The sequence below is a fragment of the Furipterus horrens genome, unplaced genomic scaffold (genome assembly GCF_987537825.1).
Source record: "Furipterus horrens unplaced genomic scaffold, mFurHor1.1.pri manual_scaffold_6, whole genome shotgun sequence".
In the NCBI taxonomy this organism is placed as follows: domain Eukaryota; kingdom Metazoa; phylum Chordata; class Mammalia; order Chiroptera; family Furipteridae; genus Furipterus; species Furipterus horrens.
In genome coordinates, this window is record NW_028327176.1 from 105,563,453 (window position 1) to 105,707,631 (window position 144,179).

The 144,179-nt window shown below is 39.4% G+C and overlaps 1 protein-coding gene and 1 pseudogene across 4 annotated transcripts; one reads left to right on the forward strand and one right to left on the reverse strand.

Moving 5' to 3' along the window:
- Positions 1-47,861: 47,861 nt before the first annotated feature.
- GCLC (glutamate-cysteine ligase catalytic subunit) lies at positions 47,862-93,737 on the reverse strand. Of its 4 annotated transcripts, none has more exons than XM_090282597.1 (16): positions 93,129-93,737; positions 68,194-68,306; positions 67,372-67,554; positions 63,568-63,681; positions 62,160-62,218; positions 61,933-62,066; positions 57,743-57,817; positions 57,179-57,295; positions 55,710-55,848; positions 55,137-55,249; positions 54,565-54,657; positions 54,177-54,281; positions 50,135-50,216; positions 49,953-50,056; positions 49,758-49,878; positions 47,862-48,759 (listed from the first exon to the last, which is right to left on the reverse strand). In XM_090282597.1, the coding sequence occupies exons 1-16, from the start codon at positions 93,276-93,278 to the stop codon at positions 48,548-48,550; spliced, it is 1,914 nt and encodes a 637-aa protein (XP_090138723.1). In that variant the 5' UTR covers positions 93,279-93,737; the 3' UTR covers positions 47,862-48,547. The 4 variants fall into 4 exon arrangements, with proteins under 4 accessions (XP_090138723.1, XP_090138722.1, XP_090138724.1 ...); XM_090282596.1 differs by having other exon boundaries at positions 49,953-50,059; XM_090282598.1 differs by lacking the exon at positions 57,743-57,817 and having other exon boundaries at positions 49,953-50,059.
- A 209-nt stretch (positions 93,738-93,946) lies between these two features.
- On the forward strand, positions 93,947-109,216 carry LOC150007180 (ADP/ATP translocase 2-like; annotated as a pseudogene).
- Positions 109,217-144,179: the final 34,963 nt, after the last annotated feature.

The following is a 144,179-nucleotide window of genomic DNA, read 5'->3' on the forward strand; positions in this document are numbered from 1 at the left end:
GTTTATTAAAGATTTCCCTCATTATTTCTTATAGTACATTTATAGTTTCATTATTTAACTTCTTGCTGTTACCAAAGCAAGGTCAGAAGAAAGCCAAGGGCTTCCTGTCAACCCAGACTGGACACAGAGCAGACTGTAGTGACTTTTCTACCTAATCCTTAGCCTAACCTTCCAGAACTGAAAATGTATGCATCCTTGATCTATGTGGGAGGTTATAGCATGCTACTCTATTAAGCAGTGAAAATAGAAAGGTAAATTAAATCCTTTTTATCTGGCAGTACCATGAAATGATCAAAGTTTGTAGACAATGTTCACATGAACACTAAATATAAATAGTTATTTTCAGTAGATTTTCAAGTCCATGTTACTAAGCCATGATGGTAGCAACTCACTAAACTTTATTTGAATATAGTCTATTTACTTCATCAACTCTAAGTTTAAAAATCAATTATTCTCTTTTTTTCAAGTGAATATTATGATGATTTTGATTTGTATTAGTCCACCTTCTGAATTTTTTTAGAGTAGCAGCACGTTGTGAATGTTCAAATAGAAAATATTCCAAAGAACGTTTTGCTCAGCTTCCAAGACAAGCAGAAGTTACATTTCATCAGTTTCCTCTATACTAGCATGAAAGTAAGTTATATATTTGAATTAGAGAGGACTACAGGCAGAAGGGCACCAGAAACCTTAGGGGATGTATAGCAGAGGAGGCTTTCACAGATAATCCAGACATTTTCTCTTCTGAGCTTGACTATTATTTTGTATTTTTATTAGTGGTCGAACCATAATTCAGTTTACGCCAGAAGTTTGTGGCTTCTCAAGGTTGCCATCTCATTATAAAACTGCACTGAAGGTTTATTGGGAAAGCATGATGTTGAAAGAGTACAAGTTTGGTCATAAAACTGTAATTTTATATACTTGTGAAAACTCAGCTTTGATCTAAATGAGCTTTCCTCTCTCTTTCTGCTCCAAGATTCTAAGTCACTGTGGTTTCATAGACCTAATGCCCTTTCTGACCCTTTTCACCTATTCAAGTCTTACTCAATTCATATATGACATCTTTTATGATTTCTCCACCTAGGAATGGTCAACCATTCCTCTGAACTCTCTATAGAACTTGTAACATGTGTTGTTGCTGGCATTTTGGTTATAGCTTTATGTTGGTGTTTTAGTTACAGCTGTATGTAACATCTTCCTCAATGAACTAAAAACTTCTTAAAGGCAAGTAGAGTACCTCAGTCTTATCTGTGCTAACCACAGCGTGGCATTGTGACTTGAAGTGTTTTTTTTTTTAATGCTCCTAAATATTTATTGAATGTAAATAAACTCCTATAGTGTATAATGTTAAGAGGTAAATTGATTCATTCATTTACTCCTTCATGAAAGAGGTTATACCTGGTGAAAGGAATACACTGTGGGGCAGAGAACCTGTGTGGGTGAGTAGAAGACCTGTTGAGAGTAGGTGGAGACATTTGAATGGGTAAGAGCTAGCCATCTAATTGTCATTCTGCCTGCAGGTTTGTGGCCACTGTCTACAGATCAGCCTGAACAATCCTTTTACAACTTACATTATATTATGTCACTCTCCTGCTTAAACACCTTCAATGATTTTCCACCACCTCATTCTGGTAAAATCCAGAGTCCTTACCTTGCTCTACAAAGTCCTGCAGAACATTTTTCTCTTCTTTGTGAATACATTTTTTAAAAGTGTGCTTGAAAGTTGCTAACAGTAGATCTTAAATGTTCTCACCACAAAAATGAAATGGTAATTATGTGATGTGATGGTGGTAATCATATTGGAATAATAAGTGTATCAAATCAATACATTGTACACTGTAAGTTACACTATTATATGTCAAATATGTACAGTATATCTCAATAAAGTTGGGGAAAAAGTGTGAAGAGCCCCCAAAGAGACAGAGATAAGATTCAGAATGTGTTTACCAAATTAAATATTAGTCAATTTGGTAATTACTTTGTTGATTCTGGGGGAAAAAAATGGAAACAGCAGTTTAAGGGAGAGATGAGAGGGTTAAGACAAGAACAGTAAGGCCCGGATTCTGGCTGTAACTGTGCCCCATTTGACAACAGGGGCTTGAGTAAGTCACTTACCATGTTTGAAATTCAGTCTCTTCTATGAAATGAAAATATTGAGAACATTTACATGTGTTGACCATGTGTCAGACACTAATCTAAACACTTTATGAATCTTTTAAGCAAACCAATGTATTATTGTTAACATTTCCATTCTAAAAATAAGGAAATGGAGGCATCTGAGATGAGTTCACTTTCCTAAGAACACACGCTTTGTAAGTGGCATCCCTGAGATTGAAACTGGACACTGTGCTTCAACTCTCCTGACCTACTTGCCTGGCTCACCTACCTGCGATTTTCCATCCTGTTGTATGTCCTGGGAGGACCCATGGGGATGTCCTTGCCCCCTAGCTCTGGTTGAGTTGTGGCAATGATATGAGATCAGAATGTGGGAGCAGAACAGAGGTTGGACTCATTCTTCCTCCAGTGTCCTGCCTGAGGGGTAACCACAGGTTGGCTGCACCCCTTTATGGAAGATGATGTTTCTTGTCAGGCGCCCTCTCCATACACTTCACCTAGTTGGGTTGCAGAAATGACCCTTCACCCAGCTCCCTTCTGGCTTAGGAATGATAATAGCTCTTCACTGCAGCCTATTAATACTGTACCATCCTTAAAGTTGCATACAATATACTATACCAGAAGGAGGCTCATTTTGTGGTCACAGAACTCTCTGACTTGGACACTGGAGGTTCTGCTTTTAGAGAGCCTCCTAGTTGGGTCTCTGGGGAGGTAGAAAGTTGGACCACGCTGTAGTGGGAGTCTGGTGAACAGATTTGTCTCTTAATGTCCTGGTCAGAATTTGTAGAATGTTGGCACCTCCCAACCTACCAAACTTATTAAGCTCCATATGTATTATGGATTGATACATATTCTTCCTTCGGCAGGCACATTCCTTCTTTTTGCCTAGAAAACTCCTTCGGCTGTCTGTATGAGTGTTACTTGCTGGGGAAACCTCCCCTGGGACATGCCCATCGGTCCTGCCAGTGTTGATCAGGATTGTCATTGTACACTCTGTTAGCTTTGTGCGACTTTCCTTCACAGCACTTACCAGAGTTTATAATTAGGCCTTTGCTGATGATTTGGTCTGTGTATCCTCCCTCACTAGGAAGGGCACTCCAAGAGGACTATGGTTGCTTCAGCTTTGCTCAGTGTAGAACTTCCAGAAATGAGCACAGCGATTGAGTTCAGTGTGCACGCAGTGAAATGGTTGTTGGCTGAATGGCTGTTTGTGTGACTGAGCACCGTATAAAATGGTGAAGATGATAGACTGCGATAGAAAAGGAGGTAGTGGTTCCAAGGTGTATCCAAGCAAAATGGGAACATATTTTTACCTGGGGCCTTACAGAATGTTGACATTCTTGGGGAAAATGTTTTCTTTTTCTCAGGAGGGCAGTAGACTATCCCTAATGTGTGTCTATTGTAAGGAAAACAAAAAACAAAAACAAAAAAACACTGGAAGAAGAGTGAGAAGCCAGGGTCCCAGTTTTACCACTTATAACCCATTATGCTAATCTGAACTTCTGTTTCCTCATCTCTAAATATATGAGGAACAGCACTGACCTTACAGGGTTGCCATGACAATTTCATTAGAAAAATGTATATCCAAGTGTATTGAAGTGTAAGTTATTATTATGGTTTGAGTTCAGGAAAAGTTATTGGGTTGGCCAAAAAGTTTGTTCAATTTTTTCCATACAATGGCTCTAGTAGTGCTTAGTTGTCTTCAACTTCATTTGAAACAATTTTGTTAGATTGTATTGTGACAGCTGTCATATCAATGTGCATTTAAAAAAAAATCAAAATTGGTGAATTTTTGTCCAGTCATTTTAATACTGAAGATGGAAGAAAATATGCAACATTTTTGGTGTATTATGATTATTTCAAGAAAGGTAATAATGCAATTGAAATGCATATATCTATCCAGTTTTCCCAACACCCTTTATTAAAGAGACTGTCCTTCCCCCGTGATATATTCTTGGCTCCTTTGTCATAAATTAGTTGGCCATACATGCATGGGTTTATTTCTGTCTTCTCTATTCTGTTCCATTGATCTATATATTTCTTATGCAAATACTGTTTCTTTTTATTATTATAGCTTAATAACAGTTTTAAATCAGGACATGTAATAATGTCTCCAGCTTCTTTTCTTTCTCAAAATTGCTTTGGCTGTTTGGTGACTTTTGTGGTTACATATGAATTCTACCCTAACTTAAAAATAGGACACATTTTAATTCCAATTAGATGAATGTGGCAGTTACTGTCAGCTTAGAAGAGGCCTGATTCAGTGTTGGGTTCAGCATGAAGGCCTGATTTAGGTTAGGTGGGTGGTTGAGGAAAGGGAAATAAGGAACTGCTACCAGTGGCTTCTCTAGGCTTTTATGTAATGGCAGCACCTAAGAAAATGGGGTTCTGGGCCTTTCATTGATATTGTTGGTGGGAAAGACATTTAAGGGATAGTTCACTTCGGGAATATGTGCATCTACAGCAGGTGTTATAATTCATACTGTGTGCTCCCAACTCTACCAGGAGCTTGTAGTGACTATGAGCTAAATAATATCCAAGACGGTCAGAAGTGCCAGAGTCTTCTTCCAATACTCAGTCTGTTCTGGAAAATGCTGGGATTGAAATCCAGTCTGAGGTGAAGAGAAACTGTGTGTTGCAAACTGACATTTCCTAAAACATGTTTCTGAAAATAGCAGACCCCGAGAGATTGCTTCTCACTGAACGAAGGCTTTAGGAGAGACTGGATTAAGGTGCAGATTTGCAGATTGAGCACATGTCATTCTCCCCTCAGGTTTATCCCATGGAATCACAGGAGATAGGTAGAGAGAGAGAAAGAGAGAGATAAATAGTCAGAAACCAAAAAGCACCATCAATAGATCTACAATTCTGAAGAATTACCAAATATGTAAACCAGATGGAAATTATTTAAATTCAGGTGGCAAATCGAGTACAAACATTTATCTACTCTTCCTCCTGAGATCCAATTTAAATAATGATAAAGAAAATTTTCTGAGATGTATAAACCTGTGATAATTTAGGGGCATCAACAAAGCAAATATTTAATAATAAAGCTAAGTCAAGCAAATCAAACACTAAAATAGGTACAGAAAGCAGCAGACCGCATAGAACTTCCAGATTCAAAAGTCAGGAGTAGCAGGTGAGGTGGAAATCCATGAGACTGACTTAAGCTTCAAAGAGAGGTTTATGGCTTCACATTCCAACTGCTTCTCCCTCATCAACCTAAAAGGCAACTGGGCATTCATTTCTTGGTCAAAACTTTGGCTGAAGGGTTTTTTTCTTTAAGATTTAAAACAAACTTACAGGAATGAACAAAATGGGTAGTGTGGATTTGGTGTCCCTGATTAAAGTCCTTCTAACTCTGGCATTTAGAGTACCTCACTTACTCCAAAGTGAAGCCCAAGAAAATAGGCTGATTTACTTCTCTCCACTCCCTACGTGAAAGGGCCCTGGAACAGTAGAGTCATCCACATCACAAAAGAGAAGGCAGAGCCCAGATAGTCTAACAAGTGTACAAAACCTCAACTGAGCAATTGTCCTTCCCTACCCCAACTGTCATTTCTTAGATGATAAAAAAAGAAGAAGAAAAATGAGATAGCCAGGGTCAACATAGAGATTCAGGGAAGCAAAACACTATCAAAGGCAGTGGGAAAAAGTATAGTCACACATACTAGGTGAGAACACATGGAACCTCTGGACAGAGTTTCCAAGCATTAGCAAGATGGAAGGAAATGTGTAGAAAATTTGCAAGACCAATTCAGACAATAGAGGCATGGATAAAGATGTGGCAATTTATACAGTGTAATATTACTCAGCCATAAAAAAAGAATGCAACAACATGGATGGACCTAGAGGGTATTATGCTAAGTGAAATAAATTCGAGAAAGTGAAATAAGTTAAAGAAAAATACCATACAATTTCAATTATTTGCAAAAATCTAAAAAAAATAAATAAACAAAACAGAAACAAACTCATAGATACAAAGAACATTTTGATAGTTGCCAGATGGGAGAGGGATTGGGGTTGGTGAAAAAAGGGAAGTGATTAGGTATACAAATTGCCAGTTATAAAAATGGTCAGGGGGATGTAAAGTACAGCACAGGGAATAGTCAATAATATTGTACCTATGGATGGTGTCAGAGAAGGAAAACTCTGACTCCCAAAAACCTCCGCTGCCTTGCGGCATACCTCTTCAGGGGAAAGGCTAAGGGAGTAAACCCCGACAGAAAATCCGGAGCCGGAGTCCCTAAGGCGGTTTGACGTTGTAGTCAACACCGGCAACTCCTGCGGCGCACCTGAAGCCAAGCTGTATTGACTCCGTCTTTCCCTTGGACCCTTCAGCTGCGAAGAGAGGGGGGGTCTGCTGCATGGGCAACAGCAGACCCTCCATATCACCCTGCCCAGGCTCTGTAGCTTCATCGCAAGATGTCGATTCAACACGGGAGGAGACAGATACCGTGTCACTCCCGAGTCGGACTGCACAGCCATTCTCGGCGGTGCAGATAGACTCTTAAGAAGCTACACCATCGTCTCTCGAGATGGACGGCTGCCGACGACGACGATGGATGGTGTCCAATGGGTATTAGATTTATCAGGGTGAGGATTTTGTAAGTTATATAAATGTCTAATCACTATGTTGTATACCTGAAACTAATATAATATTGCATGTCAACTGTACTAAAAATTAAAATAATTAAAAAAGGCCGATACAACATACAGTTTGAGGCAAAAGTAGGTTTACAGTTATTCATATGGAAAATAATACCATAACTAATAGTAACATAAGAATAAATTGTGTTTTGCATATTCACAACTGTAAGCCTACTTTAGCCCCACCCTTTATGCACATATATCTATATGTACTATACATACATTCATATATATAAATACATATATATAGAGAGAGAGAGAGAGAAAAGGACTAGAGCTGACAAATAACAATAACTCAACATAAAATAAAAAATGACTCAGAACATTCCCACCTATCGCTTACCAAGAGATTGCAGACCTAGGGGAATAAATCTAGAAGCAGACCATTGTATTAATGGGACTTTAGTTTGTAATAAAATAGATCAAGATTGAATTATGTAAATGATATTGTGGCAAGTAGCTATCCATGTAGGAGAATATCAAATCAAATTCCTAAATTCATTCAATATACAAAAATTCACATGGCTTAAACACCTAAACACAGGCAATTCACAAATAATACAGTGGCCCACAACTATATAAAAAGATGCTCAATATCTCTTAAGGAAGTATAAAGTAAAAACAATGAAATATTCCTTGCTCAACGTATTGTTAAACAAGAAAAAAAGCTGATAATCTTCTGGCATGTTTTCTAACATAAATGTTTGCTAAAGTTTTTGATATTTGGGTTGACCAAGGTGCCTCCCAACTGAAAATCCACACGTTCTCTCCTCTGTAATGTTGTCAGTGGGATCTAATAGAAAGACCACCAGAAGAGATCTTGGGAGGCCCAGAATCTTACTGGCAGCTCTGAAACAGATTTCTTCACTGACATTAAGTGTAGACTTTCAGCACCTTGTTCTCCATCTAAAATTTAAGGAGGAGGCGACCTACTTTTTCCATGTTTCACTGAAATGTGATCCAGATTAATGACCTACCATGGAAACTGTCTCGAGCACCTTGAAAGATCAGGCACATTACTCAATGCCTGAATCAATACATCTGGTAAAACAATCAATCTAATTCACTTAGTTTGAGAAAAGTGCTCACCTAAAACCATACAGTTTTAGATCTGGGCATTTAAAACTGATCCAACTCAGTGTATTTCAAAATGTCCTTTAGACTGATTGATAGTATTAATTCAGGCTTAAGGAACTGGCGGAATAGTAGAGTAGGTCAATTTGGAAGCCACACACGATATTAACTAAGTCCACACAGCTAATGTACTTGTCTCACAGGTGAACCTACACGTTTCTCACCCTAAGGCTAGACTATAGTTACTACATTGTGTAAACCAGCACTGAAACATCACAAAAGTGCTTTTTGCTCCAATTTTAAGCTTTTACAGTGTAACACATTATTTTTCTGAAGTAAACTATAATGCAATCTTTCAGGGTTCTTGCTACCTTCTTTAGCAACATTTGAGGGAGGAGGACCTTTTGTATTGTACATTTGTAATAGATGAAAGATAATCCAGATTTCTAGTCCTGTCTTTTTTCTTTTCTTTTTAGAATTTAAACCATGTACAACTTTGGCCCAATTTAAGCTAAATTAAACTATATAACTAATATGAGAGTGTCCCTGTAAGTAAGCATAGTTAGGTTAAAATAAACTATATTAAAAAGCAAAAGGAAAAAAAAAAGCCCCAGTTCATCTAGAATCTATCCTGGAGGATGGAGCTCCTCTCTACTCCTCCCAACAAGAATACTAAATATTAAAATAGCTTCTATGTAGTAAATGCTACTGGGTGCCAGTGTTATACTTTAGTTTATTTCATGCTTAAGATTCTACTCACTTGATGGATGAGAGAGCTGAGGCTTGAAGAGGTTCAGTAATTTACCCAAGTTCTCACAGATGCTCTGCCTAGGAGTTGAAGAACCATATGGTACATTCACACTTCCTTCTTGAAACAGAGCAATTACATTAAAAAGTTTTAAAAAAATTTTTCCATTACCATTTACCCCCTTTATAAGCTACTTCCCCTGGCAATTACCACATTGTCGTCCATGTCCATGAGTCCTTTTTCCTTTTTGCTCCTAACCTCTCCCAATCCCAATACCTACCATTCTGCTCTCTGTGAGTCTGTCTCTAGTTTGCTTGTTAGTTCAGTTTGTTCATTAGATTCCACATGTAAGTGAAATCATATGGCATTTGTCTTTCTCTGACAGGCTTATTTCACTTAGCATAATATTCTCCAGGTCCTTCCAGGCTGTTGCAAAGGGTAAAATTTTCTTCTTTTTAACAACCGAGTGGTATTCGATTGTGTAAATGTCCAATAGTTGTTTTATCCATTCATATATTGATGGACAATTGGGCTGCTTCCATATCTTGGCAGTTGTAAATAACACCACATGAATGTAGTGTGCTTATGATCTTTTGAATTAGTATTCTGGGTGCGTTAGGATATATTCCCAGAAATGGGATCACTGGGTCAAAGGGCAGATCTGTTTTTAATTTTTTGAGGTATCTCCATACTGCTTTCCCCAGTGGCTGCACCAGTCTGCATTCCTACCAAGAGTGCAAAAGGGTTCCCCTTTCTCCACATCCTCACTGGCACTTGTTGTTTGTTGATTTGTTGATGGTAACCATTATGACTGCTGTGAGGTGATAACTCATTGCACTTTAATTTATGTTTCTCTAATGATTAGTGACATTGAACATTTTTTATATGTCTGTTGGCCATCTGTGTGTCCTCTTTGGAGAAATGTCTATTCAGGCCCTTTGTCCATTTTTTAATTTGATTGTTTGTGGGTTTTTTGTTTGTTTGTTTTTGGTGTTGAGTTTTGTAAGTTCTTTATAAATTTTGGATATTCACACCTTATCAGATGTACCAGAAAATATGTTCTCCCATTCTGTGGGTTGTCTTTTAATTTTGTTGATGGTCTCCTTTGCTGTGCAAAATTTTTTTAGTTTAATGTAGTCCCATTTGTTTATTTTTTTCTTTTGTTCCCCTTGCCTGGGAAGATATACCCAATAAAATATTGCTATGAGCGATGTACGAGATTTTGTTGCCTATGTGTTCTTCTAGGATTTTTATGGCTTCAGGTCTAATGTTTAAGTCTTTAACCCATTTTGAATTTATTCTTGTGTGTGGTGTAAGATCTAGTTTAATTTTCTGCACATATCTGTCCAATTTACTTAGCACCATTTGTTGAATAAACTATCTTTAGCCTGTTGTATGTGCTTGCTTCCTCTGTTGAATATTAATTGACTATAAAAATGTGGGTTTATTTCTGGGCTTTCTATTCTGTTCCATTGATTAATGTGTCTGTTTTTACGCCAGTACTATTCTATTTTGATTACTATGTCCTTATAGTATATTTGATATTAGGTAGCAAGATTTCTCCAACTTAGTTCTTCTTTCTCAGGGTTGCTGTTTCTGTGCGGGCCTTTTGTGGCTGTATATAAATTTTTGAAATATTTGTTCTAGTTCTTTAAAATACGTCATTGGAATCTTGACAGGAATTGTGTTGAATTTATAGATTGCTTTGTGTAGCAGGGACATTTTAATGATACCAATTCTTCCTATCCATGAACAAGGTATGGGTTTCCATTTATTTGTATCTGCTTCAATTTCTTTCTTCAGTGTCTTATAATTTTCCAAGTACAGGTCTTTAAACCTTGGTTAGATTTATTCCCAAGTATTTTACTCTTTTTGAAGCCACTGTAAATGGGATTGTTTTTCCTAACTTCCTTTTCTGTTATTTCATTATTGGCATATAAAAATGCAACTGATTTCTGGATATTAATTTCATATTCCGCTACCTTGCTGAATTCATTTATCAGTTCTAGTAGTTTCTTTGTGGAATCTTTGAGTTTCTCTATGTATAGTATCATGTTATTGCAAATAAAGACAGTTTTACTTCTTCCTTTCCATATTAGGTGTCTTTTATTTTTTTCTTGTCTGATTGTTATGGCTAGGACTTCTAGTACTTTGCTGAATAAGAGAGGTGAAAGTGGACATCCCTGTCTTCTTCCAAACCTAAGGAGAACACTTGTAGTTTTTCCTGTTGAGTATGATGCTGGCAGTGGGTTTGTTATATATGACCTTTATTATATTTAGGTATGTTCTCTCTGTTCCCACTTTGCTCAGAGTTTATCATAAATAGGTGCTGGATTTCATCAAACGATTTTCTGCATCTATTGATATGATCATGTGGTTTTTAGCCTTCATTTTGTTTATGTCGTGAATATTATTTATTGATTTGCAAATGTTGTACCAACCTTGAATTCTCAGAATAAATCTCACTTGATCATGGTGTATGATCTTTTTGATGTATTGCTGTTTTTGATTTGCTACTATTTTGTTGAGGATTTTAGTTTGTTCATCAGGGGTATTGGCCTATAATTCTCTTTTTTGTAATGTCTTTATCTGAATTTACCTCTTAGATTGTTTTCCCTGTGTTCCACAGATTTTGGGTTGTGGTGTTCTTATTTTTATTTGTTTCAAGGTATCTTGATTTCTTCTTGCTCTCGTTGTTGACCCATTCATTGTTTAATAACATGTTATTTAGCTTCTATGTCTTCGTGTATTTTTCAGTGTGCTTATTTTGTTGATTTCTAGTTACATAGCCTTGTGATCAGAGAAAATGCTTGATATGATTTCAATCTTCTTAAATTTATTGAGGCTTCTTTTGTGTCTTAACATACACTATCTTCTAGAAAAGGTTTCATGTGCACTTGAAAAGTAGGTATATTCTGCTGTTTTGGATTGAAGTACTCTGAAGATATCAATTAAATCCAGTTAATCTGGTGTGTCATTTAAAGCTGCTGTTTCCTTGTTGATTTTCTGTTTGGAAGATCTATCCATTGAAGTCAATGGGGTGTTAAAATCCCCTACTATGACTGTATTTCTGTTGATTTTTCATTTTATGTTCATCAAGATTTGCTTTACATATTTAGGTGCTCCTGTATTAGGCACATAAATGTTTAGATTGTTCCTCTTATCATTATGCAGTGTCCTTCTGGGTTTCTTACTATAGTCTTAATTTTAAAATCTATTTTGTCAGATATAATATTGTCCCCCCCCAAGTTTTTTTACTTTCCATTTACATGAAATATTTTTTCCATCCCTTTACTTTTAGTCTGTGTGTATCTTTTGATCTAAGGTGGGTCTCTTGAAGATAGCACATATATGGGTCTTGTTTTCTTATCCATTCAGCTACCCTATGTCTTTTGGCTGGAGCATTTAAGCCATTTATATTTAAGGTGGTTATTGATAGATATGTATTTATTGCCACATTATTGTTAAAATCTTTTCCTCTGTTTATTTTTTTTTTTTCTTCTTCTTCAAGCAAGCCCTTTAACATTAGTTGCAATACTGGTTTGCTATTAACAAACTCCTTTAGCTTTTTCTTGTCTGGAAAGCTCTTTATTTCTCCTTCAATTTTAAATAATAGCCTTGCTGGGTAAAGGAGCCTTTGTTGTAGATCCTTGCTTTTCAACACCTTGAATATTTCATGTCAAACCTTTCTCGACTAAAATGTTTTGGTTGAGAAATCAAATGACAGTCTAATTGGAATCCCCCTGTAGGTAACTACATGCATTTCTCTTGCAGCTTTGGAGATTCTCTCCTTGTTTTTAAGCTTTGAAAGACAGAAACCCTGATGCTTTCACAGCTGGATGTTATCTGTTTTCCTTTCCCAGCTCTGGTGCTGTAGGCTGGGGAGACCAGCTTGGAGTTTAGACCCCCACACTTCTCAGGGAGAACCGCATGCCCCCCACCCCCCACCCTGGCCATTGAAATTTCCCTCTGGCACTTCAGCTGCCACCTGTGGAAGCCCAGCCAGCCCTCTTGCATCTCCTCTGCACTCCCTACCAGTCTCGTGGTGGTGAAGTGGTTTCTTTCTTGTGTTCTTAGTCATAAGGCTTCTTTCCAGCTAGTGTTCAGTTGGTTATTCAGGATGATTTCTCTACAAGTTAGTTGTAATTCCAGTTTGGTCCTGGGAGGGGATTAGTGTAGCTTCCACTTACTCCTCTGCTATCTTTGATCTCCCTACATTTTAATCTATTTTAAATATTGAGCTTTTGCTTCTGATATTGTTAAATGCCTTTCACATAACTTTAAGGTAACTGATTAAAACATAACTTTTAAAGCGTCACTTCTCTGCTTGAAACCCTTGAATAGCTTCCTGTTACCTAAAGCAGTGATTCTCAAAGTGTGGTCCCCAGACCAGCAGCATCGCCATCACTTGGAAATTACTAAAAATGCAAATTCTCAGGCCCTACCTCTGACCTACTAAATCAGAAATTGAGGGTCAGGTCATAAATCTGGGTATGAACAAGCCTGGGTGATTCTGATACTCAAGCTTGTTCTTTAGATGCTACTCAGGAGCCTTGTGTGACAAGGCTTATTTCATGGCTTTATCTTGCTGCTCACTGCTTCCCTCACCATACTGCTTGTATCTCCCCCTAAAGATACCACGGCTGCTCCCTGACCAAGGACAGTGTCAGCTGGTGGTTAAGCACAAGGATTCTGAAGCCTGACTGCCTAGCCTTGAGTGCTAGGCCGTGTGCTAGAAGATGACCTCTGTCAAGTTAACCTACGTATCTGAGTCTTAGTTTCCCCACATATGAAATGGGATGAAGGTAATAGTAGTATCTACTTATCTACTTTGTCTGCTGTCGTGACGATTAAATGAATCACTATATGTGGACCACTTAGAATAGTGTCTGGCACATAGCAGTTACTTTACAAATACACTGTTGCATTTGCTTGTTGCATTCGCTAGTCACATTCGTTTCCTGTGGCTGTAACAAATTACTACAAAATTGGTGCTGAAGCTCAACATCAGTTTCACTGAGCAGGTGTCAGCCAGAGTACCAGGTGTCAGCAGGGCAGTACTCCCTCCAGAGGCTCTAGAGGAGAATCCATTCCTTGTCTCTATTAGCAACCTACACTCCTTGGTTTATGGTCGCAGCCCAGCAATCTCTGCCTCTGTTTCCTCCTCTGCCTCTCATAAGATTACTTGTGGTTGGATTTAGAGCCCACCCAGATAATCAAAGATATTCTCCCCAGGTCAATACTCTTTAATTTATTTTTAAAAGATTGTATTCATTTATTTTTAAAGATTTTATTTATTTATTTTTAGAGAGAGGGAAGGGAGGGAGAAAGAGAGGGAGAGAAACATCAATGTGAAAGATAAACACTGATGAGAGAGAGAAACATTGGAACCTGGCCTGCAACCCAGGCACGTGCCCTGACTCAGAATCGAACTGGCGACCTTTCAGTTTGCAGGCCGGTGCTCAATCCATTGAGTCACACCAGCCAGGGCTATATCTGTCATCTGTATTTCAGAAGTTTTACAGTTTTGCATTTTACATTTAGGTCTGCAATCTTTTTGAGTTATGTCAGTATTTTTGTTGTTCTTTTTATCTCCTGCCTTATTGTATCTGTGAGTTTTTCTTGAGTTTATCGATTATATCTTACTCGTTTTAATACTCTTAGTACTCAGTAGGACTCAATAAAATTAAATGAGAGAATAACCTTCATCTTGCTCAACAGCTCGACCATTCCTAAAAGCCTGTGGCTCCTGGAGGCTTTCTAGCCTGAAAAAAAGATGCAGCACAATTTGTATTGAGCCTCTGCTTATGTGCCCTCATGCTTGTGGAACAGCTGCTTCCTCATGCGTCTAGGGACTTGCACAGAGGTGCAGGAAGGTCTCTCGGCTCAACAATGCTGTCTTGTGAGAAGACTAAAATAGATGAAGTTTTTATTTTTGTTGGAATTGGATCTACTTCCAGTGGCATCCTACAAAGGAATGTTCTGTAGTAAGGGGTCAAGGTGGGGTTGGAGAGTGAAAAGTTTAAGAGTTACATGACCATTCTTCCATCAATACAATGTGACTCACAGTTTCCTGGGTCAAATATTCTTTTCTATTTACATGCCTATGAATTTAGAAATAAAAGTAAGCCCCTTAATCAAGGGAAGAATATAGAATTTTTTTTTTGTATTTGAAAGCAGAGACATATTTGAATTAACCCAAATTTCTTTTTTTATGGAGAGGTATACACAAGAATGAAATGTTCAGATTTTATTGGTACAAGGATAAAATTGCATCTTTTTTTGTGTGACAATCTCAATTTTAAACAAGTGTGATTTAACTTATGCCTTTCAAAAATATAAGTAAACTTAAAAATCAGGAAAATTTTTTTCATCTGTCTTGGGAGGTGTCTCTGGGACATTCTTCTTTTGGAGCCTGAGACCCAGCAAAGGAAACGCCACAGTGGTTATGGATTCTCCTTTCAAGCGTTGGAGCCTGGGATTTAAATTTAAGTTGGCCACTTCCACTTAATTATAATACAACCATTTTTGTTTAGTACTAATGTGATATTTATAATGAAGTCTTGTGGTTGTTTTTTCTTAAAAATATTTTAAAGGATTGGTGGGTTACTTGTGGGTGAACTATTTGACCATCTGGTAGAAGTCAGAACTACTCCAGAAGGTCCTAAATAGGAAATGCCCAACAAACAATTCGCTTTGCATAGGTTAGTGTCTCAGTTTCTTAATCTAGCACCTGTTTTAATAGTACTGAAACTTAAGCCTTGTTCAAGCCTCTTCTGGGGGGAGATGATTGGTTACCAGCTCTAGCAATAGCTGTTAGGAATGCCTCCAAGAGGAAAATAAATTAAAATATTTTGTCCCATGCCCATCTTTTCTCGAGACACATAAGGAAGCTAATCAAAAAATTGTGAATTGTTAATTAGCTTTCCTGTTACTTCTAATAAGTCTTTATAATCCAAGCCAAGACAGTTTGTAAGGTAAGGCAGGCAGCTGCATCCATTTGCTTCATAGACAGACTTAAGTAACTTATTAGCTGGGGTTTCTTTAAATAGAGAGATGGGCCAAAGTAGGCTTACAGTTGTGAGCACATGAAACACAGAGTTTATTCTTGTATTAATATTTATTAATTATTGCATTACTTTCCATTTGAACAACTGTAAACCTTCTTTGGTTCACTCTGTATGTGGGCAGTTAGAAGGGTGATCTCAAGGAACATGCTAATAAGTTATAGCAGCTCACATTAGGATGGGATCTTATTACTCTTTGGATAGAGAAAGAAGTGGAATTTTGAGTATGAGGTAAACAGATATTGAAGTAAACAGTTAAAAAACTTTAAAATAATCATTTGCTGTGTGTCACATACAAAAAATAAATATTACTTCTATCAATAGAAGACCTTAGAATGTAGGACAAAATACCAATAGACATAGAATTCTTATTTTTATAGATTTTGTAGTTATAAAACTTCACATATACATACACGTGCACACACACAAACACCTTCCTGTGCATAGTTTGTAGTTCATTCGGGAATGCTAAGTCTGGCCTGAGGTGATGTGTGTAGGATGTTTCCATGAACTTTTCATTCTCAAGGATGTCTTGGATGAGTTGAGTACCTTGGTTAGACTTCCATGTTTACCACAGGTCCCCCTAACCAATCAGTATTCAGTGACTTTGAGACATACTTGACCTTGGACTAAGGTCATGAGTCTGTTTGGAGCCTAACCCTAGAGTCCAGGTTATCCTCCTACAGTAAACTACACAGTCAGAGTCCATTGGACCACACCCAGAGTGCCTGGGGGACAACTTCAACCCTAGACTTAATAAAAGAATGACTTACTAAGGAGAAATAGGGTCTGAGGTGAGACGAGGTTGATAGAAACAGCACCCCATTGGTTGGCCTTTGGGAGTTTCACAGATCTGTGCTGCTGAAAACACTACCGCTCTCCCTATATGGGGTCACTGAGAAGGAGAGTGGGGACACAAAGGCAGGTGATAAGGACAGGAAATATGACCATTTTATGTTTCTGTTCAATCTTAACTTTTGAGAAAGATGTAGAGAATCACCTGAAAAGGAGTTGTTAGGTCACTATGGATTTCAACTTTTACGTGTAGTCATGTCCCCTATTTCCAGGAAAAATCAAGAATCAGCGGGCTCCCAGGGAAATGAGAAGCCAGTGATCTGATGATTGATGGTAATTTGGAGTGAAAAGCAAGGTGATTATTTTCCAAGAAGCACTGAACTCCTAAGAAGTCCCCAATATGCCAGCTGATGGACAAGGAAAACCGCTGACTTTGTAGGCTTCAGTCAGATGTTCTAGATGCTTTAAGCAAACAGTTTTATCTAATGGAAAATGACATCAACATCAGTTACTTTGCTTGCCCTTCAAAGCAGGCTAGCAGAACATACGCTTACAAACATTTTTGACTGTGATGCACAGTGAGAAGTACATTCTGCACCATGGCCAGTTTATATACCCCCCGACAGTCACACATATGCTCATGCACACATACATAATGGAAATAAAAGTTTTAGAAGCAATGCTCTTTACAAACAATGTACTAAGATATTTTCTCTTCTCAGCTCTACTGCATAAAAAGAAAATTTATTTGCAGTACACTGAATTGCTAAACTACTGGGTCATAATTTGCAATTTGGACTCTAGTAATGGAGGTGTTGGGGATTAAGACACTGCTTGGCATCAGGGCTGGTCATCCTAAGGTTGGCTGCAACCATAATTTTTCTGAAAAGCACATTGTTCAGTGTGGTCAGGTTCGTGGTACATGCAGATGGTTGGGTCAAGGTGTGTTGGTTTTGTCTAACCTGTGGGGACATGCATCTGTTTTGGAATAATGCCCTAGCTATCTGCTTAGGGGACCTGGGTAGGTCCAAGATTTTCTAGAGTGGTTAGTTTATGTATTACATAATTTTAAATATATCTTATAATGATAAAGGAGCTGTCAAGGGCTAGGTAGATTCTGAATGTGCTATGTTGAAGGACAGGACTCAAGTCCTAGCAGGGAATTGTAGTGCAAACCAGAACTCAGACTGAGGCCCCTTAGTTTGGTGGGTCCCCACAATCCTAGTTCACAGACCCTTTGAGAATCTAATGGTATGGTTTACAACACATGGCCCCTAGCCAGCAGCAGTAGCATCACCCAGGAACTTGTCAGAAATACAAAATGTTGGCCCCACCCCAGATCTACTGAATCAAGAACTCTGGCGGTGGGGCTCAGCAATCTATATTTTAGTAAGTCCTCCGGCTAATTTTAATACAAGCTAAATTTAAGAACCACTGATTTAATGAAATGGGCACTTTTATCAGAAGAAATGTACATGCTCATCATATTTTTCACTTAGTTTCAAATCTTTGTAGAGAGTGCATGTAAGACCCCAGCCACGGGAAACAGCACTGAGTCCAGGTGTCCTGCAGGGTGGACAGGTTCCTACTGTGCTGTCTCGCTGGGAGAGGGCTGACTCGTGAGTCCTTGGGCAGTCAGCCTGCAGACGCTTGCACCTGTCTAGAAGGAGTTGGGAGAGCACAATATAACTTCAGGGATGGGGTTATTAGAAGTTACCTTCAGGATAATGAATGAAGCATGAGGATTATGACCATCTTATTAAGGATATTATGCATCTGCAGGCCCCACAATTTCCAGAATGACTCTAATTTTATGTGCTTTCTCATTTTTAAAAATATAAGTAAACATAGTTTTCTTTTAATATCTCATAGGAATGTACAGATCAGAAAAAAGTGTCCTTTATTGGGACATGTGCCTTGGTTTCTGCTTCAGAGTAAGTGGTCACTCTGTCTATACAGCCAATGGATGCAGTTTAGTGGGGCATAAGTTTAGTGGGTTCAGAAGCTTTTTAAAAACTGGAAGAAGTAGAATCACCTGGCATCTACTGCAATTTCCATGGCAAGTAACCTTTTTTGAAAAAATAAATCAAGATGAAACTCACATAAAATAAAATTAACCATTTTAAGATGAATAATTCTGTGGCAGTAGTCCATTTACTGTGTTGTACAACCACCACCTCCACCTAGTTCCAAAACATTTTACTCACTCCCTAATAAGATCCTATACTTTTTAATACTGTGGTTTTACTACCTATTGCCTCCACCTCCCAGCCTCTGGAAACCACCAGTCTGCTTTCTCTTGACCTATTCTGGATATTGCATATAAATGGAATCAGACAACATGTGCCATTTTGTGTTGGCTTCTTTCATCTGGCATAATGTTGTCAAGGCTCATCCATGTTGTAGCAAATATCAGTACTTCATTCCTTCCTATGGCTGAATAATATTCCACTGTATGGCTATATCATATTTTGTTTGTCCACTCATCCATTGATGTACATTTGGGTTGTTGTAAGCTTTTGGCTATTGTGAGTAGTGATGCACTGAACATTATGTATGTGGCCAATAGTTTTTGCTCTTCCTTTCTTTAAACCTCCCCAAAGAATGGGAATGAGAGGAATTTGACCTGGCTTCTTTCTCAATTCTTCTGCTGCTTAATGTCTTCAATTTCATTCTTATCCCAAACTTCAGCTTGGCTCATCACTGAGTGGGAATTGGTTACATGACCTTTTGCTGCATCATAGTATGTTTGTTGTCCTATGTATGTTTAGTAAGTCATGCCCAGTAAGTTTGGTATTGACTGTGAAGATGGCCTGGAAATGCTGAAGAGATTATTCCTACATTGTCACCAGTTATATGAATCCTGACTTGAAGAACTTTTATGGTCATAAATAATTTCTTCAAAGCATAGATGTCAACTCTTTGTGGTGACATGCCAGGTTTTCTGCCCTTTAATTCTTCTTGACCACAACTAGAGTTACTTCGACCACTATGGTTCTCTGTCTCGTGTCCCACTCTGTTAAAACTAGGAGTGTGTCCTTCTTTTAGAAAGTTACTAAGGTCTTATAAGGTAGTAAGTTCTGATCCCCAGCACAAGTTATTTGGGTGGACCCCACCTGTGAGACCTAATGTCAACATATCCCTGGAGTCTCCATCACCACACTTCTTATTGGCACAATACTTACCTCTCTGAGCTACAATTATCTTAAATTATTTCTATAACCACTACCCCCATTTAAGTAAAATAGGGATCCCAACTTTGACCATTAAGTGTTGTTACAAGTGTTAAATAACACACACAAAGAAGCTAGCGCAGGTCCCGGCGCATGGAAGTCTCACACTTGATGAGAGAAATTGTGTTATCCTAACCTCCCTGTGCCTCTCCTCTTGCTGAATCTGTCTAGGTTGGGCCCTTAGTTTGGTCCAGTAATTTTCCTTCCCCATCAACTTCTCTGCCTGCATGCTTGATTTCAGCTTCATTCCTGTCCCTACAACTGGGCATGTCCCCAAGTGTACATTCCATTTCAGTCCTCATGTGTTCTTTCCAAGTGTGGGCCTCTCTTGAATGGCAAGTCCCATTGCCTTCTGGCCTCTCAATTTAGGATGAGTCACTTGGGAAAGATGACTGTAGAAGGAAGAAAAAGCTCCTCAGATACATCCAACCAACTTCTTATACAAAAGGTTAAAAATGTAAAGTTAAGTCAACTTTTGTGTTGCATGTCTTCTCATTACTGCTGGGAAGTAAATAGATCTCCTGTGGGAACAGTCTCACACACTGTGCTAAGTGAGCAATTTGCTCCATTATATCTGCGACAAATCTGCCTTTCACAAAGGCAATCTGAGAAGGAGGAATCAAAAGAGATGGCATTTCATTTGGCATAATTTATTAAGTATAGGAAACAATTTCAATACTTGTATTAAGGGTGGAAATGAGTCTTATCATCAGTATAAGATGAGCTGCTCTTTGTCACTCTTCTGAATAACTGTAATCAGAGCTGACCCCAAACCAGATCAAGTTTTTATTATTTCTTGATTATATCAGAAGAAACTGGGATGAAATGACTTTTTGAATGCTGCAATAAAGTCTCCCAGGCCAAAGCTTTGGGGGAATAAAAGGCATAAATTTACAGTCCTTTCTAGTTTACAAACAAGATTGCGTTTTATCCTCATAGGACCCAAGGGTAGTGCAGCCCACACTTGCACCTGAACCAGTGATGAAATGTGTGTAAACATGTGCCTGCATGTAGTTAATGCTTAACCAACAGTAGTGAGCAATGTGTGTGTGTGTGTATGTGTGTGTGCATGTGCGTGTGTGTGTTTGTGGCACAGAGAGAGAACAAATGAGCATGTCCACAAAAACTCAATAGAGGATGGATTTTCATGAGAAATAGAAAATGCGCCCAGTATCTTTGAAGAGCTATTATAACAAGAGTCCATTGTTAGAGCAGAAGAGAAAAACAAGGGAAGCAGGGAGGGTAGGAGGATATAAAAGATTTGTTTAATACCATTATTAAAACCCACTCTTTGGACTGTCCATTGCGCAGTTTTCTATCAGGTCAGCCTTTTGTTATATAATGGACCCTTCATGCATTGTCTTCACAAAGCCCCTTAGAACCAAGCCATTCTCCAGTGCCTCAGTGTCATTGAATCGTTGCCTTTCCTCCCACCCTCTTTCAGAAACCTCACTCTTTATCTCATCCTTTATCCACACACTGTGTTAGATGTAGATTCGAATCCTGACTCTTTAGCCATGTGGCCTGTGTGTATCTCAGGGTCATCAGCTAAAACATGGACATGCCTACCTTTTAAAGTTATTGTGAGGATTAAATGAGGTAATGCATAAATAAGAAGTTCAAGGTCTTGCACATAGGAGGGGTTCCATAAATGTTCCTTTCATTTCCTCTCTGGCTCAACCTATTCCTCTTTCCTTCTTTCTGATATCAGTTAGGTGGTCCTTCTGGAGAGACCAGTGCACAGAGACACAGGCTGTCCTCTGCATGCCACCCCCAACCCAGTGTGTCCTACCTACGTGTTCATCTGACAGAAGTGAACGAGCAAGAGCAGAGGCAAGTGTTGACCAGGCAGGCAGCTGTAGTTTGTCGTACAGAGAAAAGTACATCAGTCACTTACTCAAGGTCTACCCTAAGGTGGCCTCAACCTGAGTTTTAAATTTTACTGTCACTATTCCAGTATATGCTTGACCCTCCTTGACCATTTCTCTGGCCCAGGAACAGATACTCACTTCCGCCCCCACCCTGCCTCCACCGGCCTTCTTCCCTCTCCCCTGCCCTATGCTTTCGCTCTTGTGGTTTGCTCTACACAGAGCTTTCCCTCACTTCTCCTTTGAAAGCCCACAGCTCTTTAAAAGTCACCTTCCCCAAGAAGGCAACCTCTCCTTTACCAAGCCCATTGGTTATCCTTCTCCACGCCACACCCCCACCGCGACCGATCCAGCAAACGCAACTGATGTTGTGTCATTTCCCTTGAGCCCCTAAGTTGTATGTTTGTATCTCTAATCCCATGTATACTTTCTGCCCTGACTTTTCCCAGAAAGTAATCAAGGCAGGACTTTGTATTCATACTTCAGTTACTTTTGTGGTTCTGCCTAGATTCTAGGTTGTAAATTACCTAAGGGCAGAGATTATATCCTCTTCGTCTTTGAACATCCCTCCACTTACCCCACTGACCTTCCCCAATGAAGGGCTAAAATATTCATTAAATTTGCTTGAACTTATGTCCCCTTATATTAGAGAAAGCTTAAAGAAGTAGGGTTGATAGGGTTAGCAGATAAAGCACATGATGCCCTGTTAAATTGGAATTTCAGATAAACAGTAATTTTTAGTATGAGCATGTCACAAACGTTGCATGGGCTGTGCTTATACTAAAAATGTGTTTGTTGTTTATGTAAAGCTCAAGCTTAACTGGATATCCTGTATTTATATTTGCTAAATCTGGCAACTGTAACTTGGAAACACGCTGCAAAAGGCAACAATGGGGAAACACAGCACATTCACTTGAAGCATGTTGGAGGGATAGACAAGAAGGAAATGTAGTTTTCTGACACTCTCCTGAGAGAACTGCTGTGACTTTTATGTCTGTAACCAGCATTCACCTTGTCAACTGTAGCATCATCGCTCACCTCTCCTTTACCAGTGGGCACAAAGGGTGCTGTGCCCCCAAGCATCCCCTGTGAGGTCTGCAGGGGGTCCCAAATCCTGCCACACGCTTGGTTCTCCCTCACATTTTTAAGGAGCGAGGTCATCAGATCCCACACTGATAGAGACTCTGGGTCCCTCGGAGTGGATGAAGAAACTACTCAGACATTCTCCATCTGAGGAAGGAAGGGAGGGGGTTTTCTCTAGTGGAAAATCGCCCCCCATTTCTGTATTAGCCAGGGTTTTTATCCACTTTCCACATGCAGAAGTAATTAAGGAAAATATGCAGCACTCCCCCAAATGGTAGGGAGTGCAAGGAAAGTGCAGATCAATACAGGGTTGAAATGTCCAAGTATTTCACACAAGGTCAAAAGCACTTCCTCTTACTTAATCATTCTGTTCTTCACATTTTACTGACAAGGATTTGAGGCTTTACAGAGAAAAACAGAGCAGGGTCCCTTTTCCTTAAAAGCCACTTTGGATTTCTATTCTATCTTTAAAATTCCCCGGGGGGTGGGATTCAGAGCAGGACTGGAAGACAACCTGCCGGCTAAGGGCCCAGCTGGGGGCGGCTCCGCACAGCGGTCAGAGTCTCTTAAACCAAGCCTGTCTGCTTCCCATATCTCCCCATGTCTGTCTGTCCCCCACACCACACAAAAGAAATGATCAGGGAGGTGATTTTCCTATAGAAAAGCACCAGATTAACACAAGTAATAGATGATCAAGCCACTAATGTCCTCTTTCCCTTTTATTTGAATAATCTTTTATATACCTTTCCCATCGATGTGTACATTTCAAACAAATGAAGCCACTGCCTCTCACTAAGATGTTTTCTCTTTCCCAACATTGTATCCTTGTCTCATTTCCACAACCCTAAAACCCCCTTTTAAGTACATCTCATATTTTCTCTGCTGTTTCACACCTTAACACAGTTCTGAGAAAGAAATAACCCATGTTTTTAAAGATGATCTCATCATTTCACAATCCAAAAAATAGGATGATGAACACACATGTGCACACACACACACTTTAATGAATTAAAAGTCATTGCAGTTCTTCTGATTGCTGTGCACTGCACCCTCACAGCCAAACAGGAAGCACACATGAGGCCCCCCCCCCCCCCCCTCCGCAGGGCTCAGCTTTCTGCAGAGCAGTTCCAGCAGGAGGGCGGCCATCTACCTAGAAGACTGGAGTCCGAGAGGGCACCCAGCAGACAGCAAGAGAATGCACTGTGCTGACTCCTCGTCAGTACCAGACAGATAGCATCTTTGTTTTTTATCTTTGCCTTTACTGAAACAAAAAGAAGTAAACCAGAGAAAGGGTGAATGCCTCACCCTAAGCCCTACCCCTACCCCTCTCTTCTATTTTTTGAAGATGTAAAATTGTCTTTATTTGCCTATCACACAATCTTCTTAAATGTAAATCCCAATTTTTAAAAGTTTTATTTTCAATCACAGCTTACATTCAGTGCTGTTTTGTATTAGTCTCAGGCCCTCTAGTTTACCCACTCTTCATCGATTTCTGCTCTGCCTCCCCGTTTCACTTTTCCCCTGAACTCACCAAAGTCTGGCTTTGGCTTCTAATCTTTCAACTAAAGCAGTGCCAAGGTCACCAGGAACAAGAGTTGCCAAACAGGGGCAGTTCTGAGAGTGAAAGGAGATGCTAAAAGTAATTATAATAATCAGGACAACAGGTATAAACACGAACGGTCCCTGTCCAGCACCTCCCATCCGTTGACTCCAAAGCCCTCTTCCCGGCATCTTTCTAGAACTTCCGTAGCATCTGACGCATCGTCACCCCTTATTCTGGAACTGTTGCTTCCACTGACCTCCTTGACACCAAGCTTTCTTGATCTCTATTGATCTGGCTTTTGTTGTGGTGGTTATTGTTGCTTGCATTTTTTGTTAAGAATTTTTTATTTAAATCATGCTGCCTTGGGTATGGAGATTCTAAAAGGGTGAGTGCATCTGCTCAGAGACAACAGATCTGCCCTGGGACTCAGCAGGCAGGGCCCACAGCCCTCCTGGCACCCTGCACCCACCCGGACCTCTGCCTGGCAGAAGGCACAGCTGGCACTGAGCAGTGAAGGCGGATGGGGCTTGGGACTCCAGGGCTGTGAGGTCTCATGCCCCTGACATCAGCCCTGGTGTTGAATGATTGAATAAACGTAGTGACGTATAGCCCATTCTTTCAAAGGGCAGTAAGAGGAAAGGGGAAAGAGCATACAAAAGGGAGAAAGAGAAAAGGGCTGGGTGAAGCAAAGGTGTTTTCAGGGCCTGTGATGACAGGGAGAGGAGCCTGGAAAGGTTGTCCTGGGAGAAGCAGGGGCCTGGGGCAGGACAACAGCTGAGGGGTCTAACCTTGGAGCTGACCAGTCATGCCCTTTGGCTAAGGCTGGAGACAGAGAGAATGGGCGTGGAAGCAAATGTTCAGAGCTATGAGACTTCATCATGAATATGGGGTGGAAAATGGCAGAAGTATTTAAGGCTAAATGACATGCTAATCTCTCTAGCTACGGATTCAGCAGTTATTTATAAGAAACTTATAGCCAAGATACTGAATTAGTTACTGTGTTGCCTATTAAGGTGATCAGACCCTGTCACAAGTTCCCAAAGGAGCTTACTTATAGTTACAGAGGAGACAAAACACAAATATATGTGTATATTTACATAAAATTGAGGGCGGAATGTATAAGTGACTTGGAAACCCCTTTTTAGCCAAACCAAACTTCCCAGAAATATCCTCATGCTAAAGATTCATCCGCTAACTCAGCTTGATACAGGAGAACACAAAGGAAAATAAAGCATGGTAGAGTCATAGCAAGAAGGGTTGCCTCAGGCTACTGCTTCATTTTTCTTTCAGAGACATCTCCCATAGTCTTTCAATAGTTATTTACTGAGGACCTACTATGTGCCAGGCACTGTGATATATTGCAAGTGGGCTGGAGTTTGCAAGTAGAGAAGGGTAGGGAAGCAGTTTATAAAATTTCAGGTTGCCATAGGAGAATTTTTAGCATTTGGTCTCCATGAAAAGGCTTCCTGACTCCAAAAGTCCTGTTCTGAAAAAATTTAGCAGCCAAGACAGAGCAGTGCCCCGGCTTCTCTAGGCAATGCCCAAGTAGACTGTAAGAGAGCTTAGGAAACAAATCTTTGCAAAGCAGCCCAAGGGGCAGACTCAGAATTCTTCACGGCTGCCCTTTGAATGTGACCCCAGGATCCTTAAGGAGAGAAAAATGCAGGGCATGCCTAGATGCCCCAGAATATCACATTAGAAATCAACTGGGAACAATCTATAGTCAGCCACTGTTTACTGGGGTGCCCTGCATGCCAGGCTTATGGTAAGCTGATGAACACAGAAGCCCCTGCAGCTACGGGACATACATCCTCCTGGGCAAAGCAGACAATAAACATAACATATAAGTATGTAAAAAAGCCAGATCATGATATGTATCATGAAGACAGAGCTAGGAGGCCAGGGCGGGGTGAGATGATGTGTGTCGGAATGGGCACACCTATTTTAGGTAGCGGTCAGTGAAGACCTCCTGAGAGGGATACCTTTACATGGGAAGAGGACTGAGATGAGGGATAAGTCTTGTGAATAATGGGAAGAAGAGCAAGCCAGGTAGAGGGAACAGCAAGTTCAAAGGGCCTGGGGCAGGGCATGCTTGGACGCTGAGGAAAAGGCCAGAGCTTGGGGTGTTCTGAGCACAATGGGTAAGAGAGTGTTATGAAGTGAGACCAGAGAGGTAGCCAGGCTAGGTCACTGTGATCCCTGCAGGCCAAAGTAAGGATTTTGGAATTTATGAGACACTTACCTCAATGTTGAACAATGGGAAGAGTCATCCAATAGATAAGGAGGAAGAAAAATTCCACAGAGCAAACAGCACATTGCAATGGCACTGAGCAGGGACCGGCCTGGTGTTTTGGGGAGAGGGTCTGAGAGTTGATATTGGTAGTCTAGGTGAGCCTATGGGGGACATCAGGGCCATGGCACAGTGCACCTACTGTGGGCAAGCTCCACAGAGCTGCTCTACCTGCAGTGTGGCCATGAGTGGCCTCCTGGTGAGCACAGGTTAAAAATCAAGGTGTCAGAAGGGCCACGCTCCCGGTGAAGGCTCTGGGGAAGAATCCTTCCTTGCCTCTTCTGGTTGCCTTCAGTCCTTGGCATTTTTTGGCTCAGGGGAGAATAGCTCCGATCTCTGCTTCCACCTTCACGTAGCCTTCTTTCCTGTGTGTCTTCAAATCTCTCTCTTCTAAGGACACCAGTTATTGGACTGAGGACTTTCCTTAATCCAGTATGACATTATCTTAACTTTATGTCTGCAAAGACTGATTTCCAAATAAGATCACATTCACAGGTAGTAGACATTAGGACTTCAACATATTCTTTGGGGGGACACAGTTTAACCCACAACATTGATTTACACTAATGGTGTGCCAAGAGGGCTCTGAAGGGCACAATCCACTCACATACAGGCAATAAGAGATGCATTGTCCATAGAGAGTTTAAGAGCAATAATAAAACCAGCTAAAAGCTAGTCTTTTATTATCACCATTTTCCCAGAATTCTAAACAACACCAGTGGTAAAACACTCCTTCCTACCAGGGGACCACCCCTACCAGGATCTGCCTAACCCCACCTGCACAACAGTGTGAAAGTTGGTACAGCACTTACTTTAATTTCCTGAACACAAAGTACCACAGACTGGGTGCTTTAAACCAGGGGCCCCCAGCCCCCAGGCTGAGGACTGGTACTGGTCCATGGCCTATCAGGAACACGGCCCCACAGCAGTAGGTGGGTGGCAGGTGGGAGAGAGAGCAAAGCTTCCCTGGCATTACTGCCTGAGCTCTGCCTCCTGTCCCACCGAATCCTCCCTCTGCCCTCCTGTCTGTGGAACCAGTCCCCCAACCAAAAAGGTTGGGGGCCACTGGTTTAAACCACAGAAATTATTTTTCTCCCAGTTCTGGAGGCAAGAAATCCAAGATTGAGGTGTTGGCAATGCTGATTTTTTTCTCTCTGTGTCTTCACATGGTCTTCCCTCTGTGTCTGCATTCAAATTTCCTCTTCTTATAAAGACATCGATCATGTCAGACTAAGGCTACCAAATAGCCTAATTTTATCTTAATTGCCTCTTTAAACACCCTACCTTCTAATACAGTCAAATACTGAGCTACTAGAGCAGTGGTTCTCAACCTTCCTAATGCCACGACCCTTTAATACAGTTCCTCATGTTGTGGTGAACCCCCAACCATAAAATTATTTTCATTGCTACTTCATAACTGTAATTTTGCTACTGTTATGAATCGTAATGTAAATATCTGATATGCAGGATGTATTTTCATTGTTACAAATTGAACATAATTAAAGCATAGTGATTAATCACAAAAACAATATGTAATTATATATGTGTTTTCCGATGGTCTTAAGCGATCCCTGTGAAAGGGTCGTTCGACCCCCGAAGGGGTCACGACCCACAGGTTGAGAACCGCTATACTAGAGGGTTAGGACTTTAATATATTAATTTGGGGGGACACAGGTTAGTCCCTAACATAACTGATTCCATCTATTTAGTATTTTAGGTTGTATTAATGGTAGAAACAGAAATCCTACTTTTCCCAGGAAACTCATTCACATTGCCCAGCATTCTGTTATCACAGTTATTACTGCAGCATTTCCAAAATGGGCTCCTAGGAACGTTTCACAGCCATTACTTGATAAACGAGGTCCATAGTTAAATAAGTTAGGAAACAAACAAGAAAAAGTAGGACGGTTCCCTAAACTTACTTTATCATGGAACCCCTTTATTATTGGCTTACCTATAAATGCCTTTCAGAAAGGTACTCTGTTGAACAAAGTAGAAAATATAAAAACTGGTTTATGGCAGCATAAACATTGCAATGGTGTTTTTAGGAATGTGTTTAACCAGTCTTACTTTAAAAAAACTAAAATAATGCCATTTGTCATTGAAAAATGTAATAATGCTCTTGTTAGGTATTTTACTGCAGACAACAAAAAGATAAATAAAAACTTGTAATATTAAGACTACATTTTATGTCTTGAGTCGAAGACACAAATATGAACTTGAGAGTTGAAGAAGAGTTGATTGGTAATAACTCTAATGTCAGCAGAACCACTTGTTAAAAGCAGTTTCATCTCACCTGGTCTGAGACTGAAGGTAAAGATGGCATAATTCAGTGAGGCTCTGGAGTGGCATTATGAGAGCCACTGAAAGAATGAAAATGACAGAAATGTATAAAAAGTAAAATAAAATCACCCTAACTTTGACCAGCTAGAAGAAATGATTATGCATATCTCACATTGCTTTCAGTCCTTTTATTCTGCTCACCTATATTTATTGCATAATGGTAATTATGCTGTGTGTTAAATTCTGTGTACTGTTTTAGTACTTAAATTACATTGAACTCACAACCTTTTGGTGTATGGGACAATGCTCCAACCAACTGAGTCACACCAGCCAGGGCTGTCCTTTTTCTTTTTTTTTTAAATGAGTGATTTGGTTTTTGTTGTTGTTATAGAGTTGTAGAAGGTCCTTATATTTCTGGATGTGTATACAGTATTCCCTCACTTGTCGTGGGTATTATGTTCCAGAACACCCCCCTCCCCCCCGCGTGAAGTAGGAACCTTACATTTATTCTATACGCTTAAACCTACATAACTTTAACAACATATGTATACAGTACTGTAAAATCCAACGATATAGCAAAAAATCCGCGAGAAATAGTTAAATATAATATTTTTTAAACTCCCGCGATACAGTGAGGCCACGATAAGTGAACTGTGATATAGCGAGGGACTACTGTATTCAGATACATGATTTGAAAATATATTTTCCCATTCCATAAGTTGCCTTTCCGCACTATTGATTATTTCCTTTGAGACAAAGAAATTTAAACATTTGATATAGTCCCATTTATCTATTTTTGCTTTTATTAGCTGTGCTTTAGGTGTCATATCCAAGAAATCATTGCTAAATCAAATGTTATGAAGGTTTTTCCTAAAGTTTTCTTCTAGGAGTTTTATAATGTTAGGTTTTGCATCTAGGTCTTTCATCCATTTTTGAGTTGATTTTTGTATATGGTGTAAGATAAGGGTCCAATTTCATTTTTTTGCTTGTGATATTCAGTTTTCCCAGCAGCATTTACTGAAATGACTGTTCTTTATCCTTTGAATAACCTTGCCACCCTTGTCAAAAATCCTTTGACCATAAATGTAAGGGTTTATTTCTGAGCTTTTTATTCTATTCCAGTGGTCTGTATGTCTGTCTTTATTCCAGTCAGTACCACTCTGTTTTGATTACTGTGGCTTTGTAATAAGTTTTAAAATAATGAAATATGAAACCTCCAATTTTATTCCTTTTTTTCAAGATTGTTTTACTCAGGGTCCCTTGAGATTTCATGTAAATTTTTGGGTGGATTTTTTTTTTACTTCGGTAAAAAACATCATTAAGATTTTGATACGAACTTTACTAAAGTTGTAGTTTGCTTTGGATAGTATTACCATATTCACAATATTAAGTCTCCCAATTCATGAACACAGAATGTCTTTGCAAGCTTTATCTCCTTTATAGTTTTTTTCTACCTTGTCTTTTTTAGGCAGTCTTAATATCTTTAATTTTTAATGATCATAAACTTTTTAACTATTAAGGACATGAACCTTTTTTCATATTGTGGCAAATATTTTCCCCAGCTAGTTATTCACCTTTACATTTTCTTGATGGTTTTAAAAATTTTTTATTAAATTTTGGATGATAATATTGCTTAATGGAATTATATAAGTTTCTAGTGTACAATTCTATAATACATCATCTGTATATTGCATCATGTGTTCACTACCCAGTGTCAAGTCTCCTTTTATTACCATATATTTGACCCCCATTTTCTACCTCCCTTCCACTTCCCCTTTCCCTCTGGTAGCCACCACACTGTTATTTGTGTTTGAGTGTTTGTCTGCCTTCTTTGTTTGTTGCTTTCCATTTTATATCCCACATATGAGTGAAATAATATTGTTTCTTGACTTTTTCCATCTGATTTTTTTTCACTTAGTATATTCTCATGGTCCATCCATATTGTCACAAATGGCAGTATTTCATCTTTTCTTATGGCTGAATAGTATTCCATTGTATATATGTACCACGTCTTCTTTGTTTAGTCATCTAACAGAGGACACTTCAGTTGCTTCTATGTCGTGGCCACCATGAATAATGCTGCAAAGAACACAGGAATGCATATATAGTTATGAATAAATGCTTTTAAATTTTGGGGGTAGATACCCAGAAGAGGGATTGCTGGGTTGTAATTTTTTGAGGAACCTCCATACTGTTTTTCACAGTGGCTGTACTAGTCTACATTCCCACTAACGGTAAGTGAGGGTTCCTTTTACTTCACAACCTCGCCGGCACTTATTATTACAATGCTTGTCTTATTGATAATAGCCATTCTAACAGGTGTGAGGAGATATCTCATTGTGGTTTTGATTTGTATTTCCCCAATAGCTAGTAAAGTTGAGCATCTTTTCATATATCTTTTGGTCAATCATATGTCTTCTTGGGAGAAATATGTGTTCAGGTCCTCTGTCCATTTTTTAATTAAACTGTTTGTTTTTTGTCATTGTTGTTGAGTTCTATGAGTTCTTTATATATTTTCCATATTAAACCCTATCAAAAGTGGTATTTACAAATATCTTTTCCCATTTGGTTGGTTGCCATTTCACTTTGCAAAGTATTGATGGTTTTTATTTTGATAGTTCTTTGCTGTACAGAAGCTTTTTACTTTGATATAGTCCCATGCATTTTTTTTTTTTTTTTTTTGCTTTTACTTCCCCTGCCTTTGAGGTCAAATTTATAAAATCCTCTCTAAGGCTAAGATCCATAAGTTTGGTACCTATGTTTTCTTCCATGTATTCTATTGTTTCAGGTCTTATAATTAGGTCTTTGATTCATTCTGAGTTAAGTTTTGTGTTTGGTGACAAATAACAGTCTGGTTTCATTCTCTTGCATGTGGCTTTCCAATTTTCTCAGTACCATTTATTGAAGAGGCTTTCTTTTTTCCACTGTATGTTTTTGGCTCCTTTGTCAAAAATTATTTGCCTATGTACATATGATTTTATTTCTGGGATCCAAAATCTGTTCCAGTGGTCTGTGTGTCTGATTTTCTTCCAATACAATGCTGTTTTGATTATCAACACTTTGTAGTATAATTTGAAGTTAGTGCATGTGATACCTCTGGATTCCTCCTGCTCCCAGGCTTATTTTGGCTACTTGGGGTCTTTTGTGGTTTCATACAAATCTGATGATTTTTTGTTCTGTTTCTTTTGAAAATGCCATTGGGATTTTGAAGGGGATTACATTAAATCTGTATATTGCCATTTTAACGATCTTGATTTTTTTTTCCCAGTCCATTAACATAAAATATCTTTTCATTTCTTTGTGTCTTATTCAATTTCTTTTAATAATGTCTTGTAGTTTTCACTGTCTTTTTAAAAGTTTGTTTCTAGGTATTTTATTCTTTTTGTTGCATTGCAAAAGGATTTTTTAAAAATTTCTTTTTCTGAAGTTTCATTGTTAGTATATAGGAACACAATGGATTTTTATACATTGATTTTGTATCCTGCAATTTTACTGTATTTGTTTATTATTTTTAATAGCTTTCTTTGGTGAGTCTTTAGGGTTTTCTCTATTCAGAATCATGTCATCTGCAAAAAGTGAAATTTTTACTTATTTATTTCCAGTTTGGATGTCTTTTATTTCTTTCTCTTGCCTATGCTCTGGTTAGGACTTCCAGTACTGTATTGAAGAACAGTGGTGAGAGTGGGCATCCTTGTCTTGTTCCTGATCTTAGAGGAAATGCTTTCCATTTTTCACCACTGAGTATTATGTTGGCTGAGGATTGGTCATATATGGCCTTTATTATGTTGATGTACTTTCATCCTCTACCCATTTTATTGAGTGTTTTAATCACAGATGGCTGTTGTATCTTGTCAAATGCTTTTTCTGCATCTTTTGATATGATCATATAATTTTATGCTTTATTTTGTTCACATGGTGTATCGCATTGACCAGTTTGTATATGTTAAACTATCCTTGTGCCCCTGGAATAAACCTCCTTGATTATAATGTATTATCTTTTTAATGTGTTGTTGTATTTGATTTGCCAGTACTTTGTTTAGGATTTTGCATCTATATTCATCAGAGATATTGATCTGTAGTTTTCTTTTTTGTGTTATACTTGCCAGCTTTTGGTATCAGGATAATTTGGCCTTATAAAATATGTTAGAAGTATTCCCTTTTTGAAAAAGTTTGAGAAGCATAGGTATTAAACCTTCTTTGAATGTTTGGTAGAATTTACTAGTGAAGCCACCTGGTCCTGGACTTTTATTTTTTGGGGAGGTATTTGATGATTGTTTCAATTTCCTTACTGTTGATAAGCCTCGTTAGATTTTCCAGTTCTTCATAATTCAGTCTATGAAAGTTATATAATTCTAAGAACCAGTCGATTTTTTCTAGGTTATTGAGCTTGGTGACATAGAGTCTTCCATATCATTCTTATATGGTCCTTTATATTTCTATGCTGTTTGTTGTAACTTCTCTTTCACTTCTGATTTTGAGTCTCTTCTATTTTTTTCTTAGTGAGTCTAGCCAGAGAGAAGTTTGTCAATTTTCTTAGTTATTAAGAAAAAACCCAGCTGTTTATTGCATGAATTTTTCTATTGTCTTTTTGTTCTCTATTTCATTCAATTCTGCTCTACTTTTTAAATTTCCTTCCTTCTGCTGACTTTGGGCTTCATTTGTTCTTCTTTCCTTGTTCTGTAAGATGTAATATTAGGTTGTCTATTTGGGATTTTTCTTGTTTCTTGAAATAGACCTGTAATGGCATAAACTTTTCTATTACAGCTTTAGTTGTATCCCAAGTGTTTTTGATATGTCATATTGTCATCCTCGTTTGTGTCTATGTATCTTTTGATGTCCTTTTATTTCTCCTTTGACCCAGTCATTATTTAGTGGTATGTTGTACAGTCTCTACATATTTGTGGTTTTTCCTGCTTGCTTTTTCCAATTGATTTCCAATTTCAAAGCATTGTGGTCAAAGAATATATATGATATGACTTTAGTCTTAAATTTGTTGAGGCTAGTTTTTTATCTACATGATCTATCCTGGAGAGTGTTCCATGTGCACTAGAGAAGAATGTATAACCTGGTGTTCTGGGATGAAAGGCTCTGTAAATGTCAATTATATCCATTTGATTTAATGTGGCATTTAAGGCTGATATTTCTTTATTGATTTTCTGTTTGGAATTTCCATCCATATCTGTCAGTAGGGTTTTTAGGTCTCCTACTATTATTGTGTTTTGTCAGTTTCACTTTTTAGCTCTGCTTTCTTTTATTCTAAAGAAAGGGAAAGGGAGGGAGAAAAAGAGGGAGAGGATCATCAATGAGAGAGAGAAACATCAATCAGTTGCCTCTTGCACATACCCTGACCGGTGACTGAACCCACAACCTAAGCATGTACTCTGACTGGGAATGAAACTGGTGACCTTTCTTTTTGCTAGATGACACCCAACCAACTGAGCCAAGCCAGCTAAGGCTGATGTGTTATATTTTCTTGATGTATTATCCCCTTTATTATTATAAAATGTCCGTTTTTGTTTCTTATTACCTTTATTATCTTGAAATCTATTTTGTTAGATGTAAGTTTGGCTACATCCTCTTTTCTCGGGATGTCATTTGCTTGGAGTATTATTTTCCACCATTTTACTTTGAGTTTGTATTTGTCTTTGCAGCTGAGATGTGTCTCCTCAAGGGAGCACATGGTTGAATTTTGTTTTTTGATTGAATCTGCTACTCTGTGCCTTTGTATTGGTGAGTTCATCCCATTTGCATATGGGGTGATCATTGATATATGAGATTTCCTATAGCCGTTTTACCTCTTGTTTTCTGGTAGATCTGTGTCTCCATTTTTTCTTTCGATTTGTGTGTCTGTCTGTTGCTCCAGTTGGGTGGTATTATTTAATTTATTCCTCTGTTTCCTTTATTTTTCGATGTTATGTATTTCAGTTCTAGATTTTTTGTTTGCATGTGTGGTTATCATGAGGTTTATGCAAAAGAAATTTTCATATATACAGTAGTCTTTTTTTCTTCTGAATGTATCTTATATCCATTCTTCTTTGCAAATTCAGACCTTTACCCCCTTCCCCTTAATCATGTTTTATAACAAGTTAAAATTTACAATAGTGTTTTAATATCTTCTTTTCATTTAGGTTAATTTTTATTGCTATATAATTGACATATATCATTATATTAGTTTCAGGTGTTCAGCATAATGCATTTAGGTTTTTAAAAACTGCACTTAGCTAGATAATAGCCAGTGTTCATTGAGTGCTTATTGTTCTACAGGCACTGTCTAGAGTGCTTAACACATACTAGCTCTTTTATCTTCACAGCTCTATGAGGTGGTACTATTATTGTCATCTCCATTTCACATACGAGGAAACAAGGAGGTTAGGTAACTTGTCTGAGGTCACACAGTTAAAGCTAAGGTGTCAGAGGTCAGAGACCTCATTCCTTGATCTCTATGCGCTGTTGCCTCCCTTCCTTACTTAACGTTTTTTTTTTTTTTTCTCACCATGCACGTTCATTCTGACTTCTTTGAGGTTATCAGGGAAAGTGAAGAAGGAGCAAGGAAACGTTGCAAGTCAAGGGAGAATCTTTGCCAACCGAGGCATGGTTTCCCGCAGCAGTGAGATGAGATCAGCGGCAGGCCCGGATCTGGCTGAGGGGACTGAGGGTAGGGAGTTTGTTTCTAGCAGGGTGGAACCAAGCCTGTCCCTAAAGCAAAAACCTTTTCTAGGTGTGGAATAAAGAACACTAAGCAATTTTTTAAAAATTTTATGTGGCAGTGTTTCAGTACCTATCAGGTAAGTGACTTCTGAAGTTGGGTGTGCTCTTTGGGACACTGGTTTATTGTGAATGACACTGTCATTACTAATGGCAACCTGCTCTGGCCAGGGGCTTGTTGGAGCCAGGAAAGAAGAGGAAAGATTAATCCCTATTTTTATTTTTATTCTTTCTTTTTTTTTTTTTTTTAAGCTTAGCACTGTGCTAAACCCATTCTTTCTCTGTCTTTCAGAGAATGCACCCTAGTCTCTCTTGATCAAACTCAGACATGCTGTGTTGGGGGAATATATTCAAAAGGCAGAGAAAACAGTTAAAAGCTTTTGAATACCATTCTGCATCACCATGATACCAAAGCCAGCTTGGATTCCTATCCAGGATCGGGTAAGCACAGTGCTAAGGTTAAAATATGTTGGTTGGCCTTTGCTTCACAGCCAGTGCAGGTGACACTTCAGTGTGCTCTTGGTGGCTGTCCCATGCAAGCTCACAAACACATCTGTCACCTGCCATATTTGTCTGATGTCAGCAGCCAGACTGTGGGGCCCAGCTAGGGATATACTGCCTGGAAGTGACAACAATGCCTACTGTGTTGGAACCCTTGAGGTGACAAAGCTATTCAACCTTCAGCTGCAAAAGGGGCAACAGTGTGCTCTGACCTCTGCTCTTTATTTTATTTTTTAAGGAATAATAAAAAGAGATACTGATGCCGCACAGTTCTAAAGGGCTTTGAGGAAACAGCTCTTTCATGCTCTCCATATATCTTAGACATAAATCCAGAGGGGTTGGACAGTGAAAAAATCTGAGTCCTAAGCCCTGTGTGGGCAGTTGGCATACACACGAGAACATAGGGTTCTTGGGGCAGGAACTGTTTTGTTTGCCCTGAATTTACAGTTCAGCAGTTCCTGGCACTGAGCAGACACTCAATAAATCGTTGCTGGCTGCATCATCAAGGATTTCTCAGCCTCAAGGCACTGAGGACCTAAGAAAACTCCCAGCTGCTCCAGGGACTGGGGCAGAAAAGGTGACCTAATGTTCCACCTGTAATGGGGTGACTTAAAGATACTCCAGTGGCCACCCCAATGGTGCCTGAAATTCCATGAATAGTTTTTTCTGTTTGTGTTATTCTCACTAACTTCTTTGAAAATGCCTAAAGAAGGAGTATCCACATTGGGCCCTTGAGCCCTTTATGAGAATGAGTTGATCATGTAAAAGTTTTCTTCACAAAAGAGACCATTAGCAGGAGGGGGCAGCTGCCCAGTTGGGAGGATGAGACTCACCTGCTTCAGTATTTCCAAGCATGTGGGCTCCAGGCATCCTTACTCAAACTTCAGCACTGGCTTAAAGCATGAGAGTGATGCACACCCCTTCTTTCCATAAGCCTTCTTCTTTTCAAGGAGCAGTGACACCTCCCACCCCCCCATACAGGCTCCAGCAGAGAAAAGTTGACCCCTGGCTAAGCAGCCATAATTATGGCTGTGCTTCTTTTTCTGTATAGGAATGATAGATGTATTTTCTATAACAGCTCCCCTGGTGTTTGTGTGACTTGCATTTGAGACCAGCCAGAGGACCTGCTTGCAAGGCAGAGCGGAGGCTGACATTTCTTGAGTATTAGCTTTGTGCCAGGCACCTGGCCAGATGAGAACTTCCTGCTGGAAATGACTTCGTTAGGCAGATGTTATCATTTCCGTGTTCACCGAGAAAAAGCTGAGGTTCTGAGAGAAACAAAGGGCATTTGCAGAGCCAGGAAGCTGGGTTAAACTCCACGAGACTCAGTTGTCTACCCATTCCTATGGGGACAGGGAACAAGTAAGAACTTTGCACAGGGCCTTGGTGTCTTTCATAGGGAATTCATGTAACAGAAACCCATTCAAAATAAGCTTAAACAAAAATGTGTATTTATTGGGAGGGATATTGGGTATCACCTAGGATCTGAGGAAGGGAGACAACCAGATCAGCAGCAGCAGGAATCCTTGGGCTTTATCCCTGGGGGTAGAGGGCGGGCTCAGTAATCTCACCAAAGTTTCTTAGGGTTCTTGAGAGAGAACCCAATTGGCTCCTGGTCAGCCAGAGGCTTGTCTCCTTCAGTGTCAGGTGTTCATCTCTAGTCCAATCAGCTATGACCAAGAGTCATGAAGCAAAAACATGGCTTTTGAGTGCTAGTTCTGTGGATAGATGAAAGAGTTCTCTTAAAAAAACAAAAACAAAACAGAACGTTTCTGTGCTGGGCAGACAACCCAAAGATATCTATTGTATTTGGCTGTAGCTCAATAAATGTATATTGCTTTTTTGTTGTTGTTGTGACCAAACACTTTGAGAACCTTGGCTGAATTATTCTTCTGTTTTTCATTTGGTCCCTTGGCAGGAGTCCTATGTGGTCAAGAAAAAGATGTGGTATTTCTATATGCCAGTTGTGTCCTTGTTTACAACCATTGAGGCAAATCAAGAGAAGAGAAAGGGACTATCTATTCTGAAATGCTTGGCTTCAAGGGGCTAGAGGAAATGGGAAAACATCTGTGGCTGAGGTTACTGTGTTTGCTGCTGGAAGACTACCAAGGCCACTTGTTTAAATGGGTGGGCAGCAACAAGTAGGTGCTTTGTTTTTTCCCCATAGGAAGTTATTTTCTGTTTTGCAAGTTTGTTGAATTTCTATTATGTCTGGGGTAAATATCCCGAATTCCCGAATCACTTGCTTTCCTTTCAGAGTGCCCTAATTTTGTATTTTTCGTAACTTCAGAGCTGCCCAAAAGCATGTTAAATTACATGGCAGGTTAGCTCCTTGACGCTGAAGGAGGCAAGCACGTGGATTAGTTTTATACCGCCACCACGAGGGAGCTGCTGGAATTCCAAGGCACTTTGGGTTAAAATGATTTATTATCAAATATAAAGCTTCAAAAAGAAAAATGAGTGTAAAAAAAAATTGTAATAGAACAATCCACCTCCTAAGAAAAATGACCTTCTTGAAAGGCTTAAAGGGATAGACAATTTTGCCAAATGTGGCCAGGTTATGTAAGGGGGTTTATGACCTTCCCCAGCCTACCACTGTTAGTGGGTTTTCTGAGCCTCAAGTGTCAAAAAGCAATGAGGGTTTTGTATTGATTAAATGGCCTTATCTGTGTCAATCTTTAGCACTTGGAAAGCACTCAATAAATCACTGCTATTGTTACCTGAAGGTGGAGGTGCTTGAGTCTTCCACAGGAAGAAAGAGAAAGGCGACTGGGGGCGGGGCGGGGACCGGGCAGGGGCGGGGTGGAGCATCAGTTATCCAAATAAACCCAAAAGCTCTGTATGCCCTGGAGCTGCAGAGCAATAAACACTTGAAGAGTTGTGGGGTGGGGTGGGGCGTGGGTGGGGAGAATAACGTCACTGGAGATGGTTCTCATTGTCAAAATGGGGACAAAAAATAAAATTCTTTTTTTTACTATTAGAGTCAGGGAATTATAAAAATATAGAATGCTTATGTGGTAATTGTTCTAGAAATGTACTCCAATTTCTTTTTTTCAAATGGAGCAACCAAGTGGTTGAATCACTTCTGCAGTTAAGGTGTAGATCAATCCGTAGCAGACTGAGATCAGAACCTAAGACTTTTCACAAATAATACGGTGTCCTTTATAAAATGCTCAAGATTGGCCAAATCAGGACTGCCCTCAATTAAAAAAAAATTACTTGGGCAAGTTACTTAACCTGTGGTTTCCTTACCTGCAAAATGGCGATAATAATAATATCCTACTTCAGAGGGTCGTCGTACTGATCAAATGCGATGCTACATATAAAGCTTTTTAAACTGTGCAGTAAGTATTCACTCATATGATTACCTGACAATAGGGTTCATCTCTTACAGCTAATCTTTCTCTTGGACGTGACCAGTCAGCCTTTGCCATCTTTTAAACTATTTGCTTGCTAACGCTGGGTCTCCATGATTAAAAAACAAAAACAAAAAGCTAACTAATGGCAAGAACATGTGTTAAGTTACTTCTTTATACCTCTTGGCACCTGGCACAATTACCTTTTTTTAATTAAACTTTTTAATTTTGAGATAATTATAGATTCGTATGCAGTTGTAAGAGGTGATATAGAGAAATCTTGTGTCTTTTACTCAATTTTCTCCAATGGAAACAGTTTGCAGAATCACAGTACAGTATCACAACCAAGATGTTGACACTGATGGAATTCACAGAGCTGATTCAGATTTCCCCCATTTTAATTGTACTCGTGTGTATTTAGTTCTATACAACTTTATTACATGTGCAGGTTTATATATTCATCATCAGAGTCTAGGTACAGAGCAAGTCTGTCATTCACAAAGGTCCTTTGTGTTGTTCTTTTAGAATATATCCATACCCATTTCTCTCCTACACTGTCCCCTCCCCGTCCCTAAACTCTGGGGACCACTAATGGGTATTGGACCTTTTTCACACCACATAACTCACTGGAGAGTCATCCAGATTGTTGCTTGTGTCTACAGTTTGTTCATTTTTATTGATGATTAATATTTGATGATATAGATGTATCACTGTTTAATCATTCACCCCTTGAATGACATCTGGATTGTTTCCTGTGCTTGGCTACTAGGAATAAAGATGCTATGGAAGTTTGTGTACATTTTTTTGCGTAAATATACACTTTTATTTCTCTGGGACAAACGCCCAATAGTGCAACTGCTGGGTTGAATAGTAATTACGTTTTAATTTTATTTATTTATTCCCCCCTTGCTCCTGCCACCCACCCATCCCTCTCCTTTGGCAACCATTAGTTTGTTCTCTATATTTATGGGCCTGTTTTGTTTTGAGGTTTTTAAATTCGTTTTGGTTTTTAGGTTCCATAGAAAAGTGAGACCATATGGTATTTGTCTTTCTCTGACTTATTTCTTTTAGCATAAGGACATCTAGGTCCATCCATGTTGTTGCAAATGGCAGGATTTCACTCTCTTTTATGGATGAATAATATTCCATTATATACATACTACATCTTTATCCATTCATCTATTGATGGACATCTAGGTTGCTTCCAGATCTTGGCTATTACTAGTAATGCTGCAATGAATATAGGGTGCATATATCTTTTTGAATTAGTGCTTTTTCTTTGGATAAATACCCAGAAGTGGAATTGCTAGATCACATAGCAGCTCTGTTTAATTTCTTGAGAAATTTCCATAGTATTTTCCACAACGGCTGCACCAATTTACAATACCAGCAACAGTGTACAAGGGTTCCGTTTTCTTCACATCCTCATCAATGCTTGCAATTTGTTGGTTTATTGATGATAGTCATTCTGACACATGGGAGGTGCTATCTCCTTGTGGTTTTAATTTGCAATTTCCCTGATGATTAGTGACGTTGAACATCTCTTCATATGTCTATTGGCCATTAGTATGTCCGCTTTGGAGAAGTGTTTATTCTCCCACTTTTTAATTAGATTGTTTGGGGGGTTTTAGTGTTGAGTTATATGAGCTCCTTACATATTTATTTTGGATGTTAATCCCTTATTGGATGTATCATTTACAAATATCTTTTCCTGTTCAGTAGGTTGTCCTTTCATTTTGTACATATTTAGTTATAAGGAACCGTAAGACTTTTTCAGAGAGACTGCACCATTTTACACCCATCAGCAATGTATAAGTGATCTATTTTTTGGCACTCTTGCCAGTATTTAGTATTACCACTATTTTTTATTTTAACTTTTCTAATAGGTGTGTAGTAATATTGTGTTTTTAATTTGCATCTCTCTAATGGCTAATACTGTGCATTGTTTCAGGGGCTTCTTTGCCATCTACCTCTCTCTGATGAAATATCTCTTCATAGATTTTGCCCATCTTATAATTGGATTATGTGCTTTGTACTGGAGCTTTGCTAGTTCTTTATAGATTTTAGATATAAGGCCTTAAGACATTTTGCTTCTAAAGTACAACAATCCCATTGAATTATGAGTAGATTAACAGATGCAGTAGTAAAATATATGACCAAAGCACAAGAAAGGGAAGGGGTAAGTGAAATATAATGGTGTGTAGTTCTTAACATTATATGTGAACTGACATAGGGCCAATTCATGCTAAACGGTGATAAATTAGAGATGTGTATTGTAACCATTTTTAAAAATTCAGAATGAGGAAACATTAGGAAAAAAAACCCTAGACATATAATTCAGTAGAAGACATGAAATGGAATACCAAAAAATGGAAAGAAAGGGGAATTAAAGGAACAAGGAAGACCAAATAGGAAACAAATAAAAAGTTAGACTTAAACCTCACCATATTATTGTATTACAGTAAGGAGAGGTTAATGGCTATGTAGTTCAGTGAAAAAGGATTTAAAAAGTAAGACCAATAATTGAGCTATTTACAAGAGATACACTTTCAACATAAAATCATAGGTAGTAAGTAAAAATGAGAGAAAATAATAATTATGCAAACACTAATCATAATAAATTTGGTGTGGCTATCTTAATATCAGGCACAGTAAACTTTGAAACAAGGGGAGTATTACCAGAGATAAAAAGGGGTACTTTATTATGATATCAGGGTCAATTTATTAAGAAGGCATACTAGTTCTAAATGTGAAAGTACCTACTAACAGAGCTTCAAAGTACAGGAGGCAAAAACTGACAGAACCAAATGGAGAAATAGAGGAAGCCACAATCATATGTTGAGATTTCTTCACACTACTCTTAGTAGTAGATAGTAAAGCAAACAAAAGAAAGTAGAGAGGGTACAAAGGATTTGAACATTATAAATAATTCAACCCAGTCAAGAACACTACACTGCGCGTGTCAAATACATTTCCAAGTGCACATGGAATATTCATCAAGAAAGACTGTATGTTGAGCTATAAAACAAGCCTAAAATTTAAAGCTTTCAGTACAGAATATTCTATGGCCACAATGAAATTATGTTAGACATTAATAATAAAAAATAAATTTAGAAAACACCCAAGATTTTAAAATAAAGTAGCACACTACTGAAAAACCCATGAATCAAAGAAAAAAAATCATGAGGGATTAGAATATATGTTTAACTGAACAGTGAAAATACAATATAAGAAAATACCCAGCTAAAACAGAATAAAAATGAAATCCAAAACTTTAACTGATCATGCTAGAACACAAACTTATTTCCATTTTAGAATGAGAATAGAAATACAATAGATTTCAATATAGAATTTAATTTTATAGTGTTTCTGTTCAGACTGTATCTCTGAATTGGGAAATATTTGTAAAGCAATGACTAAATGAAAAGGCAACTATAGAATAGAGCACTAGAGGGCACTATTACCTAACACAGAAGAAAAAGCTTTTACTGTGGAAAACTGAGTATTAGCTCTGGAACAGACCTGAGGTAGCACTGAGATTTTTATCCCCTTATTTTTGAGAAAAATACACTTGAGTCCAGAGGGAGCAAACTACTTGATAAAAAGCACACAAATACTAGAAATCATGTTAGAACTAGAATCCAGTCTCCTGATTTCTCACAAAAGCAGAAATAGACCCAGACTTCCCTGTAGGCTTACGGCAGAGTTCAGTCCAGCTACTGAGCTGTCTGCCTGCCTGGAGTTGGTGCATTTGCTGTGGGGAGAGGTGGGTAAGGAGGGAGGGGGCAAGTACACTATGGAGAAAGCCCACCTGAGTGCAATACCACGATAGTGGCAAGAGCAGGCCAGGGATGGAGCAACCAGGACCTGGTGGCATTTGAGCCCCCAACAAGCTGGGCCTGAAACTAGTGTGATTTCTTGGGTGTTTCAGTTATGCAAACCAGTACCAGCTCATTGTCACCCAGAGGTAACCACAGCAGTGGGACTGAGATAATTGTCACTTAGCTTTTTTGTCTGTTCTTGAGCTTAGAAATTGAATCGTATATATATTGGTTTGGCTTCTTAATGTGACATTTGTGAGACTCATTCATGTTATTTCTTTTCTATCATTGTGTTAGTCTATTGTCTTTTTTTCACTGAGGTATAAATTGATGTATAACATTATGAGTTTCAGGTGTACAACATGATTTGTATGCACTGTGAATGTCAGAACATGGAGGTAGCTAGAATGCACACCTGGACTTTTGGTATATGCTAATCAACCTGGCCCTGGACTTAGCCATTCCCAAAGATATGCTGATAGACTTAGCAGTTCCCAAAGATGTGTTGATGGACTGAACCTGTTACCAGGGGAAATGGTAATGAATTTAGCCCAATATGTTAACTAACCTGGTGTGTGTGTATGGGGAGAGGGAGTAGGGAGGGGTGAGCAATCAGATGTAAATGACCTACTGAATATGTTGATAAGCAAACTCACCCTCACCAAAATGTGTGGTTGACCAGTATAAAAAAGGTGCCTGCAGAAGTGCAGGTAGGATTCCTGCAGGCCCACGAGGAGGACCGGGAGTCCCCATTCCCTGTTCCCCATTCCCCTTGAGTTGGTCCGGGAGCTGCCTCCCCCCTGCTCCCCACTTTCCCTCAATAAACCCATTGCCTAATCCCACAGTGATCCTCCGGGTGATTTCTCAGAGCAAGGCTGCCCTGACAGTGAAATGATCACAATAAGTCACAGTAAGTTAACATCCATCACCAGTCACAAAAAGATTGTTTTTTCTTGTGGAAAACTTCTAAGATCTCACAGCAACTTTCAAATATCCAATATGGTATTATAAACTATAGTCACCATGCTATATATTACAAACCTCTGACATAATTTATAACTGAAAGTTTGTACCTTTTGATCCCCTTCACCCATTCACCACCTCTGCAACCACCAATTCGTTCTCTGCATCTGAGCTTGAGTTTGTTTTTATTCCACATGCAAGATCATATAGTATTTGTGACTTATTTCATTTAGCATAATGTTGTTGCAAATGGCTGATTTCATTTTTTATGGCCAAGTAATATTCCATTGTATATATACCCCATCTTTATCAATTCATCCATCAATGGGCATTTTGGTTTGATTCCATAATCATCTTGGCTATTGAAAATGCTGCAATGGACATGGGGGTGCAGGTTTTGTTACTGTTTTCATTTTCTTCAGATAAACACCTAGAATTGCTGGATTATATGGTAGTTCTATTTTTAAGTTGTTTAGGAGCCTCCATCCTGCTTTCCACATGGCTGCACCAGTTTACATTCCCACCAGCAGTATGCAAGGGTTCCTTTTCCACATCCTCACCAGCACTTTTGTCTTTTATCAAATACCCATTCTAACAGGTGTGAAGTAGGTGACATCTGATTGTGGTTTTGATTTTGCATCTCTCATGTTTAGTGATGTTGAGCACCTTTTCAGATACATGTTGGCCATCTGTATGTCTTCTTTGGAAAAATGTCTATTCAGATCTCCCCTTTTAAACATGTTTTAATGGTTTATTTTTTTATTGTTTTTTCCATTACCATTTATCCTCCTTACATCCTCTTCCACCTCCATCCACCTCCCACCCCCTACAATCACCAAACTGTTGTCTGTGCGAATGCTTTTTCTTTTTGTAGATCTGTGTATTTTTAAATAGGGTTGCTTGGGAGGGTGTCTTTTGTTTTTTTTGCTATTGAGTTGTACACATTATTTATATATTTTGGTTATTAACCCCTTATCAGATACATAATTTGTAAATATTTTCTCCTGTTCAGTAGGTTGCCTTTTCATTTTGTTGGTTTCTTCTGCTGTACAGAAACTTTTTTGTTTACTGTGTAGTCCCACATTAAACTAAATGTTTTTCACTTTTGGTGTCAGGTTTAAAATAAATCATCACCAGACCAACAAAGAGATTACCACCTCTGTTTTCTTCTAGAATTTTTATGGTCTCAGGTCTTGATTTTCAAGTCTTTAATTCCTATTGAGTTAATTTTTGTGGATGGTGTAAGATAGTGGTCCAGTTTTCCCAACACCATTTATTCAAGAGACTATATTCCTGGATCCTTTGTCATAAATATACCAGGTGTGCATGGATTTATTTCCAGGCTATTCTGTTCTTTTGATCTGTGTCTATATTCATGCCAATACCATACTATTTTGATTATTATAGCTTTGCAATGAGTTTGAAATAGGAAAAATGTTGGTGACACCATTGCTCTTTCTTAATACATCTTCCATCCTTAGCTTTGTAATGTTTCATGTCATATAATGTTAAGAGTGAAAGGGGCTTTGGGGATTATCCAGCCTATGTCAGCTCCACTTAATAAGAAACTATGAATAGACTAAAGAGTGTATCTTTGCCAGCCAAGGCCGCCCACCAAGGTTTCACTCCTAGTCCAGACCTCATCAGCTCCCTTCTAATTTACACTTTTCTAAATATCACTTGGCATGTATGTTCAGAGAATGTTAAATATTTACATAAAAGCATAATGGAGAGGAGAGAGCAGCTGGCAGAACTCGGCTTATCTTCAGGGAAAGTGGAGACAACCTAAAAAAAAGCTTATTAGCTGCACCTCTAACAACCTTGCAATTAAGCAGCCTATTTACAGTTCTGAAAAGGGCCCCTTATCTACTTGGGAAGGCCTGGTATCAAAAGGCTCACTTCCTGTAGTCCCTTCCCCTACATCAAGCACTACCAGCTGCTTGAAAGCTTGAAAGATACTTCCACCTCTCTGTGAGGTTTCAGGCCCCCAGAAATCCACTTTCCGCTCCTCAAATATGGCCTAATCAACACATCCTGAATTTCCACATGTCACTTGTTCCATTTTTTTGTCAGGTGGCCGTTTAGACAGTTAGCCAAGGTTAAGCTTTCTCCATTTCTGAAAGGAAAGGCTCATGAACAGCTTCAGGGATGAGCCACAAGATAGGGAGGGTGACAGGTATCCTGGGACCAGGAAGAAACTTCTCATTAATCCAGGAGAAACTGATGAGCAGGAAACCAGACTTTGGGGTAGAAGCAGGTCTAAGAGTCTCGCTGGGCCACAAAGCAGGAAGCCCTTTTTAACATCTCAGTGTTTCCAGTTTTGTTCCTAAAACTGAGTCCTCAGCTGTGTTCAAGGGGTAAAGCTCATGAAAGGCAGAATTAACTTTTTTGTCTTGGAGACAGAGTACCATTCATTACCTAGTTTTTAGCAGCAGGAAAATCTAGATACGTCCCATTAAATGAAAAGCAAGTATTGTTCGAGACATACAACCCGTGTGTCTATAACTTGGGTACAGAAAGTGATCAAATCCCTGTTACTCAGTGTGGACCCCAGACCAGCAGCAGGATACCTGGGAGCTTGTTAGAAATGCAGAGATGTGGGCGCCACCCCAGGCCCACCGAGCCAAAATGTGCACTTGAGTAAGATCCCCAAGAGATGTGTATGCAGATCATTCTGACCAGCACTGTCCTAGGATGATTCAGGTAAAGTGACAGCTCTGCAAAAAGCAGACTGGCCCCTCGAAGAACATTAACTCAGGTGTGAGAGGTTGTGGATGCAAAGCTGGGGGTTGAAAACAGGTCTCTTGCGGGACTTGCTGACTCTCCACTAAGTGTGCACAGCACCCAAGTCGCTCAGCATTCCCTGTGTGACCACTGGTTCCACTGAGCATCAGTTTGGAGTTAAAAAAAAAAAAAAATCGCTTCCAGTGTCCCAGCGGTCATTTCAGCCAAACATCAGTAGGCTGACAGCTTACTAGGAGAGATGAGGCATTTATCTATCATCACTATTCTTTTTAAAAACATCTAAGGATCACAATGAAAAAATTTCACAGAATATCTGAGTTAAGAAAACAAATCCTACCACCATCCCTTTAGTTGCAGAACTTGCACATTCAAGAGTTTTCAGATTGTTAATTCCATTCTTTTATTTCCTCATACCACACTCTAGTTTATCTGCCATTTTACAACCTGATTTACAAGCAAACAAATGAAAAAGACATTCTTTAATTCTCCAAAATGCATGTATGAAATATAGCACAGACCCTAGTATTTATACATAAACAGGTTTAGCGGAAGCAACTTTATCGTAATCTCTTAAAATTAGCATTACAGTTTAAATATGATGCTTTTTAAGATTTGCATAATCTATTAGTTATTTCTGAAGCAGGTAAGACATAACTAATTGGAAAAGAAAAAACTTCAACAAAATGTTCTAACAACAATTGTGTGAAATGAATTATTTACAATTAAACATCTAGGGCCTTGATTCACAAAACTTAGTGCATATCATGATTTATGAGTTTCATAGAGAAGGTAATGAGCAGCATGTAGAATATCTGCCAGGGAAATAAAGTCTAGATTGTCTGTCAGTATGCTTACTGGAAAATAAAAAAAAAACAACAAAACAAACACCAGCAACTGCACTTGATTTGCAAATTTAAATATAAAGCAGCAGCCAAAATAAACATGGGCCACAACAGAAGAATTAGTGCCATTTTTGACAACACTGTATATTGTGGAAAGGAGGAACCCCCCCCAACAAAAACCACCCCCAACAATCACTACATGTAAATTCAGGGTAATAGTCTCTTGCCTTCCTACAGAGTTCTCTTTAAACATAATGCCTGAATCAAATTTAAACAAATAAAGAAGGAAAGTATTGTAGGAGCAGAGTAGGCAAGTGGTTAGCTAGTCCAATTACAGAAGAAACAAATAAGGTGCCAGAAATCCAGGGTTACCCTTGAAGTTCTTCAATGGATTCAAAGTGATTTTATGTACAAAGCAAAGGCAGTGACTCAAAATTAAGACAAACTGTTTTTAAAGTGAAGTAATAAATTTCAGTGAATCAGGCCCAAGTAAAATCTTAAAAAAAAATTTACAGTAAACATTCTGAACTCTGGAATGCAGGTATAGTACAATTACTAGTACATAACATTTACAAAACTGCTTAGACATTTGCTCCAGAGTAAGAATTGAAAAATGTACAAGCCAGTTCATGATGACTTTAGATATGTTATTAAAATACCTTGTTAATCATAAAAATACTTTACTATGTACATGTTCATCGTATAAACTCTAGATTTACCTTCTGAAGGAAGCCTCTAAATCCAACTGTGGCCAGCTGGCCCAGGAAACAGTACAGTCCTATTATCTGGTTTTCACACCACACACTGGCTGAGGACTGCAGGCAGTTCTTCAATAAAACAGCAGTGCATTTTCCTTTCTGCAGAACGTCTAGTTGGAAGAGTCAGTTTTACTTCCGCTATATTTCACTTTCCTAAATGCTGGTCCAAGTAACTCTGGGCATTCACATAATTCATTTGCGATTTGGTTACACTTTAAAATAAGGCTATAGTTCATTTTATCAGTTATTACACTGTCTTGCTTGTAGTCAGGATGGTGTGCAATAAACTCCCTCATCCATCTGGCAACTGTCATGAGTTCTCCTGAAAAAAAAGTTTTTTAAAGACACTTCAAGTTCAGAGTAGTGCTTTTTAAAAATAAGCTGACATTTATTTAGTAGCCAGGATAAACACAATCCTGAAGAAAAGTCGGTTTGACCTTTCGGTGTAGCCAGGTGGCAGGGGCTGGAAGAATTTTAGGTTGCAGGCAGGCAACTAGAACACATACATCCCATTGCTACCTGCTCGATGCTACCCAATGACTGACACTACCTGCTTGCAAGAAATGCAAGCCAACTTGTGTGCTAGGACACGTGTCCTCCCGTGTGGCCAGAGGGCTAAGATCACATATGCTGGCTGGGATCATGAGATATCGCAGGTCTGGAGTTTGCCAGAGTGATCTGTGGTCAAAGAAGTGGAGCGAATAAATAGTAAGGAGAGTGAATGAAGAGAGAAATTGGCAGGTATGCCACTTGGGGTGTAGGCCCTTTGTGACTCCAGAAAGTTTCTAGAAGGCTCCAGTGAAATCCAGATGCCATACCATCATCACTGTTGCTCCTGTTCACAGCTCCTCGAGGCCCGGTTAGTGTGAGCTCCTCAGAGATAACAAAGAAGGGGTTTGTTGGGGGTGCTCAGTGACGCAAGCAAGCTGAAGACCCAGACACCCTAGCTGTGCTGCTTATTTAACCTACAGAGCTACTTAGCCCTTTAAAGAGCCCCTGATGGTACACAGTGAACACAGCAGGACTTTAATGACAAAGAGGCAATCTAGATACTGTACTGTATCATCTACAATGCCATCAACTTAAAGATGCACCATTGTTTTATGCACCATTGTTTTATGAAAAACACTGCTAAATAAACTGTGACCATCAAAGATTATAAAGTGAATCCGATTGCAGAGATGTCAAAATGTGAAAAGGTTTGCATTGGTAAACACATCCTTTAAAAGACTTGAAGAAACAGTATTGTAAGACTGTGATGTTCTCCCTACATTATGAAATATTTTCTTTTTAAAGAAGAGAAAGCAAAGGATACCATACCAGATGCTCTCTTCTTAATCAGCTTTAGGTAGTTCAGAATACTACATCTGGTGTCCACATCCACTTCCATGTTTTCAAGGTAGGAGTTCAGAATCGGGATCAGCCCAGGAAACACGCCTTCCTACAAGAAGCAGGACGTGCCATCAGCTCCTTGCCCATTGGTGTCACCGGGAAGTGCGCTCGCAGGACGCCTACCTTCCCGTTGATGATGGTGTCGATGCTCATCAGGGCGTACTCCTCCGCGGCCGGCTCCGTGCTGTTCTGGGCCTTGCCACAGCCGTCCACCACAGCGTTGCCCCCTGCTGGAGAGAGGGCAGAGGTGCTTCAGTGGCTGCTGTAACCTAAAGTGACCCGAGAAATCCCAGAGAATGTAATACCTTTGCAAATATCTTTCCTGAAATAGAACATCCCCTGCAGAACAGCATCTCGTTTCTGTGCTACCTTCATGTTTTCATCAACCTGAGGGAGAAAAATAATCATGGTTAAGTCAAAACATCCTTGACCAAACAGAATTGGTACCTTCCTGGCTTCTACAATCAGGACTCACCTCCCTAAAGAATTCTATTGTCCGGCCAGTGCCTTCTGGTGGGAACTAAAGACTTTTTACTTTTCTGGGCAGCTTGTGTCACTCAACCTCAAAATGGTTTGTGCTTTTCAGTAACAATGGGAAATTGTAAAAGAAGCTTACCTTAAAACACACACAAAAACTTTACAATCAGGTAGGCTGCCTGCATTTCAAAGCACCTTTGTGACTGAACCTTGCAAGAAATCTGTCCTGAGGACAGGTGGTTGGTTCCTTTTCTACAACACAGAGATCCCCGGTAAGGAAAGGCAGAGAACCCAGTCCTCCAGACTTCCAGTTCAAGGCTCTGCCCTCCCTACCCCTGCAGGTTTGCTGCCTCACTCTGTTATCAGATCTGGAACAAGGTTAGCCCTCCAGGGGCAGAGGGTCACCAATGCTGTTTGCCCACCTGGTGGCACTGGCCACGTCAACTACTTCACGAGACCAAAAACTCTTCACTTGTGAATTCTCCATTTCTCCAAAGACCTTTTAAGGCTCATAAAGAAGAGCTTTTAAAACTTTAGTAGTCCCTTATTTCCTATAATGTAATCTTAACGGAATTTCAATATATAAAAAAGACACAAGTTAGAGGGTCACATTGAACTAGCAGGAGCAGTACAAAGTCTTTGATTACTAAGCCTCTTTACCACACTCATTAACTCCTATTGTTGTTTGCCTTTTTTTTTTTAAATCCTCACCCAAGGACATATGCCTCCCATATGCACCCTGACTGGGGGTTGAACCTACAACCTAGGCGTGTGCCCAGAACAGGAATCAAACTTGCAGCCTTTTGGTGTATAGGACAATGCTCCAACTGAGCCTCCAGGCCAGGGCTGTTATCGTGTGTGTGAATAATCTAGATACTTCTAGGTAAATATTCAAATAATATTCTAAAATTCCACCATGGTTATGAATGTTTTAATTTCAATAATTTTTTTCTTCTGACAAATGTTCTTAAGATCACTGTTTTTATTTTAATTTCTGCTTTTATGAATTCATTTTTTAAAGTATATTTTACTATTGCTCTTTAGGATCCTCAATTTGACCACTTAGGTTTATTTTCCATCTTTCTTTTAAAGCATATAATAGTGTCATTTCTCCCTCAGAGATTAGCTTTACCAGCACCTCCCTGCCATTCGCTTTCCTATACAATCTGTAATTCTAGTCTTGACTTAATCCGAAACCTATTCGGAAAAACATTAAAATTTTTCAGCAGTTAAATTTCTCAACATCTTTTTGTTGAATTTGGGTGGGACTGTACCCTGAATGGTATCTACTTTTGAGAAGTAAAGATTTTCCTTGGTTAATTTTTGTCAGTTTTCCTCAGGGCACCTGACAAAAAGATGTAGCATGGTATGAGGTTTGTGATGGCAGCTGTGTAGCTTACTAACCAGGCCGTTTCATTCCCTGCACCTCTCTCCTTCTCACGTGACCCGTCAGTTACCGAGTAACACTCAAGTCCTCTGCTCAGTGGCATGCCTCCTCGACTCCCACATGGCTTACAGCCCACTGACCCCATACACGGGTGAACTGAGGCACTGCCAGGATAAGCAACCAAAGCCATATCTTACCACACTGCGGCACTTTCAAATGCCTCTTATGCTTCTAAGAAATGTTTACATTTTAGTGTAAAAAGAATCACAAGTCGAACATTATCTTAGAAAAGCATAGAAAATTGCTTTATCTCATTTAATACTTTTGATCTCACATTTTATTTTCTGTTATTAATTTGTCATTCTGGCTATCTTTTTAAAAGGTCACCATGTAGCTCCCTATTTTCCACATTTGTCCTTATTTTAGGTCTATCATATGCAAACAACATATGCCATTACATAGCTCTTTAATATCATCTGTTTTAGCTTTTTAATAGAGTTTATTCAGATTTGTCATCTTTTTTTCTTTTTTAAACCATTTTATGTTCTCTGGGCTAGGCTGTCTTACTACACCCCTGACCCTACACCCCCATTATGGACTGGGAAGTTTCTTTGTTCTTTCCGATCCCCTTTTAGCTAGCATGTTAAAAGTAGAAAATCCTACTGCTATACTATTAGTAGTTTCTTATACTTTCAAACAAATAGTTTTAAAATTCTCTCTAAATGCCAAGCATTAGAGTATCTATCATCCTCCTTCACTAGTTAAGACTTCTGGCATACTTTTAGCCCTAATAATCTATTAAGTTTTCTTAGAATTACCTGGAATTTAAAGAACAGTTTGGGAAGAGAATTTGATGGTTGAAATTCTTAATCCCTCAGGATTCTGAAGATTTTTCTCAATCTCTTTTAGTATTTAATGTTTTAGACAAGAAGTGGTATCAACTGATTTTTTTATTTCCCCTCTTGGCCGCTACCCCAATTTTCTCTCCTATCCAGACAGCTGATTTTTTTCTGAGATTCAGAATGTCTAGATTTGGATTATTATTTAAATACTTGTCTCAAGCTTAAAGGACTCATACAAGGAAATACTGTCAGTTCTTTGACTATTTTATCTCTCATTTCTTTTATACAGATCATTCTTCTAAATTATTACACGAACATGGAACTTTCTAGAGTAATTCTCCATGTTTGTTTTTCCATAACTTCCATTTCTTTGCCATCTGCTGGGATGAATCTCAATTTGGTTTCCTAAATCACTGAGTTTGATCTTCAATAATATCTGTTTCACTGAGTTTTAAACATGTAGCCACCATGTTCTTTGGTTCTAACAACTATTCTCCAAATGCTCTTTGGTCCATAGTGCTTGCTTTATGGATGTGACACTTATCTAAAATTTCTTCTAGGTCACTAGTCAGAATTTCTTTAAGAGTTCTTTCCAATTTCTGAAATTAACTGTGTTTCACTGAGGATAATATCCTCTACAGGCCCACCTGGGCCCTTCTCTTTAAGGCTATTCAAAGTTCTTAATGTTCTATTGACTTCCAGATATCTATTCATATTTGTAAACAAAGGTTTACACTGGTAGCTTACACAGACTGTGCCTTAGATGGGTTTCTGTCCCCAACAGGTACAACCACATGAGCAATGTGGGCCCACAGAATTCTGTGAGACACCTTTGGCCTGGATGTGAAGAGTGAACAGGAAGAAGCTGACAGCCATACTTCCTTCAGGTGTGTGGAGGGGCAGGTACAGGCCGGAGTACCCTCAAGGGGAGATGGGGGCGGGCGGTGGAGGGGTGGAAGGAGGCGGAGGGGTGGAGGGAGCAGAGGCAGGCCTGGCAGTGCTCTCCCTCATCCACACCCGCTGTGACAGGACTCCTGTACTTCTCCTTCCTCAGCTCGGCAGGGAAACCTCAGCAAGCCTGTCCCTCTGCCAGCAGCCTCCCTAGCCACTCTGCGCCAAGAAACCTACTGCCCAGAAACCAAAGGCCACGCTGCCTGTTCCAAGGCTCTGCCAGGAAACTGTTTCTAGACGTTTCCTTTTTTTTAAAAAAGTAGACCAGGGCTGATTAACTCTGATTTGTTTTTCTGATATCTAGGACCATCTACATCCTCCAGAAATATCTCCAGTTCGATTCCACTGAGGTGATTACTCTCTGCATACTTTCCCTCCTATCCTAATTTTAATACTGTAACCAAGATGAGATTTGGGGGAGAATGAAATCAATTTGTGGGACTCACTCTAACCATCACCTTCCAAATGGGTTGAGAAAGGAACTACAATAGTTTTTAACCCCCTAGCAGTCTCCACCAATGTATTTAGTACCAAAATCTACAGCATAAAATTAGGTTTATAAGAAAAAAAATAGGAGTGAACAATTGAACTATTCTAAATGAGGTCAGATTTAAAATAAATATATAAATAAACAACAGAATATAATCTACACATATCTAGACCCATCACTATACTAAGATACATTCTTACCTTTGACAGTGGAATGAGAAAATCCAATTTGTATGAAAGGATCACTCTAGTAAGCAGCACCACAAACACCACATATGCTGAGTTCTCGAAGTCTGTTAACTGAACCTAGACAAGCAGGAGCCCAGAGGAGTTACAGACCAACCACACAAGCATGCTATTCCCCAACAAAGCCCTCCCTGGATCACGTCATTCCCTAATTCCCCATCTGCCCACAATCTAGTCTCAGAAATCAATCCTCCTTAGCTTTTGGACTTGCTTACAGCATGCACATACTTGATTTGTATGGCCTTCCAATTAATTTAAGAGCCTCTGTTTAGAGCATCAGAAAGATGATGGGCAGTCAGAAGACAGGTACACATGAGTTAGTTTCTGCTGTTGCGTGTCTTACCTCCATGGGTCGGAATTCTACTCTCCATCCGATATCTGAGTTTGGAGGAGGAGGCTTAAATCTCATTGTCTGCCAATTTGTGGACTGAATATTCTATAATAAAAAGGCAGAGAATAAAATCACCTTTCCATAACTCCAAAAAAAAAATTAAGATGATGTGATATTTAATGAGGTCCATACCTAATACTCTTCAATTTACAATTATAAAAAGGTACAATTTAAGATTTTCTTGGAGTGTGACCTGCTAGGAAAACAAACAGCAAGTGTTTTAACAAAAGTTGGTGATATGTCAGCAGCACTGAAATAACTGATCAAGTTATTTTTATGCAGCATGCTTGAATTTTTCACCGTTATGCAATGAAAACATTAAATAAGAAATTTAGAATTGAAGCTAGAACCTGTAAGAATCATAATAAAAGCACTTTAAACTGATGTAAAATTGTTCTTAGTTCTTTACTGCAATGGGTAGTGTAAGTCATATGAGATTTCTACTGTCGCTAATTTCTCACAGGCACAGAAAACTGCCTCCATCTTGGTTAGTGAAATCAAAATGCATTTTAAACAGGAAATACCTCAAAATGGTCAGACTCATTGGCATCATCCAGGTGTATTTTCTCTTCGAACAGAGTCAGGGGGTCTCTAATAAAGAGATGGGCAACGTGCTGGGCCAGGAGATGATCAATGCCTGCGAAGAGAAGTCACACTGGACTCACTTCAAAGCTCAAGACTCTGCTGTTCCCTAAGTCCCATAAGAAGACAGGACAGCTCAGGAAGTTTGAAGAGAGGGTGTCTAGAAGCTTAGGCAGTGGCTGCTGGTTTGTTCAGTATTCTCACGTGGCCCAGGGTTTTATCCTCCGGGCCTGGGGAAGCGCAAGAGTTTTACTCACCACTTAAACAATGCCTGCTGGGGCACTGATGTGGACCTAGACACAGACCTCCAAAGTAAGTTCCTTTTGCTAAAAAGTCAAGATTATCTCACAAGTATTTGGAACTTGAAACTTTAGGAATAAGCAGCCTCCTAAGAAAAGTTAAGAGACTTTACACTAAAAATAGATACTAGACCAAGAATCAACAAAAAGTTTAAAAAGCTTTGAAGAACTAAAGGCATATAATCAAATCTAGAAAAAAAAGGCATGGACGCTCACCTTCCTGCAACAGTTGTTTGTAGATTTCTTTATCTATTGTCAAGTCGATGTCATTATATTTCTCACCACACTCAGATAAATAACTGTCTATTGAATCATATCGGGATTTACTAATCCTGTAATTATTGTTCTTCAGTGGCTAAAATTTTAAAAATATGAATGAATGTTACATTAAATCATCTGGAAACTAATGCCACAAATAAGTATATTAAAATGTCATATTGTTTTTATATATACTAATTATACAGAAGTGTCTAACCTTAACATAAGACCCTGGAAAAAAAGTTAACAGTGAAAAGTATTATTAGGGAAAATTATATTTAAAAAGCCTGGAGATAAATTAAGTAACCATTTTTCTTGCTATGATTTAAATATACTTAACCTTCTTTACTTTAAAGCAGATCACCTTCATTCTTAAACTTGGAAAATAAGTGCCAAGGTTGACAGCAAAAAAAAAAAAAGTTTACTATGTGAAAAACAGGTCAAAATGATTTCTCCTTTATGGTTCTTTTATTGTGCCCTGATCAGTGTGCCTCAGTTGGTTGGGAATCACTGCACAAAGCAAAAAGTTACCAGTTCAATTCCCAGTCCAGTCCCTAGCACCTATTGAGAGGCAACTGATGGATGGTTCTCTATCAATTTGATGTTTCTCTCCTCTTTCTCCCTCCCTTACCCCTCTCTCTAAAAATAAATAAATAAAATCTTTAAAACAATACAAATTTTTTAAAAGTTCATTTTTTTTAGAAAGCATGTTCAATAATTTATGAACAATTACATAAAGGCCAGAGCAGCAGTAGCATGGCCCTGGTTGAGACAATCAGAATTACTTGTGAGGGCTCTTTTAAAAACATCTGTCAAGGTGCTAGTCCTGGAGATACTTATTAGGTCTAAGATGGGCCTATTTTTTAAAAGATCTCCAGAGGTGGTTCTGATGGACACTTTTGGCTGGAGAAATGCAAAGTCACAGTTCAACATGCAAACAAGAGCACTAACCGACCCTTATCAGGCAAAAAAATCTTAACCCTTTATATGGGGTTAAAAAAAAAAAAATCTTCCAGGACAGAGTACACTTTCCACAGCAGAAAGCATCAGAAACAAAGCACTCACGTAGCGTCAAAAAGCCTTTTGGTAAAAACAGCCATCAGCAATGACTTCCAAAACATTTAAAAGAAAACAACAAAAAAATTGCACTATTAACTTTAGAAGATAAAACAAATATAGATTTCAAATAATGAAAATTAATTTCCCACCCAAACCAAATCATGTTTCCCACATATTCACCCCAAAACAAACACTATAAAGCCAAAGACTACAAACAAAAACAGGGTTATAACCCATGAATTTTTTCCCATACATGACTAACTTGTATTTAAGACAAAAAGTTACGGGAAACTTCAAAATCACAAGTAGTTACAATAACTCCATTTTACCTCATGATAAAAAAGGCTATTAAGGAAAATCGTTCCCACCTCCAGTCCTCTCTCCTCCCGAGTTCTATCATCTACAGATGCAGAAATCACTCCCCAGCGACAATCAATGTCTGACACATAGCCTCGGTAAAAAGGAGACGCAGCACTCAAAGCCATCTAAAAACAAACAAAAGTCAGCACCTGCAGGTTCAAAGTGTCACTTACATGCTGAAAAAAGCTCCATGCAGTTATCTGTGGTCAAGAGACTAGTCATGCAACCCATACAGGCACTACTACATTATTCGTGCCTGTTTCTCACAGTGAAATACACCACAAGTGTATTTAAATCATCCTCTCTATAATGTGAAGACATGAAGGATGGGAGAGGGAAGATGGCTACACTCAAATTTGATACTCTTAACTCATAAATGTCTTACTAGCAACAGTCAATGTCTATAGCTTAAGATTCTTACTCTGTTGGCTCTTACTCTACCTATTATCTGTGTTAGTTCATTTCTGAATGAGATCTTAACTGGACTTAAACAGCACATTCAGCAAATTTTGCACATGCAGTCTTTATTTTATACAAAGAAGTATTTAAAATAAGATGTGATTTCTACTTACGACAATTGGGCAGATAGTGGCCAACTGATCATATAGGTATCTAGCCTCAGATATACTGCAAGCTTGGAAAGTTACCTGTTTAAGAATTGAAAGCGATTAACAACGAAGAATGATTAACATCCTCCCGCAAGGAGTGCAAGACTGAGAAGAAGGCTGAAGAAGGGAGGGGCCTGGTATGCAATGGTCATTCCACTGATGAAACATTTAATACAAGTGTTTTGTTTAAAAGCTGTCTTAGATGAATTTTGCTAGCAAACGGTAATCATGTTCACAATTATATAAATGACCACGTTCCTAAGTTAAATAAGATTGTAACAGGTGAAGAAAGAAAAACAAGACACTAGATAAATGAAGTTCAGTAAGGCATTTCCTCTTTTACAGGCTTATTTCTTTTAAGAGCTTCCCATTCACTTCAGTTGGCTGAGGGGTTATATAGATTTTGGTACAAAAGGGATTTGCAGAAGCTAAGGATGGGTTTCAAAGCTCATTGGTGGCAGTATGAGGAACAGCTTGGAAGGGACAGGACTGGAGGAAGGCAGAGCAGTTCAAACACTGCAATCTCTAAGAAACCGTGGAGCACACCAGACTGGAAGCAGCAGGCTCTCGTGAGCGGTGGGCACAGGCAGTGAGGGTGTGACTTAGGACTTGGCTTGGGTGTACCGAGGACAGACAGACGAAGAGGCACCACGACAGATGGGCTTACGAAGCCAAGGAACAAACAAAGAGGCCCTGTAAGTGGCTGGGTCCCAGAAGAAAAACCTGAGCTGGAGAAATATTTGGGCGTAGACTCAGATGGTGTCCTGAAGATAGCAGATCACCAGTCTGCAAGAAGGGTCAGTAGTACATTTAAGAGTTAGGCAGAGAAAAAGATGACAAAATGATTAGTACAAAACTCTATAAACAATTACCAAAAAGAAACAAAAAAAATGTCTGACCTTCTTGGGGATGGGAACCCTGGGAACAGTGAGTGGAGCAGGGGTTACAATTGTGGTTGTGTTAGCTGCACATTGCAAACAGTTCTAATTTCTTCTGTCATTTTTATTTAGTAATGACAGTCTGAATTTCGTGGTGGTGCCAAAAATGATTTAAGTGCTTAATATTTGAAGTAACAGCTGAGTGGATATGTTTATTGTTATAATCCCAACACATTAGTTCCAATAGTTTCAGTCAGGTCTCAACTATGCACTTTTTAAAAGCTGAAAACTTCTGTTGGAGAGTCACAAGTGTAGCTGCTGAATCACAATGGCATTTCATGTCAGTGTGGTAACCACAGAAAACAATCACTTAGACAAGTTGTTGTATAATAATGAACTAGCCATAACAAATTAATTCAATATGGAGAAGAGCTGTGCCATAGCGATCAACGAGTAAGATGATCCAAGGTTGAAACACAAGAGATTGAGAAGGATTGGAAAGAGGTGGGAACTCAGAAATCAGTTTGTGCATGGGTAAGGATTAAATGAGAAGTGAAATGAGGGAAGGTGTGTCAAGTACTGACACACTTATCTGCTGTGACCCAGCACTAAAAGCTCCAGCAGAGCAGAGATCTGTCTGCTTTGAGGTCTCGCTCAATACCAAGTGTGTAGAACAGTGTTTGACACCTACTTAGTGCTTAATAGATATTTATTAAATGAATACATTATCTTGAAGGAAAGAGAATGCTAAAAAGGAGAACATAGGGAAAAAGATAAGTTTTACTTTTATAAAATGGTGAGATACTTGAAAAACTGACCCTACAGGACAAATATTTACAAGTACCTAAATGTTCCCCAAGTGTTCTGACTGCTGAATTCTTTTGAATAGACATCTCTATTTAGGTCCTACTTCATTATTTTTGAGTATTTTAGTGTGGGGGTGTTACTTTGTTTTTAAAAAGATACTACAATAAACATTTTTTCTTTTCTGTTTTTTGACTGGCTTTTCTGAGCTGGCCTAATGCTTCCTAGACCATCCACATACAAATCCTATAAAAGTCAACTCTAGAAAAGTATGCTTAAGAAAATCAGTACCTGGAATTCAATAGTTGAGTTACAACAGTGAAACAACTTATTCTAAATCTATTTACTAATAGGCTTCCTTATTCTAGAGCTGATACAGTCATTACCAAACCAAATGTAACATCACTGTGGGAAGGAAAAAATGTTCTAATACCTTAAAAAGGTGGCTTCTGGTATCCTTTTAAAGTATAAAAAAAGAGAAGCAATGTCACTAGGAAACTGATGAGGGGGGAAAAAAAGGAAGTATGAAAAATAGGTGTTAGAAACCTAAATTATCTAAAGTAAAATTTATCTAGAACCCAGTTTGAAGCCATATGATTTTCTTGAGGGCAGAAGACCTCTTACAACATGCATGAACTTACTGACATGAACTCGTTAAATGATTCCTGTGAAGCTCCCCAAGAGTCTAGAATCTGAATGTGGTTAAAATGAGTTTTTGTTTATAAAATAAATTTTCCATTAATTTGAATTTACTTTAAAACTATTACTTCTGCTTTATGTAATAAGCAGTTTCTAGTGCTCCACTTAACAGAGTCAAAGCAGGATTTCTGTGTTGGTTTGTGGAAGTTGTCTCATTTGCCACACACTTCACATTTTCTGTACCAACTTTTTTAAATATTGAAACTGGGGTGATGGATGAGCCATTGAGAAAAAAACTTAATCTTAAACCTATGTCAAAGCTTAAAGTGGATGGAAAACTAGCAATAAAAATGTTAACTCCATATCCCGAGAACACACTTCTTTATATAAACACAGCATTTCAAAGGAAAGAAGAGCCCTTTGGAACAGAAAAACTGTGATGTCCCTGGCAAAATACCCTGGTTTAATATTAAACCAAGAAAAGGCAAGCGGTACTCCCATAGCACCGATACAATTTTAAAGTTGGTTCTAGAGCTTAATGGTTCTCTTTGGAAATATCTGTAATTAAGATAGGAAAGCAGATATTCAGTTAACGGTCAAAAGGGCTCTTTTTTAAATGAAGTATGAACATTTGTAAGGAAACTTTCTGGCCTATGTTTCTTTGTAAGTCACATATTTTATACTACCTATGTAAATCAGGAAAACATTTTATCCTTGGCCATGGTTACCAAAGCACATGTAGCATGGAAAACTCTGACGCTGGTGTTCCATTTTGATTACACACAGCTGTAAAAATAAACACTTTAGAGATATGTGCAAGAAGGTGTGTTTCTACGCTGTGGCTGTTTGAGGTCATGGGGATGTGCTGGGTTTCTTGGCCTCTGTTGAGAGCACTCAGGCAGGAGGACCAGGGGTCTGTGTGTGGGGGCCAGGCTTTGCACTGCACCTAGGACACCCTTTCTAATCAGCCAAAATAATTAGAACTAGATAAAATCTCCTTGGAAAATAATACGAGGCCTATCTTTATTTGATTTTTCAACTTGAAAATTTATATTTTTAAATCCAACTCCTGTTCTAAGAGGATTTTAAACAAATTAAAGGTTAAAACAAATACTTCTGTTAATAGAAACAATGCAACAAATATTAGCTTGGAGCTGAACCTAGAGGGGGCCTTATATAAACCCTTCTTTCAACTGCTGAGAAAACTCAGGCCAAAAGAAGTGAAAGTTGTTACCCAAATACCCACACAGACAAACCCTGAGCAGAGTCACTGCCTGGGCACCATAATCTGATTAGATTCAGAAAGGCTGTCCCACCTCCTGTGTACCTGAGCCAGGGCCAAAGCAAACTTGGGCTGCTAAGTATTTCTTCTTTGTCTACTGCTAGATGGCCTTGCATCAATGTAAAAATTTATAGTCCAAACAGTCCTTCCCTTGGATTACAAAATAACTGGAATGTACCCATCAGAATTTGTTTCCAGAAATAAAGATTCAAGCAATGTTTACAACCACAAAGCTACAATGTCACTAGATGGCAGCAAAAATTAGGCATACAGAAAGGACAGAGACAATGATCTGGGAGTATTTCACATGGTAAGTTAATTAACAAGTACCTATCTTTGGAGTGAATGGTAGATTCTGTTAATTCTCTGTCAAGAGATAGCTTTCAGTAAATTTACTAATATAACTTCACTGGTTTTCAGAAAGGCTTACTAGCTACCATTTCAATGTGATTAAATGTAATTTTAAAAAGGAAACATAAATACATAAAGAAGTTATGAACCGAAATGAGCGAGGGCACACACTCTGCCTCTCTGTATATTTGAAACAATACCTGAAGACAGCAATTGCCCATCCCAAATCCCATGGCATCCATGTAGATATGATCCGGCTTTGAAGCCTTTGCTGCCTCATCATCCTCAGGAAATGTTTCTATAAATGGAGATGGTGTGTTCTTATCCTTAAATACTGTATTTAAAAAGAAAAGGAAATGGGTGAGACCCAAGGATTCAACCCAATCCAACAGGGATCTCTCCCACCGCCACCTCTCAGTGAACCTACTTGGTACATTGATGACAACCTTTTCTCCTCTCCTATGTCGGATATTTCTTGTCAGGGTGCTGAAATAGACAACCAAATGTCATAAATCGTCCTAGACCAAAGACCCTTTATGTAAAAGAAGAATTAGATCATATACAAGTAAATAAATGAAATCCTATACCTTCAAACTACGTCTGAGGCCACTCTACAGGTAATTTATAGGGATCAAGATACTCTAAGGGATCTCTGAACGAAGGCTTTACCTTAATGCCACTTCCTTGGGTGCTTACTCAAGAATGCCACTCTCTTGCCTGCTTGCTTGATCAATCCCTACTTCCCCAGCTCCTTGTAAGTCACCAGACCAAGTATTTCGAGCCTGCCATGGTTAGGTCTCACCTTGCATTTCTAACACTTCCTATGTGAACCAAGACTTGAACCAAACTTTAGTACTTGCTCCCCCCCCCCCAACACCTCATTACTCCAGCCCCAACCTGTGGCTTTAATACTTATCCCCTAGACCTGCGATGTTTAATCCAGAAGCTGCCAGGCAAGTGTGGCTACTGAGGACTTGAAATGTGGCTAGTCCTAATCAAAATATGCTGTGAGGTTAAAACACACCATATTTTGACAATTTAGCACAGAAATATCTCATTAATATTTTAAAAGAGATTACAAATTGAAATTATATTTTAGATATATAAATAAAACATTATCTGTTTTCCCATTAGCACACTCTAACATCTGAAGTTGGAAACTATGTCTACAAAACTTTGTCTCCCCCCAAAGACTGCATATAGCAAGTGTGCAGGCCTCTTTAAAAATGAATACTGAGGAGTCCCAACATCCCTAACTCTAGGTCAGGCTCCTAGGTTCAGGATGATGGGTGAGACTCAAGGTATAAAACCAAGATCAGACTGGTGTGGGCCCTGAAGCAACTTAAAACGCAAGATTAAACTATAACTAATTGATTAAGAAGATGATAGAACAGAAGGTAGAGGCATATGTATGTATTTTCCCTTATTATCAAAGCAGAGTGGGATGAGTAGATCACATATACTGGGGGTAACTTACAGAGGGAGAAAAAGGGTAGAAATAACTAAGGGAAAGCTTCCCAAAATAGGTGTTTATAGAACTAGGACTGAAAAGAATCTGCTCACAAAATGACAGTGGCTTAGTTAATGACTAAGACGAGCTGGAAATGGGCAAGTCAAGCCTGGCACCAGAGCAACACAGCAACAATCAAGCACCCTTAGCGGTACTGAGCAAGTAACGGGGTGGTGTGTGCATGTGCATGCATCTTCTCTGGTTGATTACAAAAGGAGCCAGAATTCAGCAAATGCTCAGTAAGGATTCCTGGGCAGGAATATGGTCCTCTCAGAAGGCAAGGATCTGAGTGAGGGCACTTGTGTTTAAACAAAGCTGTACTTACCTGAAGCGGGGGTGCTTGTTTATTGCTTCATCAGGAAAGAAGAGGGACTTGGAAGCTCCACCTTCGACTGGGTTGGGTTTGCACTCCGGCAGCGTGAACCCAGGACAGCCTAATCTACAACAAATTTAAGAACTAAATAGATAGGAATTTTTTTTTAAAGGTTAATTACACCTAGCCATCATTACACCTGTTAAAATACCTTGTGTGTATTATACCTCTTTTCAGAAAAGGTCAAGCACACAAATGTTTTGTAAAAACTGTGCCCCATTCCAAACACCCCTCTGCACTTTATCTTATTCACCAAGATTTCCTTTTGCAATTCCAGCCCTTTACTGACCATATCAGAGAACTTCCCTTTACTTATTGTCTACAGAACATCCTACCTATCTCTTGAATCAATAGCAACACCCACAGCACAGAGGTCCCTTCCCTGGGTCATGTCAATTGTCAGGAGTTACAGGTTCCCCCTACACAGCTTCTGAGGCTTCCTCTTTTACTAGCTCTGAACTCACAGCTTATCTTTTGACCCCTGCACACTCCCACTGCCCTCAACCTCCTGATAAGTTTTGTCTGAATCTGATAGGGGTCTCCTGTTTTTTGTCTCTGCAGGTCACCTCATGAATCCCTGAAGATTAAGTACTCACTACAGATGTCCTCATCCACTTTGCAGCCTGAAACCCAACCCTATTATCTACCTGACCTAAAGAGGAGTTTTAATTCCAGCACAGAAAAAGGAAACGCTGCAACACCACCAGTTCTTCAGTGTTAAGAAGTTTAAGGTCATTGTTAAGTGTGCTGTGAGGGAGGACAAAGACCAACAAGTTAGTGAAAGGAAAACAAGGGAGGCTCTGGCCAGGGCTTTAGATCAGTGAAAAGAAACTTGTTTGAGAGCCAAGACTAGCCTATGCCTCATTTTCAACCCCTACCTTTTAGAAAATGAAGTGCCCCCTTGGGTGACCACTTCCGCCTGTGAACAAACTGAATTTGCTGATCTTATCTAGAAACTAGTTCCCAGGGTTGCAAGGAACTTCTGCAGCTCTGTGCATTATTTACTATGAGCCTGCGACCTTGAGGAAAGTCCTTTAGGGGAGTGGCAAATTTACACCAGGGGCTTATTCTTAGCCAGCCAGCATTTGTTGATCTGGCAAGTCAGCACTCAGATCGCTGCTTTCTCCTAGACCAGTACTGGCCAGCGGAGCTTCCTGCAGCAACGGCGGCTCTGCAGGCCTGTGCAGTCCAGCTCCAGCATGGCCGTCACTGGCTGCAAGTGGCTACTGAGCACTGACCGGTGAATGAGCAACTGGAGTCTTCATTTTTTTGTACTTTTGATTAAATTTAAATTGTCATATGACCATTGTTTTAGACTGTAATTCCACACTATAGTTTTGCCTCTTTACAGAGAGAAAAATCACATTGTTTACACTTAAGAAACCAAGTACTATTTTTACTCCTGATCCCAAAATAAAACTTTCCTTATCATTTACTATGGATGACAGGTGAGGATTCTACAACTAAATACTAGTTCTGTTGAATTTTCAATTCCAAAAATACCCTCCCGTCATAAAACATATGGCTAGGCTTTTTTTTTATTTTAAATTTAAGATTTTTAGAATAAAGCATACCTTCTTTGTCTAAACTATCCCTTGTGATAATTTAAGAAAAAGAGGCTAAATCTTTAAAAAAAAATGGGGGTGGTGGTGGCAACTATTTCATAGGGAGCCATTCTCACAAGGTAAATGGCCCATTAGGTTTAATCAGCAATTTCCCTTTGTGGCCCACTGCCACAATCCTATACATCCCTGAATTTTAAAGTGTAAGCTAAAGAAGTCTGGTCTGTATCACAAATGTCATTTAAAAAAAAAATTGCTACGTAAAAGGTAGAATTCCAATGTTAAGGGGAAAAAAGGAAAATTTAAGGTATTGACTTTTTTAGTTCACTGAAACTTGTCAAATAACATCTGTAACACTTCTTGGCCTTTATTATTCTAAATTTTATAAAAATGACTTAACCAACAGCCTTGACATCTCTTCTCTCCAGCCCTAAGTCTGCTGATTTTGCCTTCTCTTGATGTAGCCACTTATTCCATCTCCACCGCACACCCTCATGCAGGCTGCCCTTGTCTCCCCTGAGGGAGTCCCCTTACTCACCTCCTAGTGAGCCCTGGCACCCATCCTACCATCACACTGACACCACAACCCAAGTGAGGGCTGCAGAACTAAACCGTGATGCTATCTGCCCATCCCAACCTTGCCAAGGCTTCCCACTGCTTTTGGATAGTGATCAAAGTTCTTAGTTAACACAATCTGGCCCACCAACTACCTGCCCGGCATCACCTTACCCCATATTTCCTTCTCAACATCCTCGTCACACCGGCCAGCCTTCTAGTTCTCAGGAGGCTCCGTGCTCCCTGGCTCGTCCTAGGACTTGTGTCTATCCGTGCTGCTCCCCACCCCAGGACATCCCTCCCCTCTCACTCCTATTAAACTCCTACCAGAATTTCAGACGTCAATCCAATCATCCTCCCTGGACGGCCCTTCCTTGAGCATGCAAAGAATGTCAAATGACCCTGTCATGCTCTATTTGCTCCACACCCCTTCACTACTTCCACTCATGATAGCATTCCTCACTGCGTGGGTCTGGTGTAGAGCAGGCAGTCCCATGTTCACTTGAATGGCAGTCATGATTTCTTTATCTCCTCCTTCAAACATGGGGCAAAAGAACATGCCAATTCTCTTCCAAGAAACCTGTCCACCCTCACCTAGCTGGGGTTATTTCTAGCAGGGAGTGGGGTGTGGCCTGCACAAATGGAATGAAGAAATCACAGAAAAAAAGATGATTTTCTAAATGTTTGATAAGTTGCTTAAAGTAGGTTCCAACTATTTAGATGTGACAATGGGAATTTTAAAAAATTCTCACTCAAGTGTCCTTCTGAGACCAATGTTATGACTGCCTGTGTTCATTATGAATACTTATCAGAAAAAAAAAAGAAGGAATGAAAATAATTCAAACTGTTCCAGGACAGATACCAATCCCCAACGCTCTTCTGAACTTTGAAGAGGTAAGCATACTTTGTCACACTCTGACAGATATCTATCATCAATCAGATTGACAATTTGGAAGAGCTGTATTCTTACATACAGATCCTATGTACCTCATTGTAAGCTAATAACATCTCAATATTTATATTTACTCTACTTTTATGAATTTTGCCATAACTAGATTTGATGACAAACCTAAAATTTTCCTTTCACCAAAATATTGAAACATGACCTGGTGACTGCCTTCCACCCACCCTGTTTATAGTTAATACTGCATCAATAGTGCCCTGAGGGCACTGATGCCAGCCCTCCAACAGGTGACCCTTTGATCAGCCACCAATATCATCACTTGCTGGTAGGCAAACGAGTGAGGAGAGCCCTTGATAATCATCAGGGGATGCAGCTACTCCTCACAGGGTCAGAGCTGCGTGGCATTAGGATGTGCTGCTCCTGCGCCCCACCTGGGATGGATGCTGCCACATGCTAACCAGTTAACTAGTCACTGTGGTCTTCCTGGTGCTACTCATGTCTTTCCCACCAAGCCCAGACGACGGCTCCCACCTCAGTGCTCTGGGCCGCCGTCACCCACTCAAGCTGGCATGCAATTTTTACCTGTAGCTCTGACATTACAGAGTCTATCAAAGGCAGCACTGTGAAGAATGACCTGTCTGTAAAGTATGAGAATTTTAGGGTCAAATGCTTGGTCATGATTTGCTCTCTTTATAACCTAAATGTCTGCCAGGGCATGTTCATGGAGGAACTAACCTGGGAAATGAAGTTATTGTGCAAAGAGCCTGGTTTTCTTTTAATAAAGAGGTCGCCTCCTTCCGGCGTTTTCTCATGTTGTCTTCAACTGTGTTGAACTCGGACATCGTTCCTCCGTATGGCTGTCCAGGTGTCCCTTCGATCATGTAACTCCCATACTCTGGTCTCCAAAGGGTAGGGTGGCTACAGAGGAGAAAAAAAATTCGCTTCGTCGTATTCTTTTGCTGCAGTCTACTCAATTTTTAGAAGGTTTCTTCTTTTTAAGCTGCCTCAACAATTTTAGAAACTATTAGGTATAAGTGAAGCTAAAATCTCCTTTACAATTCCCAAAGACCACTCATTTTTCATAGCTCTTCAACTATGTAAGGGTTAAAAGTACTGGGTCCAAACTCAAACGCAGCCTACCCTTGTCTGGTGAGGAGAGTACAGGCCCCTTCACCTCTGCCTCCTAAATATTGAAAACACATCCCGCTAGCCAAACTAAACCCATCTGCAAGTTTTATCTGGCACCATAGTTCATAGTTCAGTAACACTATGGCAACTTTTTAAAAGTTTAATAGTTAATAGGCTTTGTATTGAGTTTACTGTTCTACATGCTTTAATATACTGAAGGACTTAAAAATCTCAACACCATACATGGTAGATATTATTCCTACCGTACAGATGAAGAAACTGAGCCACGGAGAAGTTAAGTGACTTACCTACCCAGCTATTAAGTATAGGAATCAGAGCCTGGGCTCTAACTGCTATGCTATCCTGTCTCCTTTACATCTGAAGTAGTTCTAACAGTTTCGAAAACACGAAAACAAGTCTTCAGCTTACTTTGGGTTTGTCCTTTCCCCCTTTTCTTGTAGAGTTTCAAGAAGTTCCTCTCCAGACAGGACCAACTGGACTTTTTCATGTTCATGATCAAAAGACACCAACATGTATTCCACCTATTGAAAACAAGGAGACAAAGATGAACACTCTCAGATTGGTGCTCAGTGTGACCTTGAAGAGAAGAAGGCAGGGAAATGCGAAGGTCAGAAAGGATTGACAGTAACTTAAGACTCTCACCTTGCGTTATATGACAGCAAATAATAAATGTTTGTATAATATGAAAACCTGGAGAAAATGGTCAGTAGTGGCACTGTGTAAGGACAAGGACTCCTATACCTTGATTTTTTCTTTCCTGTGTTCTACGTAATGTCCCTACAGAAAGGCCGAGATGCCCGTCGTGACAAATTGCACTTCCAGAGAGAAGTATTTCAAAGCTAAGATCCTTTCTTTAAATTACAGCTGCAAGAAGTCGAGTATTTTTCAGCCTTAATTTTTTAATATTTTTAATTTAATCTTTATTGTACTTTTTTCCATTACAATTTAATCCCCTTATACTCCCTCCCCTCAGCAATCAAATCACCACACTGTTGTCCATGCTCGATTGGCTTACTGTAAATTTATGGAAGTGGTTATCTGGTCATTCTGATCAAGGTATATTATCCTTACTTATTGGCAGGTTATTTAATAATCCCACTGTAAGTCCTACTATTAGAGAGTTCAACACACCAATACGTAGCAGTAATTTTAGGAATTTCAACCATTTAAGTTTGGGTTTTTCAATAAATAATGTAAGAAAACTTTCCGACTCTGACTAGATTAAAATGACAATGCAAGGTGCACTAATGCATTGGTAACAATACCTGCGGGATTCTGATAAAAAACAAGAGTTCAATGCCAAAGTAAGACTTTTCTGGGCTGAGTACAAACAGAATCCTGCTTTTGTTTTCCATGAAATCACATGCTTTAAATCATGATTAGTGATATAAACAGTGAAGATTATGGATCATTATGATTGAAATAAAACACATTACCTACATGTAAGTGAAAGATATGGAGCTGGATCATTCAGGCAAACACTTGAGAGTACAAGACAGAGAAGAGGAGGCAAAATGATGCCCCACAAGGCAGACCAGCACACAGATATGTTCATTTGGCTTATCCTAGTATTAAAATTAAACTTTAAAAAAAGGCAAGCAACAACACATCTATGACCTGCCTGACAATTCACATATAAATGCAGGTTCTGGAGTCCTGCCTGGGGAGCTGGACTGCTCTCCTTTGGGGGATACACCGTGGTCTGCAGTGGCCACTCCCATACTGATCTGTGCCTGTCCAGTCCTGGAAGGCATGTGACCCAGCCATCTTTAACATAGAAATGGTAGAGATCAATAAACTGTTGTGCCTTTCAAGAAATAAAATTAAGAGTTCCAGGCCAAGATGGAGGCTTAGACTGACACGCTCGGTCTCCCCCTACAACTAAGAAGGAATACAACTACCTCAAAACAAAAGATAACTAGAAATTCCAGAAAATAAAACTACATGGAAGCCCAACGTATGAAGTTATAAACCAGCGGTGCTCGTCTGGACAGGTAGGAGGGGCGAGATCAGAATCCGGGGGGAAGGGTCGGGCTGAGCTGTCAGTGGCAGCCTCGGGAATAGCGGAGGGGACTGCGAGAAACACCAGGGGAGCAATCCCGGCTGCAGTCGAAACCCGGCAGCTTGTGATTCCAGCGCTGGGGAAGGCAGACTCCCCGTTGCCTTGAACGGTGAGGCCATGGGGAAGGAGCCTCCTGGTCTCTCAGCGGAGAGTAACGGCAGGAACCCATCTTGGACTCCCGCCCCCACGCAAAGCGCCACAGCGCGTCGCTGCGAAAAAGGTCGCCGATCTCTGGTCTCTGCGGCCCCGGATCGCTGCCAGTTGCGGGGCAGTGATGAGTGAACGGGGCTCCGCCCCCTACAGCCTGCCCGGGAAGAAAGCTAAACACAAATTTGTTAGAATGAAGCAGACAACGATTGAAATCCTGGTGACACAGCTCACCAGGCAGCAGATGAGAGACCTGACAGAGAACAAATAGAAAACCTTTCCGAGGCTCAGTTCAGTACAGAATTAACAAAAGATTTGGAACAAGACAAGGAAGGAATAAAAGCCACCCATACTGAAATGAACAAAACCACACACGAGACAGATGGTGAGGAAATAAAATCCAAAGATCAAATCAACAAACCAGAACATAGAGAAGGAACAGTCAACCAGTGCAGAAAGAGGAAACAGAAAACAAGGAAAGTGAGGAGAGGATCAGAAACCTCTGGGACAGCTATAAGAGGTCAAACATACGGATTATAGGATTGCCAGAGGGCGAAGAAGAAGAACTAGAAATTGAAAAATTATGTGAAGAAATAATGAAGCAGAACTTCCCTAACTTGGGGAAGGAAATAGACTTACAGGTCCAGGAAGCACAGAGAGTTCCAGAAAAACTGAACCCAGGGAGAAACACTCCAAGACACATTATCATCAAAATGTCAAAAGTTAAAGATAAAGAGAGAATCTTAAAAGCAGCAAGAGAGAAGAAAAGAATCATGTACAAAGGGGTCCCAATTAGACTATCAGCTGACTTCTCAAGGGAGACCCTGCAGGCAAGAAGGGACTGGCAGGAAATATTCAAAGTAATGAAAATCCAAAACCTACAACCACGAATACTCTATCCAGCGATACTGTCATTCAGAGTAGAAGGGCAGAGAAGGTGCTTCTGGGACAAAATAAAACTGAAGGAGTTCATTAGATCCAAACCACTGTTATATGAGATGTTAAAGGGACTGGTTTAGAAGAAGGAGGATCAAAACTATGAACACTAAAATGAAAACTGTATCACAACAACCAACAACAGAAGCTAGGGAATCGAAACAAAGGCAAACTAAGTAGGCAACGAGAGTGGGAAAAGAACTACAGGTATGGGGAACATACTGGGGGGAGGTCAGCAGAGAGGGGGAAGGGGGAAAGGGAAGGAGATGGTACAGGACTTAAGAAGTGTAATAGGAGGGAGTGGAGTAGACAGGAAAAGGCTGAGAAGAACTGTATGGACAACCAATGGACATGGACTAAAAGGGGGGGGGACAACTGGAGGGAGGGGGGCCTCTGGGTGGAGGGGAGCAGAGGGAAAAGAAATTGGGACAACTGTAACAGCATAATCAATAAAGCATATTTAAAAAAGAAAAAGAAAAAAAGAAATAAAATTATAAAGGGGGAAAAAGCTAGTAATGATAGGAAATAGATTGGCAGGTATAAACAACAACAAAAAAACTAAACGTTCATTAATTGTTGCTGTGGACTGAATGTTTGTGTCCCCTGCCCCAAATTCATATTTTGAAGCCCTTACTCTCCAAAGTAATGGTGTTTGATGTGGGGCCTTTGAGGGTAATTAGGTCAGGAGGGTGGAGTCCTCATGATGGGATTAGTACTCTTATAAAAAGAGATGAGGCCCCGGTGGGCTAGCTCAGTTGGTTAGAGCATTGTCCTGATAGGCCAAGGTTTTGGGTTCGATCCTTGGGCAGGGCACATACAAGAATCAATCAATGAATGCATAAATAAGTGGAACAACAAATCGATGTTACATTCTCACTCTCTAAAAATTTTTAAAAATTAAAACATTAGATGAAAAATAATCTCTCTTTTCACCATGTGAAGACACAGCAAGAAGGCAGCCACCTGTAAGCCAGGATGACAGCCCTTACGTGGAACTGAAACTGCTGAAACCTTTGATCTTAGACTTCCCAACCTCCTGAACTGTGAGAAATAAATGTCTGTTTATGCCACCCAATCTATGGTATTTGTTTCAGCAGCCTGAACTGACAAACAAAATAACAAACAAAAAAAACCCAATGAGTTTAAATTCCCATTCATGCTGCTCCATTAGATTTTTTTAGTTGAAAAAAAATATTGGTAAGGCTACCTATTTAGGTACACGAACCAGAAATGTGAGATTTGTACCTCTGCAATCCCTCGATGTTAAATGCCTGAAACCTGTGGGCTGCAGAATCGGCAAGAGCTCCCAGTTTTAAGTACAGGTTTTCAGGTAACATCTACAGATCCATGATTCCTGAAGAGCTAAAACATGATGGAACAGGAAACTTTGTTAAGTCTCAGGATGGGTATATGAAAATATAGGTACGAGAAACAAATTTACCTTTAAATGAGCACCATGAACTTTTCATTTATGGATCCTAATCTTCAAACACATCATGCAAAGTAGGCATGAGCACCCTTCTTACAGATGAGCAAAGAGGCTCAGAGATGCTGAGTATGTTTCCCAAGGTCACAAGGGTTACAGCAGGTATTTGAACCAAGCTCTCTCTGGCCTCAAGGCCAAGCACACCTTGCTGCTAGGACTGTAGAGGATGCCAGTCTTGGTTAGTGATAAGCTTTTTTATAAAACTGTTGAAAAAAGGTCATAATACTGGCTGAAAGATCTCTCAAATTGATTATGCTTCAGTTTTATGAAGTGGTCTTGACACTGTATCATAGTAGCTGAGTCGTAACAGTTAATGGTTATAGATGTAAATAGATGGGTACCATCTCTAAGGCCCAGGACAGAGCACACTATGCAGCATTCCTAACTCTCCCAGTTAGAAGGAATCTTCTTTCTGCAGTACTTCCTCCTATTGCTCTTCCAACACATCTGCCTGGCAGCATCTGTTATCGGAACTAAGTTATCTTCTGCACAAGATAACCTGCTTCCTGAAAGATGAAAAGAAACTTCCTAGCCTACTGAGTTCCCATCACTTACTATCACCATGAGCAAGATCTTCTGTACCAACTGTATAACCTCAATTGCAATAACTTTTGTGCATTTCCTAGTTCTCAAATAGCTGAAATCTTTAGTTTTCAAAAACACTCTTAGCCCGCAATTTAAGAGCATGGGAAGGGCAAAAAGAACAAAAAGCTTAAGCTCAGTGTGAGTTTTAAGTATCAGCCAAATGGATGTCATTTAAAATGCTAACAAACCAAACCCTCCTTAATTAAAAAATAATCATCCATGATCTCATTAAGAAAATGAAACACAAAAACATCAGAATATTTATCAAGGGGGAAAAGAAAACAAACCGACTTTTGGATAAAATCTAAGTTCAGTTAGAAGCCTTAGGAATTCCCTCAATATTTTTCAAACTCCAATTTAAGGTGTTCTGAAGTAATTGTCCCCTTTCTGCACCAGTGTTCAAAATGGTTCTTTAACCTCTTGGATTTTTGTTTTCTTGTTTAACCCTTTCCCCACCAACTTCAATGCATTTATGTTTAGTCCCAATTCTAGTTCACACAAACACTCAGATAATTAACTCAATCTTTAAGAGTCAAACTAGAGCTAACTGGATTTTGGTTCAGTAACCTCATTGCTGAGAGAGAATAAAAGTGATACAGGATGACAATGCTTTCCCAGTATAAAATACCTAAAGCCATAGTAATTTATTTTCCTATTTCTGGGTTTTTTGTTCCCCATCTTAAATTTTCTTTTTGCATCCAAAGGAGGAGAAGAAAAGACAAAATCAAAGAGAAAATAACAAAACGGGATACAGAGGCCCTTTTGTATACAACACAGATTCCAAGGGTTAAATTGTACCAGCTTCCTGACTTCGAATATCATGTAGGCTGCTCACCCCAAGTTACAGCAACATCACATGCAGTGCACACGCACAACTAGAAAAGCATATGCCCAAAGAGCATTATTAATGGACTGCAGAGTGACTAATTCAAATTTGTATAATTAAAACATCACGTGGAAGAAGCAAAAATAGCCACAGTACTATTCTCAGTACACAGATTACAATGCCCCGGATGTAACTTAGGGACACTGCGCATCAGTTACCTCTTTAAATGGGGGAAGAATAAGCCCCATAAAAACAACCTACCACTCTTTGTGAGACACGCAATTTTTTTTAAGTGTACACAATTTTTTCTACAAATGAAAATTAAAATCCTTTAAATATTCACTGCTATGATGCTAAATTTTATCCCACTAGAATAACAATCACTAGTATCTCTGAGCTGCTGAATCAAAGACAAAGGCACATTCAAAAGACTATTGTATAGTTTACGGTTACACAGCCTTGCTAGGAACGACCTGGACACAGTAACCCTCTAGTCATTTAATGCAGGTTTGGACAAGCACAAGGTGCTTTATGCTCATCTGAAATTAGGCCAACAAATACAATCTTAATTGGGGGTGATGTAAGTACCCACCGGGTACAATGCCGAACATAGACCGTGAAATACTTATGGCATTAAAATGCAAGATAACAGTTTAAATATTGTTAATATTACAATATTAAAATTTTTAGTATTTATGTTGTCTTTAAATGGCATTTACCAATAGTTTAAAATCAAAGTTTTCCTTTTTTAAACAATAAAAACGTTTTTATACTCTAACATTAAGGTAAGCATTTCAGGGAGCTTAGAACTTAAGGAACAGCTAGACACTTTATAAAATACAAATTTAAAAATTTCTACTCTCTGGAGGTGAAAATAGTGCTTAACTAGGATAACAATCTAGTTCTGTAAGACCCAGAAGCAGTTATAGACAGCTCCCTATTTAGGGAGGTTATACTTGGGAGAAAATTCCTTTGTCTCTAGCCACCCTACTGAAACCCAAACTCAGGGTTCAGGGCCAGCTTCTTCATTCACTGCTGGCTCTCTTCCACTGGCAGTCCTGACTCCTGCTAGCACCCCTGCTGCTTCTCAGAGACCCAATTTTCTCCTTACACGAACGCTAAAAAAGCCCACTGCCACTCTGAGGGTTAAGGCTCTAGTGAGAGTTGATGACCAAATCAGTGCCAAAAAGCCATCTTGCTGCCTCCCTGTGTGCCCAGCTCCCGTACTCCCCCCCACCCCCACCTGCTTTGTCCCTTCATCCCCTCAAGAAAACGCTGTGCTGGGAATACTGTGAGGAGCCAGGCAGGTGTGGTTCCTGTTCTCAAGCTTATACTGTGGCTGGAGCCACAGCCATTAACACAATAGAGCCAAACGATCTGGCCAGTGCTCGAGATGTGCACATGTGATAGGGGAATCTGATCCAGTCTGGGAGATCAGAACTTCTGGGAGGAAAGGGGACTGCCCAGGCAAAAGGGAGGGTCCGCTGCTGCTTCAGTGTAAACACAACCTCCCCTCCCCCCCTAGAAACCCCTGTGCTTTCCTGACCACCATTCTGACTGCTGCAGCACAATCACCTGCCCAGCTGCTCCAAGATGCAGATGAACTGGTCCCAACCCACAGAGATCAGGCCACAATAGCCCTTCTCTAGATTATAAGCTGTTTTAAAAGCTAGTGACCATGTTTTCTGTTCAGAAGATGAGGTCCTCATGTGGCAAAATATTAATGGTTACTATTTTTGAGCACTTTCAACCATCTAACTGGATGGCATCCATTTCCATATCTAGCATGATATGCAAACTTGGAGGGTCCAAAAAGGTGCTAGCCATAGTTACACTTTTTCAAAAGAAATCACCCATACTTAAGGAAGACCTGATTGACAAGACCGAAAGAACCACTGAGCTTAAAACAATGGACAAACTTCAGCAAGAAATTCTAATATAGATGTAATAAAATTTGACATGGCTCAGAATTCAGTTTAAGGCAGACTCCCAAGTTAGATATGTCTAAGGATGATATTACTACTACTATCAAAACCACTGTTTTGTGTGTTAACATTTGAGCACTTTGGGGAAACAAGTATAAAAGAGAAACTGTAACACATGCTTTTGTAGAATCATGCAAATGATATTTCAAACTAATAGTTGTTGATAAGTCAAATTAAACTGCCCCATGTCTCCCAAAGAAATGTTTTAGTAGTATAGTCTAAAGTTATATCAAGTTCTTACAATGATACATTTTCACACACACACCCCGACATGTCATTTCCTCCCATGGAATTACACAGGTGAACTCTTAAGGAAGTTTACACTTTTAGAAACCAAAATCAATGTGTCCTCACCGTGACCTTATCTTTGCTGGTATCCTAGAATAGGATTTCGGGTTACAGAGCAACATAGGAGAAATTAATTTCCCTCTATGATTAGGAGAAGTAACTTCCTTGAATCATTATCTTGGCCCACATTGAGAAAACAAATTCTTCACATGCCAAGATTAGTGATATGAACCCTAAGTAAAAAAATTTAGGACTTTAGAAGAGAGTAAGAAACTTGCCCTGGCTGGTGTGGTTCAGTGGATTGAGTGCTGGCCTGCAAACTGAAAGGTTGCCAGTTCAATTCCCAGTCAGGGCATATACCTGGGTTGCAACGGGCCAGGTCCCCAATTGTGGGTGTGCAAGAGGCAACCTATCAATGTATCTTTCACACATTGCTGTTTCTCTCCCTCTCTCCCTCCACTCCCCTCTCTCTAAAAATAAAATCTTAAAAAATAGAAACTGGGAGCTGCTGGAAAAATTGTGGTGAATCTCATAAGGGGGACAATGACACCTTTCACTAAAGATAAGTAAAAAAATCATGCTGTCGATTACCAGGCATGTGTGGCTTCTTAGATTCAAAATAAATTAAAATTCAGTTCCCAAATCCCACTAGCCAACTATGACTAATGGCTACCTGACTGGCTAGTGCATACATTGCTATTATTGCAGAAAGTTGTATTGGACAGCATTGGACTAAGCCCAAGAGACATCACAACCTTGGAACTGTACCTGGACATATGAATTCATTACAAGGAAAATCCCTGCATGCAGATCTGCTCTTTCATGGCTTACAGATGAAATGAGACATTTCATTTCTGGCCCTGAGAATTTACATTTGCTGACCATTTTTTTAGCATACCACTATACTCAGGCATATGTCCATTGTAATTTTCTAATGGTTATCAAGACATGTTATGGGACTCCTATTGCTTCTGAACCAAATCAAACAGAACCCAACCAGTCTTCTCACAAAAATGAACCTCCGACAACATAGCACATCAAGTAAAGTTATCAATGGTGATGTTTTACTATGAATGTCAAGTTAATGAAGGCAGTCAGCAATTGAGAAACCTGAACCTAATCCAGAAGACATTTCCTCCTAAAGAAACAATACTATAAATGTAAGTCATTTTTAATGACCTCAAAACACTTGTACTTTAGATTACAGTTTCTGGGTTCCAAGGATAAGTGAATTCCTTGGTTCTTCCTGAGAACATACTCCCCTCCCGGAGTCCCAGATACCACGTGGTTGACAAGAAAGAGGGTATCCTGGTCCCTAGAGGCTGCTTTGGATCACCTGCTCTGCAGTGCTCAGCTGGATGTGGGGTAGAAAGAGTGTGAGGCCGCATCAAGAACTTCTGAGGTAGCTCCTACGAGGTGCAGAAGAGCTTATGACTTTAGCAGAGGCATGACTACTGCTAGAGAGAATACCCACCCTCCATGTAGAGTCCAGCTCAGGGCCTGATGCACTTACTAGAGCTGAGCAAGCAAGAAAGCAAGCAAATTCCCTTGTGAGATGTGTTTATAAATCGGGTTAGCCTAAATTCAGGGACCGACAATGTGAAAATCAGGGTTTTAGTTCTCAGGAACTGGTGGCAGACTAGCCCACCCAACAAAGAGGTGAAAGAGTGCTTTCTAAAGAGACCATGAGAATTAATGCCACAATATAGGAATTCTAACTCCAGAGTGACTGCTGTGCTCGCGGCGGGGGGTAGGGGTAGGGGAGCTGGCTATGTCCCCAGTGACAATGACTCAAGACCTCCAAGTTTAATGCTAGTCCACCATCCCAAGGACCTGAGCACAGTTACTCTCTCATAATCACATCTCATAAGGTTGGTGTCAGGGCTCCCCTTCAGGAATCACTCGCTCGTGGATGGTAGGGCAGATCCCACCCACAGACCTGCTTCACATGGGATTTGGAAACAGAGGCTCCTGATTCATGAACTTCTTTACTGTTGCATTTGAAATGCACATTTAAGGAGCAAAATCTCAGAGGTAAGTCCAAGCTCCTGACTTGGGCTTCCGATTCTGGCCCATTACTTGCTGCCCTGGGACAAAGCTGTAAAGGCTGCATAACTACCAAGTGAGAGCAGCCTGACCTTCACACAAAGGGCACGTCCACATCTGCCTTTTCATAGGGCTCCACTCCAGCAGATTAGCCGAGAAGGCTGTTGCCACATTATTAAACCTGTTAGCATTTGTCCTGCAGACCAAGAAATTGACCAAGCATGCTCAATATTGTAGTTTTGGAAGAATTCTGGTTCAGTGGTGAGTGTACGTCCCCTGCAGTGCACTTGGCGGCTGCGGCGCTACCTGCCCCGTCAGGACTATCCTTGCATAGCTGCCTAAGGGCCTGTGATTCTCAAAGGCGGGTCTACAGCATGACAAGGGGCTTTAAGATGAAGACCAGCCCTCGGAAGCCTACCCAGGGGCAATGCCTCTTACCAGATTCACCACTAAACTGGTGACTGAAAACCTCAGGTTACTCCTGTTGAGAAAGTGCTGTTGAGATGACTGGGTGACTAGGTGCTGGTTCCTGCCACTTCAGGCTGTGATAAAAGCCACAGTCCTTCTCTTGGGCAACTACAGTGCCCCAACCAGGGACCTGGCCCTGACGGAATCAACTGCTGCCCTATTGCTTTGTGGGACGACTCTCAACTAACCAACTGAGCAACAAAGGATTTTGCTGATACAAAGTATGCCCCCTATCTAGTGTTAGGCGGATCCTAGGAACTTCCCGCATTAGCCAGTATGAGCAGCTGTCAACTTACTGGAGGAGAAAACTGCCTTGAAATTTGGGGGCGCTTAGATATATCATTTAGCTTTCACTTCTTCACTTTGTCTTAAGTACTTGGTTTTATTAAAAGGATTGCAATAAAATACGTTAAAGGAAAAAAAGAAAGAATGCTGATATTTCATTAGAAGGGAATCACTGACTATCTGGTAATGAACATACTTAAGCCTGCATTTCTGGCTCTAAGACATTTATATTTTCATTCAGAAACAACTCCCCACCCCGGCCAAACCCCTACTCTCCTTGTTGATTATCCCATCCTCTATTCTTTCTTCTTTCCCTTTCACCTTCAATCCCATTTGGGGTTGGAGCTACAAACACTGTCACAGAGTCCCCCCCCCCCCCCCCGTGTATCTGGGACGTGCTCTCTAGGGGAGCAACTGAGTGCAGGCTTTGGAGTCAATCAGTTTGAATCTTAGTAACTTCTTGAGTTTCAGTTTTTTCTTTTGTAAAATGGGGATAATAGCTACTTCACAGAGCCACTGGGGAGGATTACAGTATTCCCTCACTCATCACAGTTATTACGTTCTAGACCCCCCCGCAAAGTAGGAACCTTACATTTATTCTACACTCTTAAACCTACGTAACTTTAACAACATACATATACAGTACCGCAAAATCCTGCAATATAGCGAAAAACCTGCGATAAGTAATTAAATATAATATTTTTAAAAATCCCACGATACAGTGAGGCCATGATAAGTGAACCACGCTACAGAGAGGGACGTACATAAAACAATGCATGTAAAGTGCCCTCAACAGTAGTATGTACACAGTATCACTTAAATGTTAGGGGTTATTACTACTTTCTAGCTCTAGGCCAGTCATATGCTTATTGAGGCAGAACAGTGTCTCATAAGTGTTTTCTGAATTCTGGTCACAACGCCTTAGTGGGCCATGGTAGATTGTAATCAACATTACAAGTCCAGTGCCACCTCTTCAGAGTAACCTTTGTAGGCACCACTACCCCCCCAAACACTGGGACCCTCTTTTTGTCCCCAACCTCAAGGGGCACGAACCACACTAGTGCCTCCTGGACTTGTGTACAGTGGTTACCCTGCCCAGAGGAATCAATTTACCTGCTATTTTAACAAATATTACAATCAGACATTTGAAATGTGATCCAATCTCTGGGTCTTAGTTTCATCATCAGGAAAATAACAAAAAGAAAAGTCCTTCCCAGCTATAACCTACTATTTCTGTAATTAAATGCTTCCAGAAATCCTCTCAGTATATAATCATCAATTTTTATTTCACTCTCAAATACATTACTTACTCTGCATTGCCAGGAACGTAATTTTATTCAAATGCATTTTCTTGTTACTTATAGCTTATCCCCTCTTGTAAGCATATGATCTCTTTAAAAATTATATGTATATATTAGTGTAAATCTAAAATTGATTACATCCTCTTCTGCTATCAATAGGAAGACAAGAAAGACACCTTCACTTTCTATTAAGGCTTCAGACTTCATTAGCAACTTCAGAGCAAGGCCCTGGGAGGCCCATGGCCACTGCATCTAGGTCTGCTTTTCACAGTTGCTCTCTCTGAATTGGTCTCTCATTGCTGCCTCAAATGATTTTTGTAGTTCATCCTGAGCTGGGAAACTTTATGAAAGAGCTTGTAGGAATTGTGTATGAAGTCTAGTCTCTGGGTAAGAACTTGAGACAGTTCTAAGAGTCAAGTGCATGAACTCTGTACTTTTTTTTTTTAAGTATGTTTTATTGATTATGTTGTTACAGTATCCAAATTTTTTTTTTCATTCGCTCCCCTCCACCCAGTAACCCCCTTCCCCCCAGCAATCGCACCCCTCTTAGTTCATGTCCATGGGTCGTGCATATAAGTTCTTTGGCTTCACCCTTTCCTATATTATTCTTAACTTCCCCCTGTCTATTTTGTACCAATGAATTATGCTTCATAATCCCTGCACCATTTAAGAGGACTTTCATTTACTTCCTATTTCCTACTCTGAGTAACAGAGTCAGCAGATCATGACTCCTAGATGGCCAACTTCACATGACCAAAGTGGCCCTGGAGGCACAGAGGAGAGGACTACCATGCTTAGCACAGGGAGGCCTGCTGACAAGTGTGCTAGATCAGAGGTCCCCCTTCCACTCCCTCCCCTGTCTGAAGAATAATTATCCTCCATGTAAACCATTCCTGGTGCCAAAAATGTTGGGGACTGCTGTGCTAGATAACAACATACTTTCCAAGTACCTGATGTGTGTAAATATGTAAGTATTTAGAGACAGATGAAGGAAGCACCCCCAAATAGCCTCTTTAGGTTCATCTGAAACTTACAGTTTTCTCAGAGTATATACTTTACAAACAAACAAAAATCAACTTTACACACACACACACACACACACACACACACACACACACACTTTCTAGTGTCTAGGGTTAACTGCTACAGCCACTAACTCTTTAAAAAGCTTCTAAGAAGTGCCAGCCAGCTTTCACAGGTACTTCAAGATCTCTACTAGCTCTCCAGATCATTAAAATATGTGCAGCTCTGTGCACCCCAGCCCATGACCCCTGTGGGTGCTGCAGAAGTGACAGAGTCACAGCTCAGCTGAGTCTTACGAACTTCCAGGAAAAGGGTCATGGAATGTCTCCTGCTTTAGGGTTTTGTTTTACAGCTGCTAAATCAGCAACCAATTCAAAAAGAAAGAAGTTAACTGACTCCAAAGGACTGAAAAAGGAGCTGGGGGAAGGGAGACAAAGAAGACAGTGGGTCTTTGTGAATACTTATGTAATCAGGAACATCTGGTTTGGAGGTTCTTTTGTAATATTGTGGAAAGAAGTTTAACTACCAAATCCTGATATAACAGACACAAGTACCTAAAACACAGAAAGCTCTCCAAAGGGTGTCCAACAGAGTAGAACCTTTGTCATATGCACTCTCCAAGGATATAGTGATCCAGACCAAGTTTTCCAGATGCTTATGAAGATATATCTAAAATGAGCTCTTTTGGTTAGAGGTCTGAGGCTTATTCATGTTTCCTGTCTTCTTCAACAATGTGTGAGAAACCCAGCCTTTAGATGGAGATTCACGGTCATCATCCTAGCATACTCAACCCATTACAATCAGTTTCAATATACAACAGTTAACTTAGCAGCCACAGAGATGCTACTTAAGTGACCCAAACTTATATACTTTCTAAGTTCAATCCTGTTTCTTTCTGAAAATTATAATCATGATTTCAAGGACTCCACAAGCTGTGAAAACATGCATGGGCGTTGTGCCGTTAATTTTGGCCTGAAACCAATTTTTGCTCTTTTCCCAAGTTGGTAATATGTTTGAAATAAATCGTTGCCAAAGCCTCCAGTTTCTGCCTAATCAGGAAATCCAATGGTTTCTCTTCAGTTCCCATCCTTCCACACACGGCAGGATCCTACACCAAGTCCCTGTCCCTTACCTATGCATTCATCAGGGGTCTGAGCACCAGTAATGTTTCCTCTCTCTTGGTAACCTTGCTCTCCATCTTCAGGCTGTGACAGTGCAGGCGCACACAGCCAGCTCAGATGTTGCTCCATCTGCCTCCTCACTACCCACCTGGTAGAGGTAGCACTGGGCTCCTTAAAGGTTCCAAACAAGAATATTCAAACCAGTTCCTTCAGAAACTATCTCCACAGGGATTCTTACTCACTTCCTCATCTAAGCTAGGACCTGCATGAGAGACATAACCAGGTGCTCAGACTCCCCCTCAGAGTGGCTCTTTAATATGCACAACTCCACTTCTAAGCCTTAGGCTAGACTCTCTTCTTTCTCTCCATAGAGACGTCCTGTGTAGGGTGGGCTCCTTGTCTCTAGTGATCCTTCCAAACTCGTTTTTCACTGTTACCAAAGGGATCCATCTAGAAAAAAATTTCCTTGTACCATTCCTGGATTTATTACAAAGGACCTTCCACAGCCTGAACCCAACCCACTTTTCTAACCCTAACCTCCAGCCAGCCCCTATCCTGTGCTTTGGTCCTATGTTATAGCAGTACTCAGTACTCCCTCAACTTTAGGCACCTCCGTAATTTTCACATTTGTACATGCCCTTTGAGAGCCTACCTGAAGATCCCCCCACCCATAAGACTCCCAGGATCTCCGTGTATTAGAGCAAACCCACCCCACCATATGCTGGAGTTCTTCAAGGACAGAGAGCTTCTCTCTCTTTAACCCCATGACCTAGCATAGGAAGTCCTCAATACGTAGGAGGTAGTCAATAAGCACTTTTTAATTTAAGAGTCATCTGCCATGAGAACAAAGGCTTTAGAGTTTTACCACATATATGTAAAGGTTAAGTCTTAGTTTTTCTGAAGGAAACATTCTGTAATACTAGCTTGCTTTTTATAAAAAAGCTGTGAGGCTCAAATAGGTTTATTAAGAAAGTTATAGAAAAAAATTTCTGGAAATCTAATATCTATGGCTCTATGATTAATTAGTTTCTCAGTAGCCAGTAAAGTAAGTTATTTTAGAAAATGCTAAAACCTGAAAGGTGATAGGGCAAGGAAATGGATTCTACAATTCCTGTATAATATGCATTTCTTGATTTTCATAAGTTGTATGGAATTTAAAGCATTATGACACAGTTAAGCTGTTAAAAGATACAATTAGAAATACACATAAATATATGTATCTATATATAAAAGCATACAATTCAAAAACAAACGAGAGGATTTTTTAAGTTTGTCTTACAGGAAATTGTGGTCCAAAAAATGTAAGTTCCATACCTAAGACCACACAACCATTTGAGGGAAGACTTGGGGCTTGGACTCCTACCTTCAAATTAAAAGTCCATTCAGAAAATGTATGCACTTTCAAAATCATTGCCTTTTCACCAAATACCTGGCCAGTAGGATGATAACAATGACATTAAGTGTTGAATATTACATCATAAGAGCAAAGAAAATCCTGACTTTAAAAATCTGGCTACATTTTGATTGCTGGAGATATAACCACAAGGGTAGCCAAACTTTGGACGAAGTTTACAGACAAAAGAGAACGGAGCTGAAAGAATAGGAAAACTGGGGACGACTTCCACTTCTGATCAAGATGATATAACAGCAACCCTCCCATCTGAAACAAGAGAGGTGGGGGAGAGAGAGAAAGAATATGAACAAGAATATAAAAGAATAGTTTTTTCCAAGACACTGGACATCAGATAACCAAGGGCAGAAACCACTGAAATATTTGGGGGGAGGGGGTGAATTAAGTGAGCCCAATGTACTGATTGAAGAGAGGCTCTAGACTTTGACAGAGAGGTGAACCAGAGCTTGGAGGACTCCCTGAATTGAAGAGATGGAGCTGAAGGTCTGAGGAAACCAAGCAAACTAGAGTTCACAGGACCAAGTAAGTACCAAAGAGAAGAGAGCTGCACATAAAACCCAAGGGAGCTGCAAAGGGTATCCCTTAAGGATTCGGTAGTAAATCAACCCATGCATGTGAAGCAAGAACTCAAAGCTGAGACAGGGTATGTTACCATAAATCATAATGGAACTTTCAATTTAGGGCATTGGGGAAAGTACTCATGAAGATCTTGTCTCAGTAGAAGGGAATAATAGCCCTAAACTGAGATTTCTCCAGATCAGCGTAATAAATGGTAAAAGCAATATCTGAAAAAATTCTACTACTTCTGAATAACTATATTCCAGAACAAAGAATACTTTTGAATACTTAAGGAATACTTCTAGGAATACACAAATATCAAGTACTAAATGAGGTAAAATTCATGTCTAGCACCCAAAGATTATCAGACATGCAAAGAAGCAGGGAAACATTCAAAATGAAGAGTAAAAAAATCAATTGAACCTGACCGTAAACGACAAAGATATTGAAACCATGATTAGAGCCCTGACTGGTGTGGCTCAGTGGGTTGGGCATCATCCTGCAAAGCGAAAGGTCGCTGGTTCGATTCCTGGTCAGAGCACATATCTCGGTTGTGGGCCAGATCCCCAGGTGGGGGCAAGGAAATATTTCTCTCCCTCTCTTTTTCCCTCCCTTTCCCTCTTTCTAAAAATAAATAAAACCTTTGTTAAAAAAAAATAAACTAAAACGGTGATTAGAACTGTATTCCACATGTTCAAAACTAGTTTAGGAAGGTTGCAGGATATAAGACAAATATACAGAAATGAATTTTACTTCAATACACAGGATAGGGCAAAAGTAAGTTTACAGTTATTCATATGGAAAATAATACAATAATATAAATAATACAAGAACTAACTTTCACATATGACTGTAAACCTGTAAAAAAATATTATTTATTTTTAGAGGGGGGAAGGGAGGGAGAAAGAGGGAGAGAACATCAATCAGGATGCCTCTTGTACATCCCAATTAGGGACCAATCTGCAACTTAGGCATGTGCCCCGATGAGGAATCAAACCAGTGACCTTTTGCTTTGTGGGATGATACCCAACCAACTGCGCCACACCAGTCAGAGGTGTAAGCCTACTTTTGTCCCACCCAGTATTAGCAATGAACAATCAAAAATTAAAACATAAAAGTAACACCATTTACAATAGAATTAAAAATATGAGACAGTGATCAATCTGACAAAGATGTGAAAAACTTTTCACTGAAAACTATAAACTGATGAAATTAAAAGAAATCATAAATAATGAAGAGATGCATATGTGCATCGCTAAGAAGACTCATTATTGTTAAGATGTCAATTCTCCTCTTCAAATTGACCCGTAGATTCAATGAAATCCCAGTCAAAATCCCAGCAGGGTTTGTTTTGTTTTGTTTTGTTTTTGGTAGAAATTGCAGCTGGTTCTAAAATTCATGTGGAAATTCAAAGAACTAGGAGTCAAAACAAGTTCAAAACGTAAAAAGTTGTAGAGCTAACACTACCTGATCTCATGACTTACTATAAAGCTATAGCATTAAGAAGTGTGGTTGTACCATAAAGATAAGTAGATCAATGGAACGGTACAACCCCCCACCCCCAACTAAAACCACACATACACTGACAACTGCTGTTAGACAAAGGTGCAAAGGCCATGTACCTTCAACAGTGGAGAAAAAGACAGTCTTTCCCACAAATGGTCCTGGGGCAACATGCAAAAAACAGCCAAAACCAAAAACCCATACCTTGCACCATGTACAAAAATTAATTCAAAATGGATCACAGACCTAATTGTAAAAACCTAAGATTATAAAACTTCTAGAAAAAAACATAGTAGAAAACCTTTGTGACCTGGGAGCTAAGAAAGATTTCTTAGACACCACCCCAAAAGTATGAACCATAAAAGAATGAATATACCAGGCTTCATCAATATAAACAATTTTTGTTCAAGAGACACAGTTTAAGAGAATGAAAATAGGAGAACACACGTGCAAAAGCATACGACTGATACAACTTACACCCAGAATACATAAAAAACTTTCAAAACTCATTAAGAAAACAGCTCAAAATGACAAATGAATTTAACACACTTCGCAAAAAAGATATAAACATGGCAAATAAGCATATGAAAAGATACCCAAGACCACTCCTCTTTAGGGAAATATAATTAAAAATAAAATGAAATACCACCACACACCTATTAGAATGGCCAAAATTAATGAGACTTGGTATACCAAGTGTTGTCAAGAATTCAGATGAACTGAAACCAATAGTATGCACTGCTGGTGGAAATGTAAAATGTGATACAACCACTTCGGAAACATCCAGTAGTTTTAAGATAAAACACATCACTCCTGGATAATAATCAAGATTGAAGGCATAAGTCCATTCAAAAAGTTGTATGTTTATGTTTTGTTTGTAATACCTAAACATTGAATACAATTCATATAATGAGCTGTGGTGAAATAAAGAAAATCTCCTGGGGAAGGAGAGGAAAGGGGGAAATTACAAAGGGCACAAGAACATTTTTGGAGATGATGGATATGTTCATCATTTGAATAGTAGTGATGGCTTCATAGGTGGATACATATACCCAAACTTATCAAACTGTACACTTTATATATGTGTAGTTTATTATAAGTCAACTACATCTAAATAAAGCTGTTACAATGTTTAAAAAATAAAACAAAAAACTTGGCCTCTGGCCAGGAAGCTCAGTTGGTTAGGGTGTCTTTTCCATATACCGTGGTTGTGAGTTTGATCTTGGGTCAAAGGTACATACAAGAAGCAATCAATGAATGCATAAATAAGTGGAATAATAAATCAATGTGTCTCCCACAAAAGAAATAAAAAAACTTGGTTAAATCATGAGCATATAAACAGAGAATATTAATCAGCAAGCTCATTAGGATGATACATCCAATAATACCAGCAACACCAGTAATGCACCATATAAAGTTTTCTAAGTTTAACAATATAGTCAGATGATTTCAGTATCTAAAAATGTTCAGGAACAAAAATTCTGAAGTTAAAGGTTTAATTAATATTCTGACATATTTTATCAAGATATGGGGTCTTAATGAACTATACCTAAATTTATACCTCAAAATGAAGCTACACGCAGAATACTAGCTGATGACATTACTATGAGCGGTATTAGAAGTGATATTCTAGACAGTCCTCTTTACAGAGGTATCCAATAGTGATATGATGGGGATCTTGTTAAGTGGTTTAGAAGCGCGGAAATGTTTTTCTAGAGGAGCCAGGTGTACAGAAGTATGAAACCTTTTTCTTCCATTTGATTTGCCTCATGCTTTTAAAATACAGCAAAACCTCTACTTACCCAGAACTATACAAACACCTCTACAAACTGATCATACCTATTCACTGCACTTGCAATATCTAAGTGCACATAACCTTCATATACCAATGCTATTTCTCACCTTTCTTCCTTTATTACTTTGTTTTTTTGCCTTGAAGGCCTTCCACTCTCTCCATCTAATGAAGAGCCACACATTCGTAGGGCAACTTCCCCAAGGTGGTGTCTGAGGAATCGGAATCAGCTCAAATGCTGTGCTTCTCTTTGTCCCTCTCTCTCTCACAAACATCTGCAAAGGAACCCGGGAGCTTCTGGAGGGTGATGGAAGTGTTATACATACAAATGTTTTATATTTTTAATTTTCACTGTGTTGGCAGATATCTGGTTATATATACTTGTTAAAAGTCACTGAACTGTACATTTTAAATGGGTGCATATTATTGCATGTAAATTATTAATTCAATGAAATTGGTTGAAAAACCAAGCCCATGCAAAACACACACAAAAGATGAACAGCAAAAATCTGAAATTTACCCAGTCAAGCTCACGTTTAAGCTTTAAATTCTCAGCCTCAATACCTAATGTAAACATAGGGTCAGTTATCTGGTTTCCTAGCCTTCAAAAATGAACCTCTTGGTACAAACAGTAATTATTGGGGGGCGTAAAAAATCACCAGAAGACTCCAATCATGTTTCACTCTTTTCCTTCATTTCACCACTGTGCTTTAAATGCTATTAAACTAACATTCACAGTGACAGCTGAGAAAGATGCAACAACTTTGCTTTATGTGCCACAAATCCAAACTCTCCATAATGACTATCATGAAATAATTAATTTTTGCTCAATATTTTATTCTAAAAAGTAAATGTCAAATAATGCTTTTTAAAAATACAACCTAGCCCTGGTTGGTGTAGCTCAGTGGACTGAGTGCTGGCCTGAGAACTGAAAGGTTGCCAGTTTGATTCCCAGTCAGGGCACATGCCTGGGTTGTGGGCCAGGTCCCCAGTTGGCGGCAAGCGAGAGGCAGCTGATAGATGTATCTCTCACACATCGAAGTTTCTCTCCCTCTCCCTCTCATTCCCTTCCCCTAAAAGTAAATAAAATCTTAAATAAATACAATTTAGATTTTGAAATTTAAAAACACTATCAAAAATTACTAAGCTAATGGATTATAATTATATCTAAGTAGGCAAATTTCAGTCAATTAGTTTAAAAAACTGACATACATGGATGGAATTCCTCATTCCCCAATGACCATTCTATTTAAATGACATACAGGATATTAAATTTTTTTTCAAGTAAACATCTTAAGCTACTATTTATGAATAGTTAACTACATCATTATCTCATTTAATTTTAACTGATAAGGAAGGTATTGTTAATGTTCCCATTTTATAGAGGACAAAAATGAGGTTAAGAGAGATTAAGTAATTGGTCCAAAGCTACACAAAACCTTCCATTAGACTAAAATGACTATGCTTTTGCCTATTCCAGATTTATACTTAGGATTATATATTTCTGTTACAAACTTAATCACTGACAAGCTATGCATTTTCTAAATAGTCACTTAAGCACTCTTAACCTACAAAGGCAAATATGTAGTTCAAAAATCAATGGAAGATATTCCAGCCCTTAAATACCACCTCAGTTTTATTAGTTTTAAGCATGCTAACAATACACTCATTAATGTTAAGGACATATTTTCCTCTCAAAGTTCACATGGACTTTTCCACTAACTAGAGGACAATTTACCTTCTTGCCTTTGAGAGCCATACAACATTGGATTAAAAAAAAGAAAGATTATGTTTGCTTTTAAATGTTGTTTTCTGGCACTTCTGCAACCTGCAGAGTTTGAACTCTGTAAATGGAGATTTGATGAAATCTCATACATTGTAAATAATCCAAAACCTGGTATAATGTGTTTAAGAAATGGACCTGGAGTCAGACAGATTTCAATTCTGATAAGGCCTCTGCCACCAAACAGCTGAGGCTGAGAAGGCCTGGCAGGTAGCTAACAGTAGAGTGATTATTAACAAAAATTCAAGCGCTGTTATTTATTGCCACATTTGCAACATAAATTTCCTAGGTTTGTCTTTTAACATTCAGACTCCAAGTTATAAACAAATTCTGTACCTCAAAAGTTGTGTGTGAGCTGTGAAGAGAGAAGTGCTTACTGTTGGCATACATACAATGCTTGGCAGGCAACAGGGCACCCAGGAATCTTCATCTTACTTCTCCCCTTGACCAGATCCCCCATCCTGGGGCATAAAGAACAGATGAGTTCCTGGCACCAAGGAGTTAGAAATTCTACTTCCTACAGAAACAGCATGATAAATGGTGGCAAGGGTCAGGACCTGTCACACTAAAGGTGAAACACACACCTCTAAGCTGATCTGGGAATCTATCTATTTATAAGGTTTTGAGCTCCACTAAGCCAGCATACACACACCTTTATTACACAACCCATTTTCACCACGGCAATTGATGACAGCCTTCTCTTTACTCAGCAGTCTATAAAGATTATCTTCAGGTGAATTTAAAAGACGAACATTCTAGTTTGAAAAATGTACATTATTTAGCCCTGGCTGGTGTGGCTCAGTGGATTGAGCTTCAGCCTGCAAACCAACGGATTCCCAGTCAAGGCACATGCCTGGGTTGCAGGCCAGGTCCCCAATTAGGGGTGTGTGAGAGGCAACCACACATTGATGTTTCTCTCCCTCTCCTTCTACCTCCTTTCCCCTCTCTCTGAAAATAAATAAAATCTTTAAAAATTAATACAAACTGTACTTACTCAAACTGTAAAAGCTGGATGGGTCCAACCCTCTCATTTGCCAAATTAGGAAGCCAAGGCTCAGAACCACACAGGCAGTTTGGCAGGCTTTGGAATACAACACAAGTAAAACTCCAGATCCAGGGTTCTTTCTGAATAAGTACTATCAGAGAGAAATACTGTCCTAGTAACTAGGGCTGGGCATTTCTAAAGTGGCAGGCTCTCCTTCCATGGTTTCAAGGCATCTTTTTTATTTTTAAATCCAAGTCCATGGCTCTCTAAGTACACCAAAACTTCCCATGAAGAGCAATATTTTGGTATCACGTCAACACTGTCCAACATAATCTCATCCCAAACACCACTTTCTGTCTGCCAAGGCTTTTCTTCATCTCAGGGGCCACACTACCCACCACACCCTTCTCTACTCTTATCTACCCAGCCTGTTTCTCAGTTATTTCCTGAGGCTTCTGCATAAAAACAAACCTTGCTTGCTGTCTGCCCCTGCCTGAAGATCACTATTCAGCAGATGTGATAGTCAATTCCTACTGTGTGTAAGGATTAGGGCTAACACTTAACTACTCTACTGCTCTTTCTCAAAGGCTCATCTCAAGGAAGACTTCTATGATAAACCTGAGACTCTGGCTTTCAAACTCTTTTAACTGCAACCATGGTAAGAAATAATTTACATGCGACCCAATACACTCCACCTCAAATAAATAACTCAAAAGTGTGATGTGATGTTCTTTGTACGTATGATAAGTCAATATTCTTCATCTTATTCCATTTCTTAAAAAGCTATGGAGAGAAAATTTTCTAGGGGATAGAGAAGCTAGCTCATGAAATACACACAATACACAAATATTTATATAAAATCTCAAGTGTAAAGCAACAATGAACTTTAGTTTTCTAAAATCTTTTAAATGTATTTCTTGACCCACTCACTAATGGATCATGATATAGTTTGAAAAATTATGCTCTGTAACATAGAAGAGTGATTACTTTGAATGATGCTAGAGAAACAGAAGCATCAACAAATACTTCGGTGTGAGACCCTCCTTACCTCCAGGAAATGTCACACCTGTGTCTGCTCCAAAAGACGCAGAGACAGAGATACTACAACGGAGAATTAGTACCATACTAAAGGTACTCCCCAACTTGGGGGAGATTCAAGTTTCACTAAAGTACCATTTCAGGAGTAGGAAGTAAAGTGAGGCTTTTTTTTTAACCACCTGGGCATTCTTCACTATCTCAATTCTATCTTTTGTATCAGGCTGCCTGTTCCCAACCGGTCTGTCAACACTTGCAAGCAGAAATTTTATTCCTCTTGAAAATCCTATACTCTACCCAGACATGATTGAAGAACTTGAAATAATAAATAAGCAGCAGGTTATTTTAAAAATCTAAGATAACTTTTCTAACTTCATTGTTTCTATTAAACAGTAAGGTCCCGATTCCAAAGGACACTGGTTTATTAGTGGGGGAAAAGCAAAGAGAAGTGTGAGAGAGTAAAAAATCTAGGGGGATACAGGATAGATCATAAAATATAAACGATACACAAATAAATATATAAAATGTCATATGCTGTAAAGAAATAACTTTAGACTAAAACTGAATTATCACCAAACACATACTGTACACCACTTACAGTAGAAATGAGTATTGGTCATTATTTAGTATTTTTTCTAACTTGAAACAGCACAATTCCTTCCACTGCAGAGGTAGAATTACTTTCCAATTTTGGAAACAGAAAAACTCTTTGCAGGGAGAGATTCTGTATTGGTGAAGCAGCACCTTCACACTTAAGTCAAGAGAGATAACAATGACCTGAAGATAAATCATTAACACTTGACCAAGGCTAGAAAGGCAAATGATAAAATAAATAAATGTAAATGGACTTTTCAAAAAGTCATTTATCTGAATTGTATATACGTGTGATTTTTAAAAATGGGAAGAGAGGGCAAAAAATGCTTTGGCAGAAAATAATTTAACTCTTACAGGAGGCGATACTTTCCAGAGTATTCCAATTAAACAATAGTTCAATATATTGCTAGGTAGGACATGTGTTGAAGAAGCATTGATCTGTTAAGTTTATGTGCTGGATTTAGGCCATGGAAAGGTACTAACAAACCCCAATTATGAAGAGCTAAGAATTCCCACTTAGAATTAAACAAGGCCAGGAAGATTCCTCCCCTTTAGGAAAACCGATTCGTAATTTGTTTCAATTCATCCCTATAGAGTGTGTGTGTTTTGGGGGAGCGGGACTGAAGCGGAGTAGGGCGTTTAAAAGATAACTGGAATGAAGGGGGTGGGGGGCAGAAGTGAACATTCTTTAGCCCTGGTTCGTAACAGCGACGGGCCTTCCTAGGACAACTTTCCTTTCGTGTGAACGGCAAAAGCGCATTTCCAGATGAGACCGCGGATAGCGAAAGGCGGCCAGCAGATAAGTGACTGTAAACTCCCCAAAGCACCAAATGTCACACTTTTTCTTGGTTGCGCCCTACCGGTGCCCCGAATGAATGGGAGAGAGAAGTCTGGCTAAAAGGCTCAGAGCCGGCCCCACGCCCCAGACAGTCCTGGACGCCCCGCGGGAGACGGGGCGCCGGGCAAGGAGGCATCCCGGGACCTTCGGGACGCAGTGCAGGACGCGGACAGCCATGGGGCCCAGGGGCTGGGGCCAGGGTCGCAGGTAGGGCCTTGCCGAACAAAGGCGGCGCGGGGTGGCCTGACAGGGAAGCCCAGAGGAAACGGGGTCGCGGGCGCTCACCTCGTCGCCCCACTTGAGCACGTCCTTGTGCCGGTCCTTGACGGCATGATAGATGTGCAGGAACTGGAGGATCCCGTGCCGCCGCACGTGGTCAGCGTGGCGCTTGGTCTCCTCCCAGCTCAGCGGCGAGCCTTGGGACAGCAGCCCCATGGCCGCCCCCTCCTCCTCTTCGGGGCTGACGGCGGCCGCACGCTCCGGGCGCCGGGCGCGAACCGCACACTCAGCAGCTCGCTGGAGGCGGCGCAGCTGCTCCGCGCCGGCGGTGCGCCCTCCGGCCGCAGTCGGTGGCGGGAGGGTCCGGTCCGGCCCGGCTCCCGGGCACGGGTTCTTACCGCCCAGGTGACCGATTCAGGGGTCTAGCGCACCTCACAGGCTCACAGGCAGAGGACCGGAGCGGAGGCTAGGCGGCTCTCGGCCCTGCAGCCTCGTCTCTCGCCTGCTCCAGCTCCCGCTCCCCAAGAAGGCGGCGACGTACCCCACAGTCGTGGTGCCGCAGCGGCTCCCGCTTCTCTTTGCCGGTGTCGTGTGCTGGCTTCTTCCTACTTGTGACTAAAACCTGGGCCGCCGCGGAGCATGCCCAGTCCTCCTATCCGCTCGCTTCCCTTCCTGAGCGCGATCCCACGCTCCAGATCTTATACACTACGGACCGGGAGGGGGCGGGGAAAGGGGCGGTGTGAAGGGAAGGCGTGGCTGAGCTCCAGAAGAGACCAAAGGGGGCTGCCGAGGAGGCGTGCATGGACGTGGTTAGGGCGGAGTCAAAGGGACAGAGCTCAACCATGGGGGGGAGGGTAAGATGCGGGGGAGTTGGGGGGTCAGCCATGCTGTAAGCAAATGAGACATGTAGAAGTTCGTTTTTTCTCTTCTCCCAAGAGGTCAACTCCGATTTGGGGAAGAAAGTTATTTGAATTGATGAAGAACCCACCAGATTATTTTTTAGGTTAGAGGGCTTCACACAAAAGCAGGGTGAGGATAGAGGGGTATGGCAAGAAAAAATACGAACTTGGCAATCGGATGAAACATATGTTCAGTTCTAGTCTCCACCAATTACTGACGGTGAGATATTGCGCAAGTTATTTCCATACCTGTACAAAATTATATTCTGTCTTTTATGTATGTTATAAGAGTGTGCACAATGAAGAGGTGCATAGAGTTAATGCTCAATAAATGACCTGGTTATTAAGAAGAGTCAGTTGTCTACAAGTTTTTAGACACGTGTATATATTACAAGCATTTGTGTATTCTCTAAGTTAACTATTTGATGACATACATTTTTTGGATGACACAGACATGACTGATTGAAACAAAAGGAGCTTTGTTAATATCTCCAGATGGATCATTTGAAGGAAACACCTCCAAAAGTATATACTCAGTCCAAGCCTAAGAGCCATCCATTAAATAATTAAAATGATGTTCATGTGAGCTTAACCACAGGGGTAGAAGCTAAGAAACAGCTGAGGTTGGCCCTATCTTGTCAGGAAAGGGAAGATATGAGGCACCTTGCTGCAAAGTAATTGTTCAATAGATATGTGTTGACAGAGCAATGACAAGACAGATCAGTGGAAAAGTGACAGGAACTAGAGCATACATGTACTGAGACCAGAAAATGTGTACTTACTGTGCCCACTTCCATCACACTACAAAGTTAAAATTTAGTAAGCACTTATTAACTGCTGAATGGATATATAATGGTAGGAGTCTCTTCTTCCACACTCTTCATATTGGACATGTCTATCTCAGGGCCTGGGGACATGGATTCCCAAAATCTGGCTGTAATTTCCCCGGCAGGGTCTGTGTATGCACTGAAGATGGAGTGTGGTGGTGTTTGAAGCTCAGGGGGTGATGTTTCACTCCCAGTGCAAAGCCAGGATAGAAACCAAGCCTCATTCTAATTTGTCTACAGCTGACAACATCCTCAACAACTGCCCCTACTCTTCTTTGTACCCCCCTCCCGCAACCTCTCCAGACCTGTGTGGTCCTGGCTTTCTGTTATTTGTTTCTGCTCGGAATTCTCCACCTAACACATTCCCTGTTCATCCTTCCAGTTGCAGTTACTCCTCCCTGTATTTTGGTTACATTTACACATGCCCCGATTCCTACATTATGATAGAATCATTTTAAAAAAACCTTCACACTAGAGAGTGACTTCCTCTGGAATAGAGATAATTTATACCTTTGTATCTTTAATTCTAGAAAAGTGCTTGCATAAATGTTTGCTTCCCATGGAAGGCAGTTAAGTGTGGGGGCTTGGGTGGAGACAGTGTTGGTCATTGTTCCAAATACAGGTGAAGCATCCAAAGGGTCATTTTGTTATTCTCATAATTTCACTGCATATTTGCATAGACCTGCATTGTTCAACACAATAGCCATTCAACACATATGGCTACAGAGTGAAATGTGGCTAATTTGGTTGAGAAACTGAATTTTAGTTTTATTTAAATCCATTTAAGTATAAATTTCAAAATTGGTATCCCATTTGGTTACTGGAAAGCTTTTAAGTAAATTTGGAACAGTTCGGGAATGTGAATCCACTTTTTCATCTGTTAATTTTATGAACTTTAAACACAGATCAAGTATTTCCAATGAAAATTTAGTGGCCTGGGAGATGCACTGTGGGTGTAATACATACATCCAATTCAAAGACAGTACAAAAAAAAAGAATGTAAATATCTCAGTAATAATTTCATATTGATTATGTTGCTATACTCTTATTTTAAGTTAAGATAGTACTTAAATTAATTCACCTGCTTCTTTTTAGTGTTTAAAGGTGGCTAATGGGAAATTTTTAGATTACATATGTGGCTTGCATTCCAGTTAATTAGAACAGTGCAGGTGTAGGCATTTACACTTTACAAAGCACACACTTTCCCCCTACACCTGCTTCATTTCCTCACAATACTGTGCAGCTGGTCTCTTGGAAAAGTATCAGTTTCGCTTTAATAAAGGAAACAGAGACGGGGCGGGTAGTGGGGTCAGGAAGAAACTAAGTTCTAGTCTAGCCAGAGCTATACATGATATTGAATGTAGTGAGTTAATGCTATAATTTGTGTCACTAAGTCTCAGATTACGGTTAATACTCAGAGAAGGGTGCCTCTCCCACCCTGCCCCCAAATTCCAAACCAGCTCTTGGGCTCTGGACAATCCTAAATTGGGTACAGCGTGGTAACATCACCTGGCAGTTATGTCAAATTTAAACCATAACTTCTCCAATGCCTTTGCCACTTACTGTTACAAGGAGTAACCTACTACAGACCAACGAAAGTCATACTCAACAACAGTCATTTCCCTCTATTTGACAGTCTTTTGCATTTTTAGGTTTATTTCTCGATTTCATTCTGTAGAGTGCAACCAGAACTGGGTTTGGACTTCCGGGAGTGAGTTTTCAGGAGACAGCCCGGACAGATAGTTTAGGACTTTAACGATCATTAAAGATAAAAGAAGGAGTGCATATTTTGCGGAATCAGCTCTTTTCCCAGGCCTTACCCAAAGTGGGTTCTTGGGTCATTTCTTCTGACGAAAAAAAGCAAGACTCCCTTCGCCGGAACCACGCCCTGACAGTGGTGGTTCAGAAAGCGCCTCCTGGGCTCCTAGCACCCAGGGCAGCGGCCCGGAAAACCCGGACCATGGAGCAGGGCGGCTGGGTACTCGGTGCAACCGCGCAGCCGAGCTGAGCATGCTCGGAGAACTAGTCGGTCGCGGGAGGAAGCGCTGCCGGCCGCGGGCGCTGCACGCCTCGCTGTTGTTGTGGTAAAGCCCTTGCCACGTGACTCACCGGGCCCGCCTCCTGGCGCAGCGCGGCACCGCCTCCTCGTGACTCAGCACTTCGTACTGGCTCCGTGCTAGAGGTCAATCCCAGAAGGGTTACTCGGGGCAAAGTTGCAGTTCGTCAATTTTAACCCGGGCTGCTGCGGCTGCTGGTGCAGCAGCCATTTGACTTGTCTGTTTTCGGATCTCCTGGCAAAGAGGAAAAAATACAACACTTCTCTATAGTCACGCCGTTCCCAGTTTCCCCTGAGTCAGCGGTTTCGCGGAGAGCGTGGAGCTGGCGGAACAGAAATTAAGGAAAGCGAACGGGGTGTGCCTAGGGGTCTGTGAGGGAGGAACTTGTAGGTTCAAGTCACTTGTCACTTGCACCAGACCATACTGCTGTCTTTGGACTCAGCATCCCCCAAGATGGTTTCTAGTTGTCTCAATAACTTGCTCTTTATGGAGTACCTATTTTATGCCAAGCACTCTAATCTGGAATCCAAAGAACCGTCCTTGTTGACCTGTTTTATAGATGAGGCAACTGAATCCAGTACTGTAGTCCCCACTTATCCGTGGAAGATACATTCCAAGACCCCCAGTGGATGCCTGAAAGCACAGATAGTACCGAACCCTTTATTTAGTGTTTTGGTTACATTTGTACGTGCCCCTATTCCTACATTATGAAAGAATCATTAAAAAAATAACTCCACACTAGAGAGTGACTTTCTCAGGAATACAGATGATTTATGCCTTTGTATCTTTAATTCTAGAAAAGTACTTTGCATAAATGTTTGCTTCCTGTGGAAGGCAGGTAAGTGGGGGCTGGGGTGGAGACAGTGTTGGTGTTTTTTGCTACACATACATATTTACAGTAAAATTTAAACTACTCTTGTGCTTTGGGGTCATTATTAAGTAAAGTTTACTTGAATGTAAGCACTCGCGGTAGTTGAACTGATAACCAAGATGGCTACTAAATGGCTAGGGCAGGTAAGGTACACAAGGTGAATGAATACTGCAGACAAACAGATGATTCAGATCTGGAGGGGGACGGCAGGAGGTTTCATCATACTACTCAGAACGCGCACAGTTTAAAACTTACAAATTATTTCTGCAATTTTCCATTTAATATTTTCGGGCTGCAGCTGGCACTGGTAACTGAAACCGTAAAGGGAAAATCAAAACCCTGGATAAGGGGAGAACTCCTTTAATTGTAAATAACAGGTAGTGGCTATGGGGAGATTTGAACTCCAGAGTGACTTCAAAGCCTGTGCCTTTTCTACTAAACTTCACAGATTGGGTGAGGCTGAGGCCTTCTTCTGTGGGACTCTTCCTGATTTTTGTTACCACCTCCACAGAGCCCGCCATCTCTTCTGACACACCTGTTTACCCCAAAGACCTCTGGTCTGCCAGTGAAATAAGCTTAAGACTTACTTTTGATTTTCCTTAATTGGTAGGAATAAACGTAGTTATTTCTTAACTTCAGTGTACATGGTACAATGTGCAAAAGATGTAGAAAGGATTTCTCCCTACAATTGCATGATACTTGGAATATGATTTGATTATATTGAACAAGGCCCTCAGGAGCTTATGATAGAAGAGCAGTAGCCATAAGACATTGGGGTCTTCACCCTAGCTCAGAGGGTAACCTGCTTTGTAAATTTAAGTAAAGTTGTGTTTATACTCAGGGATCCCTCTCTCTTCAAATGAGAGTCTAGAATGAAATGATTATTCCCTTCCAACCTAAACATTCTCTGATGTCAATACTACTAAATTAGCTGAAAAAAGTGCAGATCTTTTTGTATTGTGCAGTATTTTTGACATAAGCTTCTGAGATGCACCATTCCCATTTTAGGTAAGTAAATAAATAAGAAATATCTTTTAATTTGGTTTTTAAAGTCAACTTTTAGCTTCTATGGATTTTGAAAAATATAAATATGCTCATTTTCATGTAGAGTTACAAAAAGTCTGCTCAGTTAACTGAAGACCTTCAGTACGATAGGGAAGCTTCAGTGAATAGAGAAGATGGATAGGAGTAAATGGGGGGTAAAATTAAAGATGTGGGAATGAGAAAGATGCCTTTAGAGTAAGGTGTCTCAGGAGACATAATTTGGTGGGATCCAGAACACATGTGAAGTGGTGAGCTTTGTTTTGTAACAGTATAATTGTTTTCTTGTCAGCTGCTATGGAAGAAAGAAAGTGTGCTAAGATCAGTGTAGTTGGATGAAAAAGGTGATAACTGAGTCAGTAGAATCAATTTTTTCACTGGAGTATGACTAAAGAAACACAACTTTTTATAATGGACTTTACAAAACATGCACAATAACAGAGAAAACATAGTACATAGTATAATGTACCTGTTACCCATCTTCAGAATCACTATATGGCTAATCCTGTTTCAGCTATTCACCCTCTTCTGTTAGTTTACAGCAAGTCTCACTGGATTGTGCTCTCAGGTGGTTTAGCTTGAAGTGAGGGCTGAAGAAAGAAAGAGGAACATGAAAGACATTTTGAACAACTGGTATGAGGGAAAATCCAGAAAGATGGAAAGGAGTGAACAATAGGCTAATCCTTTTCACTCCTTTTTAGTATCATTTAGTAATATCATTCACTAAAAAAAATGAAAATTCTCTGACTGGAGATATCTCTCAAGTACACAGCAAAGCCCTTTTTTCTGTCCAGGAAAGCCAAATACAACTTTGGAGAGAGATCATGAACCATTTTCACATGCAGGGAACTAATCGCTGTTCACACAACCCTCAGTAAGGTCAGGGGCATAGTCCTGTAGTTGCTGGCAAGTGTAATGGGGAAATTCAGTAGATTTTCTGAGTCATGATTAGATTGCAATAATAATGGCAAGAGCTAAAACCTTGAATATGAGAATATGTCCTTGGAGGTAAGATTATTATTGAAGTTAGATTTAGGCACTATCTTTTTGTTTTCATTATGCAGAACAAATAACTAAGAAATCTTGTACAGATGACTTTTAATATTTAATAACATGGATTAAATATGTCAATAAATTAGCTATGCAATTTATACCAATGTTGATCTGGGCTACCAAAGACTGGAAGTTTGAACAATATATAAATATCCATAATTATATAACTAAGGTGATTCTCTGCCAGTTGGATTAAATTTCTGCTTGATTATTTAACAGATACTTACTAGGTACCCACTCTGTGTCCAGTTCTTGGTGCCAGGGATACTGGGTGAATGGGAAGGGCAACACTGCTGTTCCCATGGAGCTTTCCTTCTAGAGGGTGAAGGCAGACAATAAACAAGGAAATACACTCGATCATTTTTGATGCCCTTTTGAAGAAAGTATTGTTATTGTGGTGATTTACATGTCCCAGACTGTCTTCTAGTTAGTTCTAATGATTTAGCTCCCAGTGCTGGGATTTTACAGGCCGAAAAAGCTGCCAGCTCCAGAAAACTTTCCTTTGCTCCAGCTGGGAATGTAATCTGTTAAAGTAGAGAGAAAAAATTTCCCCCTTTTCCTTCAGGTAGGGCATATAGCTTCCTTCCTAAATTCCTTCAAAATGAGGTAACTATTCTGAAAGGTTATTGAAAAACAAATGTTTTAGTTACCTTTGACTGTCCCTAGTTTCTGTTATAAATCAATAGATGCTTAGAAAGATAATATGTAAACAATTTCTAAATCCTTAAGGATTTATGAGAGAGTTATAGTAGGGTTTATTCAGAAAGCCAAAATGTGTCAAAATTATCAAATATTTGATTTGATATTTTAAGTCTGTTGATTAAATTGACTTATGTTGTTACATGGGTCAGATTTTTATTTTTATTTTCACCATTTACTTGGGATGAAAACAATGATTAATGGCATGCTTTTGCTAATATTACACTATAATATTCGGTAGGCAGACCATATTGCTTTAAAGTTCCTAGCACAGGGTTGTGGAAGGCATCTACAATGTAAAACAAGAGAGAAAAAGTACAAATAGTTTTGTCTGTCAGAAATTTGGTTCATTTGATAATGTCAAATTTGAAATAAATTACTAATTTAACCATTATTAATTATATTACACCCAAGGGTGCTTATACATCCCATTTTATTCCCTTTAAAAGAAAACAACAAGTCTTGCTTGAAGACAGAACCCTCAACAAGAGTTTTTTCTCTTTTATCCATTTTTGTGTTTTCTAGCTGTGAAAGGAGATTCAGGATCATCACATTTTAACTAAACTAATAGGCTTAGAGTTTTCCAAGTTTTAGTTTTCAAGTTACGTCTAGTTTATACAGTTTTAGGCCTGTTTTATAGTCAGATGATTACATGGTAGTTTATTTAAAAAGCAAAGGAAATGCCAGCGTAAGCCTGAAAATATTTACTTCAACAGCTCAATTCAGGTAACGTGTTGTTGCATGATTAATGAAAGCTGGGTTTCTTTTAACTGTACTTGGAAGGAACACTGTTGAAATAATAAAATAAATAATAAGAAACAATGGCTATTACGATTTGTTTTCTCTGAGGCTTGTAGTTTAGTAATCAAATTACTATTGCATTCCAGAGTCCCAGAGGAAGGACGCAAAAGCTGGTGTAAATTATGGGGAGTTACCAGAAAGAGGTAGAGAGAAAGAAAGAATAGAGGGATGAACATAAGAAGAAAGGGAGAAAAGGGAAAGGAAGGGAAGAAAATAGTGATAGCATGGATTAGTGTCTTTGATTTCCTGCTTACTAGCTTATTAATTAACTCATTCATCTTTTCCTTCAAATATTAGTGTGCTAGTGATAGAACTATGGGCCAACAAATAAACCTCTTAGCCTGAGTTCTGGGGTTGGGGCCATATTAAGAAAAAAAGTAAGGAAACAAACCTGGAAATGATAATAATTGCAGCTTTGTCTTACAGTTATTGTGAGGGTTAAACACCAGAACATATATGAAAGTGCTTTGAAAAAATTCTCTACAGAAGAAAATTCTCTGTAAGTATTATCGATAAAAGGCACAGGCCCATTTACCATCTTACTTCTAAAACCATGTCTGATGCATTTTAGGGGGCCTCCAAGTGGGGCTCAGGCCCTGGAGCACAGAGTAAGAATGAACATCCCATATCTTGTGAGAAAGCTTGCAGAGTGTTTCAGTACTGGAGCTGAGTGTATGAGGATACAGTAAGAGCAGAATGTTATTTCTCTTTGATTAGTGCTTATGGAAAAATTTTAAAAAGCTATAGTTTTGTATACTTAAGATATGCTATCTTGTTGTTCGGGAAGAAATTGGGTAAATGATTCATCCTACAAGACAGGAAAGATCAAGGAGGTTGATTCATCTAATTCAAGGTCATGATCAAATAATTATGAAGAATTGAGTTCCATTAGTTGAGGCCAGGATGTGTCTCTCTCATTGTGTTCAAACTCATACATCCTCTTTCAGTTCTACCAACACCCATATGAAGTGGGCAATAATATCTCCATTTAGCAGGTGAAAAAAAGCAAACTTTGGAAGATTTAAGCATATTTTATAAAGTTATATCTAATGAAAGGCACAATCCCAGTTCAAATATAGGTATTCACCTCCTTGCTTTGCAGGCGTCACTCTGCCGTCTGCTCCTCCCCAGCTCCATAGAGGAACAAAGGCACTGGGCCCAGGGCTCTCCTGCAAAGTCAGCTGTTGGCTCTGGGGACGTTGGGGTCAGTGGCCCTTCTTTCCCCATCCCCTCTCTATTTCCTGTAGCATTTCTAGGGAGGGTTGGTGCTCCTCACCCCTCCTAGTGGTGGCAGTGGCATTGTCATGGAGAACAGCTCTTGGTTTAGTTATATCCGGTTATCTCCTGCTTCTCAGTCATGTTCTCTTAGGTGCAGTAGTCAGTGAATATTTTGCAGGGGTTATAGCATAGTTTGGCCATCGGTCTGTGCTAGACTCTTCTGTTTCATTCATTTTAATTTCCTTTGATTCCCACTTCTGATCTCATCCCCACTCCCACCAATCACAACCATTCTAATGCACTTGATGTTTATACTTTTGGTAGTATATAAATACTATTGTGTGCATATTTTTGACTCTACCCTTTATTATGAACTATGCATCACCTATTTGTAATTATTGTAAATTTATGTCTAATCTGGCTTTATCTGTAGCACAACTTACTTAGTAGTCCCTCTCCTGAGGGTATTTTGAAACAAATCACAGACATCATATTGTTTCTTTTGTAAATATTTCAGTATAAATCATTTAAGGATAAAAACTTTTTAGAGGAAATATAACATTAAGGCTATTTTTTAAAAAGTAGTGCCAATTTCTTGATTATTTCTTAAATAAGTGTTGTTCCTGTTTCCCAAATATTTCTGCGGAATATTAGAAGAGATTGAAATTATTATTCTATAAATTTGGAAGAAGAGTCCTGTAGAGCTGAATTGAAACCTCTGAGTATTCCATTATATAAATATACTGCAATATGTTTATTTGTTCATCTCTTACCGGACATTTGGATTGCTTCCATTAGGGCTATTACGAATAAATTTGCTATAAACATTCATGTTTAAGTAAAGTATATGAACATAAACTTTCTTTTTCCTTAAATAATACATTACAGGGGAATGCCAAGTTAAGCGTATGGTAGTGTATGCTTAGCTTTTTAAGAAACTGCAAAACTGTTTTTCAAAGTTGTTGAACCACCTCACATTCCAACCAGCAGTAATGAGAGTTTCAGTTCCTCTACATCCTTGGCAACATTTGGTATGGTTCGTGCGTGGAGGTATTTCATTATGGTTTAATTTGCATTTCCCTGATAACTAATTGTGTTGGGCATCTTCTCATGTGCTTATTTGCCATCTATATACCTTCTTTGGTGAAATATCTCCTCAAGAAAGGCCATATTTTAGGCCATAAGACAAGTCTCAATAAATTTAAAAGGATTCAAGTCATACAAAGTATATTTTTAGACCACATGGAATTAAATTAGAAATCGATAACAGGATAATATCTGGAAAATCCCCAAATATTTGGCAGTGTTGCTGTTAAGAAATCTGATGCCAATCTGATTCTTGTACTTTTGTAGAAAGCTCTTATAATTTTCTCTTTTTCTTTGATGTGCTTAAATTTCCCATTGCTGTATCTGAGTTCTTAAGCTCTCTTATTTGGCACACAATTCTTTCCATCTAAGTTCTTTCATCTTTCTTTAGTTCAGGAATATTTATTTTTATTATTTTCTTAAATATTTTTCTCTCCTTTTGGGTTCCTATTTTTGATATGTTAGCATGTCTACTTTTATCCTCCATGCCACTTAACTTTTTATTTCTATATTTATCTCTTCCACCTTCTTTTCTGCCTTTTGGGGGATTTTCTCAGTCTCCTCTTTTAGTTCTGCAATTTATTCCTTGGCTTTATTCAGCTTGCTGTTTATTCTGTCTACTCTCTTTCAAGTGGTATTATTTTTATTTTAATCTTCCATTTGTCTCTTTTTAATTATTTACTTGTATCATATTACCAATATTTGCTGACATGGTAAGTTGTGTTTATTTTAAATTCTTAATCTGTTTATTCCAATATTTCTGCTCAATATGATGTATGTTGTTTAGTTTGTGGTTTTCCTTCTATAGCTGTTCAAACCTCAGGTACTTTAGGCTGTAGGTTAATGTTCCCTTAGAGTTATCGGGTACCAGGATGAGATACCAAGGCTCAGGCCCTAGCTTATGGCTTTCTTGTGATATTAAGAAGAGGTTAGAAGATGAGCCCCAGCACAGACAGTCCTAGACAACAGAGCTACAGTCAACTACCCATTTGTTGCCCCTCCACTAGGCATTCCTCTGATAAGGATTCTACTCTAAATTTTAGAAGGAGAAGATAGTTATCTCATGTGATGCACCATCCCTTATCCAGGCTTGGTGAGAAGGATTGAAGAGGTGAGTGCTCAGGGCAACTCGTCAACTTCCCCCACATTATGTGGGCTGTTGCTACCTTCTGACTCACAGTGGTTATGGAACAGGCAGTGATCCAAAGGAAATCTTCAAAGAGAAGCAGAGCAGAATCTTAACAACATTCTCTTTACCTGTTACTCCACCTCTGCATGTCTCTCCATGCAAAGTTTTTGATGGCCTTCAGTCTTTTCAAGAACTTCTCAGTTTTTAAAATAAATGTATTCCTTCTTCTTCTAGTTTCTCCAGAGCTGATTCCCTGGGGCCCGTGCCTGGTAAACATTTTGTACTTCATGGGGGAGCAGTGGTGGACAGGTTACTGAGAGCCTTTGGGTTATGCTGTGAGAGGATTAATTTTGCGGCAGAGAGCAATAAAAGGAGGAAGGAAACACAATTACTAGTCTAGGTAGGCAGTAAAGAAGATATGAACTAATGGTTTGTATGTTGAAGTGAGAAGATTTTATTTCTATATAAATGATTTGTTAGTTGAGCCCAACCTTGAAGAAGCAACTGTTTTATTTTCTATTTTTTTCTGAATATGTTTACTCTTAGCTTTTTTTCTTTTTTTTTGAGCAAATTACAAACCAAGCACTAGCAGAAAGTAGACATGTGAAAAAGAAAGCTAAATGAGGCCAATTGGAGAGCAAATTGTTATTATTTAAAACTTATGGACCACCCTGAATACTCTAAGTTCCATTTAAGAAAATACAGAAATATGATCCCATCCATTTACAGCTAACATTTTCAGGAAATATATACCACATTTCTCTGCGTGTTTTATTTCATATAGCACTGATATTTACACTTGTTTTGCTTGAGGAATTCCCTCAATTTGTTTGAGAGTGGTTTCCTTTTTCTTTTTGTAAAAATAAAGACTATGAACAAATGTTATTGTATATATTCATAATTTAGTTGGTAACTAAAACAGTATCTTTATCCTATGATTCTTCATAAAGCAGGCTAGATGGAGTGTTTTTGACCCCTTGCAACTGTTCAGTGTGTTTGGCCCTCCACTCAATAGTGACTGGTTGGGGTCTATTTTTATTTTAGACTAAAATTTAAAAAAAAATGAGTTTGAGCTGTAACATGCTGGATTGATGTTAACTGTAAACATATGAAGAATGTTCAGTCTTAAGACAATTTTTTTTTGACTATCAAGCTGCCAAAAATTACATGTAAAAAGATTTTGGCAGTAAGAATTCTCATAAAATACGGATGGAAATATAACTTCTGCTGACCATGAAGGATACTTATAGACACAGCTATTTCAGCCTCTGTGTAGCAGGTGAGCCCCACCCCAGTATATCCCATGTACCGCTGGCTCTAAAACTTCAGCATGCATCAGAGTAACCCAGGGAGCTTGTTAAAACACGATTATTGGGGTACACCCCCAGATTTCTGACCCAATAAGTCTGGGGGAAATGGCTGAGAATTTGTGTTTCTAACAAATTCCCAAAGGACACTGATAGTCCAGGACAGACTTTAAGAACCACTGCCATATATCAATTGTTCTCAACCCTGGGTGTACCTAGGGATCTTAAAAAGAATGCCATTGCCAAAATCTACTGGAGGAGCCACATACTAAACCTGACAAGCTTAGGGGTGGCATGTGTGGTGGACTTACAAATTCAGAGACTGAAAGTAACCACGAAAGATGGTCTGAAATTAAAATTTTCTAACTAAAAGAAGTTCATGGTGGGTAGTCATGTCCTAGGCTGCTATTTTTTCCTTACAAAGGCCAATCTTTGCCTTAACTGAACCTCTCTGTTGTCTTTTTATTTTTTTCCCCCCATCTACAGTAACATACCTGATAACAGTAACTTTGGAATATCAAAGTAATTTCCTTTTGGGGGGCCCCTCAAAGCACAACCACTGTTACAGAAACAGGGGAGTCCAAAAATCCTTGGAGTTTGCGGCTGGGGGATGGGGAGAAGGAAGCAGCTTTCAGAATGCCTTCACACGCCTGAGGCTGGTGGCTGGTGTCTTTCATTATGCAAAATTGCTTGGATGCTTCCAAGGCCTCAGGTGGATGGGAGGAGTCTTGAACCAGGGGATGGTATGGAAAGCACACAGAGCCTAGTGGGGTTCTGTGAATGGTCAGAACTGTTGGCAACACCCACTGCGTCAGAGGACACAGTCAAGGATATATAGGCAGCTGCGAACACCTGGGGGGGGGGGGTGGCGCGCTCTGGGGCTGTCTCCCTCGCTGGCGGGTGTTCGAAGGGGTGCTGTGGAGGAAAGGAGGTCCACGCGGTTTACAGAAAGAAGACAGTTTGCAAGGAGGCTGAGAATTCCGGTGGTTTTGTATTGAGAGCTGAAGGGCACCACAGCACAGAAAGGATCTCCCCAATCAGATTGAATGATTGGCAGCCGCTGGTAAAGCTGAACTGTGTTTGGGAAGTAGGGAAACGGTGTTTTTGACCTTCCTAAAACTGGCTCGGTTTGGTAGGGGGAAGGCAAGGATATGTGTAACTGTTAAATAAACAATTTTCTTTTCACTCAACTAAAGTATTAAGAGTTGTAACTCTGGCGGCGGCGGGCAATCGGACCCCTAACTAAAGAGCCCGTGGGTTTCTTTTCAATTGGAGCAGTCCACCACACCAAAGACCACAGGTCTCCTCATTGTTATTATTATCATGTTAATTGTTAACAGTTAACTATCTTTACCCACCTATGTAAAAGACGTATGTATCTTTCTCACTTTTCATCCAATCCCAGATATTTCTCCTGCTCTTTACTTTGCTTACTCCCACTTCCCTAATCTATTACCAGTGAATTTCATGTAATCACCTTATGCCTCCTTCTTTGATTAAAATGTATAAAATAAGGTGCAAAATTGCCATTATCTGGGGCACTTTTTCAGTCTGTTGAGATTTTTCTTCCCAGCAGTTGTCACTTTTGCTCAAATAAACTTATAAAAATTCTTACAGATTTGGATGTTTCTTACACTGACATCACAATGATTCTAACTGATTAGGAATGGGGTCTGAATATATGTATTTTATAAAACTCTTCAGGAGCTAGAGCCCCAGAGTCCCAGCTGGTTACAAACCTAGTCCTGCGTTCTCCCACTCCTTCTTTCCTTTCAGCATAATAGATGCCGCTGTGACCTTTGTCAAGGACTTCCTGGCAGGTGGAGTGGCCGCATCCATCTCCAAGACAGCGGTAGTGCCCATTGAGAGAGTCAAGCTGCTGCTGCAGGTGCAACATGCCAGCAAGCAAATCACTGCAGTTAAGCAATACAAGGGCATTATAGTTTGTATCCCCAAGGAGCAAGGAGTCCTGTCCTGTTGTGGTAACCTGGCCAATGTCATCACATACTTCCCAACACAGGCTCTCAACTTTGCCTTCAAAGATAAATACAAGCACACCTTGCTGGGTGATATGGACAAGAGAACCCAGTTCTGCCACTACTTTGCAGGAAATCTGGCATCAGGTGGTGCTGCTGGGGGCCACCTCTTTGTGTTCTGTGTATCCTCTTGATTTTTTCCATACCTATCTGGCAGCTGCTGTAGGCAAAGCTGGAGCTGAAAGGGAATTCATCATCATCTACTTCACTGCCTGAGGCAGAGGTGCCTCCAATGCCCCAGCTCGGTTGGAAACTACTCTGTCCAGCAGAGGCTCCATGACCATGGTGGAACAAATTTACCCAGGACATTTTATTATGTCTCGAGGAAGGAAGGTGGCTGCTCTCTCTAGGGGAGAACAGCAATTAGACCTCCTTTCCTCATGCCTTTTATTGAGGAGGATATACAAGGGTGATACAAAGTCAAAATTCATGAATCAATAGCTTTTAGGTGTTTGGATTACAGTTGACAGTAACAGATTACATGTACTAGTACAGAGGGCACAGTGACCAGTCTGTGTCAGGGTCTATCAAACATCTTGGCATTAGGTGCAAGGTTGCATACATTCCTTGCTAGAGATTTTTTTATGTTATGTTAAAGATAAGGAAAGCAGAGCAAGTTCTAAAGCATAATAAGCATTTTTTAAATCCAATATTCATGGAAACCCTCTGAGTGGTTTTCGGTTATGTTCCACACACAGCCTATGTTGAGACTTAAAGACAAGCACAGCCGCAATGCCAGCGGCAGGTCATGGCAGCCGGGGCTACAATTCCCTAAACCACAAGGAGTGTTCTCTACAACTGCCTACTTCAGTATCTATGACACTGCAAAGGGAATGGTTCCAGATCCCAAGAATACTCACATCTTCATCAGCTGGATGACTGCACAGTATGTCACAGCAGTGGTTGGGATGACTTCCTATCCATTTGACACTGTTTGTCACCACATCATGATGCAGTCAGGGCACAAAGGAACTGATATTATGTACACAGGCATTCTCGACTGCTGGAGGAAAATTGCTCATGATGAAGGAAGCAAAGTGTTTTTCAAAGGTGCATGGTCCAATGTTCTTAGAGGCAGGGGTGATGCTTTCGTGCTTGTCTTATATGGTGAAATCAAGAAGTTCACATAAATTATTTTGTAGCCTTCCCTCCCCACCCCAGTTAGTTCCATGAATAGGTATGTTGTGTTATGTAATATATCTTGAGCATTCTTCACAGACTGTTGTTAGCTATTTATCAGTGGCAACTATTTACTGGTTGAAATGGGAAGAAATAATGCCCATCTGTCCAGTTTTCTCCTAAAGCCATTTCCATGGTGATGGTGGGATTCAATCATATTATTTATTTCAGTCATTCCTGATAAACAACATATTCGAAGAAATAAAAAATATCTGACATATTTTTTTAAAACTCTTCAGGAGATTCTATGGTGCCCTTAAGGTTGAGAACCATAGCCATATACTCATTCTCCACCCATCATCCAGAGGAGATAATATAGTTGCTGTTCCCCTTCCATTCAAGCCTTCAGCATTAATGTATTATCAAGATATTTGTATTTAATTTGGTATGCCCATTGGTCTTGGTCACCACCAAAATGTGTCATTAATTACTTCTTCCTTACTCCTAATCGTTTCCCATGATTTCTCTCCTCTGACCCAATCTCTCCTCCTTTTTCTCTCCTCTCCCTCATCCTGATAGGGGAACTCAAGAGTTAAAGACTTTAGCCTAGTTGATAGGCTTAAGTGATTAATGCTGGTGGAAAGCTGTTATTCCAGGAATAATGTCATGTGTGACCTACATGATTCCAGGAGGTTGACAAACAATTCAACCTTTGTGTCCTAGGGGATCTGCAACCAATGGAGATGGTATCTGAGTTGTTGATCAACTGATAAAGAAGTACTAGGAAAACTGCGACTTTTATCAGATTAACCTTTTTCCCAAACCCCTTACCGACCTTTTCTTCTCCTTATAAAAAGTCAGCTTGAGATGAGATGTTAAGATGGTTTTTGAGGGTATGTAACCTGCTGTCTTCTCAGATCACCAGAATCTGAATAAGGCATCTAAAGATTCAATCCTTGTCCCTACTTATTAGTTTTGGTAGTGACAGGCAGCATGGATGCCAACTTTTCTGGTTTCAATCCCTCTCTCATCTTCTCATTGCTTCTTTTAGAGTTCTTCACTAAGTTATCAACAATCTTATGTATACTTTCAGCCTTTCTACCCTTTTCTCCTTTCATCTCTTTGTCCTACCTGAAGCTTGGTTTGTTTCTGAAGACAGTGCTTTCCTTCAGCCATTTCAAATGCAAGGCTGAAATTTTCCCACATTCCCTGGCTGTTAGAATCTAGAGCCAGTTTTCAGTCCTCTTCCCATCTCCCTGAAGCTTCCAGACATTCACTCTTATGTAAAGGTCCTGTGTCTTTGAGGTTAATGCTGTCTGGTTTTGTATGTACCTTCTTCTCCATATATTGTTGTTGTCCACCAACCACCTCATCTCTTCATTTATTCACTAAAGTTTTTTATACATTCTATTTATTTATTTTAGAGAAAGAGAGGAAGTGAGAGACAGAGACACACACACACACACACACACACAGAGAGACATTGATTTGTTGTTCTAGTTATTTATGCATTTATTGATTGTTTCTTGTATGTGCCCTGACTGAAAATTTAACCCACAAGCTTGGCATACTGGGAGGATGCTCTAACCAACTGAGTTACCTGGCCAGGACCTTCACTAAAGTTTTGAATCCAGAAGGGTAGGTAAGGGGATTAGAAAAAATGTTAATCAGATAAGAGTGGCTGTTTTGCAGTGATTATTTGGTGTTATTTTTTTATCTGCAGGTCAACAATTCTTGATCTGCATCATTGGTGTTTCCTCCCTGGAACACAAGGGCTCAGATACCATCTCCATCAATGGCTTGCAGACCCCTGGGAGCACAAAGGTTGAATTGCTTGTCGACCTCCTGGAGTCACATAGGTCTTGTATTCCAGTTCTTGAAATAATAGTTTTCCACAGGCATTAATCACTTAGGTCTATCAACTATAACTACAGTTAAAATCTTTAACTTTTGAGTTTCCCTTTCAGTGTGAGGACCTGGCTCCCAGATAGTCATGTTTAATTGTGAACAGGTTTCAGATGTCTTCAGGGTAGGTTACGTGCCTTACTCAAGAAATCAATTTCCTATCAAAGCATGATTGACAACATGATTCTGAAACATGTATCAAGAATCTTAAAAATATTTACACCCTTTGACGTTTTGATGGGTAGAAGGAACACAGGATGGGAAGGCAAGGACCCATGATGATTTCTTCCATCTTTTCACTTCTTCATTAGTGATGTGTGGAAAGAAAAATGTCTTCCCATGTTCTCATTAGGCACAGAACAATGCACAGTGATTCTGAAATTTAATTCTCCCCAGAGTGTAGTTCCCATTGGGAGCAGGATTAGGAATACTGGGAGAAGAGAGGTTCACATATTTATCTAGGAACACATTTTGGATCAATTTCTTTTTTTACTGTTTCTGTGTCACTGGATCATAGTGTTCTGTTTCCATACATTTTATGCATGCATAAGGTTTGGGAATAGTTAGGCTGGCATCATGGGAAATGAAAGTAACATGAAGGACATGTTTAAGTCACAACTAATAATGTTTTTAATTAAAAATGTTTATTGATTTTTAGAGAGAGGAAGGTAAAGAAAGAGAAAGAAACACTGACCTGAGAGAAAAACATCAACTGGTTGCCTCCCATATACACGCTGACTAAGGATTGAACCCACAACCCAAGTATGTGCCCTGACTGGGAATCAGACCTCCAGCTTTTTGGTGTACGGGACAATGCTCCAACCAACCGAGACACACAGCCAGGGCTAATAGATTTTTATAGCAACAGTCATGTTCTGGCCCACTGTACAGAAAATGGATGCACAGAAAGATAGGAGATGTAGTGTGGTAGTGGAAAGAGCAAAAGACTAGAACTCAGGATTTTTTTACTTACTAGCCTCATGATTTGGGGCAATTTACTTGTTTTATGTGAGCTTCAGTTTCCTTACCTGCGGAATGGGAATCAGAGTATCTGTTTTACTTTTCTCATAGTCTCATTGTGAGAATGAAATCATTTGATGTGTGTGAAAGTGCTTCAATGATAGTAATGAAACAGGAAAAACCAGTGTTTGTGCTGCCTGTCATCCACCAGACACAATAAGCAGAGACAGGGATTGAATCCTCATGGGCACTTTATTCAGATGGTTGGTGGTCTGAGAAGACAGCAGGTTTGTATACTCTAACAAACTGTCTTAAATTCCATTGTAAACAGGCATGTTTTGAAAAAAAGTATAGTTCATTGATTATGTTGTTACAGTCATCCCAAATTTTTTTCCTTTGCTCCCCTCTGCTCAGTACCCTCCTTCCCTCCAGCAATACCACCCCTCTTAGTTCATGTCCATGGGTTGTGCCTATAAGTTCTTTGGCTTCACCCTTTCCTATATTATTCTTAATTCCCCCCTGTCTATTTTGTACCAATCGATTATGCTTCTTAATTCCTGCACCATTTCCCCATTTCTCCCCCTCCCCCCTCCCAGCTGATAACCCTCCAAATCATCCCCATACCTATGATTCTGTTCCTATTCTGGGTTGCTTAGTTGGATTTTGTTTTTATTTTTTAGATTCAATTGTTGATAGTTATGAATTCAATGTCATTTTAATGTTCATAATTTTGATCTTCTTTTTCTTAAGTAAGTCCCTTTGACATTTCATATAATAATGGCTTGGTGATGATGAACTTCTTTAGCTTTACCTTGTCTGGGAAGCACTTCATCTGCCCTTCCATTCTAAATGATAGCTTTTCTGGATAGAGTAATATTGATTTTAGATCCTTGTTTTTCATCACATTGAATACTTCTTGCCTGCAAAATTTCTTTTGAGAAAACAACTGATAGTCTTACAGGCATCACTTCGTAGGTAACTCTCTGCTTTTCTCTTGCTGCTTTTAAGATTCTCTCTTTATCTTTAACCTTTGCTATTTTAATTATGATGTATCTTGGTGTGGTCCTCCTTGAGTCTAGCTTGTTTGGGACTCTGTGCTTCTTGGACTTGTGTGTCTTTTTCCTTCACCAAATTAGGGAAGTTTTCATTATTTTTTCATTTAAGCTTTCAATTTCTTGCTCTTCCTCTTCTTCTGGCACCTCTATGATTTGGAATTGGTGTGTTTAAAGTTGTCCCAGAGGTTCCTAAGCCTGTCCTTGTTTTTTTCAATTCTTGTTTCCTCATTCTGTACTGGTCAACTGTTTTTTTTCTTCCTTATGTTCCAAGTCATTGATTTGAACCCCAGATTCCTTCCCTTCATCATTGGTTTTGTGTGGATTTTCCTTCATTTTGTTTAGCATAGCCTTCACTTCTTCCCTTATGTGTTTGCCATACTTAAACATATCTGTCAAGCCTGTGAGAATCTTTATCACCAGTGTTTTGAACTCTACATTTGTTAGGTTGCCTTTCTCCTTGTCGCTTAGTTCTCCCACTGGAACCTTGATTTGTTCCCTCTTTTGGGCCATACTTCTCTGTCTCCTCATCTTGACAGGCTCCTGTGTTTGTTTGCCTCTGTGTCTTAGGTAGAGCTATTGCACTGGTTACATTGTAAGGAGCGAAGCCTTAGGTATTGTTAGTACAGGGCGACCCGTTTCACCACGTTGTGGCGCTGTATGTGGGGTATGGGTCTGAGAGGGAACAATGCCGCTTACTCAGCACTTTTCCCTTTTCCAGGCACTTCTCTTGCTTCCGTATGGGACTTGCGCCTCTCTAACTGATGCCCTGGCCATTGTTCTCAGAGTGGGTGGATCTGCAGATGTTCTAGGACAATGTGGGTCCTTTAGACCAGTGAACGCTGCTAAGAGACCAGTAGTTTCTTCCTCTGTCCCATCTGAGCTCAAGGGGAATAATAAGTTAAGTTGACTTAAGAAATCTTTAAGGTTGACAGGTTAGTAATAATACATTGTAATTTTTTTTGTTTGTTTTTCAATTACAGTTGTCCCCTTTTCCCCCAATTTCTCTCCCCCACCCAACCCACTCCCTCTCTAATTTTTTTTAATGATTGGAATAAATTGTAGTTTTTGGAATTAAAAATTGAGTGAAAATGAATAAAATATAATACATTTATTGAATTTACGAAGTACTTTAGATTTTCAAAATATGGTACATAGACAGCATCAAATATTTTACTATCCAAATAAAAACACTTAGACCTTTTCTTCTATAATAATGACTCTTTGCTTTTTAAAATATTGAAAAGTTGGATGTAGGAATGGTTTCAATATTCTACTCTACTATCAAGAATAATCTTTGATATCTTACATTAAAAAAAAGACAAGCAAGTTTTAACATGGTATGTATGACAGTTAGTTGTCTGGAGTATCACAATTTCTGGAAATCTCATTGGTCATGTGTGTTTCACAATCTATCAATTTTATGGTTCCTTTAGCCCTTCAAACACAAAATTCTCATACATAATCTCATTTTTGACAGGAAATGTGAATGTTCCTCCTAAGGAACATATCTCCCAAGACACTCCATAAACATTTATAAATAAATAAGTAAATAAATAAAGAATAGATGACAAGCATGTCAAATGTGGTAGGAAGCTTGAAAATGTTCAGGGCTAAAATGAAGTCACACAAATATAATGGCAAATGCTAAGATTATGGGTGACTGAGAAAGTAGAAACAGAAATTCTATCTTCTGCAAAGTGTGTTTGTTCCTCCCAGCAAGACTTCATTGTTGGTTCCCCATCTCCCAAATTCCCATCAAAAGGATTAAAGAAATAGGGGAAGTTAGCATTGTTCACATGCCAGAAATATCAAGTAAGTTCAGCAGAAGCCCTCAGAGGAAGAAAGGCAATGGGGTGAGCAGTGGGGCCTTAAGTGGCATAGTATTTGGCTTCTCTCCTCTTATGCCTTCTGTAAGCCTAAAGTCTTCACCAACATTCAGATTCCATCCAGAGACCATATTCTCACTCCCCTCTGCAGCTCACCCCTCCTTGTTCTATTGGAAGGCTGTAACTGCTCTCTTCACTGCATTTCACAAAGAGAGGAGGGGAGTGGCTGAGCTGACAGTTAACTCCAATCTGAGAGTTGTAGGTGTGAGCTGGGAGGCTGTGCCTGGGGTTTTAATGCCAGCCTGTGCTTCTCAGGAGATCTGCTAAGGAATGTCCTCTTAGTGGGCTGAGGAAAGCTGAGCAATGTTAGAGGAAAAGAACTAATGCGACCCAGGTGGCCATGGGAAAAAAGTTAAGAAAGCTAGAAGGTTAAGGATGGAGCTCACTTCTTATGAGCATCAAAGGAAAATATGGGTATACAGGAAGCTAGAAAGAAGTATGCTGCAGAAAGGATGGAGGTATAGTCTAAACACAGTAAAATAAATTGCCACTGTGGTCTGAATCAACTCTTTTATATGTTCACTGAGAATTTTCTCTCTTCCCTCCCAAGTTTCCTTCCACATCATTGAGAACCAATACAAAGGAACAGGAGGAAGCATCAGATCAGAGTTCATCTCTAAAAGCCACCATCTATGAGCTTGTGTTTCTTTGGTCCACTGATTTCTGCTAAGGCCTGTGATGATATTGACCAGAGACGATTTTATGGCTCATTATAGAGTACATAAACATACTTCCTTCTACACCATTTTGGGGAGTATATATTTTCTTTTTCTTTGAAGGGAGTCCATCCTCAATTTTTTTTTAGGAACTGTTTCTTGTGATAAAACCCAATAGCCAAAGATCACCAGAAACCAATCAATATTTCAACAAAGTTAGATTTATTTTATTATCTCCCTTGTCTCATCCTTCCTGGATGATTGTACTAAACCAACTGATACCAAAGTTGCATATAGGATTGTGAGGACAATAGAGTCTGTCAGGCTCCCTTACCCTGGATGCCCAGGTGTGGGCTGCTTAGAGATAGTAATTAGATTCGCATGTGTGGCGCACTCACAGTTATATAAGCATTGATGTCATATTTTGGCTAGTAGCCGACTTTGTCTATGCATAGTATAAAAGATGCAGAACCCCCATTGGAGTGTTGTGCAGTAAGCAGGAGTGTTTGTGCAGCAAGCTGCGATGTTCGTGTGGCAAACAGCAGGAACGCAATTGGTGGCCAGCTGGTGGTTCAGCATGGGCCTGCAGCAGAGGACAAGCATGAATGCTATAATGTCTGCGATAAAGGAAATGTTAGAGAGTTCAAATTTACCTTGCATATTTTTCCAGTTGCTGGACAAGAAGAACCTGCCTTAGTTCTGTGACAGTGATGAATAAGGATCATTTACAATCATTCTGTTATTTGATAACCTACAGGTGATACAAAGGAAGAATTGCCATTGTGAAAGAAGATTCTGACTAGTGCTAAAATTGGAAGAAAACTACATGGAACACATTCTCTAAAGGTTGGGTTTCTGCCTTCCCCAACCATTTCTCTTAGCTCTTTCAGGGACGGGCTGACAAGTATCAGCATATAATGAATGTGCTTGCAAGTAAATATCTATTTGATATGTAAAGCCTTGAAATAAAATGCACCAGCTTGTTTTTTTTTTCCTGTTATATTTATAAACAACACAGAAGTTTAATATCTAGGAATCGATAAAATTAAACTGAAACATATATCTCAGTGTATTATTATATATTCTAATTTTATGTAATTCTTTCTCCTCAGTTCTCAGAATGTTATGAAATTAAAGATATATAAGAATCAGCAGCTCTTATTATGCTTTTTTCCTTGCTGTTTTGACATTAGTAGATTTAGGCAACAAACCATTCATTCATTCAAATAAAATCACCCTACTGTTGCAGATACAGATAAGAGGTGGACATAGATCCAATCCTTAAGGAGCTTAAAGGCTCCAGAATACCCTTTCCACCTTGGACTTAGTCCCATCTCTGAAAAAAAAAAAAAAAAAAAAAGAAGAAGAAGAAGCAAAATGCTTCTGTTTTGAATATACAGTATATGTATCACTCATTATATTTATGATTCCTTTAAACTTAAATTAAGGCGAAGTTCCTTGAGTGAATATTTTGTAGATTAAGCAAAAGATAATTGTGATGGATGGCAAAAAATAGCCACAAATTATTCTATCCCTACATGAAATGTGAATTTATAGTCTTTCCAGCAAGAGGTAAATTCTATTTCTCAAATCAGTAAATTTGGACTTGACCAACAGGATATTAACAAATGTATTAGAAGCAGAGACTTGGAAAGTACTTGGTCATTAGGGCCTGCTGTCTTGCTGAGTTTGGAACCATGAATGAGCTTGAGCTATCCTGATGGATGAAGGGAGACACATGGTCATGTCCATGTCACTCCAGCTAACATACGCCAACCACCACAGATAAGACTGAGGCTATCCGGGACCCTACAAGTCCAGCTGAACTGCTATCTCTCTATAGATGTAGCAAAGCAGACCCAGATTCTTCCCAACCCACAGAATTGTGGAAAATAATAAATCTTTGTTGTTTTACATCACTATATTTTGGGGTGCTGTTATGCAGTAAGACCTAACTGATACAATAGTATTTTAATCTCTTAAAATTTATTAAAATGTAATTTAACCTAATGCAAATACAGGATTAGGATGAGTTTAGAAAGTAAAAATAAAGCCTTTTAATGTAACACTTCTTAAGACTGCCTGTCAAATCTATTGAAATTTTTACCTGAGGAATTAAAATAATTGATAGAGATCTTAAAAAAAATTTATTAAGGTATGATCAACATATTAAAAAGCTGTATATATATATATATTTTATTATTATTTCTAGCACAAGACCTGAAATTAAAATTGGTTAGGGGTAAGATTTCCAGTAAGTAGATGAATAGAAGGACAGCTTTTACTCTGCCTATGCCTAATACATTATGACTCAATGTTTGCTTAATGAGCGATCAATATTTATTGCTTTTCAAGTCAATATGTTTTAAGTATAAAAATTACCATAGTGAGTTATCTTCACCAACCACACTCAGCTATTCATTCCCTCTGTGCAATGGCTCCAAGGGATACATTTTGGGAAGTGACAGTTACAGTACTTGGCTGGGAGCCCAGGGGATGCAGCAGTTGTTTCTATGCTATCTTTCTTGCCTGCTGTTCCTCAGCCCACTTTAATTGGGTTCCTGCTCTACCATGCCAACAGAATGCTTCTCTTCAAGGTCGCAAAGACCTCTATTGCTAAATCCAATGGATGCTTTTCAATTTCTATTTTAACCTCTTAGTAGCATATGACACTGTTGGCCAATATCTAATCCCTCTCGTAACTTCTGTTACTCCACTATTTTCTGGTTTTCTTCTTACTAATCTAAACACTCTGCAGTCTCCTCTGAGGGCTCTTTTTTTTTTTTTTAAATCTCTCCATCCTTTAAATATTTGTGTTCCTTCAGGTATGCCCTAGGTCACTTTCTGTTCTTATTCTGTACTCTCTTCCTGGGCCATCTCATCTCTTACATAGATTTTTATCTTCTATGTATTAATCTCTTCCAGATTAATGTCTGTGGTCAAAATCCTTATCCTGAGCATCAAAAATCAAGTTATCTACTGAGCAGCTTCTCTTTGATGTCTCTCAGGCATCTCAGTCTCAATATATTCAAAACTGAAGACTGAAGTACAAATTGATAGTTTCAGAATAGTCACAGGGAATTAAATCACAGCACAGGGAATATAGCCAATAATATTGCTAACTGTGTGGGGAGCCAGGTGGAAAGTGGAAATATCAAGGGCAACACTTGTAAGGTATATGACTGTCTTACTACTATGCTGTACACCTGAAACTAATAGAGAATAATATTGAATGTAAACTGTAATTGAAAATAAAAATAAACAAAACAAAAAGCCTGAAGGCTGACTCCTTCTTCCTTTCCCCAGGACCCCTACTACCTTTTTCTCCCCCCATTCTTCAACTTCTTTTATGGCCCCAACTGCAGTGAACAATGCCGCTATATATCTGGTTACTGAAGAGACAAACCCAGGAATCATCCTTGACTTCTCCTTCTCCTCTGTCGCTGTCCTCAATTAATTAACCAATCTTGTCAATAGTTCTTAAGTACATCCAGTCCTTAGCTTTTCTCTTTCCATTTCAGGGAAGGCTTGCTCCCAAATCCAATGTGTCTCTAAACCAGCCAAGGCCCTGCCTCTTGAAATTGAAAGGCCAAACACTTGACTCCGGTGTTATTTTCACTTTGCCAAATATTACCTGCTCTGAAGCTATAAAGAAAAATGTCCTGGATGACTTAATCTGAAAGGACCAGAGACGTGGAACTATGAGTGGGCATATGTGAATCTTTTTTATTTAAAAATATTATTCAGCCACATCTTTCATCATTTCTACAGCTTAGTCATTTCACCATTTATTTTCTAGTGCTCCATATAATAACCCTGTAAATAGCACAGATTGCTTTTTTTTCTCTCAGTAATTTTAGCTTTGAATCGCCTATGTTGAAATTCTAATGTTTGTTTTCTCATTTCTCACTATTCTTGAAAGATATTTTTCCAGGCTGTTGGAATTTTTCATTCTCACATTTGCTTGGCATTTTTCACCCTAAACTGTCTAGGGTACACTGCAAAATTATAACTTTGTATAATAAAAAAATCACACTTTCAACTATGTGATGACTCCTCATTGCTCACAGTTTATTTTTTACTCTGAAAAGTACTTATTTATACTACTTTCTTTTTTTTGTTGTTGTTCCAAAAGATAATTAAAATCAAGAAGACCACTTTAAAAAAAATCTCCATGTGTAGATATCACAAATATTTTGGGACTGAAAAAAAGATGGTCTACAAGACTATCTTCTCAAAAGATCCTTCTTATTGTTATATGTTTTAAAAATTATTAGGTACTATGTGGCAGTCAACAGGCCTCTAAAGATGGTGGTACAATTTGTGAGCTATATGAGGGATAGAATCAAGATGTATAGACTACATGGACGTGTTTGTAATTGGTGTCTATGGGGCACCTCCTGCGCCCCATCTGGCATCAGCAACCAGATGTGAAGGTACAACCTAGCAATGGCTTGCCTCAGTTGTACCATGTGTCTCTTGCTGGCCTGTTTCTTCTCTGTTCTCACAGTGTGGTATGTCTTCAGGAACTCACCAAGACATTGTGACAGACACATAAACCAGAAGTGCAAGAGAATAAACCTCCATGGGGCAATCTTTGACCAATGAGGGATGACAGCCAGATATAATGTGAATAAATATACTTTAATTACTTGATCTCTCTCAGCCTCAGTCTTCTGCTCTGTAAAGCACAGAGGAAAAGTCCTACCTAATAATACCCTCCAGCATAGTGAGGATTAAATGAGATAAAGTATGCATAGGTATCCATTCATCTCATCACATAGATGCTCAATAACTGTTTTTTTTTTCCTTTTATATTTTGGTTTTTCAATTACAGTTGTCCCATTTTTCCCCCATTTCAATAACTGTTAACTTTCATCTCTGTTCTTACATTTGTAAAATTGTGATAATGAGTGTTATTATTTGGTTAGTGTTTTTACTCTTAGATTTTAAAAATAACTTAAAGAAAATAACCTTTTAAACTTAAAACTCTTAGAAAATTGGAATTACTAACAATTATCAATAACTATAGCCAAGTCGTATCATTGAAAGAGATTCCTAATCTGCAATCAGAAAAAACCTAGATTCTAGTTCTTCTCCCAATGATACTATCTGTATCACTTTGGACAATTTGTGGTGACTCACACAACATTAGAGGAGGAAATAGGCTTGTTTGAACTCCTAAGCAACTGTTGGCTGGAGAGAGGAAGCCAGATGGAGAAAAGAATGTTTAATAGTAACACAATCAACAAGGAATTTATTTCCAGCTTCCACTCCAAGTAGGAAGTGATTCTTAACAACTAAAATAGGTTTAAAACCACACACACACTTAGTTCACAGCCTGCAAAATGATGATCTGCAGAAAGGACACCATGACTTCAGATCCCACAGATGCAGTGACAGAGCTCAGCAATTCAAAGCCAGAGTTTTGCTGCTAGTAATGAACAAAGCCTTTCATGGTGATCAGCTGATAAAAACTCAGTCTTAACAGAATTTCTGTAAAACGTCTGAGAAGCAATGCTAACTGCCTGAAATCACTCCTAAGGTTGCCAAAGCAAGAACCAGATACCTACTTGATTGAGTCGCATAAGCATACCATGAGTCACATAGAAAAACCAGACTGAACTCTAACTAGTCCCTTCATTCCATCAACAATTTTAGGGAAGAGGAGCCAGAGATGATATCAAACATGCTCTATGTCCTTTAGAATTTGTTGTATATGTTGGTGGAGTGTATATAAGTCTCTTTATAAGGTGTCATTTTGGTTATTCTCACCAATTGTTAAATTGCTTTAAAAATCCTGAATGAACTATTTTAGGTATTTTAGATATTTTTTTGTCTTTTTTATTGTAGTAAAAACATGTAACATTAGGACTTCCGGCCAAGATGGAGGCTTAGACGGACACGCTAGGTCTCCCTCTACAACTAGAGAGGAATACAACTACTTCAAAACAAAGGATAACTAGAAATTCCAGAAAATAAAATTACACGGAAGCCCAACATATGAAGTTATAAACCAGCGGTGCCATTTGGGCAGGTAAGAGTTAAAGAGGGCAACGCTGTTTGCGGGAGGACGGATCCCGGTCTCCTAGCTGAATAACTGTGTGAATCCATCTTGGACCCCCGCCCCCAAAGAAAGCACCACAGGGCTGCGAAATAGGTCGCAGACAGGCGCCAGTCGCTGAATTGTGACGCGTACACAGGCACTGCCCCGGACAGCCGGCCCAAGAAAACAAAACGCATCTGTCAAAATGAGGCAGACAACTATAGAAATCCCGGTGGCACAACTCACCAGGCAGCAGATAGAGAACCTGACAGATGAACAGATAAGAAACCTGTCAGAGGCTCAGTTCTGGGCCATTGTTATCAGGTGGCTTACAGAATTCACAAAAGAGCAGGAAAAAGATAAGAAAGAAGCGAAAAACATTCATAACGAAAGGAACAAAACCACATACGAGACAGATGGTGAGGAAAAAAAAATCCAGAGTTCATTTCAACAAACTGGAATATGGAGAAGGAACAAGCAGTCAACCAATGCAGCGAGAGGAAATGGGAAGCAACAATGAGAGGATCAGAAACCTCTGGGACAGCTATAAAAGGCCCAACATAAGAATCATTGGTTTGCCAGAGAGCGAGGAAGATGAACTAGAACTTGAAAAATTGAGTGAAAATATAATAAAGGAGAACTTCCCAGACTTGGGGAAGGGAATAGACTTGCAGGTCTAGGAAGCAAGGAGAGTTCCCAAGAGACTGGACCCAGGGAGAACCACTCCAAGACACACTATAATCAAAATGTCAAAAATTAAAGATAAAGAGAGAATCTTAAAAGCAGCAAGAGAGAAGAAAAGAATTATGTACAAAGGGGTCCCAATTAGACTATCAGTTGACTTCTCAAGAGAGACCCTACAGGCAAGAAGGGACTGGCAAGAAATATTCAAAGTAATGAAAATCCAAAACCTACAACCACGAATACTCTATCCAGTGAAATTGTCATTCAGAATAGAAGGACAGAGAAAGTGTTTCCAGGACAAAATAAAACTGAAAGAGTTCATTAGATCCAAACCACTGTTATATGAGATGTTAAAGGGACTGGTTTAAAAAACAGAAGCTAGGGAGATGAAACAAAGGCAAACTAAACAGGCAACAAGAGTGGAAAAGGAACTGTGGGTACGGGAAGCATATTGGGGGGAGGTCAACAGGGAGGGGGAGTGGGGAGAGGGAGGGAGATGATATAGGAATTGGGGATCATGGTGGGAGGGAATGGAATAGATGGAGAGAGGTTGGGAGGAACTGTATGCACAACTAATGGACATAATCTAAAAGGGGGGGACAACTGGAGGGAGGGGGGCCACCGGGTGGAGGGGAGCAGAGGGAAGGGAAATTGGCACAAATGTAATATTTTAATCAATAAAACACATTAAATCTAAAAAAAAACAAAAAACAAAAAAAACATGTAACATTAAATGTTCCATTTTAATCATTTTAAAGTGTACAGTTCAGTAGTGTTGAATTTATTCATTGTTGTGCAACAGATCTCTAGAACCTTTCCATCTTGCAACACTGAAATTCTATACCCACTAAACACTAAATCTCCCTCTGTCCCAGCCCTTGGCAACCACTTGTTTGCTTTCTGTTTCCGTGATTTTTGACCACTTTAGATCCTTTATATGAATGAAACCATACAGTATTTGTCCTTTTATGACTGGCTTATTTTTTTAGCATAATGTCTTCAAGGTTCACTCATATCATAGCATGTGAGAGAATTTCATTCTCCTTTCAAAGCTGCATAACATTTTATTGTATGTATGTATCACATTTTCTTTATCCATTCATCTCTTTACATACATTTTGGGTTGCTTTCCACCTTTTGGTTATTGTAAATAAATGTTGCCATGAACATTGGTATCCAGATACCTCTTTGAAATTCTACCTTGAATTCTTTTGTATATTTAAGCAGAAGTGGAATTGCTGGATCATATGGTAGTTCTATTTTAAATTTTTTGAGGAGCCTTCATTCTGTTTTCCACAATGGTTGTACCATTTTACATTCCTGTCAATAGAATACAAGGATTCCGATTTCTCTTCATCCAACACTTTTTATTTTCTGTCCCTTTAACAGTGGCCATCCTAGCAGTTTTGATTTGTGTTGTCTAATGATCCCTGGTGTTGAGCATCTTTTTATATGCCTGTTGGCCATTTCTATATCTTTTATGAGCAATAGTTTATTCAAGTTTCCCCCCCCTATTTTTAACATCAGGTTATTTTGTTGTTATTGAATTATAGAAATTCTTTATATTTTCTGGATATCAACTTTTATGTCAGACATATTATTTGCAAATATTTTCTCCCATTCTGTAAATTGCTTTTTCATTCTATTGATTGTTTCTTCGATGCACAGAAGTTTTTAAGTTCGTTTTTGTTGCCTGTGCTTTTGGTGACATATCCAAAAAATTATCACCAAATTCAATGTCCTAAGATTATATTTTCTATTTTCTTTTCTTTCCTTCCTTCCTTCCTTCTTTTCTTCCTTTTCTTTTACATGTAGGCAGCCAAAGGAAGTCAAAGGAAATTATGCATTACCTTCTCCTCTGAAAATCTGAGGCATGGCAGTCACCTATATTTTCTCCTCAGAGTTTTAAAGTTTTAGGTCTTATATTTATGTCTTTAATTCAGTTAGATTTTCTTTTTTTTTTTTTGCATTTGGTGTAAGATAAGTGTTCAATTTTATTCTTTTGCATGTGGATATCTAGTTTCCCAGGCATCATTTATTGAAGGCTCTACCCTTTCCTCAATGTGCAGTTGTACTGAAAATTATTTGACCATGTAGACAAGGGTTTACTTCTTGGCTTTCTATTCTGTTTTGTTGGTCTATATATCTGTCTTTATGCCAGTACCACATCATCTTGATAACTGTTGATTTTTAGTATGGTCTGAAATCATGAAGTATGAAGCCTCCAGCTTTGTTCTTTTATAAGATCATTTTGGCTATTTAAGACTCCTTCAAGCTTCTCCATAAATTTTAGATGGTTTATTCTTTTCCTGCAAAATAGCCATTGGGATTTTTTAAAAAGTATATTTTATTATGTTGTTACAGTAGTTCTAATTTTTTCCCCTTTCCTCCCCTCTGCCCAGTATCCCCCTTCCCTCCAGCAATCCCACCCCACTTAGTTCATGTCCATGGGTTGTGCATATAAGTTCTTTGGCTTCACCCTTTCCTATATGATTCTTAACATACCCTTGTCTATTTTGTACCAACTGATTATGCTTCTTAGTCCCTGCACCATTTCCCCATTTCTCTCCCTCCCCCCTCCCAGATGATAACCCTCCAAATGATCCCCATACCTAGGATTCTGTTCCTATTCTGGTTTGCTTAGTTGGGTTTTGTTTTTATTTTTTAGATTCAGTTGTTGATAGTTGTGAGCTTGTTGTCATTTTAGTATTCATAGTTTTGATCTTCTTTTTCTTAAGTAAGTCCCTTTAACATTTCATATAACAATGGCTTGGTGATGATGAACTCCTTTAGCTTTACCTTGTCTGGGAAGCACTTTATCTTCTCTTCCATTCCAAATGATAGCTTTGATGGATAGAGTAATCTTGGTTGTAGGTTCCTTTTCATCACATTGAATACAGCTTGCCAGTCCCTTCCTGCCTGCAAAGTGTCCTCTGAGAAATCAGCTGATAGTCCTACAGGCAGCCCCCTGTAGGCAACTCTCTGCCTCTCTCTTGCTGCCCCAGGACTCTGTCTTTACCTTTCACCTTTGACATATCAATCATGATGCATCCAGATGTGGTCCCCTCTGGGTCCAGCTTGCCCAGGACCCTCCATGCTTCTTGGACCTGTATGTCCATCTCCTTCACCAAATTAGGGAAGTTTTCCTTAGTTTTTCCAATTTTTGCTTCCTCATTCTGCACTGGTTGACTGTTTTTTTCTTTCTTATGTTCCAAATCATTGATTTGAACCCCAGTTTCCTTCCCTTCACCATTGGTTTTGTGTGGATTTTTTGTTTGTTTGTTTCACTTAGCATAGCCTTCACTTCTTCTCTTATGTGTTTGCCGTACTCAAGCATATCAGTCAAGCCTGTGAAATCTTTATTACCAGTGTTTTGAATTCTGCGTCTGTTAGGTTGTCTATCTCCTCATCTGTTAGGTTGGCTATCTCCTTGTCGTTTAGTTCTCCCACTAGAAACTTGATTCATTTCCCCTTTTGGGCCATACTTCTCTGTCTCCTCATTCTGACAGGCTCCTGTGTTTGTTTGCCTCCACATCCCAGATAGAGCTGTCGCTCCTGTTACGTTGTAAGGGGCGGAGCCTTAGGGATTTGTCAGTACAGGGCAACCTGTTTCACCACGTTGTGGCACTGTATGTGGGTGAGGGGTCTGAAAGGGAAAAATGCTGCCTTACCAGCACTCACCCTTTTTCCAGGCACTTCTCCCACTTCCGTTTAGGACTGGCACCTCTCCAGCTGCTGCCCTGGCCATTGTTCCCAGAGTGGGTGGGTCTGCAGACGTTCTAGGACCGTGGGGGCCCAGTAAACAAGCGGACTCTGCTAAGACTCGCAGTTTCTGCCTCCACCCCAACCCCCACTGGTCTGCACAGTCAGAAGCAATGAGGCTTGATTTTCCCTGGTGCTGGGACCATGGACTGCGAGGTCTGGTGAGGAGCTGGGAATGCTCCCCAGGTGTCCCTCCTGACATTTTAAAACATGTGACTGCTGCTGCTGCTGCTACTGCCACCACACCACATTCTCTCCTCCCCGGATCCACCCCTCCTACCTGTCTGGATGAGTATTTCTTCTTTATATCTTTGTTTGCTGGACTCCCATGCAGTTTGATTTTCTGGAACTTCTGGTTGTTTCTAGTTTTGAGGTAGTTTTATTCCTTCTCAGTTGTGGAGGGAGATGCAGCATGTCTGTCTATGCTTCCATCTTGGCTGGAAGTCACTGTCCCATTGGGATTTTGATAGTCATTGCATTGAATCTATAGATCACTTCAGATAGTAGGCACATTTTAATAATATTGTCTTCTAATCCATGAGCAAGGGATATGTTTCCATTTTTTTTTTGTATCTTCTTTGGTTTTTTTTCAAGCAGTTTTGTAGCTTTAAGTGTACAAATCTTTTACCACCTTGGCTAAGTTTATTCCTAACTATTTCATCATTTTTGATGCTATAGTAAATGGCATTATTATTTTTTTTAATTTCCTTTTTAGATCGGTCATTGCTAGTATATAGAAATGCAATTTATTTTTATGTGTTGATTTTTTTTAATACTGCAACTTTGTTAAAATTGTTTATTAGTTTAACAAGTGTGTATGTGTGTGTGTGTGTGTGTGTGTGTGTGTGTAGTGTTTAGGGTTTTCCATGTATAAGATTATGTCATCTGCAGAGAGAACTGTACTTCTTTTTCATTGGGTGCCTTTTGTTTTTTATGTTTGTTTGCTTTAGATTTTTGAACAATAGAGTTAAGATTCTAGCCTGATACGCAACACCTGGTGAAGAAAAATTAAGGCCTTTATTGCCCCATATGTCACCTTTGGATAAATGAGAGAAGTGAGACACTTCCTCCCGGTAGGGTGCAGCCTGCACTGGGGCACATGACATGTAGAGCAGAGCATAAGATGAATTTCTGTTCCTCTAATCCCTTTGACTGAATGTTCTTGGATAATAGACTCTTACGTGTCACTTCAAATCCTTTTGGTCTCATCTCTTATTCCAGCCACAGCTCCAGTGACCAGTTTTGTGCAGGCGTCAACCAGTTGCACACAGATGCCACTGGATAGTGCCTCACCTACAACCCCAGGCCTCTTACTCCCTGTTTTGGGGCTTTTGTGATTCCCTGCATGACAAGGCCTGTAGGGAACCGCTCCTCGTGGTTTAGGGAATTGTAGCCCCAGCCTGAGCATGACTGCTGCCGGCATTCTGGCTGTGCTTGTCTTTAAGTCTCAACATAAGGCTGCACATGAAACATAACCAAAAGCCACTCAGAGGGTTTCTGTGGGAATCAGATTTAAAGAATGCTTATTATGCTTTAGAACTTGCTCTGCTTATCTTTTAATATAACATAAACAATCTCTAGCAAGAAATGTATGAAACCTTGCACCTACTGCCAGTGTGGCATCAAGATGTTTGATAGACCCTGACACAGACTGGTCACTGTGCCCTCTGTACTAGTACATGTAATCTGTTACTGTCAACTGTAATCCTAACACCTCCAAGCTATTGATGATTCATGAATCTTGACCTTGGATCTCTCATGTGTATCTTCCTCAATAAAAAGCACGAGGGAAGAAGGTCTGATTGCCGTTCTCCACTAGAGAGGCAGCCACCTTCCTTCCCCCAGACATAATGAAATGTCCTGGGTAGAAGTTTGTTCATTGGACATAATAAAGTGTCCTGGGTAAAAGTTTGTTCCGCCGTGGTTACGAAGACTTTACTGGACAGAGCAGCTTCCAACCAAGCCTAGGATGTGTGAGGCACATCCACCTCAAAGGCCCATAGAAACCTTGGAACTCATATGTGTGCAAGATTGAAGTGTGGAGCTGACAGGAGTGGGGGTCGGGCACATGGGAAGAAATAGGAGAGAGTACTTAATAATGTTCCATGAGGCAACCCTTGACCAATATGGGAAGGAAGTCAATGGCTAAATGCTCTGCCCACTCCACAAACTTCCAGGGAATGTTCTGAGACACAGTTCATAAGAATTGTTATGGGGTGCCCCAAGATAGAGTAACTGATTGTCTGAAGTCCCATTTTGTGGGACCCACCATAAAACATGCAGTACACCTGCATATAGCAGTTCTTGACAATAACCCCTGACCCCAACCTGCTTCAGTTTCCCTTAAAAAGACTTGTTTGTCTTTGGTGCTCACATGCTACATAAACATTCTACATTTAATTTTTAACCTGAAAAAAATTTTAAAAATTACACTTAACATTAAATGTTATATTATTATAGTTTTAGGTGTACAATGTAGTGGTTAGATAGTTGAATCACTTACAAACCACCTCACATTTCTGAGTTTCAGTGTCCTCTTTGTAAAATGGAAGTAAAAATACTTTTAAATGTATTTAAAGTGTAAACCTCTAGATACATTTAAATCATTAACTATATCCCTCCACATCCCCACTCTTATTAGGGAATTCTGGACCCAAGGGTAGGTAGGACGACGACCATGCCCAACTTGAAGCAGCTAAAAGAGCATGAGACCATCACCCATTGTCCTCTATAAGATTATAAAGGGCCTGAAGTCTGGGGAAGGGGGATGTTACTTTTTTCATTGTTATAAAAATTAATCAATTAATTAATTCTAAAAATAATAATAATATAGGAAAGGGAGAAACCAGAGAGATTGCATGTGTGGCCCATGGGCATGGACTGAGGAAAGGTGGAATTGCTGGGCGATGGGGGTGCTGGCAGAGGGGAGCAAAGGGGAAAAAAATGGAACTATTGTGACAATATAATCAATAAAATATACCTTAAAATCATTAATATAAATTTTTATTTGTTTTCAAACCTCACATTCATTGCCATATGCATAAATATCTGCCTTTGTAAAAAAATTATGTATACAAATCTCTAGACTCATAATTACAGGCACAGAGTGTTTTTGATTGAGTGTTTTGATTCTAGAGAGAGCTCTTCTCCAATTTACCTTCTAAGCTGCATTTAGGTAGCAGGATTGTTAAACTCAGTCCACCTGATCTGGGCTTCATCATAGCCCCACCTTCCCGGGAGCTTATGCCAACTCTGACCCTTTGGTCTGTGTGATTTGGCCTCCTTCCTACTTCCCATTTTAAGCACCACTCATTATAAATGAGTCTTCAAGAGTTTTTAGAGCCTGATAGTGCCAGTCATGTGAGGACAGCTTCCACCTGCTCAGCACTCAAAATTCCACCCTCACTGGAATCTCTTCTCTGTTAATACTTTTATAGCTACTACTCTGTGGCACCAGAAAGAATCTAATTAGCTTATTGTTATGTAAGAGACTCTGGATCTGTCAGAATGAATGAAGAAACTACTCAGACACTCACCATCTGAGGAAGGAAGGGAGGGGGTTTTCTCTGAGGAAAATTGCCCCCATTTCTTTATTAGTCAGGATTTTTATCTACTTTTCACATGTGGAAATGCATAAGGAAAACATGCAGCCCTTCCCCAAATGGTAGGGAGTGAAAGGGAAATTCAGATCAATACAGGGTTGAAACGCCCAGGTATTTTACACAAGGTCAAAAACATTTCCTTAGTTAATCGTTCTGTTTTTCACATTCTGCTGACAAGGATTTGAGGCTATACAGAGAAAAACAGAGCAGGTTCCCTTTTCCTTAAAAGCCATTTTGTATTTCTGTTCTGTCTTTACAATCCCCCGGATGGGTGGAATTCAGAGCAAGCATGAAAGATAAGAAACCTTCTGGTTAAGACCCAAGTTCCCATTTTTGGGCAGGCTCCACATAGCAGTCCTGTCAAAGTCTTTCAAACCATGCCTGCCTATCTCCCACATTGTTATATCAAACTTTTATCCCCTGGGAGAACTAAGCAGTGAGGAGATAGCCAACCTAGCAGATGCACAGTTCAAAACACTGGTGATAACAATGCTCACAGACTTGACAGACAAGATTAAGTATGACAAATGCATAAAGGAAGAAGTGAAGGCTAAGGTAAGTGAAACAACGGAAAATTCACACAAAACTAATGGAGAAGGAAGGAATCCAGGGTTCAGATCAATCATTTGGAACATAAGAAAGATATAAACAGTCAACCAGTACAGAATGAAGAAATAAGAATTGGAAAAAAAAAAAAAAAAAAAGAGGAGAGGCTTAGGAACCTCTGGGACAACTTTAAACATACCACTATCTGAATCATAGGGGTGCCAGAAGACGAAGAGAAAGAGCAAGAAATTGAAAACTTACATGAAAACTTATGTGAAGGAACTAGACATACAAGTCCAGGAAGCACAGAGAGTCCCAAACAAGCTAGATCCAAAGAGGACCACACCAAGATACATCATAATTAAAATGTCAAAATTTAAAGATAAAGAGAGAATCTTAAAAGTAGTAAGAGAAAAGAAAAGTTACCTACAAAAGGGTGCCTATAAGACTATCAGCTGATTTCTCAAAAGAAACTTTGCAGGCAAGAAGGGGCTGGCAAGAAGTATTCAAAGTGATGAAAAGCAAGGACCTACAACCAAGATTACTCTATCCAGCAAACCTATCATTGAGAATGGAAGGGCAGATGAAGTGCTTCCCAGACAAGGTAAAGCTAAAGGAGTTCATCATCACCATGCCATTATTACATGAAATATTAAGGGGACTTATTTAAGAAAAAGAATATCAAAACTATGAACATTAACATAACAACAAACTCACAACTATCAACAACATAACCTAAAAAATAACAACAAAAACAAACTAAGTAAACAACCAGGATAGAAACAGAATCCTAGGTATGGGGATCATTTGGAGGGTTATCAGCTGGGAGGGGGAAGGGAGATAAATGGGGAAATGGTGCAGGGATTAAGAAACATAACTGGTAGAAACAAAATAGACAGGGAGGGGGGTGTTAAGAATAGTATAGGAAAGGGAGAAGCCAAAGAACTTACATACATGACCCATGAACATGAACTAAGGGGAGTGGGACTGCTGGAGGGAAGGGGTGTACTGGACAGAGGGGAACAAAGGGAAAAAATTGGGACAACTGTAACAGCATGATCAATAAAATATACTTTAAAAATAAAAGATTTTAACCAAAAATAACAGGACTCTATTGAGTACTCAATTACACATTTAAATTTAATTAAGAGGTTGAGACTCTATAGACTTAATCCTCTTAAATATTTTCAATAAAGAAAGCACTAAATTTACACACATACTGTAGTCTCAATAGAGCAACATAAGGCTTTAATTATCTTAAACATTTCCGTGTTTGGTTCAGAACCATCCTGGAATCGAGAGGTGCTTTTTCACGGGGAAGCAATTTCATTGTCCCACACAATGTGGGGGTTACTATCTGGGTTTGTCTGAGGTTGCATAATGACAGAAAATCTCAGCCAGGAGGCTTACGGTATTTGTTTTGGAGACTTGGATGGGACACACTGCATCTCATTCCTGCAGCTTTGTCACTGAGTCATTTCCAGAGCCAGGTGGTCAGGTAACTTAGCTTCCAAACTTCTCATTATCTCAGGAATGTCTATCACCCCTCTCTCTTCAACTCTTAAGGTTTGTTGATAAATATCTTTTACATACAACTCTGTAGTTCTTTTTGTTTTATGAAACCTCATAGAGCTATTGTGCATATTAAAATGATATCAAATTGAGTTTTGGAAATCTCTCTTGGCTTTGCAGACTAATTTAGTTGATCACAACTTTCAAAGTCACATTCCTGACAAACCTAACAGGGATTCCTGCCTCGTGCTGTATGAGAACCCTGTAACTACAGATACAATAATTCTATAATTCTCAGAAAACAGTATATGCCTCATTTTGCTTATATAACAGGTGTTTTTTCAAGAAATCTGGCCATTCAGTTATGAGCCATCTTAGTTTACAGCCTCGGAGTATCATGTTCAATAATGTTCTTCCTCCCATCTTCCCTCCACCACAATCCACCCTGCCGTCTCTCCTTTTCTATACAGCACACATAGGCATGACTCTGGAAATAAAAATGTATGCAAGATTGACACAAATAGAGATTTAATCAATAGATACACTAGTAATATCTTAAAACTTGAAAAAATTGAGCTATAACTTTCATATAGTAAAATGTATAAATCTTAAGTATAAGTTCAATGAATTACCGATAACTTGCAAGTTTTCATAAAAGCTGGAAAGCTTATTCAGGGATAATGGAAATTTTACCAATGAGCAGAATATCCCCAATAAAATAGTGGACTTTGGCTTGAAATTCAGTTTGAGGATTGTTACTGTGACATGTCTGAGTTGTTGGTTTAGAGCAGAATCAATAAACTATGGCTCATGTATAGGACAGCACTATTTCTATGTGACCCAGGAGCTAAGAATAGTTTTTATATTTTTAAAGGATTTAACACAAAATAGAAGAAGAAAAATGAAGAGAAGAGGAAGAAGGAACAGACACTATATGTGGACTGTAAAGTTTAAAATATTTACTATCTAGCCCCCCATAGAAAAAGTTTGCTGACCATGGAGCTGGAGGAAAGAAAGTGAGCTAGAAGTCAAGGATAATTGCTACTTTTGTTGGCTCTCTAGCCTAGTCAGCCAGATATGTCAACAGGTTCTTTTCTATTGGCATTAACATGTTACTCAATCAGAAAAGGGTTTAAATTTTTACTAGCTTGTGTCAGCCCCACCTAGTGAAATTAAGTACAAGGAAGAGTTTGCTGAAACACTGCCAGAACCACTGTCAGGACCTTCAGAGGCTGTGACCTCAATCTTGATATCTACTCAATTTTTCAGAAGGATAGGAATAGTGAGGGCTATGTTTAACAATTTTCAAGGCCATCGGTGTGTACTAAAGCCTTTGCCACAGATGTTGTCATTATCTCCCGGCATGACGATTCCATGAGACCTTTGCAGCCGATGAGGGGAGGGGAGGAAGCTGGGACTGGATGCATGGGGCTGTGACTCAGCAATTTCCAACCATACACCCTACCCCTCCTTCTTTCTCCAAATAATCCACATGTCATTTCCTCAACTCTATCCCAGTTTGGAGTGTGCATGAGCAGTCAATATTTTACTGTCCAGAGGAGAATTTGTTCTCGAATCAAGCCAATCAGGCCAGCACTTGGTCTAATTACCAGTAAGGGGCAGCTTGGAAGTTTCTAGGTAGCGCTGACGTTAGAATTGTCGTCGTGGCTTGGGTTGTTCTGTGTTATTGGATCAACTGTGATTACTGGTATAGAGAGGGGGCTAGAAAACACTAGGAGACAGTTTGAACCCTAATAATATGGGTGGATCTCACCCTGGCCAGTGTCCCTTGATTGAGTGTCATCCCACAAAGCAAAAGGTTGCTGGTCAGGGCACGTGCCTCGGTTGCAGGTTCGGTCCCCAGTGGGGGAGTGTACCAGAGTCAACTGATCTATGTTTTTCTTTCACATTGACGTTTCTCTCTGTCTCTCTAAAAACAAATAAAATTGTTAAAATAATGGGTGGTTCTCAGGGGAAAGTTTGCCCTGGAAAGGAAGCTAGAGGAAATTTTTGCAAAAGCCAAGTTATACAGGTTGAACAAAGATGGCTTGGGGGAGAGCTAGATTGCTCTTTGTTGGACTCAAGGCTTGGGATAGGGTCAGGAAGATGAAATATAGACCCTCCCCATCTGCAAGATTTCGGGTAACCTTGACTGAAGTGTTGGAACTGGGCTCGTCAGTTAGAGGCTAAATGGCAATAGCTGACTGTGGTTGGGTTGGTAAGGCCCAGGATTCATAGAACTAAGTTACTGTTGATATTATTACTTAGAAAAAATTTGATGAACAGGTGCTATGTGACAGACACCTTATAAACAATATCCCTACTCCTTAAGGAGCAGACACCTGTAAGTCAATGAAGTGAAGTGATTAACTTGGGCTGGTAAGTGGCAGAATGGGGCTTTGCATCAGATCCTTCTGAGTCCAAAGTACAAAACTGCTTAATTTTATACCCAGTGTTCTTTCCATGACACACATTTAACAAATGCTATAACCAAAAAATGTTACTCATTACACATCCCAGATTATAGTGCCTGCCCTTGCATAGCTTTGGGTCTATGGAAGGATTCACAATTCTCTGAAATGTTAGTATAAATACCTGCTTAGCCAATCTTAACTGAGGATCTTTTCTGTGTGTGTCAGGCACTGTGCCATGTGCTGTGAGTATGGCAACAGATGAAATATGCACAGTTGTAGCCCTCATTGGGCTTCCAGTAAAATATGTTAGCTATCAAACAAGTAAATAAGATAATAGGTATATAATTATGAATTGTGCAAATGTCTATTGAGGAAAGATCTGAGGTGATAAAATAATAGAGGATTTACTTTAGATTAGGTAACCAGGGAAAGCTTCGTAGAGGAGGTGACATTTAAGTTAAGACCTGGAGGATGAGTTGGAACCAGCTAGAACAATGACGCTCAACTGGGCTGATTTTGGCCCTGAGGGACATTTGACAATACCTAGAGATGTTTGAGTTGTCACAACTGGGTGGGAGTGGGATTAGGTGGGCTAGCACTTAATGCAGCCCAGAAATGGAAGGGAAAAAAAGGCATCAGGGCTAGAGGCTAATCAGTGAAGTGGGGCCAAGAAGAACCTAGTCATGCAGCGAGGGCCACAGAGTCTGTCATAATAAAGATTTAGATTTTATTGAAAATCCTTAATGAGTTTGCTCATTCATCCACTTCAGAAGTAGTGATATAATTAAGTCCCCATTTTCCAGATGGACTAACTCCAAATACAGAGGAAATCTTAGATGAAGCATTGTAATAACTCTTTCTTACCTGTTTTTACTGTATATAGTGGAAAAACAGCTAGTATAGTTTTAAGTATAAATTAACCAGGTCAAATGCTGTCTGCTGACTTTCTTCCATCTTTAACTAGACTTTTCTATCAAATGCTGCACTTGTCACTTTGATCTCTTTCACATGTGCCCACAAGTTTCTTGCTGGGGCTTATTATGTCCCCTATGGACAGGGTCAGACTGAATCATTTTTAGTGGTTTGATATGGAACTCATTCCTAGAATAATGCAGTATTATGGAAATACATTAACTTCTCCTAGATTAAGTAGGAGCAAAAAGGTAAAAAAAAAAAATCTTTCCACAGTTGTTAGTGGGTGACATTGAGCAAACTTCGGAATCTTTTCTGTAAAGCAGACATTTAATTACTGGAATAGGTTCTTGACTATTTCGGTATTGTTGCAACTCAGAGCCAAGGTTGAAAATCCCTATTGCTTCATGGAAGGGATTAAAGAAAATAAAATGTAAAGAATGAAAAATGCCTGCTTTTACTCTGCCAATGGTACATTTATACATTAGTCAAGAAGAAGTAATTTAATTAAAATAAATATATAAATCTGAATGCTCTGTAAGTAAATAGATCTGACAAAGCGACAATACTGCAGACATGTTGATGTTCACTCATTCACTTTGCTGCAGATATGGGGAACAGATCAGTGATTCTCAGCCCTGACTGCGTTTTCTTGCAACTTTGCCTGGCTAGTCTTTCCTACTTTGCTGGAACTCCCTATGCCCACTTCTTTCTTTTTTCTTTTTCAATAACTTTAAGCTCAATTTCCTAGCCCTACAGTAAGCACCTAAAGTGTTGGGATAGAGGTTAGATGAATGGATGGGGGGACTGAATATTAAATGTGGAACGGTTCTATCTTCATGTGTTTATTTGATCTGAAGGACAGAACACGATGAACTTTCTTGTCAGCTGTGCAATCTGTCCATATTTTTAACCACTGGACACCGTTCTGCCAATGACTTTTTGGTGTCCTGTGGAGTTCTCTTAGCCTCTGTTCTCTCCACATCAGATTATTATCTTTAAGACTGAAAATATAACAACATGGATGGATTTTAAGGGCATTACACTAACTAAAATAAGTCAGACAAAAGAAGACAAATAGTGTATGATTTCACTTGTATGTAGAATCTAAAAGGGGGGAAAAGAAGCTCATAGAATAGAGAGCACAGATTGGAGGATGCCAGAGGTGGGGTTGTGCTATGAAATGAGTAAACAGGGTCAAAATGTACAACTTCCAATTATAAAAAAAATGAGTTGTTGGGTGTAATGCACAGCATGGCGACTATAGTTAATGGTACTGTATTACATATTTAAAAGTTGCTGAGAGAGATTTTAGAAGTTCTTATCACAAAACAATTTTTTGTAACTATATATAGCGACTAATGTTAACTAAAATAGTGGTGATAATTTTGCAATATATACAAATATTAAATCATTGTTGTACACCTGAAACTAATGTAATATTAGTTTGTACCTTAATTTAAAAAGTGTGAAAAATGGTAGTGGATGATTAAAAAAACTGAAAGTGGGTGTTGCTGAAAATTTTTTTATTGTGTATTATGTTCTTCACATACTTAATTGCTTATGATTTTAGGTTTCAGAAAATGAAGCTAGTTATTTTTTAGTTAATTAAATCCTAAACTCAACACTACACCCTTTACTGGGATGTGTCTGAATTCTAAATGCTGCTCCATGAATTTAAGTACAATTTTTAGTTCTCAGCTTACATATTAGAACTATTTAAATGCTTTGGCATATGTTTTATTATTATTATTATTATTATTATTATTATTATTAGTGACTTAATTCTAGAGTGAGATTCCGTTACTCTCTAGTCAGTAGTTTGTCTTTTCCCTGACAATTGACACACAGGCAGCTTTCCATCCTCTTATCTCATTCAGATTCTAATTTTTTAAACCTTGATTCTTGGAACTGGAATGAATGTGTTCAGACACTGTAAATATGTCTAAGTAAACTTAACGTTGACAAATAAGGGCAGTGTCCAGACCTAATGGTGACCATAGAGCAGATCCTACCTTCTCTTTGACAAATACAACCAAGAGCAAAATATGGTTCATGGCACGCACTGGGTCCAAAAAGAAAGATAAGGTAGTCTAGTTATTAAGTGAATTGTTATCATCTGCTCCACAAGGCAAACAAAAGCATTAGAATTTGAAAGTAGACTGAAGAGAAAACATCTGCTTTCACAAGACAGAGAGTTTTGGTTGCTAGACCAAATGGGGATAAAAGTCTGGGACTGGGAGGGTGGGACCATGTAAGAGTTGGAATACAGGGAACAGGGAAAATGAAATCTCTTCTTCCTCTTTGGAAGCATGGGGCCTTAGGTTATGGTGAATGTGTGGAATGGCACAGTGATTGTTCCTTTGTGGGCTTACATGAATGTTTCATTCATTCATTCATTCATTCATTCATTCTTCAAGAGATGTTCAATGGGCACCAACTACTGGCCAGGTACAGCTCTAGGTGCTTGGAATACATCAGTGAAAAACAAAACAAAAACAAAAACAGAGAAGCTTGCCCTTGTGGAGCTTCGATTTTAGCAGGAAGAGTCACACAATGCACACAGGAAATGAGTAATTCTATAAGAAGTAGAAGGTGATAAGTCTTAGGAAAAATAAGAAAAATTAGAACAGAGACCAAGAGTTTGAGGCTAGGTGCATGGTCAGGACATAAGAAGGCCTGGGTAGGGTGGCCAAGGTAGTTAGGCCTCCATGAGAAGGAGGCATTTGAGCAAGGACTTGAAGGAAGTAAGAGATTTGGCCAAGTAGTTAAATGAGGGATGAGCATTCCAGGCAAAGCTTTTTGTTCTAATGCCGACTATACTTTAGTAATTCTCTAAAAGGGGGTTTTGTCCATCTGGGAATGGCTCGGTTATTCTCATGGGAAAATAATTTTCCATCCTTTTAATCTCAACTTATACAATAACTTGCTGCAGTTGATTATTTTTATAAGTTGTGTTGGAAACAAAATCTGAGCTCCGGTTCTTGCTATGCCAGTTAACTGTGATTTGGCAAGGCATTTAATGACTTGTATCCTCGGTTTCATTCCTTGTAAAATGGGGGTTATAAAAACCGATCTTTTCGGTCTGTATTGAAGGGAAAACATGGTAACGCCTCTGAAAGTGCCTTCTGACCTACTCAAGGGTGAGCAGTGCTATTCTGTGTGGCTCACGTCTCCTGATGCTCTCGTCTACAGGCTCCAGCCCGCTCACTGGGAGTGCCTGAGATCCTCTACCTGAGGGCTTTGTTCTGGTCTTGGAAATGTGCTCAGTCAGCAGCATGTGGGACCAGCCAGAGTGCCAGAGAGTTAATACTTTCAGGAAGAACCCTGAGCCAATAGTGGACAGAGGTTACTGAATAGATACCCTAGCGTCCCTAGCACTTGGTTGGGACAACTCTAAGCTATGCTCTGTTCTGTCCCTCAGGGTTCTCCAGCAGGATTGTGCTCCAATTGCCCCCTGTGATAGCTGACTTGATAATACCCTTTATAAGCTTCGTTTCCTTTCCTGTTTTATTTCCTTTTTCTCTTTCTCATGCTTCCAGGATTACCTCCAAAATAAGGGGAAGAAGTAGAACTTGGTCTCAGCCTGTCTATACTCAAAGTCTATGCCTCTAGCTACTAAATGATAATTCCACTGCTTTAAATAGTGTTTCAGATAAGGGTTATGTTCTGTATGTAACTGGCTTGTTTCATGAATTTAAATAATCACATTCTTTTACTTTTTAAAAATATTTATTTGTTTTTAGAGACGGAGTAAGAGAGAAAGAGAAACATCTATGTGTGAGAGATACATCAATTGGTTGCCTCTCACAGGCCCCAATTGGGGACCTGGCCTGCCCCAGTCATGTACCCTGACTTGGAATCAAACCAGCAATCTTCTGGTCCACAGGCAGGCATTCAATCCACTGAGCCACACCAGCCAGGGCTAAATCACATTCTTTTAGATTTTCATATTGCATTTAAGATAGCTGCAGAACCTCAGGTGCCAGATTAATAAGAAGTCTAATAGTCCCCTTTTCGGGCTCCTCTCTACGAATTGTTAAAATAAAACCTCCAACATCATGGTACTCCTGAAGTCTGCAGGGGAACCTTAGTCTAACATTCATAAGTGATATAGCAACTGTTGCCATTCATTTTTGCCCATCCTCAGCCCCACCATGCACACACTGTTACAGAAAACCGAGTCCTCCTCAATCTACAGATGAGGATGGTCCACTCTCAAATGGTGCTTCCTGGTCAGCTCCTGGCAGCTCAGTTCATTGGCCGTGGGTGGGAGATCCCATCCCTTGGTTCTGGGCCACACGCTGCTGGCTGACCAGGAGGCGTTCCAGCATCAGCAGGATCTACGTTTAACAGTTCCCGCCCTGTTGACTCTGAAGCCTTTGACCTAAACTTCATTCTCTCGTTGGACCTCTGCTATTCTAGAGTTAATTGAATTTCTGAGCCATTCTAGTCCACCTTAATAGCTCCCTATCTTCACATATCACAGAACAGGAGTTGGTTAAAACTTCAGTTTCTTGCCTTTTAGATGACCCTGGACTCACTCAAATTGATCTACTGTGTTCCCAGTGTGCAGTTTTATATAACAAGCATCTCAGGCTTGACTGAAACACAAAAGTTTGGGTTCCATTCTAATCTCAGGACAATGCCTGCTTTCTTGTTCAGTGTTTGCCTAAAAATGTTACTCACGTGACTACCCCAGGGCAAACAAGGCTCACCTCTCTGGGAGAAATTGTTGAAAACTACACATTGCTGCACATGCATTCTTTAAATTCTGCACAAAACTTTTTGGTCAGCCTCTGTTTTAAGGCTATACTATTTTCCTCGGAAGCTCTGATTCCAAAAGAATAAAAGATAAAAAAGCAGAAGGTTTCTCCCCTTCTTTGTGACTGGAAGAGTACATAACTTGTAGTTTTCTATTCTTGTATGGAAGCTAGTCCAGAAAGAAGTTTAAAATGTCACTTTTTCTGCCTGTTGAATTGGGACAAGTGTGGTCTTGAAAACAAAGGAGAAAAAGGAAGAGAAGGGGGCACAGGCTCCATCAGAAAAAACTCAGAGCTCACCTGTTGAGGAGAATTTGCTGACCAGAGCTGTCTGTCTCTTTCTTTCCATCCTAACCCACTGCATCTTGAATCACACAGTCTGGCACAAGATTCAGTTGCGGCAGGCATAGTTTTCTATTTGTTTAATATATATAATTCTTTTCTCCTCAGGTGGATTGAGAACTCCTCCGTGCCCAGCACAGTGTGAACACGGCAGGCTTTGCTTATTATGTCCAGGAATGACAATGTTCTTATTTTCTGGTAACATATACTACTGTTCTCAGACTCTCGCAGAGCAGGGGGAAAGGAAGAGAGCCCAACAGGGGATAGCAATGAATTTACAATACTCCTGTGAATAAAATGTTATTTTCCACGAATATTTCTGATAAGGACAATTGTACTTATTTTCCCGAAAAGATGTTTTCTCTGCTCTGTTTCTTAGGCACACTTGTTTCTTTTCTCACTAATATCAAGTTATTTGTATTCATGAGCCATATTTTAGATATTTAAAAACCCAACTTTTCAAGTATGTATAATGCGTACTTCCCAGTGTGCAGACACTGTTGGTTTACTGACCCAATAGCTAGCTACACTTCCCAGTGTCCAGTCACCCTGGACAGTAGGGGTGGCCACATGGCTTAGTTTTAGCTAAGAGCTACAGGCAGAATTCTTCTAGGTGAGGCTGGTGAAAGAGCTTTGACTTTTCTAGATAAAAAAAGACAGATTTAGTTGTCAGGGCCCTTTGCCTTCTTCTTCCTGGCTTTGCACAGGTGATGTTGCTTTGGCACATCTGCAAGATGCTCCTATCGGCTCAGGAACTGCTAAGCTACCCTCAGCCAACACAGAGATTTCTTTAGATCCCATTGCATCCCTGCTCGTGCCCCTGCATGCCTTGATTTCATGTTAGGAATATGACTGATTTGAACTCTAGAGATTCTAGAGGAAATTGATGAGGGTTTTTTTTTTTTTTTTTGGATGGGTTTTTATACAATTTTTCCATAAGAGGTATGGACTATATTTATTATTTTTTAAACAGTTTTTTAGCCATTAAAGCAACACGTGCTTATTAAACAAAATTGAACTATCTAATAGCTGTTAAGTGAAAGTTTTCTCTTTTTCCCCCAAAGGAAACATGGCTAATATTTCATGTGTACGCTTCTAAAAACTTTCAATTGTGTGTTCATACATACATTTATTTATACAAAAATAATCATACTATGTGATATTCTGCAACTTGCTTTTAAAACATATCTTTTTAAGCATATGTACATACATATCCCATATTCTCAATTGATACATGGTGTAAAACACTACATGGATAAACCATAATCATTTGTATTAGGGAAATGCAAATTAAAGTACAATGTGATACTGTTGTACACCTACTAGAATGACTCAGGTAAATTTATAGGAACCTGACATTATCAAGTGCTGATGAGGATTCAGAGAACTTGGAACTTCATCATTTGTTGGTGGGAACGCAAAATATTATAATGAGTTTGGAAAAAACTATTGGCAGTCTCTTATACAGTTAAATGCACACTTTACATACAACAAGGAAATTCTATCCCTAGATATTTACTCAAGTGAAAGAAAACATGCACTCTCACAAAAGTCTCTACTCGAATATTTATAGCAACTGTTCATAATTACCTAAAACTTGGAAGAACACAAAATTCACCTTCAATTGGACAAGTCAACTGTGAGATACTCACCTCTGGCACAGAATTTAGGAGAAACAAACACTCAGTAATCAAGATAAATAATATTAATGCAATAGTTTAAAAAATTAAAATCAATGCAAAAATCCATGATGAACAAAATATAAAAGTTTAAAACAGACTCTGACCCTGCACTTACATGACCCTGAGAGCTATACAAGTTGGGGGTGCAGGTGCAAGGAAGTAAAAAAGTGTCTCACCTGCATTTTCTCCTGACAGTCATGATCAGTGTTCCCACATGATGCAAGCTGACAAGTTCTTCCCATAGAACTGTAGTCCACAGTACTGCAGAGTAAAAGAGAAAGTTTTGTTACGAATACATGTTTGTGTGATTTAAAAAATAATAAGAGCACTTAGGTCTGGTGTACAAATTTTGCATATTAATATATTTTACTTTCAGAAATAAAACAACCAAAATCAGGCATTTTATGAAAAAATATTTTTTAACTAGAAGAATAACAAACTTATCAGGAAATGTTTACACTTTATTTACTTGAAATACTGACAAATCATTCACTGTTTTTGCATATCTTTATACAAGAAATATTTATTCACTACTTTTTCTTTCACCAATTTGTGTAAAAACCTGGTGTGCAATTTTCTGCTGTTTGTAATTATTGACATATATTATAGTTTTAATAAATTGAATTAATTTTAAATTGTGGTAAAATACATATAACTTAAATTTGCCATAATAACCATTTTAAATGTACAGTTCATTATGTTAAAATATATACATTATTGTGCAACCAATCTCCAGAATGTTTTATCTTGCAAAACTAAGACTCTCTAACTATTTAGCAATAACTCCCATTTCCCTTTCCCTCAGCCTCTGGCAATCACCCTTCTCCCTTCTGTCCCAATGAATTCGACTACTTGGATACCACATATAAGAGGACTCTTGTGGGGTATCCTTTTGTGACAGGATTATTTCACTTAGGGTAATGACCTCAAGGTTTATCCATGTTGTAGCATGTGTCAGAGTTTTTTCTTTTTCAAGGCTGAATTATACCTATTGTATGCATGCACTACATTTTGTTTATCCATTCATCCATGATGGACACTGGGCTGTTTCCACCTTTTGGCTATTGTGAATAATGTTGCTATGCGAATGATTGTACAAATATTTCTTTGAGACCCTATTTTTAATTCTTTGGGGTATATGAGATCTATCCAGAAGTAACCAGCTACATAATATGAAAAATAGAGTCATTTATTGAAGAAGATATAAGACACAAGAAACATTGTACATAAGACAGTGATGCCTCCGTCCCCTTCAAAATAGGCACCTGGGGACCTCACACAGGTCTCCTAGTTGCCATCAACTGCCCTGTGACATTCTCCTGAATCTCATCAATGGTCTGAAATCTCTTCCCTTTCAAAGGTGATTTTAGTTTTCGGAAAAGCCAGATCTGGGCCGTAGGGGGCCTGAGTCACCGGGGTGATTTGATGTTTCGCCAAAAAACTCTGCATGAGACGTGATGCATGAGAGGGTGCGGTGTCCTAATGAAGCTGCTCATCACCACTTGCCTATAGTTACGGCCTTCTGAATCATCCCAATAGTTTCCACGGAGGAACATTCAAGCTTAACACAAAATTTGATGCAGATCCATTGCTGTACTCACTCAGTCATTTTGAATGCAACAGCTACAATAGTACACATGCTCACTCAACATACAAACCATTCTCATTATGTTAACAACACTGGACTTTTTCTGGACAGACTTTGTATACCCAGAAGTGGAATTGCTGGATCATGTGGTAATTTTATATTTGATTTTTTGAGGAACTGTCATACTGTTTCCTACAGTAGCTGCACTATTTTTACCAACAGCACGTCTATTTGATTGTTAAACATTATGATTTATATGAATTAAACTAATTCATAAAAATTAATTCTTATTTACTATGCATTATATCTATTTGAATTAAACCTTCTATTGATTAAAATTAATATACTGTAAATCTAAGATAAAAAATTAAGTTTCAGAAATATGGCATCTAAAAACAAAGTGATACAATTTTGGAAAAAGGGGAAAGAATGCATGCAGAAATGGATCAAAATTCTATGGGGCAATTACAAAGTTGGCTAGCAAACACAGTATTTCAACCATTGAAAATAATTCAGTCTCCACTAGTGACATTATTAAAATAGAACAATCATCAAATTCAGCATCAACTAAAGAATTGCTTTTAGAATTGTGAAGAAAAAAGAAGATGAAATGTTAGACATCTTAGTAACCAACTCGTAAACAGGAGTGTGAGTAAGAA

Bases quoted from the DNA above. Each gene is read 5' to 3' on its own strand.
- GCLC (XM_090282596.1), bottom strand. From the start codon at position 93,278: ATGGGGCTGCTGTCCCAAGGCTCGCCGCTGAGCTGGGAGGAGACCAAG. The intron at 54,658-55,136 runs GTATTTCCTGTT...TTTTTATTATAG, and splicing joins ATGAGTCTGACCATTTTGAG to AATATTCAGTCCACAAATTG. The intron at 48,760-49,757 runs GTATGGTATCCT...CTTTTTTTTCAG, and splicing joins GATTAAGAAGAGAGCATCTG to GAGAACTCATGACAGTTGCC.